This window comes from Oryzias latipes, chromosome 4, assembly GCF_002234675.1.
Source record: "Oryzias latipes chromosome 4, ASM223467v1".
Classification (NCBI taxonomy): domain Eukaryota; kingdom Metazoa; phylum Chordata; class Actinopteri; order Beloniformes; family Adrianichthyidae; genus Oryzias; species Oryzias latipes.
In genome coordinates this window covers 252634-396812 of record NC_019862.2, presented here as the reverse complement: position 1 = coordinate 396812, position 144179 = coordinate 252634, and the positions used below count along the sequence as shown (strand labels likewise).

Here is a 144179-nt window from a genome sequence, read left to right as displayed (position 1 = left end):
ATAAACCCAGAAGCAGGAAGACTCAAACAAATCCATCGAGTTTTGAGCATTTACTTGAACCAAACAGGATCCAAACAGAGAAGATGCTCCAATACAAAACACAGAGAGAACAGAACTTAAATAGGAAGCAACATGATTACAGGCAGCTGTGATCAATTAGTGAGGGACCACAGAAAACCTGCCAGGCAAGTAACAAAAAGAAACAGCACTAGAGGGCAACCATAACAGTGTCGATCAGTGCCAAATTAAAAAGTCTGTTTCATAAAGCACACTGATATCCATTCATCTCACCGTGTCATCCCAGATGGAAAAAAACAGTGTAAAGAAAACTTCTGCCTTCCTTGACACTTTAGGAAGCGTCTTTCAAAGGGTGTCTCCCCCTAGTGTCAGAGTAAGGGTACTGTCTGTAAGATGTATGAGTGAACATCTAAAATTTATCAAGGTTACACTACGGACGTACAAGATGTTAGATACATGTTGAAAAATTGATCGAACAGCCGTATCGTTTTAAACCACAGACATTAACATAATTTTGTTTGTAAAAAAGGTATAAAATGAATCAGTTTTTTGGCTAACTTTGTCATTTTATCTTCCTGTTGTGTCTCTATCGTCTGTACATATACATGTCCTTCTCTACATGTGATGCAAACAAAAAGACATTCTCAATGGACCACACCAGTGATCCCAGAAATTCTGGGATTGCATGGTCGCATGAAGCTGTGACGCGGATCTGTTCGAGACCTGGTGGAAATTAAGATGATTTAATCCTGGGAAACTAAAACAAACACTACTTTTTGGGATAAACACACCGTCCCAGTGTCTTTTTTTTTGTCTTTTGTTTTTTTCGACCGTCCTGGAGAGCAGCAGCAGCAGCGAGGAGGATCTGGACAGCCTGACACGCTACATCGACAAGCAATACCAACACTTCGTCATGGGGAAAACCCCTCAGTCAGGCAAGCCAGCCGCCCCCACCAAGCGGAGCCGTGCCGAAGAATCGCACTATTTATTGAACCTCTAGCTGCTGCAATTAGGCAAAGTCGAGACATCGAAGGCATTCAAACCAAAAATCTAGAACACAAAATAAGTCTTTATGCGGATGATATTTTACTATTTAGTCCAAATTCACAGTCTTCCATCTGCCAAATCATCTCCCCAATTAATAGATTTTCCTCAGTTTCAGAATACTCCATAAACTGGTCTAAAAGCACAATTCTACCAATGAATTGCAATTATCTAAATCCGTTATCTATTAAACTACAACCAGGCAACATAAAGTACTTGGGTGTAAATATCTCCTCTAGGCTTTCTGATCTATTCAAGTTAAACCACACCCAACTCCTTAAAACAACTGAGGCTGATCTCACTAGATGGAAAACTCTACCCATTTCTCTAATCGGGAGAGTTGCAACCATAAAAATGACGATTCTTCCCAAAATTAACTACCTGTTTTCATGATTCCTTCCAAACCTCCAACTACTTGGTTCAAATCATTAGACGCATTCATTTCCCAATTCCTTTGGGAAGGTAAACCACCAAGGATCAGTTTAAAAACTATTCAAAAACCTAAAGATAGAGGAGGACTAGGCCTACCAGACTTCCAGGACTACTACTCTGCAAACAGATTGTTTTATGTACAAAAATGGCTGAATCCTGGACTGTTAGATGGATCTTGGCTAGATATAGAACAAAATCTCTGTGATAACCTAGATATTTCTAATTTAATTGACTGGTTTGAGACCACAGACTGGGAGGTGCTGTGTGGACCGCATGAGGACATCGACAGTCTGACACACTGCATTACATTACATAAACTTCTGTGTGGAGAACGCTGTGCCCTCCGCGATGGTGCGGTGTTTCCCCAACAATAAACCGTGGGTGACCCCTGAGCTGAAGACCCTGTTAAACCAAAAAAAGAGGGCTTTTAGGTCAGGAGACAAAGAGGAACTGAGGAGGGTGCAGAAGGAACTTAAAGTGAAGATTAAGGAAGGCAAGGAGAACTACAGAGAGAAGGTGGAGAACCAACTACAACAAAAGAATGTGAAAGAGGTCTGGAGAGGCCTGAAAACCATCTCTGGACTCAATAAAGACAAAAGGTGCAATCGGGGTGATCAAGAGTGGGCTAACGAGCTCAATTCATTTTTCAATAGATTTGATCCAGGGCCCACTCCCCCCACAACTACCCAGCCATCATCGGACCACTCGAAACCACCAATAAGCCGGTCACAGCTCCCACCCCCCATCTACCTATCAATGTCTGTGCCACCAAACGTCCTCAGGACAAGATTAACACTCCCCCTCCAACCCCCTCCACAATCCCCTACTTCGCATTACATAACTGCCAGCACCCAAACCCCCCCATCCAGCCTCAACATAACAAAGGAGCAGGTGAGAAGAGAGCTTCGGAGGATCAAGACCAGGAAAGCCACAGGTCCAGATGGCATCTGCTCCAGACTGCTCAGGGACTGCGCTGACCAACTCTGCCTGGTTGTAGCATACATGTTCAACCTGAGCCTCAACATGAGGAGGGTCCCTGTGCTGTGGAAAACCTCCTGCGTGGTCCCAGTACCAAAGACCGCACAAGCAAGGGAGCCCAACCATTACAGACCTGTGGCTTTAACGTCTCACCTAATGAAGACCCTAGAGAGACTGATCCTGAATCACCTCCAGCCCCTAGTGAGCCCAGTGCTTGACCCCCTGCAGTTTGCATATCAACCTGGCATCCGAGCGGATGACGCTGTCATCTACTTGTTGCACAGAACTCTGCTACACCTCGAGGAACCTGGAAGTACTGTCAGACTCATGTTCTTCGACTTCTCCAGCGCCTTCAATACCATTCAACCATCACTGCTGATGGGAAAGCTGGAAGATGCGGGGGTTGACAACCAGCTGACCTCGTGGATTGTTGACTACCTCACCAACAGACCACAGTACGTGAGGCTTCAGAACTGTGTGTCTGCCCAGGTGGTCTGCAGCACGGGGGCACCACAAGGGACAGTGCTCTCTCCTTTTCTCTTCACCCTCTACACATCTGACTTCCAATATGACTCAAACAGCTGCCATATCCAGAAGTTCTCCGATGACACAGCCATTGTTGGACGCGTTTCAGAGGGAAACGATCTGGAATACAAGAAGGTGATCAAGGACTTTGTGGACTGGTGTGAACTCAATCACCTTCACATCAATGCACCAAAACGAAAGAGATGGTGGTCGACTTCCGGAAAAAGGCTTCTCAGCCTCCCCCCGTAGTCATTCAGGGACTGAACATCGAGAGGGTGGATGTGTACAAATATCTTGGTGTTCACATCAACAATAAACTGGACTGGTCAGACAACACAAAGGTCCTGCACAAGAAGGGCCAAAGTCGCCTCCACCTCCTGAGGAGACTGAGGTCCTATGGTGTGTGCAGGCCACTACTCAGGACCTTCTATGAGACTGTCGTTGCATCAGCAACTTTCTATGCTGTGGTCTGCTGGTGTGGAGGCATTAGTGAAAGGGATAAAAAGAAACTGGACAAGCTGGTCAAGAGAGTTAGCTCTGTCCTGGGCTGTCCCCTGGACTCAGTAGACTCTGTAGGTGAGAGGAGGATGCTGACCTAGCTGTCCAGCATCCGGAACAACCCCTCCCACCCCCTGTATGCGACGGTGAGGACCATGAGGAGCTCATTCAGCCAGAGACTGCTGCACCCACAGTGCAAAAAAGAGCGTTACCGGAGGTCCTTCATCCCAACAGCAATCAGACTATACAATAACACGGTCTAGGACTGATGAAACCGCTGCTGCTATTTATTGTCTTATTTAATCCGTTATTTATACTGTACTTTTACTTCCACCTTGTATTATTTTTATTCTTACTCATTGCTATTGTGTTTTTCGTACTTTCCAACTGCTATTTTTTCTTGTTTTTGGCTGCTGTGACAACCCAATTTCCCCCTGGGGATCAATAAAGTCCTATCTTATCTTATCTTGTCTTAACTTGTCTTGTCTTGTCTTGTCTTGTCTTGTCTTGTCTTGTCTTGTCCTTTCTTCAGTTCTAAAATTAAACAACACAAATGCTTCAGAAGTTTAAACATCAGCTCATCTCTAACAGCCTGGTGGGATTTTCTTAAAAAAAACAACCTCACATTATTTCCATGTAAACTCAACCCCATTTGGAATAACCCTGACATTTTGATTAACAAAAACATGATTCATTTTGCTTCATGGAAGAACAAAGGAATCCAGCAGTTCCAGCATATAATTCAGAATAGAAAATGTATGTCCCTCTCAACGTTATCCTCAATCTATGGAATTAGTATAAACAAATTTCTAGAATATCAGCAGCTTAAATCAGCTATAAGCACTAAATACTGCCTGACCCAAATAGACCTAGACCTTCCTCTTACAGTAACACATTTCATGGACCTTAAAAATCCCAAACTCACCTCCAAAATTTATAAGTTGATATCTAACATAAATGAAACAATTTACTTACCCATGACAAAATGGGAGTCTGAGCTATCATTGAATTCTAGTGATCAATTTTGGCTACAGATCTGTTTGAATGCCTTTAATATGACCAAAAGTCCTAATCTGCAACTTATTCAGTACAAGATTCTCCACAGAATTCACTACACTGGACAGAGGTTATTTAAAATGGGTCTCAATCAGCGCACACAGTTCACAGGTAATAACATAGACGACTATTTGCATGCCCTGCGGGTCTGTCCAATCATTCTGGCGCAAGGTCTGTGAGGATTTATCAATCTGGTTTGATCATAAGATTCCTGCATGCCCCAAACTCTGCTTACTAGGTGACCTGAATAACATCAATATAGAACCTAACCCTCCCCTCCCCTGGTGGAGGGGGTCACGGTGAAACATCCGTGCTCATCTTTCACTGGTCCCCCCCACAATTTTAACTTCCACTTTAGACACACACACTGCATGCTAGCAGCACACACACAGCAAATACCCACCACACACAGAGGGACCCCGGAGTGGGGGGGCTCTGTGGCTTGGCAGCGGTGGGGCCCCCCACACTGGAGACCTCCTATTTTACCTGCAGCACACACACAGCACACCCACACCTCCATACATAGGTGGGGTCGGGGGGGGGGCGGCCGGTCTTCACCCGCCTGGTCCTCTAAGGGCGGCCGGGCTTGTGGGTATCCTGTCGGCTGCAGTAATTGGTCGAGCGTGCGGCGCTGGGGGGTCGGTCGGCCGGAAGGGGTTACAGCGTGGCGGCGGGGGGTGGGGGGTAACCAGAAGATTGTGAGTATGTGTGCAAGAGTGCATGGATGGGACGGACCTGGGGGCTGGCTCGCTGGGATCCTCTGGGGCTCTCCCTCCCCATCACAGAGGGGGGAGGGCACTAAGGGGGTTGGGGAGGGGGGCTTAGATAATATGGCGGGGGAGGAGGGTTGTAGAGGGAAGGGTTATGGGGGGTGGCTGTGTGGTGCGCAGCAATCTCTGGGATGCTCGGGCCGGGTGCCGGGGCTGGCTCGCGGGGGCGGGGCGCCGGTTGGGTGGTCGGCGGCCCAGGGGTTCTCGGGGCCCTGGCGTCGTCCCTGGCCCTTGTCTCGGTGTCCGGCGCCCGGTGGCCCCCATGGCTGCCGCCTGGTACGGCCAAGCGCTCCTATCCTGTGGCCTGGGGGCCGGACACGGGGTTCGCTTATGCCTTTGGGCGTCGGGGGGGCCCCTGTAGGGGGGCATTCTCTGCGCCTGGCTGGGTGGGTGGGCGATCCCCTCCTCCCCCCCTACCGGGCTACCTGGGTCCGGTGCCGGGGGTCTCTCCTCCCCTCTCCTGGTCTGGCTGGGGAGGATCTGGTTCCCCTTATGAACACATGGTTCACTTCGGCAGCGTGCATGTATCTCCACCCCCACATGCACGTGTACACTGCCACACTGCTCCCTGTCTGCTTCATCCCTCCTCCTAACCCACAGTGTATTGATGGACAGATGTCTTCCACTCATCTTCGTGTCAGATTTTCACCTTCGATGTAATATTTGTCTTTCCAGCAGATCTGGTATAATTGTTACAGCTTATAATAGTAACTTATTCAAATCAGTGCTTGTATCCCCCAATTTCTCACCTCTTCTCCTTTTACTCTCTTCCACCCCCACCCCCCTCACACTCTTCCCCTCTCCCTCCCCACACACACTAAATGTAACAAATAAATAAAAAATAATACAACAAAAAGGGGTTTATACAAATCTACACCCTGGTTTCTCGAAGCTATATAACCTCTTTTAAAAATTAAATAAAAAAATAAATAAAAAAAATAAAGACATTCTCAATGAATCGCCGATTTCCGGAGTCACCATGGAAACGCTTGGAGAAAAAAAGAAAGCGCTATACTTCTGTGAGACGGAGTCTGAGATTTTAATGACGGCGTATGAAAATTATACGGCCATCAAAAAAGTAACATAACAGAAACAGTTTCTGCTTGTAGTAGAAGAACAGACAAAGTAAACGCACAAGTTTCTGATCTTATTTCCATTTCCTCCGCTAACTGGTGAACAAAGAGGCGCCTTTGAGCGGTGGGCTCAATTAGATAATAGGTGCCCCTTTTTTTTTTTTTTTTTTTAAATGAGAAAGAAATGGGACAAAAAAAAACAACCCACAATCTATACTTGTACTTGTTGCTGCTCTGAGCCGACAGGAGCCGGAGCTCTGCTGGGACTTCGAGAGGTGCGAAGGAAGTGCCTAGTAGTTTGTAATAAGAGGGGTGCACGTATCTCGTTTGGGAAGATGCTTCAGCATTTTGGGGTATGTTTCTTTGTTTCACTGTTTTGTTTTTCTTGGTCTTTGGGTGCTTACCTTGTTCAGTGTCATATTTTATATGTTACTTATCATTGTTTTGTCATGTGTAGCACAAGTAACCAGCCAGCAGGTCGCTCTTATAAGTTTTGAAGTTGGAACTGTAAAGGTTTAAATCAGCCTATTAAAAGGAGCAAAGTTATTCGACATCTGCAACACATGGGTGCTGAGATTGTATTCCTACAAGAAACACTTAAAAATCTGAGACCACTCAAGGCTCCGTAGAGGTTGGGTAGGTCAGTTATTTCATTCTTCATTTCAGTCAAAAGCCCATGGTGCTGCCATATTAATACATAAATCTGTGCCTTTTGTTCCCTCCAGCGTTATTGCTGACCCTAACGGTAGATACATTATTGTGAATGGAAGTATATTTAACAATAAATTCATTTTTAATAATGTTTATGCACCCAACTGGGACAATCACAACTTTTTTAGTTCTTTTTTCTCTAAAATCCCAGATTTAATTTCCAGTTTCCTTGACCTTGGGGGGGACTTTAATTGCTGGCTTGGTCAAGTAGATCGATCCTCAAATAAGCGTAGCAGATAATCAAATTCATCTAAAGTTATCAACACTTTCCTGCAGGAATTTTCAGTTATTGACACCTTAATCCCTCATGCAAAGAGTATCCTTTTTTTCTCCTGTACACCACACATTCACTTGCATCGATTATTTCCTCTTAGATAGTCGGCTTGTGTTGCACATTCCCTCCTGCTCCCATGATGCTATAGTCATATCTGATCATGCTCCAGTGATTTTAGACCTGGCAGTTGGTAAAAATTTCTCATTTCCCCCATGGCGCTTGAACACATGACTACTAGCAGATGAAAAATTTACAGCCTTTGTGGCATCTAAGATAGAGCTCTTTATCGCCACTGTTACGCCCCCTTTTAAGTCTAGGGGTAATTGGAGGCATAACATAAAAAAATGTTTTGCCACTAAATTTAAATTAACACACACCAAACAAAGGTCTCCATAAAAACATAACACAAATGTATTTACAAATAAACAAACAACCAACAATAACTAAAAGTGAAGCAAAAAGGCTTCAGGGTGAACCCAGGCCAAACTAACAAACAAAACTCCACCTAACTAAAACATGTAATCTTAGCTGTAAAGGAAAGAAAAGGGAAATCAATGACAAACACTAACCTCCCTAGACTAACAAAAACAGGAGAAAACACTACTAAAGAAAAAGGCAGTTCACCCCTACAGCTTAACATAACTACAAACCAAAAGACTAAACAGAGTGGGCACAAAACTACGAAGAACTACAAAACAAAACAAAGTGCAACACAAACTAAACAGGGGGGTATTCCAGGAAGCATGTTTAAACTAGCCTGACTTTAATCCTGAACTCTGGCTGAAATCCGCCTGAACTTGCTTACTCTGGGTATGTCGGTTCCAAAAGACCGGATATGAGTTGGCGTAATTACGCTCAACTTGGTAACCCTGAGTTAACGCACGGTACATAAAGACATTCTCAATAGATTTCTGGAGTCACCATGGAAACGCGTGGAGAGAAAAAAAAGAAAGCGCGACACTTGAGACGGAAGTGAGACGGAGTCTGAGATTTTAATGACGGCGGTTAAAAATTATAAGTCCATCAAAAAAGTAACACGGCTGAAAAATAATTTAGTTAAATTTATTCAAACTCAATAATTGTTTATACAACTCAAATTTACGTATTTATCTAACTAAATGTCACATTACTCCATTAATCTTTTTTCCATTTTAATTACTTATATTTCTTGAACTTTCATATGTCTAAGTTTGAGCCGGCAGATATGCTCATTTTTACAACAATAAAAAGAACGGAAAAAAAATGCACCGAGTGCAAAAACTCACTAAAGAATTTTCCATCACTGTCATAACATCACTAAGCGGTAGGGGTGCTATATAAACTCATCTTCCTATCCTTTACTCTCACTCATGGTGCAGAGACGTAAGCATAGTAGGACAAAATAGCTCGGCCAAACACGGTGAAACACAGTAAAACAGCTATACAACTAAACACATTTTGTAAAAAACCCACACTTAAACCCAAATCCGTCCAGACAGGCAAAGGGAATGATATCCCACAATCCCTTGCGGTGCCGATCTAACAGCAGCATCAAAGTTACACCTACTTAATTGAATTAATTTGAACGAAAGGAAAATAACTGTCTGAAAACTACGTGTTATTTTTAACAAAAAAATTTCTAACAAAAAAAATGATTTATCTTAACTGAAGCAAATAATTACGTTAGATCAAAGTAAAAAGGTTTATCTTTCCAACATCCATATGTGGTCTTATCACCCTCTCATGGTGGAAAAAGTATTATCTGAGCTTCTTCATCCACTAAATCATCTTCAAATGGACACGCCATGCTGCTTCACCTCTCTGTAAACAAACTAAGCTTCAACTAAACCTGTTCCGGACCAGGTTATGTTCAGAGCATGAGTTACCATGGTAACTTGACCTACCCTGAAACATTTCTGGAACCGATAGCTGAGGTTATAAACTTTCTTAGCCTCAAACTTATCGTGGGAGCTAGCATAACCTGCTTTCTGGAATACCCCCCAGGTGGTGAAGTCAAAAACAAAATGGAGAAGAGGGCCAAGCTGCAGTGGAGACTGTTGCAACAAGGCTCCGTTCTCACAGACTGGAGGTCCAAATGGTGCTTTTAAGGATGCCTCAACCAGCTCTGGTCCAATGGGAGGCCACACCCTTTCCAGCACACCTGAAAATAATCAGACATAAACAGACACACAAAGATGCACAAAAACACAGAAGTCCCACTCTGATACAAAAATACACAAAAGACAGAACAAACAGAACTAAACAAAACCAAATAGGGCCACAGCCGTAACAACCCCCTACCCAAGAAAAACCCTTCTTTCCCAAAAGAAGTGTTTACCCCAAGTGGAGCAAATACACAAGTGGTAGCTCTTACAGGATACCACACAAACTCAAGATGGGCTTAAGACGAATCACACAAAGCTAACGCACAACAAAACTTAAGATGGCCACACAATGTATCACAAACTCGGGACGCGTACCACTCTGGGCACGCGACCGTCCACTCGGGACGCATACCCCTCTGGCCACGCGAACGTCAAACTCGGGGTGCGCGCCCCGCATAACACGCACCTGTCAATTTGGGGTGCGCGCCCCGCAGAACATGCACCCGTCAACTCGGGGCGCGCGCCCCACAGGACACGCACCCGTCAACTCGGGGCGCGCACCCCGAAGGACACGCACCCGTCAACTCGGGCGCTCGCCCCGCAGGACACGCACCCGTCACCTCGGGGCGTGCGCCCCGCAGGACACGCAACCGTCAACTCAGGGCGTGCTCCCCGCAGGACACGCACCCGTCAACTCGGGGCACGCTCACCGCAGGATACGCACCCGTCAATTTGGGGTGCGCGCCCCGCACCCGTCAACCTGGGGCGCGCGACCCGCAGGACACGCACTCTTCAACTCGGGGCGCGCGCCACGCAGGACACGCACCTGTCAACTCGGGGCACGCACACCGCAGTATACGCACCCGTCAATTTGGGGTGCGCGCCCCGCACCCGTCAACCTGGGGCGCGTGACCCGCAGGACACGCACTCTTCAACTCGGGGCGCGCGCCACGCAGGACAAACACCTGTCAACTCGGGGCGCGTGCCCCGCAGGACACGCACCCGTCAACTAGCCTCACAAGACTACACAAAACGAAATTAAAGAGTTGCACCAAACAAAATTCAACACAAGTTTGGTTAGCAGTTTTCTGTTACTTACAAAAGCTCTGTAGTGTGCTTAAAGCACCAACTTCAAATGATTTTGGCCAGGCCACAATGCACTGAAAAGCTGTTACGAATTATTCCGATTTGGTGACTCAAATGAGAGCAAGGTGTTTACTCACAAACTTTTCTGGAGCACATCCTCTGTGGCAACCCCAGTCTGGAGCAAAAGAGTTGGGTCTGCCCTTGCACCGGTTACGGCTGCAGGAACTTACGCACCTGCCTCCGCCTAACTGGGTTAGTGGCATCGGCAACACCTACAGTAGCCTCCACTCCTATACCTTCACCTACACCACCTCCAACTTATGTCTCCAGCCAAGGTCTGCCTGAGGGTTAGAGCATTCCTGCTCAGACAACTGCTATTGGTCTCCAAAGAACAAGTCACCAACTTCAAATCAAGTTAAGGTCTACAAAGAAAACAAACTGTTAATCAAAGTCTCCAAGCAATATTAAATCAGAACAAAACCCACATCGAAGAAATCACAAATGGTGTGAACTCAAATGGTTTTAAACATCCCGGACGAGCCCCCAATTAACAGCCACTAACATCACACCAGGTATATTGCCTTCCCTTTTGTGGGAAACTTTTAAGGTTTTCATCAGAGCATATATCATATCCTATGCTGGCTACGAGAGGAGGCAGAGGAGTTGCAAAGGTCTTGGAGATCACTACACGAATACTACAACTTGATGAGCTTTATGCTACCTCCCCATCACCTGAGGTTTATAACGCCAGGCTGTCTTCACAGGCTAAGTTCGACCACTTATCATCGGTTCAAGCTGAGGAATCTTTACTTAAATCGTAACACTCTCAGTACGAGTACAGAGACAAGGCTAGCAAATTACTCTCACATCAGCTCCGTAGTGCAGCAGCAGCGCATCTCATTCCCCAAATTCAGACACCAGATGGAGTCTCTACAGATCTCTACAGTCTCTACAATTTCATGACTTCTACTCATCAATTTACATCCCTTAGTGTACATCCAGCACTGCATCCTTGAACTCCTTCTTTAATTGTCTGAATTTTCCTGTAATTTAACATAAATATTGCGATCGATTAGAGGAGCCCATAACGGTTGGAGAGATTTGCAGGCTATTAATAAGATGCAATGTTCTAAATATCCTGGGCAAGATGCGTTTCCGGTAGAGTTCTACAGAAAATGTATGCCTGAATTGGCACCTTTAATACTTAACATGTTTAAACACTCACTTGAAGTGGGCTCCCTCCCACTATCTCTCCGACAGGCAACTATATCCCTTATCCTGAAAATGGACAAGGATCCTTTATCCTGTGGCTCATATCGCCCTATTAAATGTAGATTATAAAATTCTTGCCAAGCTTCTGGCTTTGCGTATTGAGGGAATTCTGCCATCAGTGATAAGTCCTGACTATACAGGTTTTATTAAAGGGAGATATGCATTTTCCAATCTTGGAATTTGTTTCTGTTGTTTAACATTCTCTATAACTCTCCAGACACCACTGAGCCTGAGTTTGTCTTAAGTACGGATGCTGAGAAGGCTTTCGACAGAGTTGAATGGGGTTACCTTTTCTATGTTTTGGAGAAATTCGGATTTGGTAAAATGTTCACTTCTTGGGTCAGGCTTTTGTATACCTCCCCACTTGCCTCAATCAAAACGAATAACACTCACTCTGACTTTTTTCCTCTTTTTAGAGGTGCGAGGCAGGGATGTCCTTTGTCACCAGTGCTCTTTGCTATTGCCATAGAGCCTTTGGCTATCTCACTTAGATCCAACTGTCAGATTGCTGGAGTAACAAGAAATGGAATGGAACAGAGAATTTCATCATATGCTGATGATTTGCGTCTTTATATCTCGAAGCCAACTCCCTCTTTTCCCACTCTGCTCTCAAGTCTTCACCAGTTTAGCCTAATTTCAGGCTATAAGCTAAATCTTGGAAAAAGTGAATTTTTCCGGTGAATATTGCTGCTCAAGCATATCCATCTGCTGTCCTCCCATTACGGGTTGCAGTAGATAGTTTCTCATACTTGGGGTGAAGGTTACCAGGATATTTGAGAAACCTTTTTAAGTCAAATTTTGACTCACTCTTGATCAAAATTAAATGTGATTTGGACAGATGGTCGCTACCTTACCTGTCAGTAGCTGGCCGAATTAATACAATCAAAATGAACGTGCTCCCAAAATTTTCTTTTCTTTTTCAATGTGTCCCTGCCTTTATTCCAATCTCTTTTTTCTGTAAGCTTGATCAGACTTTGTCTAGATTCATTTGGAACAACAAGGCTCCTAGAATTCGTAAAGCATACCTCCAACGACCCAAGTGTGCAGGAGGGATGGCCCTGCCAAACTTTATGTTTTATTACTGGGCATGCAATTTTCACGTCATTAGGTATTGGGTACAGGCCTTTTCTCGTGTCTTGTCTTCATTAACATCATTAATTTAGGCTCCTAAGCAATTACCGAGCCCTGAATATTACAATAATACTGTTATCAAAGTCACATTGAAAACTTGGTATCAATTTAGACGTTACTTTAAAATAAATTTTCTTTCCTTACAATCCCCCATTGCAAAAAACCCTTCATTTCGGCCCTCAACAGTGGATGGTGCATTCTCCGTTTGGGTGTCCTTAGGTATCAGATCACTCAAGGACCTCTATGTTGAAGGCATGTTTGCCTCCTTTGAACAACTTTCATCCAAATTCGGTCTTCCAAAGAATCACTTTTCCGCTACCTACAAATCCGAAGTTTTGTCAAGGAAAAAACTCACTAGTTTCCATCCAGACCACCCGACCATGATTTTGACAATCTTCTGATGCCATCACCACTATCAAAAGGGATGATATCATGTCTGTATGAGAGGATATGTTTTATGGGCAAATCTTCTACTGTGACTATTAAAATGGCATGGGAGCAGGATTTAGGTTTTGTGATCCAGGGATAAAGTCCTGAAAATGGTCCATAGCTCCTCATTGTGTGCCAAACATGGATTAATTCAATGTAAAGTTTTGCACCAAACACACTGGACTGAATTGCGACTCTCTCGGATATACCCAGACATTAATCCTGAATGCGATCGTTGTCAGCAATCACCCACCTCATATGTTTTGGTCATGTCCATCACTTACACAATATTGGACTAACGTCTTTGGGTTCTCATCACAGACCCTCAAATTGCCCCTCCAACCTGAGCCATTAACAGCTTTGTTTGGGGTTGTCCGCAACGTGACAACCTTGCCAACACTAAAATCTGATTTTGTGGCATTTCTCACTTTTTTAGCAAGACGTAGGAGGAGGAGTTATACAAGCAGCGCTGCCTACGCAGAGCAACCTCCATCATTAGGGACCCCCAGCATCCCTCTCATGGACTGTTCTCCCTCATGCCATCTGGGAGGAAGTTCAGGAGTATCAGCTGCAGATCCAGCAGGATGCTAAAAGCTTCTTCCCACAGGCTGTGAGGCTGCTGAACGGACTGTCCTCCTCATGCATTCATGCTCTCACAAACTCCACTCTGCAATAAGACCCAAAAGATTACCCCCAACACAACCCAAAGACACAATACATGGACACAGACTCTAGCAACCCCCCCCCCCATAAACCCCCAATAATTTTAATATATCCTCTCAGTGTTTTTCAACCGGTGTGCCCTGGCACACTAGTGTGCCATGGGAGATGGTCAGGTGTGCCGTGGGAAATTCCCCTTATCAACTGATCTATAAACATTTCCCATCTCCATGATATCAGCTCTGTGATCATCCAAACAGGCCCTGATAAAACACTGAGTAGTTAGGAATAAAAATATAAAATACTTTTTTCTTTGTGTTTATTTGATTTTATTAACCCTTGTGCTATCCTAGGCACTTTACCATTGGGAGTTGGGTCATCTAGACCCACTAGACCAGGGGTGGGCAATTCCAGGCCTCGAGGGCCGGTGTGTCTGCATGATTTCCAGATAGTCTTGCCCTACTCATGGCTGATTACCTGGTTCAGGTGTGTCCAGCCAATAATCTTGCCCTACTCATGGCTGATTACCTGGTTCAGGTGTGTCCAGCCAATTAGAATATGCCAGAGCGGGGTATGCTGGAAAACATGCAGGAATGCGGCCCTCAGTGCCCACCTCTGCACTAGACAGTGCTCTGAACCTTTTTTCTTCAATGATTTTTGATCTTCACTGGTGTCCATGGATTACATGAAATCTTTCCACCTTTATCCACCTTTGTCATGGTAGGGAGAACACGTCAATGGAAGGGTGGGGTCATCTAAGAAAGCACAAGGGTTAAAGACATTTTGACGGTACCGCGATTTAGCCGTAGCATCAGCTGTTTTCTGAAAAGTCCCGCCCCTTTAACTGTCTCCACCAATCATTCTTGGAGGCTTAATCATTCGTCATCAGTCTGACCAATCAGAAGTGGTTAAAGTCTTAACTTCCTTGTTCTGATTATTCTCATAAAGTCTCTCAGTTCTAAAAAAAATACCAGCTAAAGCTCGTCTTTAGCGGTGTTGCTTTCCACAGAATCAGGTGTCAGACCGTGGAACAAGTGAACAAAACAATGAAGCTCAGAGAGGAGAGTCTGTCTGCGTTCGGCGGCTGTTTGCACTACATCTCCCATGAGGCATAGGGTTAAAGTGACAGCGTCTCAGCACACAATGAGTCTTCCTTTGACGTCTTGAAACCACAACGAACACACATCAAACAGTATTTAAATCTTCTAACTTAACTTTTATCACATCTTTTAGAAAAAACAGCTGCATCTTCCAGCTTTTTCTGCCACAATCATGCATGTGAGATTGCAGAGGGACTGTAGATCAGTACAGACTATGATTTTCTTCTTTTTTAATTTTTGGATGCTGGTGTGCCGCGGGATTTTTGTCAAGGTTAAAGTGTGCCGTATCTCAAAAAAGTTTGAAAAACACGGTATTGTCTGTCTGAAGATTTATCAATATATATTGACAGTATCAAAATGTGAAATTTTTGTTGTCAAGTTAAATGAGTATAAGGGGTAGGTTTAAATAAGCTTCAGCTTCCATCTTCGTTTCAAATATGTCCATCATTCTGTCAAATAGAGATTCTTTAAAATGATTGACTACAGTTATACACAACTGTGTATAAATGTATTTATTGTTGCTTTTATGTTTGAAATAGATAAGCTAATCTAAACATATGATAAACCTTTTACATCAAACAACACCTGAATAAATTTAAATGACAAACGTTTATTTACCCCTAAAGAACAATGTAAAAAACAAACATCACAGATTAGAATGTCTGAAACTGTTATGTCAGGCATTTTGTTATTGTCGATTAAAAATAAAGAGTACCGGTAAGAAAAGAAGATTAAAAACGAGTTAAAAGGAGTGCATTATAATTGATAGATTTGTTTTTGTTTTTTTTGTCTTTGCGTGGTTGACATGGATCTCGTAGGCTGGACACAGGCAGGAGCTGTCTTTAGTGTGACTGCCTGAGGAAGCCATTCCTTTGGTATGGAAGCGATTGTGTAGCATAATTAAAAATAAAAGTCAATACCAGAAATGCTTTTTCATTTTCAAAATGAAGCTGCATTTGTTGACTCAAAATAAAAATGAAAAAGCAATCCACCAAAATGCTTTTTCATGTTCTCCTTCAACAATGCTTATTCTGTCACTTAATGAAAATTATAAAGAAAATGGTATTTGACATTTCATTTTCAAAAAGTTCTCTGGTAAAGGTGTAGCAAAATTCATTTAGAAATGTCTAACTTGACAATTAAAATCAATTCACAGAAATGCTTTTTTAATTTAATCGCTCATTCTGTGACATAATTAAAGTGAAAATGCAAAGAGGGGATTCCATTTGCGTTTTCTCATCCACCCCGCAAAATCTGTAGCAATATTCAATACCAGTGAGCATTTCCAGGGGAGAGGTGGGGCGATGACGTCAGTGCTCACTCGGTGTTGCTACATGCTCTGCGCCAGCCAAGCTTGTCTGATCAGTGCAGCCAGAGTCTTAGTGTTTGTGTAAAGTGAAGTAAAGGGAAACGTGCTTTGTAACGCTTATGGCTTGGGCAAGAATGGTGTTTAAGCCAGCCAAATCAAGGTCCCTTGTTCTGAGGAAAGGAAAAGTGGTGGAGAAGTTCTGTTTCAGCTTGGATGGAGTGCTAATTCCCTCAGTGTCAGAACAACCAGTGAAGAGCCTGGGGAAAGTATTTGACGCTACACTGAAGGATAAGGCAGCAGTAGAGACAACCCACAAGGAGCTGAAAACCTGGCTGGCAGTAGTGGATAAGTCAGGTCTTCCAGGAAAGTTCAAAGCATGGATATATCAGTATGGCATTCTACCAAGACTCTTGTGGCCATTACTGATATATGAAGTTCGAATTTCCAGCGTGGAGAGCTTTGAACGTAGCATCACCCAGTTTCTGCGTTGATGGCTGGGTCTGCCAAGGAGTTTTAGTAGTATAGCTCTTTATGGCCGTTCCAACAAGCTGCAACTCCCCTTCACAAGCCTGATAGAAGAATTCAAAGTCACCAGAGCCAGAGAGCTGCTACTGTATAGAGACTCAAAGGACACCAGAGTCTCCTCTGCAAGCATCATGGTGCGAACCGGAAGGAAGTGGCAGGCTCAAGAGGCAGTTGCTCGTGCAGAAGCCAGGCTGAGACACAGTGTCTTGCTTGGCAATGTGGCAGTGGGTAGACCGTGTCTTGGAAGCCACACAAGACCAAAATTCGACAGAGCCAAAGGGAGGGAGAGACGGCAGCTGGTGCAGGAAGAGATCCGTACAGAGGTGGAAGAAGATCGTTACGACAAAGCAGTAGCGATGCGCCAGCAAGGGGCTTGGGCGAGATGGGAAAATGCATCCACCCGCAAGATCACATAGTCAGAACTGTGGAAGTCAGAACCAGCCAGACTCAAGTTTCTGATCCAGTCGGTCTATGATGTACTTTCAAGTCCATCCAACCTGCATTGTTGGGGATTAGTGGAATCACCGGCTTGCACCTTGTGCCAGGCAATAGGCACCCTGGAGCATGTTCTGAGCTGCTGCCCTAAGGCTTTGGGAGAGGGAAGGTACACATGGCGTCATAACCAGGTTTTGAGAGCAGTGCCTGCCACCATCTGCACAGGAATTCAGCAAAGCTAACACCAGCTCCCAGAGAAGTACAATATTACTTTTGTCAGGGCAGGAGAGAAACCACAAGGAGACCGTAAGACCTCAACTGGGCTGCTAGCATCAGCTCGTGACTGGAGATTAAAGGTGGACCTGGGGAGAAAGCTTAAGTTTCCAGAGCACATTGCAGAGACTTCCCTCAGGCCAGACCTGATTTTAACATCAGACGCCACAAAGCAAGTGGTGCTGCTGGAACTTACAGTTCCCTGGGAAGATCGGATGTGCGAGGCTAACGAGCGGAAGAGGGCCAGATATTTGGAACTGGTGGAGGCCTGTGAGATGAGGGGCTGGAGGGCACGTTGCGAGCCATTTGAAGTGGGTTGCAGGGGTTTTCCAGGGCAATCCCTGCACCGAGTACTCAAGCTTCTGTGTATTCGAGGATTGCAGGAGAGAAAAGCCACCAAAACCATCAGTGAGGCAGCAGAAAGAGCCTCTAGGTGGCTGTGGATCAAAAGGGCAGATTCGTGGTGTAGCGCTGCTCTGACACAAGCTGGGGACTGATCACCCCCGGCTGGGTCGCCCAGGTGAGGGTGTATGATGATCTAAGACCCGAAACACCCCAAGACCCTGGGTTCATCACTGGGGATGTGTCCGAGCCTGTTATGGCTGTGGCCGTATTTGGTTTTGGTTTATTTGTTTGTTCTGTGTTTTTTGTGTGTATTTCTGTATCAGAGTGGGACCTCTGTGTTTTTGTGCATCTTTTTGTCTGTTTTTGTCTGATTATTTTCAGGTGTGGTGGAAAGGAAGGCCTCCCATCGGACAAGCTGGTGGAGGCAGCCTTTAAAGCCACCACTTGGACCTCCAGCCGGTGAGAAGGGAGTTTGGCTGCAACCAGTCTCCATAGCAGCTTAACCCCTCTTCTCCATTTTGTTTTTGATTTCACCTCTTGTTAAGTTGTGTGTTGCACTTTAGTGTTGTGTTTTAGTATTTTGTAGTTTTGTCTGTGCCCACTCTGTTTAGTCCTTTGGTTTATAATTTTGTTTAAGTGAAGCTGTAGGGGTGAACTGCCTATTTCTTTAGTACATGTTTTCTCCTGTTTTTGTTAGGTTAGGGAGGTTAGAGTTTTGTCATTTATTTCCCTTTTCTTTCATTTACAGGTAAGATTACATGTTTCAGTTAGTTGGGGTTTTGTTTGTCATTTTGGCCTGGGTTCATCCTGAAGCCTTTTAGCTTCACTTTTAGTTGTTGTTTGTTTATTAGTAAATAAATTTGTTACCTTTTGGTATGGAGACATTCGTTTGGTCTTTGTGTTACAGTCAATTTACTAGCCAAAACTTTATTTTTTTATGTTATGCCGCCTCGGTGCCCCTAGACTCGGAAGGGGGCGTAACAGAGCCGCACCAGTTGGTGTATTTAGTTACAAAGTGTCAGTGTCGTAGACATGATCCGTTTCGTTTATGTGTTAGTCATGATATCACCATTCGGTTTTGTTCTTCCAACTTACTTTACCCACAAACATAACAGAACAAAACATTGGGGAAGTAATAAATCTTGACCAGTATGAACTGTTTTATTTATTTATATTGTTTGTGAATCAATCCTGACGACAATATTGAGCACAAAGCAGCAAAGTCAGTCGGTGACCTCATGTTGTGGATGTGGTCAACTTTGTCAACTTCACCATGATTATTTCTGATTTTTGCTATGATTGTTTTTTGAGTTTTGCTATAATATATATATATATTTTTAGCTACTACAGTTGTTCTAAAGCGAGGAGATAACACGTCTACAACTACGCTGGTTCCTGTAAGAGAAAGAGTAATGGTATTAGGGATTTCTCAAGATCAACTTTATTGATCCCCGAAGGGAAATTTAGTTGTAGAAGCAGTACCACGGAAATAATATGGGGGATAAAAATGAACATAAGACACAAAATATACAGTGAAGAAAAGAAAAAAAATTCTAGAACTCTCAAAAATCTTATGTACATCCAAGTCTGCCAGATGAATTGTTAAGTCTAATGGCTGATGGCAGGAATGACTTCCTGTATTGTTCTCTAGCACAGCGAGGGGTGTATAAGTCTGCCGCTAAAGCTGCTTCTTAGTTTGTCCAACTCCCTGAAGAGGGGATGGGAGGGATTGTCCATGATGGTCCCCAGTTTAGCCAGTAGTCTGTCCCCCACCACCTCCTCCAGATTGGCAAGCTTGGAGCCAATAACAGACCCTGCTTTTTTAATGAGTTTATTCAGTCTGTTGGCGTCCTTTGCTTTGATGCCAGCACCCCAGCACACTGCAGCAAAGAAGATGGAGTTCGCCATGACAGACTGGTAGAACATGTGGAGCATCCTACTGCAGACATTGAAGTCTCCTCAGGAAGTAAAGTCTGCTCATGCCCTTCTTGCAGAGTTTTTAAAACAATACTGAGTTCTTGAGATGTGTTTATTTTATTATTGATTTGATTTATTTAGGGTGAGTTACTAAGAAACTGCTATTCTTTGTCTGGGGGTGTTCTTGTGTACTTTTTTTGACAATCCCTGTCTGCCTCTGCAGCCTCACATGCAGCTTCACATCAAGGCAAACTCCGTCTGTAACTCGTTTTCTGCATCACAACAGACAAAAACAAACAGTTGTCACTGGTCAACAGAACTACATCCAATGTTTTGCTCTGTAATGTTTGTGAATAAAGTCAGTAGGAAGAACAGAACAGACTGGTGATATTGTGACAAACACATAAACAAAACAGAACATGTATGACATTGACATATTGTAAATGTTTAACTTTTAAATTGCAGCTCATCCTGTAGTTTTCATGAGCAGATGAGGTTAGTTAATTTAGTATTTCCTCATGTAGCTATTAGAAGTATTAAGAAGAAAATAATGAAAAAAAAAATTGGAAAGAAGATCACCTTTGTTTTTTTTTCAATGGAATACACTTTCATACTTTACTGCCGTTTCCTCCGCACCAACACAAATGGTCGTTGATACGGCGGCAGCAATTTTAACGGCAAGGCAGACAAACTTGGATGTATCAATATGTGTATTGATTTAATTTAACGACACTGACTACAACAGTCTGACTAAAATGTGTTTATCTTTAGTTTTGAAAATTCTGTAAAAGGTTATGGAAAAGTTATGGAAAACCATTACTAAAAAAGTGTACGAATGTTGAGTTTGGGCTTTGATTAGATAAAATGTACAAACTGCACCACCTGCTCTGTTTAATATAATCATCCAAAAACTGCAGTGTCTGAGGGGAACACAACACAACAGTCCTCGCACCAACCAGTGTTCAGTGTATTAACAAAAATGACGTAAAACAATGTGAGCGTAACAAAGCCCAGATTTGACAAACACTATTTGTTAGGAGCTTACAGAACTCTTTGGGAAAGGTTCATTGCAAAGCAAAAACATTACTGAAATTATGATTACGTTCACTAATGATACCAAAGGTGGTAGAAAAAAGGACTAACTCACTGGCCACTTTATTAAGCACACCTGTCCAACTGCTTGTTAACGCAAATTTATAATAAGCCATCGCATGGCAAAAATGTAATGCATTTAGGCATTTAGACATAGTCAAGATGATCTGCTACAATTCAAACCGAGCATCAGAATGGGGAAGAAAGGGGATTGAAATGACTAAATGTGGCATGGTGGTTTGTTCAAGACGGGCTGGTCTCAGGATTTCAGAAACTGCTGATCTGCTGGAATTTTCACCCACAACCATGCCACCAAAAATTAAAGCAGATTTGAAGGCAAAAGGGAGTTCAACCTATTACTGGCAAGGTGGAGTAAATAAAGTGGCCTGTGAGTCTGTATTTAATTTAGCGTGTCATTTTTACTGCGCTACTTTATTTTGAATAAATTTGTCAGACAAACAAAAAAAGATTTTTTTTATGTATTAAATTTGTATTCATTGTTAGATTTTACTTGAATTAGATTTCAAATGTCTTTAAACTCCCAAAACCCAAAACAATGCTGTCATTTCTCAAGTCTGACCAATCTTTGGTTTCACTTAGCTGTAACACATATTAAAAACAATTAAAAGTATTTTGATGGATAATAATTAAAAGCAAGAAATACATATCCAATCATGTGATGTTTAATATCTTTAAAATAAGGAGTTTCTTTAAAGCCTTTTTTGTGTCACAAAATGTTGCTGGGTAAAGGATATCACCTGTCCGCACAGAAAATTTTCATCAGCTGCTTGCTGTAGGCCAGACAAAAGCAAAGGTATTGAGTTCATTTTAATCTCCTGTTTCCTTTGAATCGTGACAGATCATGACATTTTGTCAAAATCACCTGTCCCAAACACAACATTCATGTCAAGGTCTTGTTCCTTTCAGTATTGTGTCTTATCTTTACCAATGATATGATTTGGTTTCTTCCTCAGTTCATCAATACAGTACTTTACTGTAAAAAAAAAGTTACATTCCTAAAGCTTCTATATTTAAAAGAGAAAAAAAATAAAATATTAAATTGTGAGAAATTTAATCATGAATTGATTTGTTTTTTAAATCTCCAACAGATGAGTGAAAAATATTTGAAGGTCACAGAAGATAGCCCCTATAGGTCTGTAAATCCCATAACATATGGTGCAAATGAAAGAGGAAATCTGAGAGGTTATGCATGTCAAGCAGAAAGAAACCACTGAGTGCATGTGACTACCTCTGCACCTCAAACTAGGCCAACACTTCTGTTTCACTTAGGCTTTCCAGTCCAGAGGAAATAAGGCACAAGTTGTGGTAACTTTCACAAAGTGCACTCAGCATTTTGCTCATAGTAATGAATTGTTTTTGATATGTGTGAAATGTCTGACAATCACAAACATCTATTTTCATGTAGCAATACATCTGGACTTCAAACAGTTTCTGAGGTTTGCATTTGAGGGTACGGCTTACATATACCTAATGTTGCCCTGCGGTTTCTCACTCACCCTCCACACTTTTGTGAAATTTGTTTGAGAGGCTTCTTTAATCTGAATTTTCTGGATGACTGGCTTTTATAGCAAACTCAAGAGAGAAGGCAGTGATTCATCTCTCTCAAGCAGGTGGGGTAAAACTGCACCTGAACTCTGGCAATGGCACATTCACCTGTTAGGATCCTGGGCTCATCTCCACACCTGCCACCCATCATCTCATCAGTCTGCGGCCTTTATAAGGAACCACCACCCTACAGCCAACGTCAGTCCGTCTGCTTCACGTGGTTGGGTACTGACTCCTTAAGCCAAGTCCACGTCTCGTGCTTTTGTGCTAAGTGCCTAGTGCTCTCAAATCTAACTGCCTTTATCTCTGCCTCTTCAGGAAGTTCCATCGGCTCAACCTTCACCCTGGGTCAACCTTTGCAGTTCATTCCACCCAAGCCAAGAACCGTCACGCCAGAACCCACCAACGCCACTAAGGACTTAATAAAACCCTCTTTCCTCATTCATCATCCAGTCTCTGTCCTGCTTCTGGGTACAGCCTCACTCATCCTAACAGAACGGACTGACCATCATGGACCCAGCAGGCTCAGAACCCATGATTAACCAGACTCTGTCCACCCATGCCAACACCCTGGACCAACAGGGACAGATGATCAACACTCTGTCCAACAACCAACAGGCCATCACGCAACAAAAAGCCCAGCTCCAGGCCTTGCTCCAAACCATTGCAGATTCGTCACACCCACCTTCATCTTCAGTTGCTCCTGAGCCGCCTCCTGTGAGTTCGCCGTCACCGGTCCGTGAAGCTCGCATTCCTAACCCGGATCCATTCTCTGGAACCTCCGATAACTTCCGTGGTTTCCTTCTTCAATGTACGCTGGTTTTTTCTCAACAATCTGCCATGTACTCCTCGGATGAAGCCAAGATTGCCTTCGTCCTGGGATTCTTACGAGGCCGGGCTCTGGAATGGGCCGAGGCCTTCCTGGCTAATCAAAGTCCTGCTTCTATGTCTTTTCAAAATTTTCTGGGTCACTTCAAACAAGTTTTTGAGACGCCAGAGAGATACCATGACACTTCTTGTAAGCTGCTCGGTCTCCGACAAGACAGGCGCTCCGTGGCTGACTACTCTGTTGACTTCCGCATTCTTGCAATGGAAGCTGGATGGGACACAAGAGCCCTACTGGAGGTCTTCTATAACAGACTAAACGACTCCATTAAAGATGAACTGTTGCATTATGAAAAACCGGCCTCACTTGACTGTCTAATCACTTTCTCCATCAGGATCGATAACTGCCTCCGTGAGCGCCGCAGTACTCGGAACTACAAGTCCCTACCAGCCTGCCCGAGACCCACTCCACGTCCGGCCACGCCCCCTTCCAGCCTTTCTCCGGCAGACTTTGCGGCCCATGCATTAACCCCTGAGGAGCCGATGCAGCTAGGAAGAACACTGAAGGGCACTGATGCTGTTCCCCCATCTTTGTCTAGTACTGACTTTTTTGTCTCCCTTTCATCAGGTTCCTGGTCACGTTCAGTTGCCGCTCTCATTGACTCTGGGGCTGAGGGTAACTTCATTAATAAAGAATTAGCCATTGAAGCCGGTCCTGCACTCATTCCCCTGGATCCCTGCTTAAAGGTTAGTGCAGCTAATGGACAGCCCCTTACAGTAATCCAGCACCAAACTGCTCCTGTAAATCTAAGTTTTTCTGGCAACCATCATGAAACCCTCCAGTTCTATGTTTTTCAGGCCACTTCCTGCCAGATCATTTTGGGTCGCCCTTGGCTTTGTTTGCACAACCCTCACATTGACTGGCAGTCTAATTGCATCCTGAGTTGGAGTCCCTATTGTCACTCTACCTGTCTGCGCTCCGCTCTTCCTGACCTGCAGACTACTAGTTTGCCACCAAACCCCCCTGATATATCTGGCGTCCCTCCTATGTACCATGATCTTGCAGCTGTGTTTATTAAACAGAAGGCTTCGGTCCTTCCTTCTCACAGACCTTACGATATAGCCATTGATCTGCTTCCGGGTGCTAACCTACCCTCCTCCCGGCTTTTCAGTCTTTCCAAACCCGAACTAAGAGCTATGGAACAGTACATCAAGGAGTCTCTGGCTGCAGGCATAATCAGACCATCTTCTTCTCCCCTGGCAGCTGGTTTCTTCTTCGTAGAGAAGAAAGACAAAACACTTCATCCCTGCATTGATTACCGTCACCTCAATAACATTACAATTAAAACAAATACCCCTTGCCGTTGTTAAATTCTGCTTTTGAATATCTCCAAGGCGCCACTGTATTTATCAAACTCGACCTCCGTAACGCTTATCACCTTGTGCGTGTTCGGGAAGGGGATGAATGGAAGACGGCATTCAAAACCCCCTTAGGTCACTTCGAATACCTGGTAATGCCGTTTGGGCTAACCAATGCTCCAGGCTCTGGTGAATGACGTATTAAGAGATTTCCTAAACAGATTTGTATTTGTCGACTTGGACGACATCCTTATCTACTCCCCCTCGTTGGACTCGCATGTCCAGCATGTTCATCAGGTTCTTCAAAGACTCCTGGAGAACAAACTCTATGTTAAAGATGAGAAATGTGAGTTCTATGTCCCCAAAGTCTCGTTCTTGGGCTTAGTCATCGAAAGGGGTCATCTAATCATGGATACCCGTGCGCCTTCTTTTCCCGTAAACTGTCAGCTCCTGAACGTAATTACGATGTAGGGAACAGAGAGTTGCTGGCCATTAAATTGGCTTTAGAAGAATGGCGTCACTGGTTGGAGGGTGCGGAACATCCCTTCCTAGTCTGGACAGACCATAAAAATCCTGTTCTTTAGCAGATTTCATTTCACGGTTTCTTTTCGCCCAGGGTCACGTAACATTAAACCAGACGCTCTGTCCCGTTTACATACCTCAGAGGACCCCACCATTCCCTCTGTTCCAATCCTCCCTTCCTCCTGTGTCCTAGCTGGCCTCTCCTGGGAGATTGAAAGCGCCATCCACCAAGTCCTGGCCACTGATCCGGACCCCGGACATGGACCAGCAGATCGCCAATATGTTCCCGCTTTGGTCCGGTCACAGGTCTTGACCTGGGTCCACGCCTCTAGGTTTTCCTGCCATCCTGGTTTCCGCCGCACTCTGCTCCAGGTCAAACGCCATTTCTGGTGGCCCTCCATGACCGCTGATAAGAAGGCATTCGTTGCTGCCTGTACCATTTGCGCCACCAGTAAATCTACCCATCAGGCTCCCGCTGGCCTTCTCAATCCATTTCCCATCCCTTCTAGGCCTTGGACTCACATTGCAATAGACTTTGTTACCGGACTCCCGGTTTCTAAGGGCAACACAGTAATCCTAACCATTGTGGATGGGTTTTCCAAGGCCGCTCATTTCATAGCCATGCCCAAACTGCCCACTGCTACAGAGACTGCCAGACGCCTTGTAGACGATGTGTTTCGTCTCCATGGCATTCCCTCTTATATAGTGTCGGATCGTGGCCCCCAATTCACTTCCCAGGTGTGGAAATGTTTTTGCCAGGGATTGGGTGCCACGTCCAGCTTATCTTCGGGTTTCCATCCTCAGACTAATGGTCAGACGGAACGCACTAACCAAGATCTGGAGTCTGCTCTCCGTTGCGTCTGTTCCCAGAATCCCACCTCGTGGTCTGACCATCTCAGCTCGATAGAGTATGCTCACAACTACCTTGTCTCCTCTGCCACTGGAAGGTCACCTTTCGAGCCTCCCCTGTTCCCCTCTGAAGAGGCTGATCTGGCAGTTCCCTCTGTGGCGGCTCATATACGTCGCTGTCGCAGGGTCTGGTCTGCTACTAGGCAGTCACTGCTACAGGCGTCCCAACGTGCCAAGACCACTGCGGACAGGCGCCGCTCCCCAGCCCCTGTTTACTCACCTGGACAGTATCTATTTTTCCGGTTAAAGTCTGTTTTGGCTGCACTTACTGCTTATCACATCGGTTTTGGATAACACTAGGCACGCATCCTCTGGGCTTGCAGTTTTTAAAGGGGGTTGCAGTTTGGACCTGTAATCAAGTCGAGTCTTCCTTTATGGGGCCTGCCTGCCTTTTGTGTTTCAGACCCTTGGTAGTCCTCCTTCTAAATGAAATGAGTTGGTTTATGTAAAATAATTTTTATACAAAACACCTATACTCCTACTTCTTAACTCTGCGAAGCATGTTTATGATCTTGATCTGCTCTCTGTTTATCCTTTGTACACACAACTTGCAGTAGAAAGTAATCCTATGGAGAACAACTCTATGGTGATTGAACAATTTTTTTAACATGTTTTCTTAAAGATTTTCTTATCACAGAACAATGTTCATTTGAACAACAACTAAAAGGAAAAACAAAAACACCGGAAGAAAAAACAGGCACACAAGAACAAGGGCAAGGAATAGGAGACTACAAAGGAGTGGTGGACAAAATAGTTTGTACCACTCAGTTTAAGAAAGAAAGCCCACAATGATGGTACCTCCATAAAAGACTGAGAACTAATTACCCAGGGGGTCATTATGAACTCATGTATGTCCTTTAATTGACATCACAGCTGTTTTCAAACCCATAATCAGTCAGTCTGCCTATTTAAAGGGAGACAAATAGTCACGTTTCTGTTTGGTCAAAAGGTGTGTACCACACTGAACATTGACAACAGAAAGTGAATGAGAGAATTAACCCAGGACATTAGAAACAAAGTTATAAACAGACATGGTAAAGGTAAAGGCTATAAAACCATCTCTAAGTAGCTTGAAGTTCCTGTGATGACAGTGGCACATATTATTCAGAAGTTTAAGACCCACGGGACAGTAGCCAACCTCCCTGGACGATGGAAGAGGAAAATTGATGACAAATTGAGGAGACGGATAGTTGGAACTGTATCCAAAGAGCCCAGGTCCAAAGACAAGATATCCAAAGACAGTAAAGATGAACTCCTAGATCAAGGTTCATCAGTGTCAGATCGCACCATTCGCCATTGTTTGAGCCAGAGTGGACTTCATGGGAGACGACCAAGAAGGACACCACTGTTGAAAGGAAATCCTAAAAAAGCCAGACTGGAATTTGCAAAAATGCATGTTGACAAGCCATAAAGCTTCTGGGAAAATGTCCTTTGGTCAGATGAGACAAAAATGGAGCTTTTTGGTAAGGCACATCAGCTCTATGTTGGTAGACTCAAAAATGAAGCATCCAACCAAAAGAACACTGTCCCTACTGTGAAACATGGAGGAGGCTCAGTTCTATTTTGGGGCTGCTTTGCTGCATCTGGGACAGGGTGTCTTTAAGTTGTGCAAGGTAAAATGAAATCTCCAGATTATCAAGGCATTCTGGGTAGAAATGTGCTGCCTAGTGTCAGAAAGCTTGGTCTCAGTCTCAGGTCATGGGTCTTCCAACAGGACAACCATCCAAAACACACAGCCAAAAACCCCCAAGAATGGCTGAGAGAAAAGCGTTGGACTATTCTGAAGTGGCCAGATGAGCCCAGATCTGAATCCCATTGAACATCAGTGGAAGGAGCTGAAACATGCCATTTGGAGAAGACACCCGTCAAACGAGACAACTGCAGCAGTTTGCTCATGAGGAGTGGGCCAAAATACCTGTGGACAGGTGCAGAAGGCTCATAGACAAATACAGAATTCATTGCAGTGATTGCCTCAAAAGGTTGGGCAACAAAATATTAAGTTATGGGTGTCATCATTTTTGTCCAGCCCTATTTCATTAGTTTGTTTTTTAAAATAATTCTGTTAATCAACAACTCAAAAGTAAAGCTGATTTTGATTATTTTATTTTCAATAAATTTTAATTTATTGTTACTTTTGAAAGTTTCAAGTCATTTCAGTGAGCATTGTGGACTTTCTATCTTCAACTGAGGGGTACCAACTATTTTGTCCACCACTGTATGTCCCATACAATATGTGTTGTACCAAGTGAATCAACTGAAAGGAAACAAAATGTTAAGGCTCAACAAATATTATGACTATAACTTCTGTTCTCTGAATTAATGAATTACCTGTCTTGTACCATGCAACAAGTGCAACATTTTGACTTTATTAACCCTTGTGGTATCCTAGGCACTTTAACATTGGGAGTTGGGTCATCTAGACCCACTAGAGAGTGCTCTGAACATTTTTTCTTCAATGATTTGTGATCTTCACTGGTGTCCATGGATTACATGAAATCTTTTCACCTTTATCCACCTATGTCATGGTAGGGAGAACACGTCAATGTAAGGGTGGGGTGATAGGATAGCACAAGGGTTAATCCCATGATAGTGGATGGACCAACAACAATGTAAATACTCAAATTCAGGGAGCTAAGAAAAACAAAAACTTGAACCGCAATACACGTCACAAAAACTGTAGTGTGAGTGTTTACCTCTATACACAAGGGGCAATGATGAGTATAATAAACTACGAATATAAAAGATTTTCCAACGTTTTTTTTACACTTTTACCCATAATTGTGCTTTTATTAAATGGGTTATTGTTAAACTTGAATTCATTTTACGAATTTTTAACGGTTTTTGCCAAACCGTTCTTGGTTTCTTGAAAAAGGGATGAGTTATTATTTTTATCTTACATTCATCAAAACATTTCTTACAAAGGCCCAAAGTGTCATTGTTTGAGTTTGTTGTGTCTTGTTTTTCGTTTTAGTTCTTGTTCTGTCTTGTTTGGTTCTGTTTCCTGTTTTATTTTGAAAGGTTTCCTGTCTTGTCTTGTTTCTTGAGTTTTACTTCCTTTGGTCCCCACCTGCCCTGATCGTGTTCACCTGTGTCTTGTCTGCCCTGTCTGTATTTAAGTCTTGTCTCTGCCTTCCTCCTGGGCTGGTCCATTAGCTTTGTCATGGTGTCTTTGTCATCTTGTCTTCATGCCTTGTTCCATGTTTTTTGCCACGCTCTTGTTCCATGTTTCAAGCCACGCCAAAGTAAGTTTTGTTTTCTTTGTAATCCTGCTCTGCAGCGCTTTTTGTTATAATTAAACCCCTTGTCCTTAAACCGTGTGCCTCCGCCTCTGCGTCTGGGTCCTACCTGCTCTCGAGCCCCCCACCCCATGACAGAATGGACCAGCCACTTTTTCTGGACCCAGCGGAGCGGGACATGCTACTGCTTGAGGCCTACTGCCAGGAAGCAGAACGGACTAGGACTTATTGGGTGTTTGATCAGGCCCAGTTTGCCTCATCTCCCTGGAGTGGGAGCCACCAGGACTTTACTGGGAGCCGTCTCGCCATGAGGGGGGGGTCGTCGTCGCCGTCGTCCCCGCCGTCCCCTTCAACCTCCCCTTCCTGTTCCGGTGGTGGTCCCGGACGCACCGCAACCTCGTTCAGTGGTGGTCCCGGATGCACCACAGCCTTGTTCAGTGGTGGTCCCGGACGCACCACAGCCTCGTCCAGTGGTGGTCCCGGACGCACCCCGACCTGTCCCGGCTCCCAGGGGGGTGCCGCCTGCGCCCCGACCCGTCCCGGCTCCCAGGGGGGTGCCGCCTGCGCCCCGACCCGTCCCGGCTCCCAGGGGGGTGCCGCCTGCGCCCCGACCCGTCCCGGCTCCCAGGGGGGTGCCGCCTGCGGCCCGATCCGCCGGCCGCCTGCGGCCCGACCCGCCGGCCGACTGCTGGCCCGACCCGCCGGCCGACTGCTGGCCCGACCCGACGGCCGACTGCTGGCCCGACCCGCCAACCGACTGCTGGCCCGACCCGCCGGCCGACTGCTGGCCCGACCCGGCGGCCGACCCCACGCCGGCCGACCCCACGCCTGCCGACCCCACGCCTGCCGACCCCAAGCCTGACGACCCCAAGCCTGACGACCCCAAGCCGGCTCCTCGCCGGACCGCTCGGCCCCCCGGCCGTCTTCCGGACCGGCCTCGTCGGACCGCTCGGCCCCCCGGCCGTCCTCCGGACCTGCCTCGTCGGACCGCTCGGCCCCCCGGCCGTCCTCCGGACCTGCCTCGCCGGACCGCTTGGCCTCCCGGCCATCCTCCGGACCTGCCTCGCCGGACGGCACGGACCCCGGCCGTCCTCCGGACTCCTTGGACTCGTTTGCCCGTCAAGGTTTGTCCTCCGGGGCCCCCCCCTCAGTTGACTTTTGGAACCTCGGAGCGGTTCCTTGAGGGGGGGGTACTGTCATGGTTTGACTTGATTACTTGACTGCATGCTATAAAGGAGGAAGGTAGAGTTACCAGGTGTCAATTCAATATACAGTATCTCAAGAATAGAAGACAGAGAGGGTTCTTGCAAATGTGCCATTTTTAAATACTTTTCTCTCAGTGGAAAGAAGTTGTTTCTACTAATCATTAGGAAAAAAGGTGAGTAGTCTTCTGCTGTGTCTTTGCCAAAAGCCTGCATTTTTAATGTCACTTTGCTGAACCCTTGTTAGTTACAGGACGGGATAGGATGGATCCCCCATTGGCCAGATATGCCTATTAATTGAGCAGTCTGGATGACATGAGCGCCAAGCCTCGCAGAGACCCAGATCATTCATGTACTGCTTTAGGATACTTGCAGACCGCCATGTGCGCTGGTTTGTTGCTGTGCTGAGTCTGTCAAATTCAGGATCCAGAATCAGATTGATGTTTATAAGAATTGTGGAGTCAGAGTGAACCGGTGAGGTGAAGAATCTGTGAAAGAAGGAAGAGTTGTCAACATTTGGGCCATAGATACTGGCAATGCAAAGGTCCTTATTATGAACTGATATGTTAATAATTACATATCGGCCTTCTGGGTCAGTAACTGTATCCTTATGAGTAAATTGAATATTTTTATTAATTAAGACAGAAAATCCTCTTTGTTTGGAGTTGTAACTAGCACAATACATGAATGGAAATTGTGAGCAGCACAGGACATGATCAGCTGATTTAGATAAGAGGGTCTCCAGCAGTGAAGCTATTTCTGCTTTTAGATCATCCAGGTGATTTAACACTTTCAGTCTCTTTGTCCCAGAGCCAAGTCCACGCACATTCCAGCTAACAATGTTAAGACTGGACATAACTACTCTAACTGAGAGAGTTTAAGGCTAAAAAATGCGTCTGTGCCAATCCATGTGCGCGTGCCCGCTGATCGATGAAGGAGCGCTGTGCGTTGTGTGCGTGAGCGTTTCTTGGCTGTGTGGGCTGCATGTTGCGTGTGTCCTATGTGAGTTTATGTGAGGTGTTTGTGGGATGTCCGCGAGTGTGTGCAGGATCGCGTGTGCATGCCCATGTGTGCGCCCATTCCGTGCATAAATAAATACCAACTTACTGGGGATGTGTTGCCTTTGGATGATTTACATATAAGGAATGGGGGAGAGAGGGGGAAACTAAAAAGAAGACAGAGGAAAACAAACAAACATAACAAAAAAAACAAGAAACATGAGAGGGAAGAGAAATTAAACTGCTTCAACGAGATGGAGGAGTGGATGGTTAATGAGCCGGTTTTCCATTCAGTTAAATAAGTGTAGCCGGTGAATTCAGCGCAGCACGGATGTCAGGTCTTCAGCACAGCCAGGAGGGGATCTCCGGGTCCCGGAAGAGCCGGCATCCACGAACAGCTTGTCCACAGCGACCACAGCTCGGGACCTGGCAGTGATGTGTTTCTTCCTCAGCGGAAAAAGGATATTTCAGCGCCGCAGGATCTCAACCGGAAACTGATAATTAACACTGAAGTGATAATGAAGTTTTTACATTTTAGACTGTTTACGAGTGTTTTCTCACCCTTGACTGGGGGTTTGTGTCACCCCAGCCAACAGGAGTACAGGGTGGACGACGCTTTCTAGGTTCCCTCTTCTTTAGCTTTTTTTCTTTAGTCATTTCTCTTTTACTTTGTTTTTGTGTATTTTATTATGAGGGGCTTATTTAATTATTTTATTGCATGAGTGGGGGTTGGTGTTTTGCATTCTTGTTTGTTTTTATGTGCAGCACCTTGAGCTGTTTTCTTTACATGAAAGGTGCTATAGCAATAAAATAATTTGAATTTGAAGGCGGGGCAGCAGTAGCAGCAGGACAACAGAACATCCTCAGAATTTTCTCTTCTACAAAACCTCTTTACTCTCTCTCAGTACCAATGACTGTAAATCGGTCCAGTGTTTCCAACAGGTTTCTTAAAGTCTGTAGATAAACCAATTGAAAACACAAAGCATATTCAGAAGAAGAAATGTCATTGCTCTACTGCTTTCCTACTGACCAGTCTGCTCATAATATCCTTTCATTCTGTGAGCATGCGGCACACATCCTGTTTCTAGTTTCCTAATTTTGAGAGTGAGGACATCAGTCTTCCTTCCCTTCCAGTCTGAGTTTTTTACAGCTAAATAAACATTCATAGGCAGGCATCCAATCAAATGTCTAACAGCTGTGGTACATTTATCAGTCCATCCTTCCTTTAACGTCCAGTCTTTGAGTTGACACAAAAATCTCTGATAATGTTTAAAAAATGGCGTATGGTGCTTTTCTACCTTCCTCCAAGGCCCAAAGCGCTTTACAGTCACAGTCCCGTTCAGACACTGCATCTACCGAAAACAGGCACCAACCTTCCACCAGAGGCAATGTAGAGTTCACTGTCTTGCCCAAGAACATTTTGACACACTAACACCTCTGATTCTGCAAGGCGGGAATCAGACGCCCTATCACTGCACCACCAGACTTTTTTTAAAGGTTCTCCCAAATATTGAAGTCCAACCTTTTGAAGAAATGCAAGCTAAGGTTTAATTTGCTTTTTTCTTTTTTTCTTTTAACTTGTCCTGTCCAACAACTGAGCAGACATGTTCGGGTTTGTCCAGTTCTGGGTTACAAAACGGACCCATGTGACTCTCGGCAGATCTCACAACGATCTTCAAGTGACTTAGAAGTTGATTTTCTCCGAAAAAAGAGACCTGACCTGAATACTTGATGACGTTCAAGCTACCTTATATTCTTTCATGGAGCAAGTGAACGAGATCTAGGCTAAGCTAACTCCTCTCATGGAGCTAGTGGAAAAGTTTTGAAGACTCCGAGCTCAAAACGAGCAACGAGAAAAACCGAGTCGACATTCCGGAGAAAAGACTGGACGATGTGGAACACAAGGCAAGAATGAATAATGTCATTCTCACTGGATTACAGATCAAACCTCGGGCAAATCTAACTGCAGCTGGAGCTAGCATTGCTAATGCTAATAGCGCTAGTATTGCTAGCAGTTCATCTGAAATGGGGAGCAATGGAGAGTCTCTGGAACATCAAGTGGAATCATTTCTCACGTGTAAAGGGATTTCCCTGGATCTCAATACCATGGAGACCTGCCACCCACTCCCCAGGAGAAAGGAGATAGATAAACCTGCGATCCTCATCAGGTTTGTGAATCAAAAACACAAGCTAGCTCTGATAAATCAAAGGAAAAATCCAAAAGGATCTGCTGCTTATCTGAACGACCATCTGACCAGAAGGAATGCTGAAATTGCCAAATATGCCAGGCTTCTCAGGAAGCGCAAGTAGATTCTGAACACTTGGGTTAAAGGTTGCAAGATCTTCGTTAAACCACTCAGTCCACCGGACCGGTCCAAGGTTCTGTTTGTGAACAACATGAAGGACTTTGAGAAGTGTTTGATCACAGATGTCTGAGCCAACAAATGAAGTAATAAATCAAAGAGTCAAATATCATTTCAAGAAATAAGCCGCCTGGGATCTGCACCATATCTAAAAAACTAAGGTGACCCTGATTTTCAGCAAAGTTCTGACCTGCAGACAACTTGACCTCAAAGTTCAGCTGTGCTGATAACAGCTGTAGAAGGACATGGACCTTAATAACTGTCTGCAGACATAACAGTGAAAAGAACTTATAAACTCTGTTTACACCAGAAGGACGGCTGTCAATCAGCAGAAGATGGAATACCAACCAACCTTGGACACTGCTAAATTAATAATTTAACAGCCTTGTGGGATTTTCTCAATTATAATTAAAAAATTACTTAATCAATTATTGAAGATGGTTAAAATGATTAATCTCTAAAAATATCAATACACTTGCTCCAAAAATTGATTCATGCTTTTTCCTATTGAAAAATAATTTGCAAATATTTTTTACTTTTAATACTTGATCAATATATGCTATGGAGATTTTTGAAACAGTGTTATATCTATTTTTTCTGATATAGAATTATTTGTAATTAGTGATGTACGATAATTACTTTTTACAACCGATTCCACATTTTTTCCTGCCTCTTGTAGCCGACACCGATACTCCTCCGATATTTTGTTTAAATACTTCAGAAAAAGTATTAGTAAGTACAAAGTAACTGCATATATTCAACAAATTTCCAGAACTAGTTTTACTAGTAAAAACTAGCAAAACTAGTAAAAACTAGCAAAAACATGCTTCATAGGTGTATTGGCAACTCTAAATGGTCCCTAGGTGTGAGTGTGAGAGTGAATGGGTGTGTGATTGTGGACATTCTACCCTGCGACAGACTGGAGACCTGTCCAGGGTGTCCCCTGCCTTCGCCCATAAGTGGCCGGGATAGGCTCCAGTAGCCCCGTGACCCCAAAAGGGACAAAACGGTATAGAAAATGAATGAATGAATAGTTTTACTTGAAAATAAATTGAACAACAGATACATATAGAATATATACAATACATAAACAAACACTTTATTAGCCTTTTCAGTCAGTCATACATCTGTGAACAGAGAAAATACATTTAATGGTCAGAACAAATACTAAGACTTTAACTTAAATACCAATGTAACAAGTATATTATCAGAATCAGCTTTATTGGCCAAGTACAGCGCATGTACAGGTAATTTGTCTTCAGTGACTTGTGCTCTCGTGCAAACTAGCAAGGTATAGAAAGTGTGAAGGGTAAGACAAAAAAAAGGATAAATAATAAAAAGAAGGCTAGATATAAGGTAGCTGTATGAATAAATAAACATAACTAAATAAAGAAATAAAATAAAACAAAAAAGTCAAAAATGCAGCAGCAGTAGTTCCAGTTTGACAGTTTCCGTGGTTGTTCAGTGTCCTCGAGTGGTCCAGAGTCAGGAGTTCATAAGAGTGACAGCTCGGGGGAAGTGGCTGTCTTTGTGGCGAGTGGTTTTTGTGCGCATTGTCCTAAAGTGCCGCCTTGACGGGAGGAGGCTGAAAAGGCAGTGTCCGCGATGAGAGGGGTCTTTTACGATCCTGCCAGCCCGCTTCCTGGCTCTGGATCGGTACAGGTCCAGAATGGGGGGAAGGCTGGAACCAATAATCCTCTCAGCAGATCTAATGATTCTCTGCAGTCTGTTCCTGTCATGTCTGGTAGCTGAACCAAACCAGACCGTGATGGATGTGGTCAGGACAGACTGGATTATTAACGTGTAGAAGATGGTCAGCAGCTCCTGAGGCAGGTTGAACTTCTTGAGTTGTCGCAGGAAGTACAACCTCTGCTGAGTCTTTTTCCGGACCAAGTCAATATGATAGGTCCACTTAAGGTCCCGTGAGATGGTGGACCCAAGGAACCTGTGTGAGTCTGTTGAGGGGACAATGCTGTTGAGAATTGTGAAGGGGGTGGGGGGGGGGGGGGGGGGGTAGGGGGGTTCCTTCTGAAGTCCACTGTCATCTCCGCTGTTTAAAGTGGGTTCAGCTTCAGGTGGTTCTGGCTGCTCCAGAGGACTAGCCGCTCCACTTCTCCTCTGTATGCAGTCCTGAATGGGCCCAATGACTGCGGTGTCGTCTGCAAACTTCAAGAGTTTCACAGAGGGGGCTCCTGATCTGCAATCGTTTGTGTAGAGGGAGAAGAGAAGAGGGGAGAGGACACACCCCTGGGGGGCACCAGTGTTCAGGATCCGGGTGCTGGATGTGAATCGTCCCAGTTTCACCTGCTGCCTCCTGTCGGTGAGGAAACTGGTGATCCACTGACATTATATTATAATATTCAATAAATATTGTAACAACCCAGCTGGTACGTCACTGATAGTGGGGGAAAAGCTATCAATCAACTGAGCTGTCAATCAACTGGGTGCACTGTAGAGTTGTCCATGTCCCATACACCACGTGACACCGAATAGTCTCAAAGAAGACAAGGCAGTAAGAGAAGCTGGATACGTAGTCTCTTTTCCGGCATCAAGCATTTTAAGTTTGAACAATCACAATGTTGAACATCGCACAAAGGTCATCACCCTCTCCCCTTCCCACACTCATGGTGCAACAAAAAGAAACAAACATAACAGGAAGAATTAACTAAGGGTGGAACAACAAAACTACCATATGAAAAGAAACGTGAGCAAAAAGAAACACCCATGCTCAGCCCTGTTTTTAACAGGGGACTGCATCCCACAATCCCCTGCTGCCAGCAGACCCAACGTGCACATGACAGCCACTACAATATAATGCCCGATATAATAATGTGCAAAAGAAATAGTTTAATCCTAAAGTGCAAAATGTTTTGCTTTGTTTGAAACTGAAGTGAGAATATTGTATGTTGTATTGCTAAAATATTAGCAAAAAAAACTTTAAAAACCCCAGTAAATGCCAAATTAGTGAGGTAGCACAATGTTAATATAATTCTAATTAGCATTAAAATCTCAAGGATTGACCAAATTAGCACTTAATCCTAGCATGATGGTAATGACGGTTTAATGCTGATCTAGTAAACTAAATTGTTCATAATTGGCAGAAAAAGTATACTGTCAGAGGAAATGCAAGGATATATGTCAGAGGGGTGAGGGTGAAGCCCCAGAGATACCAAAATTGTAGGAATTCGCTGGGGAGTTTTCCAGTCGCTCCACAGACAGCCGAAGCCTTGGTAGGTAAAAGGTTTTAATAATACTCTAAAACCAGGAAATATGAAAACTTTAAAAAAAAACAGGATGACATAAAACACATTTAAAGCCGTCGCATCAGGAGTCTTTAGGAGAACGTTGGTGGTAATTGTCCATATGACGCTATAGTCCAAGTGTCCACTGTGACGTTCGTCCCATCCCCAAGTCCTTCACACGAGCAGGCCTGCACTCCAAGCCACCAGTACACATGCAATTAAATGATTGATACTAGAGTAATATGCAAACATATGTTTTCCAACTAATCCTCTTCCTCATATAATCACTTATTAGGGTGATGGGGGGGGGTTAGCCTGCGATGCACATTGGGGGAGGAGCTACTTGGCAGTAGTCCCCCTCCCATGGTTGCCTTATGGAAACAGCCCCCCTTTTCGTTTTTTTATTGCACCATAGACATGTAGGAACCTTGGTAGGGGGAAGTTTGGACATCACTGCCAGCAAGCAGCAGATGTCCTCTCAGTGCCCTACCCACCAATTTTAACTGCACCTTAGACATTTGGGGCTCCTTGGTGTGAGCACTGTGAGCAATCAAGAAATGGAAATCAGGAAACGTCTGGGGTTTTTTTTTCAGCTCACCTGTCATATTAGTGCTCGCCGCGTTGGCGCGACACCCGAATCACTATGCGCACAGGCGCACTGACGCGGGGTTAATTGTCATCTCAGTGCCCTACCTGCAACTGCACCCCCTTAGTACACACACCTTTTACCCCTCAAACTATGCACTCCAACACACACACATACATGCACACACTCACAAACACATACACACGCATTTCACAAGGAAGGTGGGACCTGGGACCATCTGTCCCGAGCGCTGGCCCTCGCCCAGCGCTCGGGTGAGCCTGGTTGGGCCATGTTTACAACACTTCTTGTGGACCCCCACTTCTCTTGGGTGTCCTCGTCCTTAGCGGGGGTGGCCGCCCCTGCCTTGCTTTCTTCTTGACCAACCGTGGGCCGGGTGGGTGGCTGCCTGAAGCATGGGGCAAGTCTCCCTTGTGGGGCCCTGGCTCGTGCCTGGGGTTGGGGCGGTCCTGGGTGGCGGATGTGATTGCCTGAAGGGCGGTTGTTCTCTATCTGCTACCGTGTGGGTGTTGGGGGGGTTCTGGCTGCCGCTGCTGCTGTGGCGGGGGTCTTGGTGTGGGGATGACTGGACACTCTCCCTCCTTTTTTTTACATTCCATCATCCATTTTAGAAGAACATAACCACTCACTCGAGCACAGGTGTTAGCTCACCTTTGCACAATCAGTTTGCGTGATTGAAGGACATATCTCACACTAGATGGTTTGAATGCATAGGTAGGCGTGTGTGAACATTATCTGTTTTGTGTACATGTTGACATGTGAACATTTTTGGAGTCAGCAGGTATATTTATAACATTTGGTTGTGTGTGTGGACAGGCCCCGCCTTTCTCAATTTGTATTACATTTTTACCTAACTGTAATGATTATAACCATCCAGCAATTTTTTGCTCTATGCTTTTTCATGATCCCCCCCCCATAATCACCCTCCTAACCCCCTCTAACATCCCTCTCTCTTCTTCCCTCCTTTCTTTTTCCATCTGGTCCAACACAAAAAAATGTCAAACATGATTAAGAAGAGAGAAGGATGTTAGAGAGGGGGGATAGCATCACAAATTGCAAAATAACAAGCAACAAGTTGCTGGAAGTTTATAATCATTACCGTCAGGTTATGGTTAAGGTCAAGTTATTTTGCCCCACTTGAAGGAGAAAGCATCAAATGGAGCAAAACACCAGCAGGACTCCACTCATGTTCAAAATTTCATAAACCTGTCTCAGGGATGGGGTAGGGATGGGGGTAGGGGAAAGAAGATCAGAGGGCCCACTTTCCTTGTGTTTTTGTTTGTGAACCTGTGTGCGTGTATGGGTGTGTGTTTTGGAGTGTATAATGTTGTGGGTTAAAGGGTGTGTGTAGTAAAGGGTGCAGTCAAAATTGGCGGGTAGGGCACTGAGAGGACGTCTCCTGATTGCTCACAGTGATGTCCAATCACCCTCTCCACCAAGGGGCCCTAAATGTCTAAGGTGCGGTTAAAATTGGCGGGTAGGGCACTTATAGGACATCTGCTGCTTGCTGGCAGTGATGGCCAAGGACCCCCCCTTCCATGGGACCCTACATGTCTAAGGTGCTATTAAGGCAGGCAGCCCCTCCCAGGACAGGGCCAACCAGCCTGCTTACCTCTCTCAGATCCCGCGGCCATGGTAGGTGTCACCCAGAGCAACTGTGGTCCCCAAGAGGTTTGCCCCGCCCGTCCCAGAGCCAGAGAAGGAGTGATCCCAGCTCCAGGTGCAGATAGGCAACCCATTCAGTGCAGGTGGACCCCCCCTCAGGGCAGCCCACCCAGCACAGGCAAAAAGACCACCCGCCAAGCCAGACCCCCACTCAATTGCCCCAAACACACCCCGGCATTAGTCAATGAGCTCCTCTGTGGCAAGGCCCCAGGAGCACAGTTTACATTCCCTCCTCAGCTAACATGGCAGCTGCACCCCAGGAGCTGCACAACATGATCAGCAGGCATGAGAACAACTACCCTGATTCTGCATTTGTGATCCTAAGAGATTTCAACCACTGTGATCTCCGGAAAAGCCTTCCAAAATTCCACAAGTTTATTAACTTCCCCACCAAGGGAAAATATTCTGGATAAATGCTACAGCAACATCAAACATGCAAATGCTGCCACCCCCGAGCCTCACCTCGGAAAAAGCAACCACTTAGCCATCCTGCTGAAGCCCACATACACCAGGAGGATTAAAGTGGATCCAGCCACAACCAGGACCGTTATGACATGGACTGACAAAGCTGTGGAAGACCTGAAAGGCTGCTTAGAGGCCACAGACGTGAGCAACAATACATGACATGCTATCTATGGAGTGATATTTCTGCCACCACGTTGCACACAAAACTTTCTAAGTTGAACACAAAACTTTCTAAGTTTTTTGCTCAAAATTTTTTTTTTTGCTTTCAAAAACACTTTTTTTCGCGTGCGTTGTGTCAAATCTCGCTTTTGTCTTCTCTTTGATTTTGCTGACTACTTTGAGCGTGACTTAGCGTGATATGACTGCCACTGACATCGCCAAAAATAAATTAGCAAGCGTTGTGTGTCTTCTCACTTTTTTCCTATCTTTGCTGAGTTAAGTTTCGGTTTGACGCAAGCTGCCATCAAACAGCTGCTGATTGGTCCAGATTCTAACCAATCACATTGTCATATGAATCTAACATGGTGTCTGCTGCCGAGGCTGAACCAGCTCTTTTTACCCTCCTTTTTATATTTTTGGATGAAGACGTTTTCATTTTTTTTAAATATAATTTTAACAATAATTCATACTTTCTTTTTTTAGCAGTAGTTCATTTTTATTCAGTCAAATTTTTGAATTTATGGCTGAGGATCTCCTGAAACTGTAAAGTTTATCTGCTGACATTAAATCAACAGGTCTGTGTGATCTGTGAATCCTGCAGAGCAAATTATTAGTGAAAAGTGTGATTTTCTTTAAGGTCTGTTTGTTAAAACAAAACAATAAAAGATTCTAAGCACATATTATTTAATGCTGCACACGTGTTTGGGATCAGATGAACAGCAGTAATAAGCAAAAGAATGATGGCTCACCACAGTAAACTCAATCTATATAACACAGAAGAGGCACTTTTTGACTTTTATTATCATTTATGTTTTAGAACTTGTAAGCGTTTGTCCAAAGTTAAAAAATATTAGTCATAAAAAATGCTATTTTCTCTTAATATTTCAACAATTTTGACTAAAATAAAACAATAGTTCAGATACAAATCTTAAAAAGTGTTGCTTCCCTACTGGACGGAGTCAGAGCTCGGACGTTTTTTTCTGCTGCAAACAATTTAAACACGTTCATCACTACACTTACACTGACATGAATAAATACTAAACTCTGTTTGATTTTAGCTGCTTTGCTGCTCCTTTTGGGTTTTACTCTGAGAGAAACGGGCCAGAATCGTTGAAAACAGCAGAACCCTGTACGAACAGAACCGACACAAAGTGTAAAGTCCATGTCTGCCTCGGCGTACCGTCAGTCTCCGTCAATAACCCTCAGAGACACTTGATTGGTTAGAATCTGGACCAATCAGCAGCTGTTTGATGGCAGCTTGGTCACGTCAAAACGAAACTTAACTCAGCAAAGATAGCAAGCGTTGTGTGTCATCTCACTTTTTTCCTAATTTATTTTTGCCGATGTCAGTGGCAGTCATGTCACGCTAAGTCACGCTCAAAGTAGTCAGCAAAATCAAAGAGAAGACAAAAGCGAGATTTGACACGACGCACGCGAAAAAAAGTGTTTTGCAAACGCAAAAAAACGTTTTTGAAAGCAAAAAAAGTTTTTGAAAGCAAAAAAAAAAATTTTTGAGCAAAAAACTTAGAAAGTTTTGTGTTCAACTTAGAAAGTTTTGTGTTCAACTTAGAAAGTTTTGTGTGCAACGTGGTGGCAGAAATATCACTCCATAGCTATCCAGCCTGGACACTAAGCGCAATAAACAATTAAACTCCACATAAGTGCAATAATTCCTCTGAAAGGTTGGGACGCTGCAATATTCATATTTGTTTACATTTATAGTTTATACTTTGTACTTTTGTTATCTAATTTTATTCTCTTTTTGAATAATTTTTCTATATTCACCCTGACGTGAGAGATGCCAAAGAGAAATTCAGATGTACTGTGTGCAATAAAACCTTGAAACTTAAAACTTGAAAATATAGGGAAATGAATTTGTTGGTGTCATGGTGCCTCTGGCAGTCTCTCCTCTCCTTCCCCTTTCTGCTCTGCTTCCAGATCCCACCAGGTGTGATTGGGGGGGGTGTATTGGCAAGAGTCTGGCGATACGATACGTATCCCGATACGCGCCCTGCGATACGATACGTATCCCGATATTTTACCGAAACATGTTTTCTTTCTGTTTTTTTAAATATGACTTTGAAAAAACTCAACCTGAATTTTAATGTCTTCCACTGTAATAAAATGGTCAAATTCGGTTTAATGATCACAATGTTAAGCACTGCAATTGTATCCCATATATAAGTTGCGTTTACAAAAGCAAATTCATAGTGCTTTTATTTTGGTAAGTTAAAATATAGAAAGGGAACAATCAACATTGTCTGATTTAAAATATATATATATATATATATATATATATATATATATATATATATATATATATATATATATATATATATATATATTATATAAGTGTAAGAAAAAACAAAGAATGAATTAGCCTTAACCCTTGTGCTATCTTAGATGACCCCACCCTTACATTGACGTGTTCTCCCTACCATGACAAAGGTGGATAAAGGTGGAATGATTTCATGTAATCCATGGACACCAGTGAAGATCACAAATCATTGAAGAAAAAGGTTCAGAGCACTGTCTAGTGGGTGTAGATGACCCAACTCCCAACGTTAAAGTGCCTAGGATAGCACAAGGGTTAACCAATAAGTTTCTATTGGGGAAATAAAATGCTGTTTATTTTCAGCATTAATGTAGCTTCTCTAGTGCTTTTAAACAGTTCAGGAGCCTGAATGGTGCTTTAAAAATAAAGGGTGGGGGACAGACACTGATTCTTTCCAGAAACAATAAAGTGGGATGATGAGGCAGCATGACAGAATGAAGGAAAGTTGCTTTAATGTGACAAAAAAGGGTCTTTGTTTACATATCTGCTCTGTTGCACCTTTGCAGACACGCTTCTCACACACGGAAGTAAACTAGTAACACTGATCACCACAATGTCAGCCTTTTTCAGAGCATTGTTCACATCCCTCTGATCCATCAGGCCCCTAAACTAGAATCCATTGCTTTGAGGTTCTGCAGAACTTTAGCCCGCTTTGCTAGCATGTTAGCAGATGCTAAGCGCATTAGCCTATTAGCTGCTGCCGTGCTTCATTGTCTATCTTATTTATCTGAGCCGCTAAAAAGCACAGCAACCCACGTTTTTATATCTTACTGGCAGCAACATGGCTCAGAGTTTCTGTTTGGTATCCATTCCAAGTAAAAACTAAATAGTTCATGTCTCATAACAACAGAACAAGCTGCCTCTGGCTGCAGTCTTCCTGTTGTCTTGTGCAGAGTAGAGCTGCTGAAAGAGGCTCCGTGTGCTCTGCTGCCAACTAGCGGTCGGAGGGTGAAGTGGACAACAAGAGTCAGACGCTGAAGGACGCTCAGAAATAATTACATAAATATCGTCCTGGCAGCATTTTGAATCGATACAAGTATTGCCAAATGAAGTATTGCGATATAATGCCGAATTGTTTTTTTCTTACACCCTTAGGTGTGATCACTCAACCCATCAACTCTACTGCCATCTTAAGGAGATCCTGATCCAGCATTTGTTGCCAGTTCGTTGCTCCTCTATGGAAATATTCACCATGAGTGTTCACCTGGGTTCTGCCCTCAGAGCTATCCTGTTAGGATTATGAGCTCCTCCCACTCCTACCGGGGAATAATCGCCTCACCTGTTTCCAGTCTCCTCATCAACCTTCAGCCTACTTATGGACTCCTCACCTTCCAGCCGATGTCAGTCCGTCTGCTCTCAGCGGTAGAGTACTGACCTATGCTAAACTCTAGACCTTGTCAAAACCATTTCTATGCCTATGCTCATGCCTATGCCAAGAATCCTAATCCACTGTTAATCTGTTTCCTTCAGACGTTGCCTCCAGCATCCTCCACACCTTTGGTCTCATCTGCCGTCCAGGATCCAGCCACCTAAGCCACCACCACTGGGACTGATTAAAAACTCTTTTTCACCAACCATCTCTGTTCTGTCCTGCTTCTGGGTCCAGCCTCGTAAACTCTAACATATCCATAGACTTCGACTACGCCACGACTTCTGTTCACGCCAAGACCTCCAGCCAAGCCACTGCAAAAACCTTCCAGCCAAGCCACGACTTCAGCCAAGTTTCCCGCTCCTCATTTTATCATTCATCCTCTGAACTCTGCCACCATATTCGTCGTCGGATCAGCTTCCAGGAAAATAAATCATCTAACTTACCTTTTCACTCTCTTGTGTTTCCTTCCGGGTTCCAGCATCTGGGTCTGTCTCGGTTTTGAAATCATGACAGTTGGTTGTCTGCATGAAGGGGAAAGTTCACCTCATCCTTCTAAATCAGCATTCACATTCCCAATAGAAAATAACAATGGGCCCTGAACTGACCCCTGAGGGACCCACCACTTCAGTAGGTAATACTTGGATGAGTGAGGGCCCATTCTAGCACGGATAGACCTGTCTGTACGGTAAAACTGCATCCACCCACACCACCATACATAGGTGGGGTGGGGGAGGGGCAGCCGGTCTTCACGCCTGGTCCTGTCAGGGCGGCCAGGCTTGTGGCTATCCTGTCGGCTATAGTGGTGGTTGGGCGTGCGGCGAGTGGGGATGGCTTTGGGGGGGTATGGGAGGAGGGGTCGGATAACATGGCGGGTGAGGAAAATGCAGCAGTCATATGTTGCACTTCAGGGACTCAGAGTAATTACCTCAGGAATGGCGAAAAAGACAGGAGCCAGACTCTAGAGCCAGGAAATAGCTTGGCATTAACAAACAGTTGCTGATAAATCCTCATCTTAGGTCAGCAGCAAACCCTGCAGCTCTGCAGTAGTGTCAGCGCCATGCAGACGGGCAAGCATGTATAGAAGCCTTAGGGTTTCAAACATATAGTGATGCACTAAAATCAGTGAGACGCAGCAAGTGATGGAAAACAGACAATTTATGGAGGGTTGTAAAGGGTAGAATAGTGTGGGGGGGGGTATAGCTGTGGTTGTGCGTTGATATCTGGGTTGCTTAGGTCGGGTGCCGGGGCTGACTTGCGGAGACGGGGCGCCGGCTGGGTGGTGGGCAGCTCATGGGTCCTCTGGGCCCTGGCTTCGTCCTTGGACCGCGTCTCGGTGTCCGGCGCAAGGTGGCCCCCATGGCTGCCGCCTGGTACGGCTAAGTGCACCTGAGTCCAGGCCGAGTCCATGTTATCAGATCATGACTCAGCAGCACCCGCAGGACTTCCAGCAGATTTGATGAGTTGCTTTTCCTCCAACACACAGACTCCAGATTACCTCCGACCACAGAAACCAGGCACTGTTTCGGACACATAAGAGGTCTCCAAGGGGTAAACGGACAAGGTGTACAGGCACGGGACATGTCAGCCCTAGAACTGGGACAGCTGGCACGAAGGTGAACAATTGTCCTGCTTCGCCTCCCCCGGCTGCGCCTGTGCCTGCTATTGCTGCGAAAATTAGCTGTCCAACAAAAAAATGCTGGTAACCCCAGCCAAATGGGTCCAATGGTTCAGTATCCAACCAAACAACCAGAGAGGGCGGATGGAGAGAAAAGTTTAGATCCAACAGAATGTCTCGGTCATAAGTGAGGAGGGCGCCAGTATTTAGCACTAGCCATAGTAGAAACAATATAAAGTTGAGCCATGAACATCGGCGCCATCTTGGTCCTTCACCTTTTTAATCAACATGGGAAGAATAATAATACCGGTAGTTTGAAATCAACTTGGGGTCTGGGGAGGATTTTCAAGTTACCTCCAGGTAAAACGATGCAGACAGGATGTCGGAAAACTGTTATCTTTTTTTCCTATTTTATTTTTACAGCAACAAACAAAAGAGCTTTAAATCAGTTTTAATGCAGAATACAGCAAGCTTCACTGTCCAGCACTTGTGTTTTCAGGGAACTGGGGTGCAGAAAAGACTCCCCGTTATAAAGGGACACACCAACAAACAACATTAGGCCTTTTAATTCCTTTTAATAAAAAGGATTTTTTTTAAATAAAATGTACTTTCTGACAAAACTAGACCATTTATTGATTATGAACTAAAATTACAAACATTTTGGGCTATTCATGGTGTTAGGGTTAGGGTTATTCTTCACTCACTAATGTGATATTGAATACTTGTGGCAGACTTTAGATCAGCTGAGTCATTGTTTCTGGTAACTTGAGTTAGTGAAGCGAGCTGGATCAGAGTTCATTAACAAGACAACAAACGGACCAGAGGCCTATTTTTTCCTCCTCTTCTATTATAACATCATATTTGCTGCAGTGCGGTAATGTAAGACATCGCAAGCAATCTTTAGCATTAAATGTAGTTTATTTTCAACAACACTTGAAATTCAACACATTAATTACCCCATAAATGTATTGTGTGATGTAGCTAAACTATGAGACATTATCAGGCCTAAAATAAGATATATCTATATCTATATCTGTATATATATATATATATATATATATATATATATATATATATATATATATATATATATATATATATATATATATATATATATATATACGGAGATAGAGATATATAGAGATATATAGATATAGATATATAATCTTCTTTCTGTATTTGACTTTTACTAATTGAGCAACATTAGTGGTGGTTGTGTTGGGATCATTGAAAATTGATAATTAACCATTAGCCAAGCACTGATTTCACTTCTGTTATCTATTCAGTGGTTTTAAAAGACAAAATGCAAATGACAATGCAAGCCATGTGTGAAGCACAATTCATGTGGAATGTAATTGGAGGAGACTTCAATAAAAAATTAAGCAAACAGACAGCAATTACACTATCAGTGTTTTATTGCTGTCGCCTTAATAAGAGAATTATATTTACCTTATTTCCTTTGGGGGGGGGGGGGGGGGTATTTTTCTTTGAGAAATCTAAGCCTCTGTCTTTTTGGCCTTTGGGGTGTGTTTAGTCTAAGTCTTGCCTTGGGTTGAACATTTGTCAGCAACATTGTTAGAAAAGTCATTATCACACCATAACACCCTCTTTTGAACATAAAATGCTGAATTGTTTGATTGTTAAAAGTGTTTAGTTGTATTTTGTAAAGATTTTACTGAAAGTAACTAAAGGTAAGGCAGGACCATGTAACCAATTACAATTCTGAGACAACAGTATTGTGAGCTATGGAGTAACTTTCAATATGATAAACTACCATTTGCACATCCCTGGCCTCTACCAAACCAAACTAAACATGGAAATAAGTTTTGATGCAAAACCCAAAGCCCACTGTGAGGATTACGTGATTTAGTTTGGTTTTTCAGTTGTGCTTTTGGGTTTTTGTCATGTTTTTTCCCCTGTTTAGTCTCACCAGGTTCAGGTTGTTCATCCACAGTTGTCTTCATTTAGTTAATTACCCTCAGTGTAAATAGTAGTCTGGTTTTCAGTTCTTCATTGTCAGGTCATTTGCTCTATTTTGCTGCCTTTTTGTTTTTCTGTGAAATATGGTATGGTTATATTGAGTTTATGTCTATATTTCAAATTGCTTTAATGTTAACAACTGCCATTCATGAAACGAAGAAAAGAGGATTTAGTGTTTAGTTTTTTTTTCTTGGACACTCTTAATTTCTTAAGCTGTTTAACCACCCATCCAAGATTTTTCCACTCTGAAATGTCTCTGTTAATTCAGTGGTTTCTGTTCTATACCCTCATCCCAACCCCCCCCAGTTCCCACCCCAGGACCAGAAAAAACACATCTGTACCGTAGCCGGGGAATGAACAAGTCTGGTGAGAGCAGCGATAACCTGAGAGGGTCTGCTTCCTGTGCAGCTGCACTTTACCGGCACAACAACACCCATGAATGAGTAAGTCACCAAAGACATGCACACAGGCGCACGCACGTATCTCTGCCATAGATGGTCTATTTTTTCTTGATGTGATACATAGTAGGGGAATCTGGACAATCATTTTAGGAGGAAGGAACAGTAGTGTTATTATGACGTTGAGAAAAACATCCCCACTCTCCAAGCCCCGGCATTCACCCCCTTCCAACGAACCAGCACCCGCTGGATTTTAATATCCAACAGCTGATGGACCACATTAGAAATTTATGAATGGGGATTCTGGCTGCTACTCTTATCTGGCTCTGCAGCTTTCATCCCTGTGCAGGTCTGTGAAACAAAAACAGTCAGGCAGCACATCCGGCACACTGAATGGATCATTTTACAATAGTTGGGAAAATGCTGTGGAGTTGCACAGGAATAATTCATTTCTGGCCCTGATAACAGCTGCAGATAACTGCATGACACTAACAATGCTAGCACAGAGCAGAAGCCCTTTAAGTTTGTCTTCTTGTTCCTCTTTTTACCCTGTAAACATTTGCAAACAAAGTGAAGTGTAGAAAGAGGACCATGGGAAATGTGAAGTTCTGTGTGGATGAATAAACTTCCAGAATGGACTGTTTGTTCTCTCCACACAATTCACTATTATGACAGATGAAACAGCTCTAACGTCTTATCAAGATCACAACAAAATAATGTTCTTATGATCTAACTTTGTATTTCTCTGTAACGTATTATTACAGTAATAAATACTTTTCACAAAACTACCAGCAGGTCTTTGTGTTACATTTTATGTTAAAAAAACAAAATTTACACATGAACACTAACAGTGTCCTGATAGTTTGTTTTTACTCAGAGGTAGAAACTCTGGAAAATCATAAAGGAGAATAAAGCCGCATGGACATTTCTTTGTCTATTTTGTGCACCAATCACCAAAATTGATGTGTTGAATCATTTTATCTCATCATCCCTACGTTCCATTGACTTTTCTTTTCAAACATCTAGCAGAAAATGTTTATGCTTTTTGAGTTGAAAAGCTTAAGACCTGCAAACTTCTCTATATGAAAATGAGCCCAGAAACTGATTGGGAACAATGACAGAAAGCAGATTGACAGTGACCTTTGTGACTTGCAGCCAGCTTTTCAACTGTCTAGTCGTCTTGGATACCTAAAAGGCAGGTTTGTGGATCTCTTTCCATGATTCAACACTCATCTAGACATGTGGTCCGTGAATAAATTATTAGTCATAAAAGATTCAATTAACTTTGTGCCGATATAATAAAGTTCAATTTTCTTTTCAGAAATCGATACTATCTAAACATATGTTATTCATTTAAAATGATAATTGATAATGTATTCCTTTTAACAGAGAAACTCATCTATTTTCTCAATGGCAGGCGTTACTTAAATGCCTATAGGATGTCCACACAACTTACACTCTGATTATCTAATTTTTTTATTTCTAACAGTCAGACTGCAGGCAAGAAATACACACCTAATATCCAACATGATAAGTGCAGGGGTTGAAAACATGAAAAAAGGAAAAATCCGTACAACGTGTCTCCGTCTCACTTACTTCTGCCTTACTTTACACTTGTCTAGTCTAAGTGGTCGCTACGACCTTTTGCCTGCAGCATGCCTGTAGAAAAAATGTACATGCACATTTTCCCTCTATGAGTTCACAGAGCGGTCTGACATTGATATTTTGAGCGGTCCACCTGTGGGCCCCATACAAGTTTGCCTATTTTTTTCCCCGCAGACAGCCTGTATCCACCCTTCAGGGCAGTTGTAACTAAGGCATAACACAGCACCAAACACGACAGGAACAGACAAACATGTTGATGGAAGCTTGATGGTTTGGGCCCAGGACCTGGATGACTTGCTAAAACTGATGGAACCATGGACTTTGAGCTCTACCAGAAAACAAAAAATATGAATATTGAAGAAGTTCTATTGAAGTTTGCCTAACTGACCATGAAAAGATAAGCAAACTGTTCATGGTGGAATGAGAATTAATCAAAGCAAACCAACTAAAATAGTAAAACTCAATGTCTCCACAGTTAGTACAAACACTTAATTGCAGTTATTAACTCAGATGATAATACAAGAAGTATCCATCATTTTTGTGTGAATGTCATCTTTGAATACCAAAAAGATACTTTAATGATATGAATCATGGGTGAATAATCTATCCATCTTCTTTTCAATTCTTTGCAGAGGCTGCTGGAGTCCATCTTTGCCCCTTCAGGGCAAATGTGGGGTTCACCAGAGATAGACTAAAGGTCCACTGCAGTGACAAAGACATCCCTAGAAAACAAATTAAAGTTAAACAACTTTCATAGAGTTCTGTAAGGAAGGGCATTCATATATGTGAAGAAGTAGAAAAAGCAGCTCTCATTGACAGTTACTGCTGTCATTACTGGAACTATAGCTGATGATTACACATGACCACTGCAGAGAATTTTCTCAAGTCACGTAAAGCAGTTGTATGTGGGTGTTTGTAGGTTTTCAGTGGTGAGAAAAGGAGTTTGACAAAGAAGCACCTAACTCAACAGAATCTATGGCATTCGAAGGTAATAGAACGGTCCTTTAAGACATGATGAAAGCAGTGACGTGCAGTCAGGAGAGGCAGGTGAGGCTGTGCCTCACCTGTCATTATGGGAAGAAAAGAGAAAAAATAAATTCAATTATTATATTTAATCAGTAATTTGTGCTTTGCAGTCATTTTCCATTTAAATGTACCATTTTTGGGTGTTTTTTCTTTTCAAAATCGCTGAATTTCCGCATTTGCCGTTCAGATAATAAGAAGTGACGTGCGATGAGGCACCAGCCCGCTGAGCCTCACCTTGGATTGCGCAATACCTATGCAGTCAGACGGTACTGCTGTCTCTCTGTATGTCGGTTCAATCACTTGTACTATATGAGCTGAATTTACATAATTTAGCAGATGTATATGATGTCCAGTGTTTGTTTTTATAAATAACTGTATGTGAGGGACGTGTTTCTTGTGCTGAGCGCTAAATGCCGGCGAAAAAGCCGCTGGGTGAGGCCAGCGGTTCTCGTGCCTCATGTTAGGGGGCGCCAGTGAGCCCTGAGATTATGACGCTAAAAAATACTAGAAGAAGTGATAGCAAGCGGCAAGTCACTTTCTTCAGAAGGAGCGGCGTATGGACTTTATTTACATGTAAAGGTAAGACGATAATAACGTTTGTGCTTTTTTCTATGCTGCAGTTTGTATATGAAAAAAAACATGTTGAAATGATATTTTAAACAAAACACGTTAACTGTTGTCAATCAAATGGTGAATAAGTTACTCAGTATGGTTCATATGTTTGTAAATCTGACTGATGACGTCAGTGCCTCACCAGCCATTAACCTCACCGCACGTCACTGGATGAAAGGCATAGGTGGGTGAACGTCTTTAACAACAGGCGCGTTCTTCCCCTACCAGTAGCACCTCACCCTTCATAAGTACCTTTGTGTTTTCCCTGCCATGACATGTTGGAAGTCTGCTGAAGGGAAAAAAGGCCATCACTTTGAAAAGTCACTGATTAACTTTTTTTAAGCCTGTTTGTTCTTCTTAAAACCAAGTATGTACACACAAACTACATTCAGGTTTTTTTTACAACTTGTTGTTTACTGTTAAACTACAGCAGGATACCAATTCAAACAAAAGGTGTACTGGTAATCAAATACTGAAAGATAGAAAAGGTATCTCTTCCATGAGAATAAATGATATTTTTTACCACTCCAGATGCTGAATTGGAGGTCTATTTTTAGGGTGATGATGAGATTTAGTAAAAAATTTCTCACAAACTTTCAATCCACGTCATTTGCTGATCCTGCCTCTCTGCCCCACAAACGCCACATAACTGCTGCCATTTGTTCTACGTGGGACAGTTCATTTAAACAAATCATAGTCTGATTTAAATGAATAAAAACGACTTTGCCTTCCTCTGTGCAAAAATAGACTGGAACATATTGGCTCACCTCTTGTTTTAAGATACCAGCACATTTTTTTTGCTGAAAGGTTTTTGGTTTTGAAGCAGGTAATCTCGATTGTCACCCAGTGAGTGACGGGCTGTTATTTAAAGCCTCTAAAAAGCTCAAAGCATGTGACAACCTCAGCAGATAAAGCTGCTGCAGGTTGAACAGTGAAAACTAAACCTTATCTGTTAAATGGGTTTGTCTGTTCATGTGTGATGTGCATGTGTAGCTTTGTCTTTTGAAATCCAGGCAGCCTTGTTGTCAAAAGATGAAAAAAGGGGGCCAGATTCCAGGAAATCACACTTTGTGATCTCTTTGTCACAAGCTGACATTTTAAGCAGCAATTGAATGATGGTTGTGCGTTTTTACATGGGTTTGCGTTCAAAAAAAACCTTTTGGCCTCAAGTTTCTGAAATGATCAGACACATGCAAGGAAACATGAAATGGGTGATTTGAATTTAACTTATGCAATTCCTTTCTCATAAAGTTCTGTCACTTCTGTTTGCACGAGGACTTGTGGAGATGGTGGAGGTCTGGAGCTTTGCTACCACCTAGTGGTGAAAATGTGGGTTTGACCTACAGAGTTGCCTTCCTTCTGTGAGGTCCACATAAAATGTAAAACAAGACTCTTTAAGCTCTGTCTTTTAAACTAAGTTTTTTATCAAATGTTCAGGTTTTTTTTCGATTTAACTCTTTGTTAATTATTTTTAAACAAACTATTTCTTTCAAAGGTTCGTGGCGTTCTGTCACTACAACTGTAGGATCATTTGTTGGTTACTTTTAGCTTAACTCAAGCTGTTACGACCAGCTTTTTCTCACAGTAGGGAGAACAGTAGGGTGAATACTAAACTTGAGAGCAGGTTGAGCCATTTTTCATAATCGTGGTTTAATCGATTTAACCGCCAAAATTACTTTTAGCATCTTTGCAGTTTATTCCCCAAACTGCAAAGATGCTAAAATTATTCCAGATTATAGTTTTTCACTAGTTAAAGAACCACTCCAATGAAAATAGTGTTTTTGGTGTGAGGCATTTTTTTTCATGATATAGAATATATTTAAAGACTCTTAAACTTAAAATGGCATTTCTGAGAATATCTTTATTCAAATTGATGAAAAAACAAAATTTTAAGCAAGATTAGCTGCCCACAATTGGCTCCCAACTCTGCTCCATTCCGATGCATCCACATGCAGACAAATAAATCTATGTACGTCTTTGTTTCCCTCGTCTGAGCTGGAATCTGGATCTAAACTTGATAGCTTTTATATTGCTCACCATTTTTGGTGCACCAGTAATGTTAGATCTGGGGTGTGAAGGGCTGTAAACTGGGCTGTACATGCTCTCCTGCTAACTGTAAGCTAGCAGCAGAGCATGTAAAAAGATGGATGATGGGAAATGAAGACGGACTTATTCCAGGCCAACAGTCCTGCCCACAACCAAGAGGTGAATTTTAAGGTGAATTCCTAATGCTGTGCAGAATGTATGTCCTAGAAAAAGACATTGTTTCTTATTTTAGCTAAAAATTGACATAATTATCATTAAAAGACCACAGGGAACGCTTTTAGAATGGATCAAAAGATGACCACATTGGTGCGAACAATCAATGAACGTAAAAACAAGTGTAATAAGGAACCAGTAACAGGAAGTGTCAAAATAAAACCGGAAGTGAGCAAAAACAAAACAAAGCCGCCCTGGCCCCCCGGTACCTAACAGTACCCCTCCCTCAAGGACCGCCTCTGGGCGCACCACCCGGCTTCTGAGGGTGGCGCCGGTGAAACTCCTGGAGCATGCCCTTGTCCAGAATCCTGGACGACGGTTCCCAGGACCTTTCCTCAGGACCATAACCCCTCCAGTCCACCAAGTACTGAAAGCCCCGTCCCCACCATCTAACGTCCATATTGCGCCGAACGGTCCATGCAAGCTGACCGTCGATGATGGTGGGGGCGGAGAGGGCGATGGTTGTAGGGGACTCGTGACGTGAGGCTTCAGTGGGACACGTGCAGGACTGAATGGATGCGCATGGTACGAGGCAGTCGTAACTGGACCGTCACGGGGTTAATCACCCTCACCACTTCGAATGGTCCAATGTACCTGGATGAGAACTTCTTCGACTTTGTCCGCAACTTGATGTGAGCAGTAGAGAGTAGAACTGACTGGCCAGGCATGTAGGCGGGCGACGATGCTGGTCAGCCAGTCTCTTGTTGGTAGCGGAAGACCGGAGGAGAGCGACGCGCACCTCCCTCCAGACGCACCTGCAGCGGCGGTAAAGGTGTTGGACGGATGGCACCGCCACATCCTTCTCCTGCTGTGGAAATGTTGGGTTCAAACAACCTGCAACATCATAACAATTCAAAAAGGAAAGAAAGACAAACAGACAAAGGTACCTTTACGAGGAGAGCAGACAGAGATCTACCCAGTAAACAATCTCTCTCCACTCTGGCGCAAACTCTGCTGCCTCCTCTTTTAATAATTTGATTTGGGTTGTCCCTAAGTTACACATGCGCTGAGCTCTAAGGAGGGGAAACAGATAAAAACACAGCTGCAGCGCTATCAGAAAGCATTTATTACAACATGTCCATCCTTCCACAGTCTTCTCAAATCATCTCTGGACCTGCAAAGCCGTTTCTCACAGATAAACTAACACAGAGCGTCCTTCGATTCATTTTAGACATAGCTAACACAGGTTCTCAGGAGAATGCTGAAAAGACGCAAAGATAAACATTTTCTCCCAAGGGTGTCACCTCCACCTTCCTGTGAAACAGATTTGGACACACACAGACACTTCTGCAAACATGATTAAATCACCTATACATATATAGCAAGGTGATGCATAAAATAAGCAAATATGAGATAACCTATATACATTATTCCAACATAACTCCCCCCTGTTTATCCATATCTGCGCAAACGTAACATCACTATTAGTCAGCCACTTCACAAGATTTCTAACTGTAAGATCATGTTTACGAGCACAAACACATTCACACTTGGAGGGTGTGTGTTGGAGACACTTACACAGATGGGACGCAGCTGGGTCTCTTCAGGTCTAATAGCTGTGGAGATGAGACGATTGCACAAAGAACGCAGGCAAGGAATACAACAGCATCCACACAAGGTCAAGATGGCCATAAATATAGCTATGGACACCAAAGGGGAAGCTACCAATTAGTGGTACTTCCCAAACACATCCAGCCAGGAGTCCCACATGGTGGTATCAACACCGGAATGGTCTTTCATCTTACCATTGAGAGTGCGAAAGCCCTCTTTGGCCTTGGTCAGACTGCTGTCTGCAGCGGTGTTGTTAGGAATGAACGTGCAACACTGTTCACTGAACATGGTGCACACGCCACCCTTTTCAGCCATCAGCATGTCGAGAGTGATCCTGTTCCTGAATGCCATTATAGATGTAACAGAAAGCTGTTCATGCACAGCTTCAAACCCTTCTCGTGTCCAGTTACCTAATTTTTTGGACGTTGTAGTGGATGTAGTTGATCCTGTCCACGCCTTTGACAATCGTACACCACCAACAGAGTGAAGATCCCCAGCCGGCAGCCACCTGATTAATCAATGTACATTCATCTGGTACTCCTTAAGGAACCCCTATGGCGTCTATGCTAGTAGGGTCAGTGTCTGTCAGCCACACTTCCCGCTTATGGCGAGGTTTCCATCTGTGAGGATAAATACCAGACATTTCAGCAACCAAAACATAAACTGTTATAGGATACACAGAAAAAGGTAACAGAATTCAGTTTCAAGAGTTGCAAGTTAAAAATAGTAGCAGTATTCTCTGGGTTTAGTGGATTTCCTTTAGCCATTAGTCGTCTTGGGCAAACATTAGTGGGTGGACTTACAGTCCTCCTCTCAGTCGAAAGGGTTGTTCCATTTTCATACCCAGGGGGGCGCAAGTACTGCCAGGTATGCCCCACTATAACAATGGTTATGATCACAACAACAATACATTTCACACAAATTTGAAAACCCTGGTTTACCATCTCGACCAACTGTTATTTCTTTTTTCGTCGTCTATATGGGTTGGTGGCTTTACAGGAGGCTTCACTGACTTTCGGGTCTACCCAGACTCTAAACGTCTGAGTCCACCCTATTATCAGACTTTAGCTCACCTTCCACCTTTGAGTTTCCAGTCGAGATTACCTTTTTACAATATAAACAATATGTCAGGTGAACACAGGTGGATCTTCCAGCGAATTTGACTTCAGTAGGAGTGGCCAGCAGTGCCTGGTATGGCCCCTCCCACTTGGGTGAATACCAGTGTTATTTCTTGATGCTTCTTATCAGAACCCAATCACCTGGTTCTAAAAGCTGGTTTTCCTGCTGAGGGGCAAAAGGCTTTTCATTAGTCAAGATGTCTCTTTGTTTTACTAAAATGGCCCTCATATAGTCAGCCAGGTTTGCTTCTTTATTGGTGTCCCATTGGTTTTTAAACTGTGGTAACCTGAAAGGTCTTCCAAAAAGGGTCTCGGCCTTATTGCACTGGTAATGTTAATTTTATGCACAGTTTCACTAAATCTAGACACTGAGTCCAGTGTCCACGATACATTCCTTCAGCCTATTGTTAATTGTACCAGTCATTATGTCTACTAACCCAGCACTTTGCAGGTGGTAGGCACAGTGATTCTTTACGACAATGTCAAGTCAAGCCAAGTCAACTTTATTTATAAAGCACTTTTAAAACAGCAGGAGCTGACCAAAAGGCTTAACAATGCAAAATAAAACAAAACAACAAACTAAAACAAACGGTATAAAATCAAGAAGTTAAATAAAAATAAATAAGACCAATAAAAACATCAACTCACACGGAGTTAAACCCCAGAGAGAAAAAGTGAGTTTTTAACTTGGATTTAAAATCATTCAACGAACGGGCCTTCCTAATCTGCATAGGGAGTGCATTCCACAAGCTGGGGCCAGCAACGGCAATTGCTCTATCCCCCCTGAATTTCTGCCGTGTCCTTGGCACATCCAGGAGCAGCTGGTCAGCTGATCTAAGTGAGCAGGAAGGGGAATGCAGACGTAGCAGCTCAGAGAGGTAGGGTGGAGCCAGACCACTTATAGACTTAAAAACAAATAAAAGATTTTTTTTTTTTTTTTTTAACTCTAAAATGGACAGGCAGCCAGAACTGGTGGGATATGCTCTCTCTTCCACGTTCCAGTTAACAAGCGTGCACCAAAGTTCTGCACCAGCTGGAGACGGGACAAGGATGAGTGAGGGGCACCGAAGAAAAGAGAGTTACAGTAATCAATCCGAGTTATAACAAAGGCGTGGATTACTGTCTCAAAGAACTTTCTTGATAAAAACAATTTGACTTTAGCCAGCTGCCTTAACTGAAAGAAGCTGGATTTCACCACCGAACTGATCTGCTTGTCCAAATTTAAAACCAATGTCCATCTTCACTCCTAAATTTGTCAGAGTAGATTTAACGGATTGAGTGAGAGAGCCCAGAGCTTTAGGGTGTGACTCACTGTTGACACTGGGACCGAAGACAATCACCTCTGTGTTTTCGTCATTGAGGTGGAGAAAACTTAAGAGCCATCCAGATTTGTAATTTCTTCAAGCACTTAATTAAAGGGCTGATGGAGTGGGCATCCTGCTTTGTTATTGTATTAATGTGAAACATAGTTCCTATCTTTTTCATAATTCGATTAACAAAATGAGACCCATTGTCACTATAAATAACAATATATATATATATATATTTTTTCCCAGGTATACCATACTGAGGAATTACATCTTTGCATAATGCTTTGGCTACTGTTATTGCATCAGGATGTTTTGCTGGGAACAATTCAATCCATTTAGAGAATGCATTATCATTACCAGACAGAATTTCGCGTTTTAATTCTATCAAGTCCATGTGTATAACCTGAAACGGATATTGGGGAGTTGGAAACTTCCCTCGTGTTGGTCTAAGATTCCCCTGAGCACTGTGCTTACATGCTCCTATAAAAAAATTTTTGAATAAGAATTAAATCCAATATTTGTTTACTTGTCCCATCATTCCCCCCGTTGACCCATGGGTCACCCCATGGGTCAATATAGCTGCCCATTTAAAAATAGTTTTTTTTTTTATAAAGTAAGTTTGTTTTCTGGTCATACATATATACTATTTAGGAGTTTAGCATTATGTTTGTTCCAAAGCTTTTTTTCAGGTTCCAATCTCCATTGTTGCATTTCTTTAAGTATTACTTTGTCAACCTCCTCATTTTTCTTTGAAGAACCATCTACATAAAGTATTACACCTTTCGTCAGTGGTTGATCTATTAGGTAATTTCTGCTCTGTGCTGTTTTTTCTGCTAATTCTTGGCAATCATGCACACTTCCACCATAAGGAAGTGGCAACATTGTAGCAGGGTCCAACTGGGTGCACCATTCTATCGTGAGATGCGGTTGGAACAGTAATGCGGCCATGCAGGATAAGTGTCCCGCAGGCGACAAAAAAAAGTTAAGTTCATCTGTAAAAGTAATGCTAAAACTGCATGCGAAACCTTAAGGGTCATTGGGTGGAATAGTACTATTGTTGCACTTACTTCTACTGCCATTGATGCCGCAATTGGTGTCCTAACGCAATGCGGCAGTACACATGCCACACCACTTAATTTTGAAGAGAAATAAGCTACAGGTTTCATTTTGTCTCCATGTTGTTGGACTAAAACTGAGGTCAATAAATTACCTTTGCAATATACCATTTATACAAAAGGTTTACTATAATCAGGTAACTCTAAGGCTGTGCTGGACACCAGAACCTGTTTAATGTTATCAAAGGCCGTGTCCGCTTCTTGTGTCCAGTGGGCGGCCGTGGTGCAGCGGTAGGGCAGTCGACTCATGATCGTAAGATTGCAGGTTCGATTCCCGCCTTGCACGCCCATGTGTCGAAGTGTCCTTGGGCAAGACACTGAACCCCACCTTGCCTCTGGTGGGAGGTTGGCGCCAGTGTTTGGCAGTGGAGCCGCCATCAGTGTGTGAATGTGTGTGTGAATGGGTGAATGGGACTGTGACTGTAAAGCGCTTTGGGCCTTCGTAAGAAGGTAGAAAGCGCTATATAAGTATACGCCATTTACCATTTACAGGGGAATTCATTTTTAAAATTTTGTCATACATCAACTTTTGGAGAGAAACCATTATTTCAGCATAGTTTGGTACCCAGTTCCTGCAATAATTAAACAGACCTAAAAATGACATCATTTGCTTCTTCGTTAGAGAATTTGGTGCTTGCAGAATTGCAGTTTTCCATTCTTCCATAATTGTGCGTCCTGCTGCGCTTAAATATGACATAGATATTTTACCTGTTCCCTGCACAGCTGTAATTTATTTTTACTGACTTTGTGGGTTCATCAGCTAAATGTTTTAACAGTGCCACTGAATCCTTCATACAAGTTTTTTTTCTCTGGTGATGCTATCAGAACATCATCAACATAAATTATTTTTTTACTTCCCCTGGAGGTTGGAATTTTTGCCATGCTTGCTATCATTTCGCACTAACCTTGGGGTAGTCTGGTGTAAGTGTACCTTTGGCCGTCATATGTGAACGCAAACCAGTACTGGCTGTCCTTGTGGACAGGCACAGGAAAGAATGCATTACTGATGTCTACCACTGTGAAGGCGGCTGCATCCGATCCTAAGGAGTTCAGTAATGTATAGGGGTCAGGCACACAGGGTGCTCTTTGAATAACTGCATTGTTTACTGCTTGTAAGTCTCATACCATCCTCCAACCAGTGGAGGGCGTCTGTTTTTTCACTGGAAATATAGGAGTATTACATGGTGAGTCATTGCACTTTATAATTACTCCTGCAGCTATTAAATCTGAAATTACTGGTTTAATACATTCTTGTGCATCTGGTCTTAAAGGGTATTGTCGAACACATGGTGTATATTGTTTTTGGTCTAATCTGAACTGGTAAAGCGCCTTTAATTAACCCTACATCTGTGGGTCCTTTAGACCACAGAGTGTCAGGGAGATCCTTTAACAGATCTTCCTCCTCCTCAGTTAATGCTAATAATCATCTGGCCCAATCCTTTAGTTTTTCTTCCAAATGCACACCCATTTTAACAGAAGTTGTCCAAACAAAGCCACTCGAGTCAGTCCAGTTGAGGGACTTCCCTGGATGTGGGGTGATAGTGTTGGAATCAGTCATCAGCACTTTCCCCCATCCTAACCATATTCCCCAGATCCTGCCACTGCTGATTGTGCCCATTCAGCATGAAGACATGCCAAAGGTGATTTAAAATTCAACATGTTTTCCCCCATTTTTGCAGCTACAGCTGCACTGCATACAATTATGTAAAAGTAATTTTAGTCGCACTAACTCTAACTGAGAAATACACACGATTTCACCATTTGAGCTTTCACTGAAACTCGCGTGGCTGCAGGCTTTGCTCCTGGAATTTGTTCTTTGATAGCTGTCCTACATGCACCATCGTCATACAAAAAAAATCATCACGTTCCCATTTATCCTTAATTTAATTTCTGATTTCACATCTGCATAAGCCAATAAATCCTAGAACTTCATCAACACCTCATCATCTCCATCTGACTCATCATTCTGCTTTTCAGGGAGTCCTGCATTAAAAAAAAATGCAAAGCTCCCTGTCCCCTGGCCTCGTCATGCTTTTTCCTTCTCTTCCACAGGTCCAACACCCTGAAAAGGGGTAACCATAAGCTCCTCTCTGTCATCCTCACTACATCTCAAACCTCTTCTGTCATGTCCTCTGGAACCTCTCCTTCTTCGGCTGCCTCCACCATGATAAAACACTTCCACTCAAGTTTTCCATGTCCTGCACAAACTGATTCACTTCTGCTTTGTAAGAAATCACACCTTCTATAGCTTTCTTAACATCTTCCATTGTCCATGTCCTATACACTAAAATAGTCGGAGTTGATCATCTCCTGCCTGGGGATTTGCAACCTGGATCATTGGAAATGATTCTGTCATTGCTGAAGTTTCTTCAGGTTCAGAGGGGAGAGGAGAAAGTCCCTCTCCCATGTTTTTGACCACTGTAATTTCTGCCCTGTCTGTGATCTAGTCAACATTCCTTTTTGAGAGGATTCCCCATCATTAGGTGGGGGATCCTTTACTAACTGGGGGTAAAGAGAGCTGTTAACATCTGCTCCGTATGGAACAGGCGCTCCTCCTTCCTGCACGTTCTCGTCCTCCTTCCTGCAGGCTCGTGCACGCGCCCCCTCCCTCTGCTCTCTCCTGTTCTCTGAAGCCGCACTGCCCTTTTTTTTTTTCTTCTTTCCGCCTCTCTCAACCAAAATTCCGTAGACTCAAATCCTGCTTTCTGCATTTTCTTCTGATCTTTTCCTGTCTTTTTTTTAATCGCATCCTGTAATGCAATTATTTTCTGAGTGTTTAACCTTCCATTAAATCCATAGTCTTTTACCCATTTATCCAAATGCTCCTTTTTTGCAGGATCCAGACTTCCCACATACTTCTAATCCTTGCTCTGCAAACTTTCTTTTGGACCTTCCTTACTCTGTGCCTTTCTCATTTTTAAAAACAAAGCTAAACAAAAAACACATGTTTAGCAGTTCAAAAAACACAATCTGCAAATTCAGCGATTTGCTAAACACAACAACAAAACACAGCAACAAGAAACAAACAGCAAATACGGCGATTTGCACACAAAATCACATAAACATTCACACACTCTTTACTTTACTAATTTATAAATGCCGGCTTTTTAATTCTCTTTAATTCCTTTAATTCACATTACACCTGAGCCGGAGGTGTCCGTGTCCCTGGGGGGTGGGTTCTGGTCCTTGCCCCTGAGCGCTGGGCCCCGCCAAATTTCCAACTGTGGCCGAGCCTGGTCGAGCCATGTTTACGACACCCCTTGTGGGCCCCCTTTTTCCCCGGGGTGTTCCCCTCCTGGGCGGGGGCGGCTGGCCCCTGCCTTGCTCCTCCCTGGACCAACCGTGGGCCGGGTGGGTGGCTGCCGAGTGGGTGGCTACCTGGAGGGCGGAGCAGGTCTCCCTTGGGGGGTCCTGGCTCGTACCTGGGGTTGGGGTGGGGGGATGCCCAGAACTCCTGGGTGGTGATGGGGTGCTCGTTTGGGGCTGTGGGTGCCCTTCTCACGTGGGGCCCTGCATTGGGTTCTCCCGGCGTGGCGGGGGGGCTGCTCTCCTGGTTGGGCTGGGGCAGCGCTCTCTTTCCCCTCGTGCCTCCCTGCTCTCTGGCTCTCGGGGCCTCGCGGCGGTCCTGCTGGCCCTGGCTTGGGCGGCGGATTTGGTCGCCCGGGGGGTGGTTGTTCCCTGCTTGCCGTGTGGCATTGGGGGGTCCCGGCTGCTGCTGCTGCGGGGGTCTTGGTGTGGGGATGGCTGGGCACTCTCCCTCCTTCTTTTCACATTCCACCATCCAATTTAGAAGAACATAAACACTCCCCTGAGCACAGGTGGTAGGTCACCTTTGCACTAATAGTTTGCGTGATTGAATGAAATATGTGCGTAGGGTTTTAGGGGGGTGGCTGTGGCTGTGGGTGCGTGGCGATCCCTGGGTTGCTAGGGTCGCGGGCCTGGGCTGGCTTGCGGGGACGGGGCGCCGGTCGGGTGGTGGCCGGCTCTTGGGTTCCGGGGGCCCTGGCTTCGTCCCTGGCCTTTGTCTCGGTGTCCGGCGCCCGATGGCCCCCATGGCTGCCGCCTGGTACGGCTAAGCGCTCCTGTCTTGTGGCCTGGGGGCCGGACACTGGGTTCGCTTGTGCCTCTGGGCATTGGGGGGGCCCCTATAGGGGGGCCCTCTCTGTGCCTGGCTGGTGGGGTGGGCGGTCCCCTCCTCCTCCCCTCCCGGGCTGCCTGGGTCCGGATGCTGGGGGGGCTTCTGGCCTGGGGGGCTCTCCTCCCCTCTCCTGGTCTGGCTGGTCTGGCTGGGTAGGATCTGGCTCCCTTTATGAACACACGGTTCACGTCGGCAGCATGCATGTATCTCCACCCCCACGTGCACGTGCACACTACCACACTGCTCCCTGTCTGCTTCATCCCTCCTCCTTACCTACAGTGTATTGATGGACAGTTTTTTTTTCTCGCTCATCTTAGTGTCAGATTTTCACCTTTGATGTAACATTCGTCTTTCCAGCAGATCTGGTATAATTGTTACAGCTTAAATTAATAACTTAGTCAAATCAGTGCTTGTATCCCCCACCTTTTCACCTTTCTTCCTTTTACTCTCTTCCACCCTCCCCTCACATTCTTCCCCTCTCCCTCCCCACACACACTAAATGTAACAAATAAATTAAAAATAATACGACAAGAAGGGGTTTATACAAATCTACACTCTAGTTTCTTGAAGCTATATAACCTCTTTTTGTGATAGTAAAACCTGTCCAACACAAAAAGCCTTCAGCTCTAATCTGTTTGCTCAGCTGTTGGACAGAACAAGTTAAAAAAAAAAAAAAAAAAAAAAAGAATGAAATATCTCCCACTAGTTGGTTTAAAGGCATAAGTATGCATGTGTGAACACTATCTGTTTTGTGTACATGTTGACATGTGGACATTTTTGCAGCTAACAGGTATGTTGATAACATTTGAGTGTGTGTGCGGACAGGCCCCGCCCTTTGGTCCAACACCAAAGATTTTCAAATATGATTGAAATTAATAAAGTTTGGCCTCAATTACAAAAGGGGTTTATTCAGACATATCTTTGGTTTGTCTGAAGATTAATAACCCCTGTTGTTAAAGTAAAATATGTCCAACACAAGAGGCCCTCGGCTCTCATCTACCTGCCCAGCTGTTGGACAGGACAAGTTAAAAAAATAAATAAATAAATCACTCCCTCCTTTTCCCATTTCAAATGTTTAGCTTTTAACACCATTGAATAAGTTTTTGTTTTTGTGTATTATTCCTATTTGATTGCTTGAAATAAACCATTTCAAATCAAATCAAATATATACTTTACAAGAACAAATCAACATTTTACAATAATTGCTTTAATAAAAATATCCTTTTTTTTAAATAATCTTATCGTACTGATATGTCGGCTGTTTAACCACAATGGACAGTTACTCAGATATAAAGAATTTAATCTTAAGTATAGCCGTGCTGCTCCTCCAAAAACGTATGCCATTGTTTTTAATGCTGTTACTAATGAAATCTGTGTACTCTTTAAAAATACTGTACTCGATGAAATTTCTCCTTCTTATCTCTAAATGAGAATATTGTTGGAAAATCCCATCTACTTTGCCTGAAAGAATAACAAAGTCATACGTGTCCTGTTTCAGCAAACCTCTTTTCTGTTCCATCTGCTGTCTTCTATTGGAGAAAGTTATTCCTGACTTACCCTAGAAAAATATTTGGACTCTGCATCAGAAATTATTAACCAATAACAATATGAGAGATGTCTCCTACAAACTTCTATATAGAATCTTCCCCACTAAACAGTACATGTATGATATATGAATTATGAATATAATAAGGCAATCGACCCCAACTGTACTCTCTGTAAAAAACACACCCAGATACAATCACTTAATTTGGAACTGTAATATTACAAAAAAGTTTTGGAAATTCAATTCAATTTTATTTGTATAGGCCAAATTCACAACAACAGTCGTCTCGATGGGCTTCATATAGGTAATTGAAAAAGTTAAACATAAAATCAAAAGGATCATGAACACCCCTTGTGCTATCTTAGATGACCCCCCCCCTTCCATTGACGTGTTCTCCCTACCATGACAAAGGTGGATAAAGGTGGAAAGATTTCATGTAATCCATGGACACCAGTGAAAATCACAAATCATTGAAGAAAAAAGGTTCAGCGCACTGTCTAGTGGGTCTAGATGACCCAACTCCCAACATTAAAGTGCCTAGGATAGAACAAGGAATACATAGAATTCAATTGGAAAATCCTAAATTGAACTAACTTAACAGACTAAACTAAAACGGACATCCCTGCCCTTAGACCCCCTTCACGGTAAGGAAATACGAGAGAAAAAAAACGGATTCCGGACAAAACGAAGAAACCTCAGGAGTGCCCACATGAAGGTGCGATCCTCCCCCAGGACAGACAGGCGATTTACCGGAAATCATAGAGAAGAATGAACTTATCTAAGTCTACAACTACATATTTAAAGTCCAGCAGACGAGCTTCAGCTAGACAGAGTTGGGGGGATAGCCGGGGGCGCGAGTCGAGCCAGAGACAAGATCCAAAGCCAGGTGTAGGAGCAGTAGTAGAGACGAGGTACACGGCCAGGTACAGGAGCACGGATGAGCCAACTGGAATCTGGAAGCACTTCCACTTCCCAGGAGGGGATTGGGAAAAGAGGGACAATACATGAATCGCACTGCACCAAACAGAGGCATGGAGAAAACTAAATTATGAATAATAATCAAGAATAGAAAAGAGAAGGAGGATAGAAGTAGAAGAGAAAAGAGGGCAGAACCCCAGTGCACCATAGCTTTAGCAGGATTTTATGCAGACCCAATTATGAATAAATACAATCACGTCAACAATACACATCTAAAAAAGGTTAAAAAGTAGTTAAAAAGTCAACCAGAGTAAAATAGTTTAAGAAAATACAGTTGAATCAACAATTTGAAATACAATAAAAAGTAATAAAATCAGTACTATAGAAAGTTTAAAAAAAAACACAAGTGGACCGACTGGCCAAATTCGTCAAAGCATCCTGCCCAATGAAGGGATCTGATGAGAGGGGTGACCAGTTCAGGGGGCTGCAGCGCGTCTTCTCTTTGAAGCCTTTGCTCCTACGCTGCTGCGAGAGTAAACAGAGATCCTTATTCCCAGCACCACGACAGTGTTGGCCACGCTCTGTCCAAAGTTCGACCGTGTTCACGTTCCCTGACTTAGCTGCGTTATGGCGTTGAAACAGTTCCTCCCACACTGTGCGTTTGTCCCGACCGCGTCACGTCCTCTCCTGGTCCCAGTGGTGAAACTCGCCTCTGCGCAGACCTCTTGGCTTTCAGTGCGCTTCCGCCTTCTCTGGCTCGGATTCTTCCTCGTCGGGGAGCTGTCGTACCTCCTACTCTTGCCTGCCCTCTGGCTTTTAAAACAGTGCATGCCCCAAACAGCCAATCGCATGACATTAGGGAGGGGGTTTCCAATGAGTACTTTTTCCTTTTGTATAGTCCTCAATATTTACAATAAAATTATACAAGCACAGCAACAAAAATCACAGCACACAGAAAACAAGAAAATAAATCATGCATTACATTTAGGATAAAGGTAAACCCTCTGACATTTTCTAACTGTGGAATTGGGGGCTATACTAACATCATCCAGGGAGACTATCTGAGCAGACAGAGCATCTCTGAGGTTTTTAGGACCTAGTATAATGACCTGAGTTTTCTCTGGGTTCAAGAGGAGGTAATTAATTGTCATCCAGGTCTTGATGTCTCTGATGCAGGCATTCAGCTTCTCTATATTGTCATTCTGGTCAGGTTATTGGATAAATACAACTGCGTATCGTCGACATAACAATGAAAATTAATGCTGTGTTTCCTGATTATGTATCCTATGGGTAGCATATAAAGCATAAACAGCATGGGTCCTAAAACTGAGCCCTGTGGGACTCCATAGTTAACTCGAGTGCACTGAGAGGAATGGCCATTTACATTGATGAACTGGACCCTATCGGATAAATAGGATTTAAACCACTGGAGGGCAGATCCTCTGATCCCGATGTCATGCTCTAATCTATGGAGTAAAATACTGTGGTCAATAGTGTCAAAGGCTGCACTGAGGTCTAACAGGACCAGAATAGAAAGTAGTCCCTTTTCTGAGGCCAATAACAAGTCATTAGAGACTCTAACTAGTGCAGTTTCCGTACTGTGGTGAGGTCTAAACCCCGACTGAAAGTCTTCAATGTGGTTGTTGTCCTGTAGGTGGCAGTAAAGCAGCAATAAAGGGGAGGTTTGATATTGGTCTACACTTGGCCAATTTGCTAGGATCCAAACTGGGCTTTTTCAGAAGAGGTTTAACAACTGCATATTTAACAGACTGTGGCACGTAACCCAAATCAAGAGAGGTATTTATTATCGTTAATATGGAATCATTAATTAGGGGGAAGGTTGCTTTATAAAGTCTAGTGGGAATTGGGTCTAAAAGACAAGTTGAGGATTTGGAGGACGTAATAATTGATGTTATTTCCGCTTGATCCACAGCAGTGAAGCAATCTAATGTTACAGAGGTTTCTATGGATGCCTCCGCTTCTACCACTTCAGACTGCTCTTGGCTGATAGTAGGAATAACTTGATTCAATTTAGGTCTAATATTTGAGATTTTACTATCGAAAAATGTAAGAAAATCATCAGAGCTGAGAGAAACAGGAATATGTGGTTCTACTGAGCTGTGACTGCGAGTTAATCTAGCAATAGTACTAAAGAGAAATCTTGGATTATTTCCATTCTCTGATATTAAAGTTGAATAATACTGGGTTCTAGCTCTACGCAGAGCTTTTTTATAATTTAATAGGCTATGTTTCCAGGAATTCAGAGACTGCTCTGAACCGGAGCGACGCCATTCTCTTTCCAACTTAAGGGTTACTTGTTTAACCCTTGCGCTATCCAAGGCACTTTAACAAAGCGGAGTTGGGTCATCTATACCCACTAGACAGTGCGCTGAACCTTTTTTCTTCAATGATTTTTGATCTTCACTGGTGTCCATGGATTACATGAAATCTTTCCACCTTTATCCACCTTTGTTATGGTAGGGAGAACACGTCAAAGTAAGGGTGGGGTCATCTAAGATAGCACAAGGGTTAAGAGAACGTGTTTCAGCATTAAACCACAGTGCTACTAGGTTTTGTCTAACAAACTTAGGTTTCAGGGGGGCAACAACATCGAGTGTACTCCTAAGGGCTTGTAAGGCATCATTAACAAAGTGGTCATTTATACTAGGACTGATGCTATGGGAGCTGGTCTCAGAGTATTTTCTCAGAATGTCACTAAGTACTGGCTGAACTGTGAGTTTAAACTCAGACACAGATCGATCAGATAAGGTTCTTCTAAGCTGTTTCTTATTCACTGGGGCAGTAGCATGTCCTAATGTAAACTGGAAGGTAATCAGAAAGTGATCAGAAATGATGGGGTTATGAGGAAGGACACTCAGCTGGCTGATCTCTATAGCATGGGTTAAATCTAGGTCCAGGGTGTGCTTATGACAGTGACTGGGTTAATTTACATTTTGGGTGAAACCAACATCATCTACTAAGCTGCAAAAGCATTTCCTAGACAGTCACTGGGGTCATCAACATGAATATTAAAATCACCTAATATTATAATTTGATCAGAATCTAAAATAGTAGTCGATAGGAAGTCGGAAAACTCAGTTTGAAATTCTGAATACAGGCTCGGGGGGCGATAAATAATTATGAATAAAACAGGTTTTTGAGGCTTCCTGTTTGGGTGATTTATAGACAATATGATGCCTTTAAAGGGGTTTTAAACATGTTTTTTTAACTTTAGGGCTGAGAAGTAAGCTAGACTGTGATATTACTGCCAAACCACCTCCTTTCCCACTAGTTAGCATTAGTGGGGGGGGGTTGCTTCATTCAGTCTAATATAGTCATCCTGTTGGAGCCAAGTTTCTGTTAAGGCTAGAAGACTAAGACTAAGACTTTGTTATCATATATTAAATCATTGACTAAGAGGGACTTAGAGGAAATGGATCTAATGTTTAATAAACCACATTTAATGATATCATAGTACTGCTTGTGGGTACTGCTGTCTGTCACTCTAAGGTTTTTGTGACGCGTTCCTTTCACTTGCCTTGCAGCACATAAGTTAAAGCTATAACTGCTTGACTTTCCCTGCATGGGTTTTGCACCACTACTAATGGAGACTCAGAGGAGAGTTTTACACTGCTGCTCTGCGCCCGGGTCTCGTCTCTGGCTTGTCAGGTTGACCTACTAAGGCTAGCAGAAATGTTTCTAGAAAGAAGAGCGGCACTGTCCAGAGTAGGATGGACGCCATCTAACCGCATGAGACCGGGCTTCCCCCAAAACGCGCTCCAATTGTGAACAGAACCAATGCCGTTTTCTGGGCACCATCTAGAAAGCAGATGATGAAAAGCGGCTTTACATTTCATCATTGAATAAGTTCGGCAGGGGACCAGAGAATATCACAGTGTCTGACATCAACTTAGCCAGTTTACACACCTAAGTTACGTTTAACCCTTGTGCTAGCTTTGATGACCCCACCCTTGCATTGACGTGTTATTCCTACCATGAAAAAGGTGGATAAATGTGGAAAGATTTCATGTAATCCACGGACACCAGTGAAGATCAGAAATCATTGAAGAAAAAAGGTTCAGGGCACTGTCTAGTGGGTCTAAATGACCCAACTCCCAATGTTAAAGTGCCTAGGATGGCACAAGGGTTAACTTAACAACCTCTGATTGTCTCCGTCGGGCATCATTACCGCCTGCGTGAATCGCAGCTCGACGGAACCTGGACTTACTCTGAGCTAACATCCTAAGGTTCCCCTCGATGTCACCAACTCGACTGTAACAACACCTGACTGTAGCCGCTGGGAGCTCCACGTTTCTAACTACAGAAGAGCTGATAACCAGAGTTGAGGGTTCAGCGGATGTGTCGCTGAGGGGGGAGAACCTATTACTAACCTGGAGTCTCGGGTGTTCTACGTTTTTGCATTTAGCACTATGTTTCCTCCCAACCGGTACAAACCCCTGTGTGTTTCCCGGCTGCTGTAAAGGCTCTGGGGTGCTAACTGGGTTAGCCCTGGCAGCGCGGCCCGCACTACGAGTAACAACCTGGCTAGCCGGCTTAGCTTCCACTGTGTGGAGCCGCACTTCTAACTGCTCCAGCCTGGCCTCCAAGTCTAACACAAGACTACACTTAACACACCTACCACTATCTTCACTAAAGGAGGCAGGATCCTCACTAAACATATGGCACATGGAGCAGGAGAAAGGGGGAAAGGCAGAAGGAGTGTTGGCCATGCTAGCTTCTAAGCTGAGGCTAGCGGTGTTTAGCTAAAGAGAAGTAGTTTATTTAGCAAACTGAGAATAAAGTGAACAGCAAGCAGTTAACAGTAGTGAAATTTGCTAATAAAAGGTGCTAGAAGTGTGTGAATATTAAATCAAATAACACTTAAAGTAAGCAATAGTAGTCAGGCTAATGCCAAACGAGCAACAGTCAGACACGACCAGCACTGGATTACACTCACCCGGAAATGACGTCACAGGAATGTATACATTTGATAAATAGAAAAATATAATAATAATAGATTGGATTTGTCTGCGCTTTTCCAGACGCATAACCCTTGTGCTATCCTATGATCCCACCCTTACATTGACGTGTTCTCCTACCATGACAAAGGTGGATAAAGGTGGAAAGATTTCATGTAATCCATGGACACCAGTGAAGATCACAAATCATTGAAGAAAAAAGGTTCAGAGCACTGTCTTGTGGGGTCTAGGTGACCCCACTCCCAATGTTAAAATGCCTAGGATAGCACAAGGGTTACAGTTCTTCATGTGTCAATTATTCATTCATACTTGAGGAGTCTGTCAGTCTCAGCTGCCCTGGGACAGACTGACAGAGGCGTGGCTGCCAGTTCACGCCTACGGCACCTCTGACCATCACATTCATAGACAGTCACACACCAGTGGAGCCACACTGGAGGAAGGGAGGGTGAAGTGTATTGCTCAAAGACACAACGACAGTTGACTGGAGGGAGCGGGGATCGGGCAACTGACCCTTTGACGACCTGCTGAACCGCCTGAGCCACTGCCGCCTCACAAAATGATCACAAAATTGATTCAGAATTTCAGATGAAATTTGAATATATCATTTTTGGCCTACGTAAAAAGAACACAAAATCAAACATAAAACTGGCACTTAATCTTATTATAATATTTGGTAAGTTTCATATTCACAAATTTAAATATTCTTCATCACAACTTTTTCCCCCTATAATAATTAAAGATTTAAAATCTTATTTACCAACCATTTCTCACAGTACAAACAAAAATGCCATGCGTATATATGAAAACTGTCTGTCTTTGAACATCTTCAATGAATTGTAATGTGTTTTGTAATATTTATTTTGTAATATATATTGTTTGCCATCACCTGGCATTCTCATTGTTATGGCTGTTGTTCAATAAAGTATTAAAAAAAAGAAATTTTGTAATTGAAGCAAAGCAAAAGTCGTGTCCAAAACAGACATTTCAAATCTAAAACTAAATTTTTTATTCATTTATTTATAAGTATTAATTTGTGCACAATATTATTTTTATGCATACGTTTCTTATTGACAGTTTTCTTACCCCACTAAGTCCTTTTATTTTTACGGTGTTTTTTTTAATGGTCAATCTAAATATTTCGTTGTTTTTTTTTTAATAAAGTGTGCCTTTACCTAAATGGGAGCATAAACTTAAAAATAAAGAACAGACAAAAAGAGGTCTTGCTGACATTCACAAACAAAAACAGGGAGAATTTCTAAATTTAAACCTCCAATATAACTTGTGGGTCGTTTCCTTTTAAGCATAATTAGGCAGCTTTGTTTTCCTTGATTGCAGATAGAATGTTTTGTCTTTGTGCTTCCTGCTCATTACCCATTCAGACTCAACACTGACCTTCCACAGTACATTCCCTTCAGTTTATTTTTCTCTTTCTTTCAGAAGAAAGACAGAGTGAGGGTCATATTCTAATGAGAAGATACAGTCGTTTATGAACGCTAGGCAACGTAACCCTTGTGCTATCCTAGGCACTTTAACGTTGGGAGTTGGGTCATCTAGACAGTTCATTGACATGACGTCTAAATCCACTTTGAGACTGTGCTTCACATCACAGACACTGAGTGAATTCTGGCTGAGTGTAGAGAGGCAGTATCCACTCTTAGGACAGAAGGCAATGTGCATTCTTCTTCCCTTTGCAACTTCTTACCTTTGTGAGATCGGCTTCTCTGCTAATGCGTCACTAAAGACCAAGTACAGCTGAACATTGAACAGGAGCTGAGAGTTGCACTGTCATGCTGTAATCCTTGTGCTGTCCTAGGAACTTTAACAAAGCGGAGTTGGGTCATCTAGACCCACTAGACAGTGCTCTGAACCTTTTTTCTTCAATGATTTGTGATCTTCACTGGTGTCCATGGATTACATGAAATCTTTCCACCTTTATCCACCTTTGTCATGGTAGGGAGAACACGTCAATGGAAGGGTGGGGTCATCTAAGATAGCACAAGGGTTAAATAAACTCTAATCTGCTTGTTTGGACCACATTGACCTTGGCTTTGCTTTTATTGGCTGAAGACACCAAAATAGTGTCCAAGGCTGAACTAACCTTGTTTTTGCTTTGTTTTGTGATGGGACCACAGTCACACAAGACCAAGGCTGAGAAAGCATTGTTTTCTCTTTGTGAAATACACTGACAGGAAATAGGAAATGGATGGAAACAGACAAACACAGAGTGATCGGAACTTTCAATCCCAGGCAAAGATGGGAGAAAGAAAAAAATTGCAACAAAACTGCCCTAATCTGTTTTTCTTTTAAACTCGTGACATTAAATGCAGATCTTGTACAATATTTTTAATGAAATAATGTAAGTAATGAGAATAAAAGAACTGTACAAACAGACTGTTGTGTCAACACGAAGAAAACATGTAGAGGAGAAGACATAAGCCATTTGTTGATTCATCTATCTAAAGATTCCCAGGTCAGAGGAGAAAATGGATATATCAGGCCTCGGGAAGTGGGCATGGCGTTCTGTCCAGGCTCACTTGTTCAACTCATTATGCAACTATTCTGACCATCACTTTGCCGGACCCCTCTGGCCGCAACGCCGTTGTTTCCACAGAGGAAGATCAACAAACGCTGAAAGTGTAGGTCAGACAGGCGGCGAGCTGTAGCGGATCTCCGTGCTGTACTTGTCTGGCGTCTCGGGCAGAGGAGGCTTTATCAGCTTGTTGTGCTTCTTGATTATCTCCTCGTTGGCATAGATGGGTGTGTCTGTGTCGTCAGAGTGGTAGCCTGACTGATAGCCACTCGTCTGATTGGAGGACTCTGAACCCAATGACTCCTTGCTCTTGCAGCGCAGCAGTTGGCTAGGGAGTCAAGTTGAGATTTTCAAAATTAATCTCTAACAAAAAATATTTCTGATCAAACTAGACCTGGAGATGGATCCAAAGCTAGTTCTTCTTTGTTTCTACAATCATACATAGATAAAACAGTTTTTGGTTCACAGGTTGTCACTTCACCATTTTATGGGTTACAATGTAAAAGCTGTGTTTGGTAAAGTCCTTTTTTCCACCAAAGAAAAACGGTGTCATTTCATTTTTTCATTGTTTACATGAACTCATAGATCCCTATTGATGCAAATATGCATCAAACCACTTCTGCTCCAAACTTACCTTCATTTAGCTTCTACATGAAAACAAAAATACAAGTGTTTTTTTTAAGCTGGAAATATATTTAGGTATCAAGGTGTTAAGACTTAAGGTAAAACATCATCAGAACTTAATTTTTTAAAAGTGTTCCGCAAACACTTTTATGGTTCTTCTTCTAAAAAAAATGTTGATATAAAATAAAATGGTGTGAATGATTCAACCTTTTAGTTTTATGAGTAATGACTGTCTTGAGTTTTTTCTCGTGCTAACTTTTCTTGACCTGAGACTAAAGCTTTGATAGGAAAAGAAGTCCTGCAGCACTACGCAAAAAACCGTGACTGCGGGTTAAAGGGTGATGTTTATTCCTCACCTGAAGTTAGGCATGGCCGAGGGATGATGGTTCAAACTCTTTCCTTCTTCTATGGAGAAACCCATCCTGCAGTCCGGGTGTCCTTCCTGCAGAAGCACCACAGACACTGGTTAGTGCTGCATTCCTTTAGTTAGGCTTCACATTTTCTCTAATTTTTAAATTCAAACATTATTTAAAAACCTACCATTTAAAGTCTGTTGATCCACAGGATCCACAGGACTAAAAATATCAACTAAAACATTTACATTAACATGTACTTTAAAATTGAAAAAGTTTAGAAATCCTTAGAGTATGCAAAAAGGTATTTGGTAGTACATACATTTAATTTTATTAAGTATCAAGGTAATTTAAGGCACATATTTCTTGCATGCTGCCAGCAGCGGTTTTAGGCACGGGCCATGCAGGGCTCAAATTTAAAGGGGGCAGTGGTTCAGTGCATGAAAATAAAAAACAAAAAATCTGCCCCTTTATTGGTTATCTCTTATATCATAGTTTGGAACGGCCTAAAACCAGCGAATTGGCGCCTCCTGCAGCTGCATGGTAAGGAGAACACATCAATGTAAGGGTGGGGTCATAGGATAGCACAAGGGATAAAGAAGACATCAGCTCCGTGGAGCAAAAAGTTCAGGGTTTTCTGCGGTAGAAAGGAATCCAACTGGACTGTCACTGGACTTTAACGGCGTAGAGGGTTGCCATACTTTGCCTAGAAAAAGTGCGAAGGATAAACCAGCCACTTTTGTGTTTGTCAACAGAAAGCAAAAGACTGCTCTGCTCAAACAAGGCAGAAAGCTGAGAGGAACAGACGTTCCTGTGAACGAACATCTTACAAAACACAACGCTGACATCGCTAAACAAAGCACGTTACCTGAAGAAAAGTGGAAAAATACAAAGCACCTGGAACAACTAACTGCAAAGTGTTCATCAAGCTGAACGGGAGCCCCGAGAAAGCTAAGGTAGTTTTGATCAGGGACATCAAGGATCTGGACAAATACTAAATGTCATCTGATATTTCTGAACCTTGTGGAAAATGAGGTAACACACTGACACTGCACTATCCCTCAGAACAAATCTCAACACAGCCGTCAACACCAAGAACACAAAACAGAAGTTCTTATTCTGACTAATTAAGGATGGAATCATTGGCTTACACTGATCACAATTTACAGTACATGGATTATGACATTGACCCAATCAACCATTCTTCTCTGCCATCACAGATAATTGCAGTTACTACACTGACGAGCAATATAACTTTAACATTAAATGTAAAGATAAGTTTTCACTTGTTCATTTCAAAATGAACAAAATTTTAATAACATTAGGGAATACTTGTGTCATTTTTCACAACGATTTTGTGTGATAGCAGCAGAAACATTGTTCCATGCAGAGATGGGAGTTGAAAACTTTAATTTGGAGGGTTATGAACTAAGATATTGCAAAAGACTAAACAATGGTGGTGGAGGAGTTGCTCTACATGTGGATAAAACTCTGCATTTCAGAGTAGTGAATAGCATGAAGGCTGTTGTTGACAATATGCTTGAATGTGTAACCCTTGTGCTATCCTAGGCACTTTAACAAAGCGGAGTTGGGTCATCTAGACCAGTGTTTTTCAACCTTTTTTGAGCCACGGCACACTTTAACCTTGACAAAAATCCCGCGGCACACCAGCATCCCAAAAAAAAAAAAAAAAAGCAGAAACTCATAGTCTGTTTTGATCTACAGCCCCCCCCCCCCCCCCCCGGCAATCTGACGTGCATTTTTGTGATAATTGTGGCAGAAAAAGCAGAAAGTTGCAGACGTTTTTTCTAAAAGAAGTAATAAAACTTAAGTTACATACAAACTGTATGTTCGTTGTGGTTTCAAGACGTGTAACAAGGACGACTCGTTGTACGCTGAGGCGCTGTCCCATCCCTTTAAGCCAACGCATCATGGGAGATGTAGTGTTAAAACTGCCACAAAACGGCAGAAAGACTCGCGTCTCTGAGCTTCATGGTTTTGTTCACTTGTTCCACGGTCTGATACCGGATTCTGTGGAAAGCTACACCGCTAAAGACGAGCTTTAGCTGGTATTTTTGTTGGAACTGAGTGAGTTATGAGCTAAATTGGAACAAGGAAGTGAATACTTTAAACACTTCTGATTGGTCAGACTGATGACATGTGATTAAGCCTTCAAGAAGCTGCGGGACTTTTCAGGTAACAGTTATAGCTGCAGCTAAATCGCGTTACCGTCATTCTTATAAAAATGTCTTTAATAGAATCAAATAAACACAAAGAAAAAAGTATTTCATGATCTTTCATATTCCTAACTACTCAGTGTTTTATCAGGACCTGTTTGGATGAACAAAGAGCTGATTTCCTGGAGATGGGAAATGTTTTTAGATCAATTAATGAGGGCAATTTTCCACGGCACACTTGACCATCTCCAACGGCACACTAGTGTGCCGCGGCGCACTGGTTGAAAAACACTGATCTAGACCCACTAGACAGTGCTCTGAACCTTTTTTCTTCAATGATTTGTGATCTTCACTGGTGTCCATGGATTACATGAAATCTTTCCACCTTTATCCACCTTTGTCATGGTAGGGAGAACACGTCAATGTAAGGGGGGGGGGGGGGGGGTCATCTGAGATAGCACAGGGTTAACAATGGAAATCTCTCAAGAAAATCCAAAAAATATAGTTGTCAGTTGTATTTACAGAACACCTGGCTCAAATATGGATATGTTTACAAGCTGGATGGAGAAAATATTAATAAGATAATCTTTGTATGTGGAGAATTTAACATCAACCTTTTGAATCCTCATCAAATTAAAGCAGTTGGAGAATTTATTAATACCATGTACAGCATTAGCTTATTTCCGAGAATATTAACACTATGATAATCCTAATTGAAACTTTATTTTTTGTGGTTCTCATTTCTCCTAGGTTTTTATCTTCATTTTATTTCATTGAAGGTTTTCTTTCTGGTTTACTGTGTGTGGGTTTCAGTCATTTCAATTAAAAGGGACTTCCTGATAATTGCATATGTAAAGAGGTTTCAGGAATGCAGCTCCAACCTCCAACCCCCTTCAGGAGAAAACGGTCTTTGATCTTCTGAGGCCATTTGGTTGTAGGTCTGACTTGGATCATAAATCAATCATCTCAATCCCTGGGAACCGCCACAGGCATCTGCTCCCGTGTGAAGAACAAAGCTCTAGGATCGACTTCCTGCGGTGACAGTTCCTGCCACCCATGGGGATTCCATACCGTGTCTATCTGTGAGGTTCCCCCCCAGAGACCAGATGCTGTGATTCTAAGGATGGGCTGAAGGAAGAAGGCGGGCTCCTCTGTCAGCCAATCACTAGCGACCAGAGGCGGAGATTCGGCGGCCATCTTGCTCCCGGGGGAGGATGTTCTGACCACATGCTTAAAAGTCTGAACTCAAGGAATTTTCCTGTGTCTCCAGACAAGCTGCATGTGAATTCGGAATGTAACCTCTTGCGTATTGCAGGCCTTGATTTTGGACACCCAGATCGATCTGTTTTTACTCTGTTTTTAGAAATATTGTTAGGGAATAAATTTGTTAAACTTAATCCGACCGAATCCCGTGGTTTTCTTCTTCTCGACTTTATTGAACATGCAACAAGGAAAGTAATCTCAAAGCGACAGATTATATTTTCCAACATTAATTGGTGACCCCTGAACGTGAAAAGTGGGGAAGAAACGCGGAAGCGCAACGCGGGTAAGAGGACCGATAGTGGTTTATTATGAGATTTCTGAGACTTTCGGCGAAAAGTCGGTGACGCTCCCCCCCACGTGCTTGACTTCCCTCGAGGCCTCACAAACAAAAGGTAAAGCAGGAACCTGTTCGTAAATTCTGCATATTGACCAGGTTATTCTCTTAGTGAATAACTCAAATTTTGGGGAAGTGAAGTATGTGGACGGCATAGCGCACCTGTATAAGTTTTGTGGTTCACCCTCCTGAAACAGCAAATTGGACTAAGGAAATTCATGAAAATTAATTAGAGCTGAGCAAATTGTGCAGGTTTTGTGTCTGTTTAGCCTGTCAAAATTGAATAAATAGTAAATTGGGAGTGTGTGATATTTGGATTACGTTAAAATTTAGTAGGTTTTGCGTCTGTTTGAGCCTGTACGAAATCCCGTACGAAAACAACAGTGTTACTATAGGAACTAATTTTGCGCGTTTTAGGATTTTCGGAAAAACCAGGAAGGCAGCGAACCTTCACAAATTATTTTTAATGCGTAGAGAAACCACAGAGGGATTCACAGTAAAAATGAAAGGTGCACTAGACAGAAAATATGAGGAAACCGGTGTATTTTGTTTTGACGACAGACGACGCTGCCGACTTGACTTGACAACAGCGGAGAAAATGGCTTGAATGAGGATGAATGGGATGAAATGTATGCGATTTTGGAAAGAATGGGATGAAAGAGTGTTTGAAATTTGTACATTTTAACTGTATTTTCCACATTTCCCTGTGTATTGTCTGCTCTACGGACGCAGCCATCTTGTTCATCATGTTTACATCGAACGGACCAATGACGGGACGTTTTACTTGTTTTCGAATGTGTAGACGACTGTGATTGGTTTTGACTGTACCACGTGGTAAGCGTGACGGAGTCCTAGCAAAATGGCGTCAACGGCTGTGATTGGCTTTGTTTGTACCATGTGGTCGGCGAGACGCGTCCCTGACGACCAAATATGACGGAACGTGCTGAACTTTTTCATGAGGAACATTTGAAGAGTTTGGGATGTAATTTGCGGTAAAATCATGATCGTCGTTATCGAGCGTGGTAATGACCTCGGTTGTAGTTTAAAAACAAATGTCAGTGGGTTTTCGGTTCGCCGAAAAAGGTTTTTATGTTGCACAGCGCCTCCGACAGGAGCCTCTGCCGCAACGGCGAGATCAACGTGCATGGTTGCAGGGTCTAATACATTTGGGGTAAAATAATTTTGTAATTATTTCAGTTTTCTTGTGAATACATGTCTCTAATTTGTTTGTATGTCCTAATAACCACGATTAAGTTCAGTTTTGTTCGAAGAAGTATTATTGACATTTTTAATTTGTTTAAGTTCGTTTTTCTGTTTGTTTTGATCTTGTGCACTGCTGTTTGAATGAGAAGCGAATGAGTGGTGGTTTTGTTTGTTTGAATCATAATCAATAGTATTTGAAAATTGTTATCAGAATGGGGAAAAGGACGAGGTAAAGGAAAGGGAAACATGGTTTTTGAGGATTTGGAAGGATGTTGCAATGTAGAGACAAGAAATGTGAGGTGAAAAGCAGGAGAAATGAAAGGCATTGTAAGTGAAATGGAGGGTCTGTGGGCATGGAAAGGTGTGGTATGAAAGTGCAGGGTATGGTAGAACAGGAGAAGAGGGAACATGAGTGTTAAAACGCTAGTTATGAACGATTCATTTCAGTGAAATGGTTTATTTTTGTTTATGTGTGAGGTACCTAATTTGTTGTGTTATGTCTTTTGCAAAAACGGTTAAAAGTTATTGTCTTTGTATTGATTGTCTGTGTTTTAGAGTGTGAATTGTGTTTTTGGTTAAATAAGGGAAAGCTTAAATTGTGGGATTTTGTTGCTTTTAGTACTTCTCCAAATTCTTTTTGTAGGGCAGCAAGTCCTTAATGGTAAGTAAGAACAATTTGTCTTTGTTTCTTGATTAAGAGTGAATGAAAAGCTGCCAGAATGCATGTAAGACAATATATTTTTCAAAGATTTTGCTCCAGGTCCGTCATTTCGGACAAAGAAAATTTTAGGGATTTTTCCCTTTGCTGGTTTTCATTACTGATCAACTGACTGTGTTGGAGACGGTGAAGACTGAACAGGACTAATACATTTCTAAATCTCTTTCCAAGCAGAAGAGCAGCCCCCCCCCCCGAGATCTCATAAAACTTTAGGCAGAAAACCCCCCTCTGTTTTGTGGGTGAGTGACAAAAGACGCAGAAGTTTACCATCCTCCGCACCTCTCTACCTTCACAGGAGGGAGCCGAGTCAGCAGTGACTGACCCCCAGAGCACATTTGAAGAAACGGGACAGGAGAGAGGGGGAGGTTGAGCAACTGAAGAAAAACAATTCTTTACCTTGCTGAAATAATTTACACAGGATAAAAGGTGTTTTAAAAAAGAAAAGGAAACTAACATGAATTTTGACTTTCGATGCCCTCAGAGACAGCAGTAGTGACGTGTCATGCTCAGCCATTCGGAGACCAAAACAGGAGGACGGGTGGAAAAATCCTGGGAGAAGCAGGCCACCCAGGGGACCCCAGCAGCAGTTGGAAATGGCATCTATGGCGCTCTGAACCCTGACAGCCCACAACGAGGTGCCCAACAGCAGAATGTACAGACCAAGAGGCAGAGGGTCTGGAGGAAAAATGAACAGTACCCATGACCACTCCAAGCCCTCCTCCACCATGGCGAGGACCACAGGGCAAGTCGGACAACACCACTTGATGCAGGAGCCATTGTCTTTTTCAAGCTCAAAGGTAACCACTGATGAGTCTACTGGACACTCTACCTGCTCTGACAAATGAACAAATGACTCCTCAAAACCTGCAAAAGACCATCCGACTGACTTTTGACCAGATGGTGGAACATTCATGCGTGCATTCACCAAACACGCCTGTGAATCTGTTGGGATGGGACAGTCTTGTCAAAACAGGAGACAGCAGACTGGATGCCATGCTGGACACCACAGCCGACCCCCACTGCAGACATGTAAAGGGCCCTGAAACGCCAGGTGGTTTCGTTAATTTCAGGTTTGAAGCCTGGACTCCTGTGTTTTGAAGCCTCCGAATGGTCTGACCTGTACACTCCATTATGACAGAGAGCATGATTAACAGTAAGAAGTATTTCAGCAGGTAGAAGACCACACGTGGCATTTGGACTACACTGACATATATTAACCCTGAGGGCGAGCGGCTTATTGTGCATTCATACACTCACAAATGCAATGATAATAGCTGTCAGACACAGCTGTATCTCACATAGGATTAGACTAAGCAGGACATTAACAACACATTGGTTAAATTGTGTTTTTTCAGGTGTTCACTTTCCTCCCTCAATAAAAATGTACAGGTTAATTTTGCCGTTCAACAACTGAGCAGAGAGGAGACGGCTCATGAAGATGCAGAGGTGATGTTAAAACGCTCTCTGATGCTTCATGGTCCACAGGTTCAGTTGATGTTGGTTCATGCTTCACTGTCCCCCCGGTGGTGATTCAGGTCATTACAGGAGCACAGGTTTTTAGATCTCAGTGCAGCTGATTGAAAGATGCAGATGAAGGAAACTCAGTCTGGGCTGTGGAACTATAGTGTCATTGAATATTCGTATTCTTCATAGTTTACTTTAGGAAAGCGGTTTTAAAAGCTGATGGATCGTATGGCATATAATTTAAGCTAATGTTAATTTAAGTTGATGACGTCACCATTATTATAAAACCTATCCGTCCCTGATCCATATTGCATGCTGTCACCTTTAACCTCACAAGGTGTTTGTTGCTATTGACTTAGCACACGTTTTCTTTTAATGGAATCATTACATAAAAATAGCAGACCATTGTTCGCATTATAGTACAGAGGGGTTCATAAAATCCTTCTTGCATTTTTGATCACTGTTTAAAGTCTCTCTGACAGAACATTATGCTATAAGAGGTTTGTGTTTTGCTAATACAGGTTGATGACATCTGCCTGCAATTAATGAAAGATCTTCTGTTGCAGCTGTATTATTTCTTCTTGTGACCTTGCCTTTTACAGGAGCGTGGACAGGACGCCTCTTCACCTTATCGATGCACCAAACAGTTTATTGTTTTCATGATTTTGCTTTACATTTAATTCGTTTTGTTTGTGTCCTGGGGTTTAACCCCAGGCCAAGAGAGGGAGGTAGACAAAAGAGGTCTTAATGATTAAAAGAAGGACATTATTTTATTATCGTTTAAATGTATTTGTCTAGAAAGAATGTTTAAATAGTAATACAGATTGACCATTTAGAAAGAATGTTTAAATAGTAACACAGATTGACCATTTTTAAAATTTTAAAGCTTTGTGTGTCTGTTCATCTGATTTTTTTCTCATCCACAGCAAGGATGAGTAGGTTCTACGACTGGGTCATTAGACAACAGCCCATAATAAACTTCTTTCTTTTTCTTGAATTTGTATTTTCCCCACTTGTGTTCTTCATAAAACAGCACGAGGGGAAGCAGACCTTTGAGAAGAGAAATGTGGTGGACCTTTTCCATCATATTTTCTCTTACTGCGCATGCGTAAATTGATTCTTGTCTCATTGTCTTTTGTGTTTTATTGTTTTTTATTTTTTTATTTCCTGACCCTAACACTAACAAAAACTTAGACCCACAGCAGAATCATCTTGGCAGAACAGTACCACAGCAGTGGACACCCCAAGTCCTTTTGCAGCCGTTCTGTTGATTCACCATGTGTCACATCTCTGATAACAGGCTTATTGAGAAGTCCATAGGAGGCCAGGTCCAAGCTTGCCAGAGCTTGTGGGACATGCAGAAGGAGGACGCGAGTGTTCGAGGCCCGGAATGACCTTTTTTGGACTTTGTTACATTTTATAAAATTGCTTACTGTTATGTTTGGCAATTTTCTTTTCTCTTTTCATCGTCTGTGTGATTTTGTTCTGCTTTAACATTTCTCAATTCCCCCCCTTAATTCCAGGTGTTCCTTTTCCTTACAGGAAGTGCTATTTTATTGTCTTTGTATCTTTTACTTTTTAGAATAATTTGAATTTTTATTTGTGCATTTTCTTTATTTACTATTTTTTGTCTTGTTCTTTGTAAACGCCAATGTGCCAAAGATCCAATGAAGCATGAGTGTCCTTAGGGACGGTCGCCGATGGGGCTCGGGGCCTTAGCATGCATTTTTCCTGTCCAACTGAATGTTTCTTAAAGATCATTAATGCAAGCTCCACAGGTTTTTCGCTGCTGAACTCATAAACGGATCATCAACACCTTTGAAATGCACATTGGTTCTGTTTATATATTGTGAGGGCTCGAGACCACAGCTGATTTGATTGCATGATGTGATAATGTGTTTTTATTTTTTGTGTGACCTCACTTCGTGAGGTCAAGAGAGGGAAACTGAAGGAATTTATTTTTTGTGGTTCTCATTTCTCCTAGGTTTTTATCTTCATTTTATTTCATTGAAGGTTTTCTTTCTGGTTTACTGTGTGTGGGTTTCAGTCATTTCAATTAAAAGGGACTTCCTGATAATTGCATATGTAAAGAGGTTTCAGGAATGCAGCTCCAACCTCCAACCCCCTTCAGGAGAAAACGGTCTTTGATCTTCTGAGGCCATTTGGTTGTAGGTCTGACTTGGATCATAAATCAATCATCTCAATCCCTGGGAACCGCCACAGGCATCTGCTCCCGTGTGAAGAACAAAGCTCTAGGATCGACTTCCTGCGGTGACAGTTCCTGCCACCCATGGGGATTCCGTACCGTGTCTATCTGTGAGGTTCCCCCCCAGAGACCAGATGCTGTGATTCTAAGGATGGGCTGAAGGAAGAAGGCGGGCTCCTCTGTCAGCCAATCACTAGCGACCAGAGGCGGAGATTCGGCGGCCATCTTGCTCCCGGGGGAGGATGTTCTGACCACATGCTTAAAAGTCTGAACTCAAGGAATTTTCCTGTGTCTCCAGACAAGCTGCATGTGAATTCGGAATGTAACCTCTTGCGTATTGCAGGCCTTGATTTTGGACACCCAGATCGATCTGTTTTTACTCTGTTTTTAGAAATATTGTTAGGGAATAAATTTGTTAAACTTAATCCGACCGAATCCCGTGGTTTTCTTCTTCTCGACTTTATTGAACATGCAACAAGGAAAGTAATCTCAAAGCGACAGATTATATTTTCCAACAATACTTTCTTTATCCCACAATGGGGAAATTCTTCTCCGCATTTTGACCCATCCCCTGGGGGGAGCGGTGAGCTGCAGACTAGCCGCGCTCGGGGGTGACAGCTAGCTGTGGAGAGCGGGGATCAATCTGCCAACCCTTCGGTTGTTGGACGACCTGCCGCCTGAGCCAAAGTGCCGCCAATCGGTGTCTGGTGAATTACAAAACCAAGAAGAATAACTGAAAGTTGTGCAACATTAATTGATAATATATTTTCCAATGACATTGAAAATAAAACGGTGAATGGGTTGCTAATTAATTACATTAGAGACCATCTTCCAGTTTTCACAATATGTGACACAGTATATGACAGAAGTTATGTCAACCACAGGTTGCATTTCTCAATGGGATACACAAGAATTTAAACAGAAACCTCCATCAATGCATTTAAAGCTGAGCTACTTGAGCATATTTGGGATGTAATTTATCAAAAAGAAACTGTTGAAGAGGTTTACGAGTATTTTTACTGATATTTGGTACATTGTATGATAAACATTGTCCAGTTAAAAAATTCAAGAAAAAAATTAAGTATTTTCATTGTCCATGGATTACAAAAGGATTGCAAAATGCATGTAAAAGATTACCCTTTATAAAAACTACTTAAAAAAAGAGAACCAAAGAGGCAGGAATTAAATATAAAGAAATACAAAAACAAATTAACGTAGATCATAAGAACATGTAAGAAGGAATATTAAGGAAAATCTTTAGAGAAAAACAAAAGTAATATCAAAAATTCATTGGGCATACTTGATACTATTCTAAGAGGTAACAAGGAAAACACTTGTCCAAAATACTTAATTAGTAAGACAAAGAAATAGATCAAATGGGGGATATTGCTAAAAGATTTAATTTTTTTGGAAATGTGGGACCTAATTAGAAAAACAAATTCTGGATCCAGGAACATTTGGAAAAGACGTGCAAATGTTAATTATCAGAAATCCCAGTTCAATGGTTCTTAACCCAGTTACTAAAAAATGAAATAAAAAATGCCCCTCTCCTCCAAGCTGGGGTCCTCTACCAGAGGCCTGGGAGCTTGAGGGTCCTGCAGTATCTTAGCTGTTCCTAGCACTGCGCTTTTCTGGACTGAGGGGTCTGAGGTCTTTCCAGGTATCTGTTGTAGCCACTCCTCCAGCCCGAGTGCTCCAATTACCACGGGCACCACTGTCACCTTCACTTTCCATGCTTTCTCCAGTTCTTCTCTGAGTCCCTGGTATTTCTCCAGATTCTCATGTTCCTTCTTCCTGATGCTACCATCGCTTGGCACTGCCACATCCACCACAACGGCTTTCCTCTGTTCTTATCCACCACTACAATGTCTGGTTGGTTCTCCATTACCATCCATTCAGTCTGGATCTGGAAGTCCCACAGGATCTTTGCCCTCTCATTCTCTACCACCTTCGGAGGTGTTTCCCATTTTGACCTTGGGGTTTCCAGTTCATATTCTGCACACATGTTCCTGTATATTATTCCAGCCACTTGATTGTGGCGCTCCATGTATGCTTTCCCTGCCAGCATCTTACACCCTGCAGTTATGTGCTGGATTGTTTCAGGCGCCTCTTTGCACAGCCTACACCTTGGGTCTTGTCTGGTGTGGTAGATCTACACCTTGGTCTTGTCTGGTGTGGTAGATCTACACCTTGGGTCTTGTCTGGTGTGGTAGATCTGAGCCTCTATGGCTCTGGTGCTCAGGGCTTTTTCCTGAGCTGCCAGGATGAGTGCTTCAGTGCTGTCCTGTAGGACTGCCCTTTCTAGCCATTGGTAGGACTTCTTGATATCAGCCACTTCAATTTATGGTCCGGTGGTACATCCCATGCAGGGGTTTGTCCTCCCATGAGGATCTGTCCTCCAGCACTGTATCCTCTCCATTCCCTGAGACATTCACTGAGCACACTGTCAGTTGGGGCCTTGAGCTTGATGTACTCGTGCATCTTAGATGTTTCATCCTGGATAGTAGCTTCTACACTCACTAGTACTCGGTCTCCTTTCTTGCGGCTAGCACACAGTCTCAGAGTGCTGGATTTGGGATGGAACCCTCCATGCATGGTGAGGAGCTTTCGTGTTTTAACATCCGTGGTCTGTATCTCTTCCTTTGGCCATCTTATTATTCCTGCAGGGTATCTGATAACTAGCAGTGCGTAGCTGTTTATTGACCTGGTCTTATTTTTGCCATTGAGCTAGCTTCTCAGGACTTGCCTTACTCGTTGGCGGTAAATAGCTGTTGCAGCTTTCCTTGTTGCCTGCTCCAGGTTGCCAATTGCCTGCGGAATTCCAAGGTACTTGTAACTGTCCTCAATGTCTGCTATTGTTCCTTCTGGGAGTGAGACCCCTCCTGTGTGGACTACCTTGCCTCTCCTTGTCACCATCCGGCTGCATTTCTCTAGCCCGAATTACATTCCAATGTCAGTACTGTAGATCCTGGTGGTGTGGATCAGGGGGTCAATGTCATGCTCGCTCTTAGCATATAGCTTGATGTCATCCATGTATAGGAGGTGACTGATGTTGGCCCCATTTCTGAGTCGGTATCCATAGCCAGTCTTGTTGATTATTTGGCTGAGGGGGTTCAGACCTATGCAGAACAGCAGTGGGGACAGAGCATCACCTTGGTATATCCATTTGGTATAACCCTTTTGCGCTGCAGAGAGGCGGCTGCCTGTTGCAGCGGCTCCGGTTTGTTTAGGACGTTCCGTGTTTTTGTCTTTAGTATTTATTTTAGTCTTGTTCTTTTTTTGTCTTTTGTCATTCTCTTTTACATGCTTCAGACATCACTATAGCCAACAGCATGGATTTTATTCGCTCCAATCTTCTGTGGCTACTTTTTTTACTACTCTCGTTACTCCTCGTAACTGAGTGTAACCCGCACGGCGGCAAGTCTTTTGTTTACACTCGCGATCAGCTGTTTGCTCTGAGCGGGCCCTTTCTGCCGCTGGGCTTTAGAAACGACATTCCTGGAGAAATCTTGAAAAGACGGCGGGGATGCCGGGCTGGAGCCCGGGTCTAGGCAAAGAAGTGAAAACATAAGCCCGCTGTCCCGGCGATCATAACGGGGAATGTACGCTCTCTGGCTAACAAGACGGATTAGCTGGCAGCAATGATCAGCACCAGAGGGAATACCGGGAGAGCAGTTTATTGTGTTTCACTGAGACGTGGCTCCATCCAGATCTCTCGGACCACAGTGTCGCTTTACCCGGCTTTGCGACCGTGCGAACGGACAGAGACGCCGCTGCATCCGGTAAGAAGAAAGGAGGGGGATTAATACTCTACGTGAACGAGCGATGGTGCAATCCAACACACGTTTGTGTCAAGGAGCGACTCTGCAGCCCGAACGTTGAACTACTGGCGGTCGGATTGCGGCCTTACTATATGCCCCGGGAATTTACATCCGCCATCGTGGTTACTGTTTACATTCCACCATCAGCTGATGCTGACGCCGCGACTGATGTCATCAGCAACACCATCTGCAGGAACAACAACCAAACGCATTTATAGTTATCACGGGGGACTTTAATCACGTTAATTTGGACGGGACTCTTACTGAATTTACGCAGTATGTGGACTGCCCCACCCTTGACAACAAAACCCTAGATCTGCTGTATGCTAATACCCTGGGAGCATACAGCACTACAGCCCTCCCCCCCTTGGGAGGTCTGACCACAATCTTGTACTGCTTTCTCCAAAGTACATTCCTTTGGTCAGGAGAATGCCCCTGTCCAAAAGGAGGGTGAAGAAGTGGACTCCAGAGGCTGAGGAGACCCTGCAGGACTGCTTCGAGTGCACAGACTGGGATGCTCTTTGTCTGCCCCACGGTGAGGACATCAACAACACGACTGACTGTATCACGGAACACATTAAATTCTGTGAGAACACCATCATGCCCACGAGGACTGTCTGCTGTTACCCTAACAACAAACTGTGGATTACAAGTGACCTGAAGGCCCTTTTGAATGAGAAGAAGAGGGCCTTCAGGTCGGGTGACAAGGAGTGGCTGAAAAGGGTGCAGCACCAGCTGAGAGACAAGTTGAGGGAATGTAAGAATACCTACAAGGGAAAGCTGGAGGCAAAACTCCAGCAAAACAACATGAGAGAGGTGTGGTCTGGGATGAAAAGGATTACTGGATGCGGGGGGAGAAGCAGATTATTTGAGGGCGACAGAGAAAGAGCTAACGACCTGAACACCTTTTTCAATAGATTTAGCTCTCCTACTGCCCAGGTCCACCCTACCCCCCCTCCGGCATCTTTACAACCACCCACCCCTCATTATGCAACCCCCCATCAACCCCCCTCTCCCTCATCCTACTTTTGCCTACCTGACCAGACTGAAACCACCCCCGACCTTGCACCAACCCAGCCCCCCCCGGTGACTGTGACGACCGACCAGGTGAGGAGACAGCTGGAAAAAAATCAACCAACGAAAGGCTCCTGGCCCAGACGGCATCAGCCCCAGGATACTGAAGTCCTGTGCCGCCCAGCTAGCCACTGTTTTCCAGCGCCTCTTTAACCTGAGCCTCAGTCTGATGAAGGTGCTGGCCATCTGGAAAACTGCATGTCTGATTCCTGTTCCCAAGAAGACTGCACCCTCTGGACCCAGTGATTACCGTCCTGTTGCCCTCACGTCCCATGCAGCTAAAGTGCTGGAAAGGATTTTGTTGTCCCACCTGAGACCTCTGGTGAAACCATCTCTGGACCCTCTTCAGTTTGCCTACCAGCCACGCCTGGGGGTGGAGGATGCTGTTATTTATCTGCTGCAACGTGGAGGGGGGGACACTGTGAGGGTCACATTCTTTGATTTCTCCAGTGCGTTCAACACCATCCAGCCCTGGTTACTGGGTGAGAAGCTGCAGCGGATGGCTGTGGACAGCGCCTTGGTCTCCTGGATCATTGATTACTTGTCAGATAGGCCGCAGTTTGTGCGGCTGGGCAGTGTCCTGTCTGACGTGGTAACAAGCAGTGTGGGGGCCCCACAGCGAACTGTGCTCTCTCCCTTCCTGTTCACTTTGTACACCAGTGACTTCCAGTATAACTCAGAGTCTTGCCATCTTCAGAAGTTCTCTGATGACTCTGCTGTTGTTGGCTGCATTAATGGTGGGCGGGAGGAGGAGTACAGGGATCTTGTGGATAAATTCGTGAGATGGTCTGGAGAAAACCACCTGCTGCTGAATGTGGAAAAGACCAGAGAGATGGTGATGGACTTCAGGAAGAAACCACCAGCTTCCCGGCCTCTCAGCATCTTTGGCAGAGAGGTGGCAGAGGTAGAGGAGTACAAGTACTTGGGAGTAACCATCGACAACAGACTGAGCTGGAAGAGCAACAGCACTGCTGTGTATAAGAAGGCCAGCAGCAGACTCCACTTCCTGAGGAGGCTAAGGTCCTTCAACGTGTGCAGAAAGATGCTCGAGATCTTTTACCAGTCTGTTGTGGCCAGCACTCTGTTCTTCTCGGTGGTCTGCTGGGGTGGCAGCATATCTGCCAGGGACAGTAATAGACTGAACAAACTGATCCGTAGAGCTGGCTCTGTAATTGGTTGTAAAATGGACACATTTGAATCTGTGATGGAGAGGAGGACTTTAAATAAGCTGGTATCCATCTTGGATAATCCTGAGCACCCTCTCCATCCTGTATTGGATGGTCAGCGGAGCTCCTTCTCCAACAGGCTAAGGCAGCTTCGCTGTCACACAAACCGCTTTAGGAGATCTTTCATACCTCACTCCATTGGACTCTATAACTTGTCATCCATGTGCAATAGACAAAGTCATTTATGGTCTGTCTTTCTCTCTACTGATGTGGCACGCAATACAACTGTTCTTTTTCACTGATGTTTCTTTCTGATTGATTGTTCTGGTTCTCTGTTGTCGTCTATTGTGTGTATGTTTGTATCTTGAGCCTAACGCCGACGCTGCAACAACTGAATTTCCCAAGCTGGGATCAATAAAGTATCTTTATCTTTATCTTATCTTTTCTTATCTTATCTTATATCCCGCATTTGATGGACACTTGTGCAAGTGGCTTCCCATTGGCTTCAAGGGTGGTTTTCCACAGCTTCATTGACTTTCCTATGAAGGCTCTTAGAGTCCTGTTGATGTTGTACAGCTGCAAGCACTCAGTGATCCACGTGTGTGGCATTGAGTCATAGGCTTTCTTTCTTTCTCTACAGGCTGTGCACAGGTTGGTGTGTCGTGTGACTTGCAGTCTTGAGCGACTGTTCTGTCAACAAGGAGTGGGAGTTGGCTCCTCTGGAGTCTCTACCAATGCCCTTCTGTGTGTTGCTCATGTATTGATCCATGTGCCTATTTATCTTGGTTGCAATGATGCCTGACATGAGCTTCCTTGTTGTGGACACACAGGTTATTGGCCGTTAGTTGGATGGGACTGCGCCCTTTGAGGGATCCTTCTGGATTAGGATCGTTTGTCCTTCCGTTTGCCATTCAGGCTGAGTCCCATCTCTTCGCAGCTGGTTCTGTGATGCCAGGCGCTCGTGGAATGTGGTGAGTTTCTTTAGCCAGTAGGCATGTATCATGTCAGGGCCCGGTGCTTTCCAGTTCTTCATACCTGAGACTCTTTCTTGGATGTCTGCCACTGTGATGGTTACTGGATTCTGTTCAGAGAGGTTGCTATGTTCTTTTCTCAGAGAAAACAGCCACTGGGCATTGCTGTTATGTGATGCCTCTTTCTCCCATATACTTTTCCAGTACTGTTCAGTTTCCAGCCTTGGTGGGTCTGCTCGGCTGTTTTGACCCTGCCACACTTTCGCAGGCTGAGTTGCGAACAGCCTGTTTATCCGTCTGGCTTCATTGTCTCTTGTGTACCTCTTAAGGCGGCTGCTCAAGGCTAAGAGCCTTTGTTTGGCAGTTTCCAGTGCTTCAGGTATGGCCATCTGGCTGTATTTCGTAGGTACTTGCTTTCTCAATGTACCTCTTTGAGCCTCTGTCAGCTTACTCACATCCTTCCGAGTTGCCTTGATTTTGGCCTCTAACCGTTGCTTCCATGGTGGGTATTGTTTTCTTCCATGGTTGCTCTTATAGCCAAGCATCTCAAGGATCACTGCTGCTGAAGTTTAAACCAGTTCATTGGTTTCTGTGATTGTTGTGGTAGGAATTGCCCTCAATGCTTCATTCACAGTTTCCAGAAAACTTTCAGGCGGTACATCACTTAACCGTTGTAGTTGGTGTCAGGGTTGCCTAGTGCCATGATCTTGTCTTACAGGTCAGTTGCTGCCTGTTCAGCATATATGTAGTTGTTGGGGCTGTGTACCCAAGCTCAAGGTGGGAGTGTGGTTTAGAGTCCTCTCTGACCTGCTGTTCTGGCTCTCCCGTGGTATTGCAATTGTATTGTATCTCTTCAATCTCAAGTTGTGATAGGAGTTGCCGTTTCTGGATGTTAGAGCATTGGGCTACCAGTTGTTTGGCAGTTAGCCTTGATTGTGGGTTTCGAAGTATCCATTCATTCCACATTCTCTGCATGTCATCCCTCTGGGTCGGATTACTTGAGTAGTAGCATTCTAACAGAACCTTGTTCTCACATCTAGTCCATTTCCATCTTGTTCCAGTAGCCCACTTTCCCTCAGGGTGCTCTGGTCCCCCAGCACCTGACACAGACCTTGTTTGGCCAGGCGACGTCTGAGCCGGCATGACATGTGGTTCATTGTCTCTCATTTTGCGAGGTAGGCAATAGCGTTAAGGGTCTTGCCCAAGGATGTGGGGTCGGGGGGGTATTTTGGCCCACTCCTCATGAGCAAACGGCTCCAGTTGTCTCAGGTTTGACGGGTGTCTTCTCCAAGTGGCATGTTTCAGCACCTTCCACAGATGTTCAATGGGATTCAGATCTGGGCTCATAGAAGGCCACTTCTGAATAGTCCAACGCTTTTCTCTGAGCCATTCTTGGGGGTTTTTGGCTGTGTGTTTTGGATCTTTGTCCTGTTGGAAGACCCATGACCTGCGACTGAGACCAAGCTTTCTGACACTAGGCAGCACATTTCTACCCAGAATGCCTTGATAATCTGGAGATTTCATTTTACCTTGCACAACTTCAAGACACCCTGTCCCAGATGCAGCAGAGCAGCCCCAAAACAGAACTGAGCCTCCTCCATGTTTCACAGTAGGGACAGTGTTCTTTTGGTTGGATGCTTCATTTTTGAGTCTACCAACATAGAGTCTACCAAAAAGCTCCAGTTTTGTCTCATCTGTCCAAAGGACATTTTCCCAGAAGCTTTGTGGCTTGTCAACATTCATTTTTGCAAATTCCAGTCTGGCTTTTTATGATTTCCTTTCAACAGTGGTGTCCTCCTTGGTCATCTCCCATGAAGTCCACTCTGGCTCAAACAACCACGAATGGTGCCATCTGACACTGATGTACCTTGATCTAGCGACGTGACTATTTGTCTACCTTTAAATAGGCAGACTGACTGATTATGGGTTTGAGAACAGCTGTGATGTCAATTAAAGGACATACCTGAGTTCATCATGACCCCTGGACAATTAGTTCTCAGTCTTTCATGGAGGTACCATCATTTTTGTCCAGCCCTATTTCATTAGTTTGTTTTTTAAATAACTGTGTTAATCAACACCTCAAAAGTAATGGCTGATTTTGATTATTTAATTTTCAATAAATTTTAATTTAGTTACTTTTGAACGTTTCAAGTCATTTCAGAGATCATTGTGGACTTTCTTTCTTTAACTGAGGGGTACCAACAACTTTGTCCACCACTGTATAATAATAATAAATGTAAAAGAAAACAATAATAATAATAATAAAATGAAAAATAATTTTAAAAAAACAAGGGAACCCCTTAACCCCTGCTGTGGATGCATCGCCAACCCCCGGGGGGCCAGGCCAAGCGCCAAACAACCGGCCACGGGCGAAACACCGTCAGGGTTATTCCAAATGGGGGTGAGTTTGCATTGAAATAATGTGTGGTTGTTTTTTTTAAGAAAATCCCACCAGGCTGTTAGAGATGAGCTGATGTTTAAATTTTTGAAGCATTTGTGTTGTTTAATTTTAGAACCGAAAAAAGGTAAATTAGACATATCTAGGTTATCACCAATGTTCCCTCTAATTTTTCACGAGTCTGAGCAAGCACACAAACTCTGTGAGCTGTCCCATGGACCAATGTGAGCAACATCAGACCTTCACACTAAGGTCATGCTGACATTGCATCCGTCCAAGTTAAAGTTTGTTAAAAGAATCAAAACGATCGCATTTACATTTCTTTGTTTTTTATAACTTTATTTATTAAACATTTATTTTGTATTAAACAGACATACAGAGTGTATAATGAAGTGTCAGAAAAAAGCAATGTGTAAAAAATAAACACTCAAATGTCAACACGTCCCATCCACCCCCTTCAACAACCCCCAAGAGGCCAAGTCAAATACAGAAAATAAAAATAAATAAAAACACAAACCAATTAGGCATTTAAAAATTAGAAATATGTTAAAGGAAGAGAAAAAAAGGGTATGCATTTACATTTCTGTAATAAGACCTTTATTTAAGTGCACAGATTGTCCCAGTTGGAAACCCCTGTCCCTTTTCAAAATGGGTGTGAAAGTCCTCCTTCTGGAGTCAGGGCGGGGCTCCTGCTCTGGAAGAATAGAGACGTACATCTTTTAGAGATATAAATTTTGTTCACATTTAACTTTCACATCTTGCGCAATGACATGTTCCATTAACTCTAATTTATAATTACTAGTAGTGATAATCCAAAGTGACTCCCACAAATAATATTTATGCAGTTTTTATTAGCATATACTACTCAGGGTTAAAGCATTTCACTATCAAAATTCATAATAAATTCATATTAAATGACTCTTGAATAAGCTAAAAAGAATAGAAAAAAAAAACTCACCTTAATTTTCCCGTCTGTCTTTCTCACGTCTCCAATGGTTGTACACCTTGTCCAGGTCGATGACCTCGTCTGCTTGCAGCTTTGACTTTATGCGCATCAGCTGGTCCAAATGATCCACTTCAAGACGATTTCTGGATGCTGTTTTGATCTGATTCATTAAACTAAATCCTCTTTCACAATCTGCGCTGGATGCTTGAAATGTAGCACAAATATCCACAAGCTGTGAGATGTGTTTTAGCTCCTCACATTTTAGTGTTGCAGCCACCATGTCTGAAAATGTGCTGATTGACCCTTGTTTGAGTTTTTGCCTCATTATGAACTTGAATTCAGCATATTCACTGTTAATGACCTCCACAGAATGTGGCTGGTGGAGAATGGCCTCATACTTCTTTGCCAGTGTGGCAATGTCTGCTGCTCCGAACTCAAAACTGATGTCTGAGCTCAATGCCTCAATGTCCAATGCAGACCACTCCTTTAACTCATCCTCTGGAAAACGAACATCCAAGTGATCACAAAGCTTACAAATAAAACGAAGGATCTCACCAGTATTTCTGCCATCAGCTGATAAGGCATTCATCGCCTCTTTGACACGGTCACTCCACCTAACATCCTTTCCCTCTGTCAGGTATTGGTAACGCAGCTTCTCAATTTTTGCTCTTGCAAAGCAGTGTCCCTCCAGCACAGTTAGGTTGCCTTTTTGAAAAGAAAGACACAGATGTCTTTCCTCTTTCCAGATGACACACCTAGCACCTTCCTACCTGTTTCCCTGATAATCTCTGCTGTAGTTTCCCAGTCCTCTGGAAGCTCATCCTGACCACCCAGGACCTGTCTCAACTTCTGCCTAAATTCCTCACAAGTTTCTTCATTCTGTAGCTTCCACCACTTGGTCTTCTTTTCTGTTTTCCCTGTCTTCTTCTTCTTCCAGAGTCATCTTACACACCACCATGCGGTGCTGTCTGGCTACACTCTCTCCTACCACCACTTTGCAGTCATTAACCTCTCTCAAATGCCCAGTGTGTCACATATAAGCATAAACTAACACCTGTGCAGAGAGTGTGGATACATATCTGATTTAGTAGAGCCATGGGGTGACGTTTGGGTCGCGGTGGAGCTGTCCGTTCACGTAGAGCCGGTCCACAGAGATGACAGCGCGGGTGCCTTTACTCACTGCCTGCCACGGCGCCTCACCTCTTCCTTCTCTTTGTGGAGCACGAACTTGGCCACCATGGGTCTTGGCCTGTGATTTCCTGGTCTTGCTGCTCCCATGTGATGCACACGGTGAAAGTGTATGGATTTAACTTTTTCCTCAGGAAGCTTAACCTGGCTTTGAATAAAGCTTTTAATTTTTTCCTCAGCGTTTTCCTCTAGCGTTTCTGGTATTCCCATGACCACCAGGTTATCGCTCATAAATCTTGATATAAGATCCAGAATGGACTCTTTGATCTTATTTTCATCAGAGAGTTGGCTCATTCCATCAGTGAGGGAGCTTACCGACTCTCTCAGCACTGAGTTCTCTGCGGTCAGGGTTTCCACTTGTTTATGGGAGAATTCCAGAGTGTCCTTGATTTCTTGGAATTCCCAATGAAGGATCTCCAGGAGGGAAAGACGGCTGTCGAAGCTGGATAGCTTAGCATCGATGCTAAGAAGCATATCCCACGAGTTGGATTCAAACTGCGTCTTCGGTGGAGAAGCTCCTGGTGATTCTTTGGGACGGCTCCGCTTGCTGGGGGCGGTTGGCTTGCCTGACTGAGGTTTTTTTTTTCCATGACGAAGTGCTTGTACTGCCTGTCGATGTAGCGTGACAGGCTATCCAGGTCCTCCTCCTCGTTGCTCTCCAGGACGGTCAGAGTTTTACCTCCAGTAAATCAGAGGAAAAATAGCACTGGAACGGTGTGTTTATTCCCCAAAAATAAAAGGTCTTGGACAGATCCGCGTCACTGCTCCATGCGATCCCGGAAGTATGCAAATGAAATATTAAAGACAGTGAGAGGAATGAAGGGTAAATTCTCTACTGATATTAATGGCATTGATATAGCTTTGGTGAAAAAAGTAATCAATGGAATCCTGAAACCATTAGAATATATTTATGGCCCGCAGCAGCAGTCACACTCACTGCAAGGACCATATTGTTTTCGCAGTTTGAATGATTTTGGCGCCTTTCAGCGAAAATGTGACCCCCGCCGCATACTCGAAAAGTCACCAAAATGTGCACACACCTCAGATAAATTGAAAATAAATTTTACACAAAGTCAACGTCACCCCCCCCCCCCCCCCCCAAAAAAAAATAAAGACGATGACATCACAGCGAGCGATCCCGTCAAAAAAATGATTGGCGAATGAGGACGGAAAAAATGTACTTCATAGAACAGTTACGAAACCCAAACACACATGTTGGGGATATCCCAAAGAAGTTTTGAAATCATTATGGGACGGCCACACGACCTACGGCTTGGCAGCCATTTTGTGGCGAACTCAGAGAATTGGCGATTTTTGTGTTTTTCCACGATATGGGAAAACGACACTTTTGTTTCAGCGATTTTCACGAAATTGCACATACTTGCTGCCAGCTCCAGTCTACATACACCACCGAAGTATCGTTGAACTTTGACCTAGGGAAGAGGCTGCCATCTTTTTTTTTAGAAAGCCCCTTTAGCGCCACATACAAACGAAAACTCGTCCTAGGGATTTCTTGCAATTGTCTCGTAACCTCTCAGGCATCCATAGCAAGGTGCTGTGGACAAAATGTCGCATACACATGCCGCCAGCTTCATTCTACAATAACCAAAGAAGTTTTGTTGACCTTTGACCTTGGGAAGAGGCGGCCATCTTGAATTTTCAATGAAAAGCACCTTTAGTACCACATACAAACGAAAACATGTCCTAGGGATTTTTATCGATCTTCTTGAAACTTTTCGGGCATCAATAGGCTCCGTGCACGTAACTAAGGAGTTCTACTTCCGCCGCCTTGAGTGTGAGGCCGACCATTTCCGGTTTGCGACTTCTATAGCAGCGACACGGCAGATTTTGATTGCGAAAGATGGCATATTTCACCCGTTGTCTACAAGGTCTCCCGAAAATCGACGTGAACGACATCTACAGGATTTTCGACCAGTGCGTGGTTACATGGGCAAAATATCGTATCGAAAAAATATAGTGTCGAAAATACCGGAAGGGAAATGTGTCCCGTTGTAAACAAACCTTTGCTGTCACATATATTTATGCAGCAGCTCGGTAATATACGAGGCGATCTTCCAAACGTGCTTTTATTAATGTTATGAATATTATGAAGTGCCTGTTCGCTCATCATTTTATATTTAATCCTAGTGGTCAGTGTTTTTTTTTTGTGGAAGAAGTACGGAGCTGGAAGAAGAACCCAGTGTTAGGCTAACAACACGGGCTAACAACATTAGCCTTTTGATGGACACAAAATCCAGGACGAACCACGTAAATGTCTGGGAATAACATCAGCCTTTATTTTGTCAGGGCACAACTAGAAACACAATTCCGTGTGATTTTTTTGAACAGTTTCTAATGACTGAGACGGCTGTGTAAGCTGGCGGCTCGAGCTCTGCTCTGTTCTCGTGAGTCTGGCAGCCGCTAACCCAGAGCGGCGGGTCGGCTCGCAGTCCGAATTCTCACACATAACAAAACAACACGCACATGTAACAAATCACCCTCCCCTCAAACACATTAATAAATCCGGCTGCTCTGCTCAGAGAGGTTCACTCGGTCCACTGGCACCGGAGCCCGAACGCAGAGCTCGGATGCCGGGTCCAGACGTCAGTGGGCACACATCCCCCCCGCATCTCCCTCGTGAGGGGTGAAAGAGAGGGGAGAGCCAGCGGGGCGAGAGCGGAGCGGCTAGTTGGTCCCGTATGCGCTCCAAAGCTTTCTCTCAGCGAAACACCATCTATGCATGACGTAAACCAGAGCAGTAGTGACACACGATCTGAATTACCGTTTACATGAACAACGATCGGTATAACCCAGCTATCTCGAATCGGAAAGAAATTTTGATCCGAACGAGTCTGACCGGGGCAGAATATTCCGAACGGTGTGTTTACATGACGCATTTTCTTTCCGATTGCTGCAAATACGAAACACGACTCGTCTTGCTTGGGGTGAAGTCCTCCCGCCGTGTTCACCATCCATTCGGCTCTCACCGACAGATATACTGGAAAGCTATGAAAGCTTATAGTACTGTTGTACTTTGACAAATTCGCACACGGGTACACAACAATGTTGTGATGTCTTTGTCACGCGTTGAAACACCAAACGCCTGTCTTTTACCCGAAATCCGCTCCTATTTACTCAAAACTAGCAACTCAACAAAACTCCCCACAACAATAACACGACCAACAGGAAGTTGTCGGCCTTACACTCGAAACACGGAGGTTAACCGGAAGTTCTATCGTGCACGTAGGCTATGGCAAGCGACTGTGGACAAAATGTTGTTCTACAAAAAGATCTACAGAAAGTTGTAGATTATTTTTTGCGAGGCCCCCCCTAGGATAAAGAAAATGTTTCGCGCATTTTCAAAGCGAGGTTTAACCCTTGTGCTATCTTAGATCAGTGTTTTTCAACCAGTGTGCCGTGGAAGATGGTCAAGTGTGCCGTGGGAAATTGCCCTCATTCACTGATCTAACAACATTTTCCATCTCCATTATATCAGCATCACGACTGATAAAACACTGATTAGTTAGGAATACGAAAGATAATAAAAATACTTTTTTTGTCGTAATTTGTTTCTATTAAAGACATTTTTGTAAGAATGACGGTACCGCGATTTAGCGGCAACTAAAGCTGTTTTCTGAAAAGTCCCGCCCCTTTAACGGTCTCCGCCAATCATTCTTGGAGGCTTAATCATACGTCATCAGTCTGACCAATCAGAAGTGGTTAAAGTCTTCACCTCAAAAGAATGAAGCTCAGTCTTTCTGCGTTTGCACTACATCTCCCATGATGCATTGGGTTAAAGGAACACGAGTCTCTCCTCTTAACGTCTTGAAACAACAACGAACACACATCAAACAGTATTTAAATCTTCTAACTTAACTTTTATTACATTTTTCAGAAAAAACAGCTGCAGCTTCCAAAATTTTCTGCCACAATTATCACCCAAATGCATGTGAGATTGTGGGGGGGGGGGGGGGGGGGGGGGGGCTGTAGATCAATACAGACTAAGAGTCTCTCCTTTTTTTTTTTTTTTTGGATGCTGGTGTGCCGCGGGATTTTTGTCAAGGTTAAAGTGTGCCGTGGCTCAAATAAGGTTGAAAAAACACTGTCTTAGATGACCCCACCCTTACATTGACGTGTTCTCCCTACCATGACAAAGGTGGATAAAGGTGGAAAGATTTCATGTAATCCATGGACACCAGTGAAGATCACAAATCATTGAAGAAAAAAGGTTCAGAGCACTGTCTACTGGGTCTAGATGACCCAACTCCCAATGTTAAAGTTCCTAGGATAGCACAAGAGTTACAGCATGACAGTGCAACTCTCAGCTCCTGTTCAATGTTCAGCTGGGACCTGTACTTGGTCTTTAGTGCAGCAATAGCAGAGAAGCCGATCTCACAAAGGTAAGAAGTTGCAAAGGGAAAAAGAATGCACATTGCCTTCTGTCCTAAGAGTGGATACTGCCTCTCTACACTCAGCCAGAATTCACTCTGTGTCTGTGATGTGAAGCTCAGTCTCAAAGTGGATTTAGACGTCATGTCAATGAACTGTTCTTCCTCTGCAGAGGTGAAACCAGCTGGAACTGCTGCATTGAAAGGATCTAGCAGCCAGTCATACTGGGAACTGTTTTCAGGAAAGTACTTTTTGAAGAGTCCCATCAATGATGCAATGTGCTGCTTGATAACTGGAATCACTGAGGTGGCATCATAGTCAGTGCTGTCAATAATTTCATGCAGATTCTCAAATGCATGACTTCTTCCTTCATCAAGTTGCTTGGCCCACATTGAAAGCTTTCGATTGAAGGAGCTGATCTTGTCTATGATCTGAGGGAGGTGTTAATTTTCCCCTTGTAACTGTAAATTTAGTTCATTTAGCTTTCCAAATATGTCACTCAGGTAGGCCAGTTTTGCCAGGAAGTTCTCATCTCTGAATTTTGCTGCATCTTCATACTTATGTTCCTGCTCCAAAAACACTCGGATCTCCTCTCTGAGCTCAAAAACATGGGACACGACTTTTCCTCGTGACAGCCACTGTCAAAGAGCACAGCCTGGTGTTCAGCTCCCATCTCCTCACAGATAGCAGAAAAGATTCTGGATTTTAGTGGTGTGGTCTTTATAAAATTGATTACCTGTACACCTATAAATGTCAGTCATAACCTCACCTAATTCAGAGGAAAGGTGCCTTGATGCCAGTGCTTCTCTATGTGTGACACAGTATGTCCACTCAGCATTAGGTGAAGCCTTCTTGATGAGCGTCCACAGTCCTTTTCTCATCCCTGCCATGGTCTGTGCACCATCACTGCAAACCCCAATGCAGTTCTCCCACTTCAGCCCATTCTCAGTGAGGAAGCAGTCTAGCATTTTTAACAGCTCCTCAGCTGTGGCTCGATTTTTGACAGATTTACAGAAGAGCAAATCCTCACACAGGGGGTTTGTCATGCCAAAACGTACATAAGCGATAAATAAACAGTCTTTGTTACTGTCAGTTGCTTCATCAAATTGTAAGGCAAACCTTTTGTCTGTGAGTTCATCTATCAGCTGTTCCTGCAGATCATTTGCGATGTCATCTATGCATTTTGCGATCGTGTCATTGGACAGTCGGATGGCTTTTAACTTTACAGCCCTCGTGTTGTCAAGCATGACAGAAACCATGTCTACTGCTGCAGGCAGTATCAACTCCTCAGCTATTGTGTGGGTTTTTTTGCTCTGCACGATCTGGTACGCCACTTTAAATGAGGCCAAAAGTGCTCGCTGGTTTACTGTTGAAGCGTTCTCAAAGCGGGATGACTGTTGGCCATACTCCGCATATTTTCGCTGAAGAAAATCAAGCGGCTTGTCAACATGTTGAGGGTGCAATGTCTGTAGGTGACGTCTTAATGTATTTGGCTTTATACTGTCCGCCGCCAACATTTTCAGACACACACTGGTCTTTCCTCCTGTCCCACTGTCGTCACCGTGAATCCCAGCGCTAGATAAGACTCAGCGGATTTCCTTGTCTTAGCTTTTCATTTGAAAAGTTTTAAACTCTCACGCAGACTTTGGCAGTAAGCGCACAACTGCGCCACCTGCTGTCGTGGATGTACAATTACACTGTACACAGCAAAAAGCAAAGTCTGTTCCTTGGGGTATTACGCGCCCCACTAGTTGGAGAAGCACTGCCCTAGCGTAAGTCTGCAATCACGTCTGGAGTTTGGTCGACCTTTGACTTTGGGAAAAGGCTGCTATCTTGAATTTTCTATAAAAAACATCTTTACCACCGGATTCAAATGTAAACTTGTTGTTGGAATTTTTATCGATCGTCTTGGGACTTTTTTGGCACCAATGGCAAGCTACTGTGGAAAAAATGTTGGAATTAGAAGTTGCAGATTTTGAACGGGGTGCGCGTGGTGAGCTAGCAAAGTGGCGCACTGTTATAGGTCTTATGTTTTTCAATGGAATACTGTGAAATTTGAATGCATGCATCCAAGGCTGGAACTGCAGATGTGGTTTGATGTAAATAAACTTTCACTAAATCAAAGTAAAACAAAAATGATGTTTTTTGATCACTATAACAGTAAACACATAAATGGGGTGAAACTTGAAATAATTTATGAAAATCCATTTTCTGGGGTCAGAATTGATAATAAAAAAAAACTAACCTGGAAAGCACATATTAGGTACATACAAACTATCCATAAGTATCTCAGTGTTGAATAAAGCAAAACTGGTTCTGGACCACAAATCACTCCACATGTTATACTGTACATTGGTGTTACCATCTTTTTCTTATTGTGTAGAGGTTTGGGGGAACAACTGTCAAACATTGACTTTCATTACTTCTAAAGAGAGCAATACGAATCATACACAAAGTCAGTTACCTTGAGCACACAAACAAATTATTCATACAATCAAAATTACTACAATTTTATGATCTAGTAGAGTATTGTACCTCTCAAATAATATTCTAGGCAGAAAACAACTTATTACCGACGAAGATTCAAAGGTTATTTATTAAAAAAGAGGAAAAATACAATTTTAGGGAAAAAATAAATTTCTCATACATAAAGCACGTAAAGATTTTGAGTTTCAGTTTGTGGAGTGAATTTGTGAAACAGAACCAGTAAATGCTTGAAAACAACGTCCAAACATAAAAGAATTTAAGTATAAATACAAAAATATGATTATTGATAAATATTTACAAATACAAAACAATGCAGAACCTCAGCATTTGTAAATCTGCATGCTTATAATATAAGATTGTGTTATTCATTTGGTTGTTTTTTGGAAATGAGAATTACTTAGTTAGCACCCCTGCGCCCTCCCAACAGTCAGGGGTTTGTACCGGTTGGGAGGAAACATAGTGCTAAACGCAAAAACTTAGAGCACCCGAGACTCTACGTTAGTAATAGGTTCTCCCCCCTCAGCGACACACCCGCTGAACATTCAACTCTGGTTATAGGCTAGTTATAGTTATATATAAAAAAAAAAAAAAAAACTCTGGTTATCGGCTCTTCTGAAGTTAGAAACGTGGAGCTCCCAGCGGCTACAGTCAGGTGTTATCCGGGGGCCAGAGTTGGTGACATCGAGGGGAACCGTAGGATGTTAGCTCAGAGTAAGTCCAGGTTCCGTCGAGTCGTGATTCACGCAGGCGGTAATGATGCCCGACGGAGACAATCAGAGGTGGTTAAGTTAAACGTAGCTTTGGTGTGTAAAATGGCTAAGACGATGTCCGACACTGTAATTTTCTCTGGTCCCCTGCCGAACTTAGTCAATGATGAAATGTAAAGCCGCTTTTCATCATTTAACCGCTGGCTTTCTAGATGGTGCCCAGAAAACGGCGTTTGTTTTGTGGATAACTGGAGCACGTTTCTCGGGGAAGCCCGGTTTCATGCGGAGAGACGGCGTCCATCCCACTCGGGACGGTGCCGCTCTTCTTTCTAGAAACATTTCTGCTAGGCTTAGTCTGTTAACCTGACAATCCAGAGACGAGACCCGGGCGCAGAGCAGCAGTGTAAAACGCTCCTCTGAGCCTCCCTTAGGGTTAGTGCTGGTGCAAAACCCATGCAGGGAAAGTCAAGCAGGTCCGAGCTTTAGCTTATGTGCTGAAAGACAAATGAAAGGAGCGCGTCATAGAAACCTCAAAGTGACAGACAGCAGTACTCACGAGCAGAATTATGATGTCATTAAATGCGGTTTATTAAACATTCGATCCATTTCCTCCAAGTCCCTCTTAGTCAATGAGTTAATCATTGATAACAACCTTAGTCTTTTAGCCTTAACAGAAACTTGGCTCCAACAGGATGACTACGTTAGATTGAATGAAGCAACCCCCCCCCCACTTATGCTAACTATCAGAAATCCAGGATTTCAGGGAAAGGAGGTGGTTTGGCAGTAATATCACAGTCTAGCTTACTTCTCAGCCCTAAAGTTAAAAATGCTTAAAATTCATTTGAAAACATCATATTGTCTATAAATCACCCAAACAGGAAAACTCGAAAGCCTGTTTTATTCATAATTATTTATTGCCCCCCCGGCCCGTATTCAGAATTTTTAACTGCGTTTTCCGACTTCCTATCGACTATTGTCTTAGATTCTGATCAAACTATAATAATAGTGGATTTTAATATTCATGTTGATGACCCCAGTGACTGCCTAGAAAAGGCTTTTGCAGCTTTATTAGATGATGTTGGTTTCACCCAAAGTGTGAATGAACCCACTCACTGTCATAAGCCCACCCTGGACCTTGTTCTAACCCATGGTATAGAGATCAGCCAGCTGAGTGTCCTTCCTCTTAACCCCATCATTTCTGATCACTTTATGATTACCTTCCAGTTTACACTGGAACATCCTTCTGCCCCAGTGAATAAGAAACAGCTTAGAAGAACCTTAACTGACCGTTCTGTGTCTGAGTTTAAACACACAGTTCAGCCAGTACTTAGTGATATTCTGAGAAAATACTCTGAGTCCAGCTCCCATATTATCAGTCCTAATATAAATGACCACTTTGTTAATGATGCCTTACAATCCCTCAGGAGTACTCTCGATGTTGTTGCCCCCTTGAAACCTAAGTTCGTCAGACAAAACCGAGTAGCACCGTGGTTTAACGCTGAAACTCGTTCTCTTAAACAAGAAACCCGTAAGTTGGAAAGAGAATGGCGCCGCTCAGGTTCAGAGCAGTCTCTGGATATCTGGAAACATAGCCTATTAAATTATAAAAAAGCTCTGCGTAGAGCTAGAAGCCAGTACTATTCAACCTTGATATCAGAGAATGGAAATAATCCAAGATTTTTTTTTAGCACTATTGCTAAATTAACTCGCAGTCAGAGCTCATTAGAACCACAAGTTCCTGTTTCTCTCAGCTCTGATGATTTTCTTACATGTTTCGATAGTAAAATCTCAAATATTAGACATAAGTTAAATCAAGTTATTCCTACTATCAGCCCAGAACAGGCTGAAGCGGTAGAAATGGAGGCATCCATAGAAACCTCTGTAACATTAGACTGCTTCACTATTGTGGATCAAGCGGAAATAACATCAATTATTACGTCTTGCAAATCCTCAACGTGTCTGTTAGACCCAATTCCCACTAGACTTTTTAAAGAAACTTTTCCCCTAATTAATGATTCCATATTAACGATAATAAATAACTCCACCACAGTACGGAAACTGCACTAGTTAGAGTCTCTAATGACTTGTTATTGGCCTCAGAAAAGGGACTAGTTTCTATTCTGGTCCTGTTAGACCTCAGTGCAGCCTTTGACACTATCGACCACGGTATTTTACTCCATAGACTAGAGCAGGACATAGGGATCAGAGGATCTGCTCTCCACTGGTTTAAATCCTATCTGTCCAATAGGTATCAGTTCGTTAATGTAAATGGCCATTCCTCTCAGTGCACTCGAGTCAACTATGGAGTCCCACAGGGCTCAGTCTTGGGACCGATCCTGTTTACGCTTTATATGCTACCCCTAGGAAACATAATCAGGAAACACAGCATTCATTTTCATTGTTATTGCCGACGATACGCAGTTATATTCATCCATGAAGCCTGACCAGAATGACCAGATAGAGAAAGTGAACGCCTGCATCAGTGACATCAAGACCTGGATGACAATCAATTACCTCCTCTTGAACCCAGAAAAAACTGAGGTCATTATACTAGGTCCTAAAAACCTCAGAGATGCTCTGTCTGCTCAGATAGTCTCCTTGGATGGCATAAGCATAGCCCCTAATTCCACAGTTAGAAACCTTGGGGTTTTATTTGACCAGGATTTATCATTTAAGGCTCATATATCTCAGGCGTGTAGAACTGCCTTTTTTCACCTGCGGAATATTGCTAAGATCAGAAATATACTTTCTAAGAGTGATGCTGAAAAACTCATCCATGCATTTGTTACATCGAGGCTGGATTACTGTAACTCCTTGTTAGCAGCGTGTCCTAAGAGTTCCTTAAGAAGTCTCCAGCTTGTTCAGAACGCAGCAGCTAGATTGTTAGCTGGAACTAGCAGAAGAGATCACATCACTCCTGTGTTAGTTTCGCTCCATTGGCTCCCAGTTGATTCTAGAATCAAGTTCAAGATCCTCCTGTTAACCTATAAGGCCTTACATGGAATGGCCCCGTCCTATATTAAGGACCTCATAGTCCCTTACCATCCAATAAGAACACTTCGTTCGCAAAATGCAGGACTGCTTGTGGTTCCTAGAATTAGTAAAAGTACGGTTGGAAGTAGAGCATTTAGCCACCAAGCCCCTGTCTTATGGAATAAACTCCCAGCTCATGTAAGAGAGGCCGACTCAGTTTCTACATTCAAAGTTAGACTTAAAACATTCCTCTTTGGACAGGCTTATTGTCAGACTACTTAGTATTCAGAGATTATTTAACTTAATGTTAATTTGTTTAAATTAAACTTAATAACTATTTCTTTTAAAAGGCTGCTAGAAGTTGAAGCTGGGGTAACTATGGTGCTCTGGGGTTCTGTCCTCTTTTCTCTTCTACTTCTACCCTTCCTCTCTTCTCCATTCTTGATCATTATTCATCATTTAGTTCTCCATGCCTCTGTTTGGTGCAGTGAGATTCATGTACTGTCCCTCTTTTCCCCTCCCCTCCTGGGGAGTGGGAGTGCTTCCAGACTCCAGTTGGATCATCCGTGCTCCAGTTCCTGACCGTTTACCTTGCCTTTGCTCGCGCTCCTACACCTGGCTGTGGATCCTGCCTCTGGCTCATCTTTGGCTCGTCTCTGCTCTGTACCTGACCGAGTACCTGGTCTCTGCTCCTGCTCCTACACCTGGCTGTGGTTCCTGTCTCCGGCTCGACTCCCGCCTTTGACTGTCCCCCCAACTACGGCTGGATGAAGCTCGTGTGCTGGACTTTAAATGTGTAGTTGTAGATTTAGATAAGTAAATTCTTCTCTTTGAGTTCTGGTAAATCGCCTTTCCGTCCTGGGGGAGGATCCCTCCTTCATGTGGGCACCCCTGATGTTTCTTCGTTTTTCCGGAATCCGTTTTTTTGGGAGTTTTTCCTTACCGCGAAGGGGGGTCTAAGGGCAGGAATGCCAGTATAGCTTTGTCAGTTTGTTAGTTCATTTTAGTATTTTACTATTGCACTCTTTGTATTCACGATCCTTTTGAGTTCATGTTTCACTTCGAAGCCCATCGAGACGACTGTTGTTGTGATTTTGGGCTATACAAATAAAATTGAATTGAATTGAATTACTTGTGCATCTGTCACTGAATGTACATTTGGGTAGGGCACTGGACTTGGATTGGGGGTTGTACTCGGATTAGTTAGGAAAGTAAGGACTTAAGGTAAAGGGGGGTAAGAGTTTATGAGATTTTTCTTCTTCTCACTCCCTTTAGTTGTTTATATAATTTTGTCTTATATAATTTTTTCTTTAGTTTTATATAATTTTCTTGTTTTATATAATTTTGTCTTGCTTTGTCTTATTTTGTTACTCTACACTTGTTTTCACTTTTTTAAAACATTAATATTTTTGAACTTGAACTTTAACTATATATAAACTGTATTTTTTGTCGTTTAGTTGGTGTTAGTAACCTATTTGAAAGAAGACAGCAGGTAATGCAGGCAGTAAGACAGCTGCACTTGTTGAGATCATTGATCTATATCATTTGTTTATGAAGGGATTGAGGTTTTGAAGGATTTTTACTGTTGGTGTTGCACAAAATTAGGAAAATGCCAAAGATTTTTAGAGTGATCCCAGTGATTGGTTATATGACTTTGTTTTTAATGTTTTATAAGACCTAAAAATCATATTCACAATAACATGTTTTTAAAAATCAAATCCTTCTGATACGTTTCACAAAGACACACACACACTGTAAACCCGAACGTTCAGAGTAATTAAATATAATGAGTAGCTAATACTCAAAATTAAAAAAAAAAACTCTTCTAACTCAATCATATGAAGTTTGTTCAACACATCCCCTGTTTTGAGTATATGTAACTACCGTAAATTCCGGACTACAAAGCGCACCCGATTACAAGCCGCACCCACCCATATTCACGTGTTAGACTGCTTTTATACATACACAAGCCGCATCAGAGTACAAGCCGCGCATGTGTTAGCCGATATTGTCATCCAGACAGATCACGGCCAGCATCCCAGAGTGAGTGCAATTCATTAGCACATTGTGGGTGGTGCCAGCTTTGCCTCTGGCTCATGTATTTGAGTGTATCGACATCTGCCAAACAGCATGGACATCTATTCTGTTCACAAGTCCCTCAGTTATGGTGTTTTTATTTCATTTTTTTTTTACTTATTGACAATCTAGGTATCTAACATAAAATTACAAACAGTAACCATATAATCAACATTACATCACTCAGTTATAATGAGGAAATTTACATCCGCGATTCCACATTTCCCATGAGTCTTAGGGGCTAAAGGCGGGGCCAACGCCCGGCTCGCCATTCTGTTGTACGTGTTTAAGAATTAGCAAGTAGCAGCAGTGCATGGAGGGGTGAACGGGTACAGCTCTCCTTCCGCTTGTGTCGCAGCAGCGTTATGGGAGTAACAGGGCTGGTTAAAAAACACAACGGTAAAATAAAGCAGCGGCGACTGAAAAGCGCGCGCCTCAGCGCGATACGCGCGCCTCAGTGCGGCGCGTGCGACAGAATTCAGAAGCCTCTGCGCTCCGCTCCCGCCCCGCGCGCTCCTTGTCTCCCCTTCCTATCTACTCCGACACCTCTGGCCAGGGCGGCTTCAAGGAGGAGCACTTCGTCCCCGTTGCGCCGGTGGATGGAGCAAATCGTTTCTGTGCAAAGCAATCGGACTTAATACTGTACGTTTTGTGTATGAGGGGCGGATGCGTTGTTACGTGTGGGAGCCATCAGACTGCCATCGGCCCCGCAGCTCAATCAGCAGGAGAAAATGTCTCCAGCTCACACGGAGGCTGTGAGTTTTTCAAAGCAAAATTCCGCTTTTACGGTTTCCTTAGAAACCGTAAATGGAATGTAAATTCACTCCATGCGCTGTTCTCTCCGTCACGCAGCAAACCGGCTTTTCCAAACCCGTTGGTGACGGTGGACTTTTTTACGCTGCTTTTAACGATTGCTTTTTACTTGAAAGCTTCATCATAATGTAGCGGCGATCACGTGCACGTTGGGTCTAATGGCCCCAAAGGATTCTGGGATGCGGCCGGGCATGCGTGTTTCGTTTTGTTGAACCATGACTGAAGTGTCTAAGACCTGAAGTCAAGTCCATGCTGTTTGGCTGCTAAGAGGTGTGTTGAATAAAAATGCCTCGTGCTTGGTGTTAGATAGAGAATTCAAACTATTCACTGAGTTCGAAAGTACGTACATGGCGGCCGCCAATTAAATCCATAAATTAGCCGCGTCACTGAATAAGCCGCAGGGCTGTAAGCGCAGGAAAAAAGTAGTGGCTTGTAGTCCGGAAATTACGGTAATAGTTTTTAATTTAAAATAAAATATGTTTAAATTAAGTAAATTAAACCTAAAAACATAATTCAAGTGTAATATATAGATTTAAGTATTGCAAACTGTAAACCCGAACGTTCAAAGTAATTAAATATGAGTAGCTAATACTCAAAGTTGTCAAAAAAGCTCTTCTAACTCAATCATATAAAGTTTGTTTAACACATCCCCTGTTTTGAGTATATGTAACTAATAATTTTTAATTTAAAATAAAATATGTTTAAATTAAGTAAATTAAACTTAAAACATAATTAAAGTGTAATATGTAGATTTAAGTATTGGATTTCTTATCTCTCTTGTTTCAGGTGGATTAAACAATTCCTTGTCCCGCATGCTCTCAAATTTTTATTTTTATTTTTCTAAATATTGTAGCAACCTCCAGCCCCGCCTTCAGCCCCTAAGACTCATGGGAAGTGGGAAATCTTGGTGTGAAAACCATGAGTGAGAGGGCTTGAAGCAGAAGTGAGATCCATGCTGTTTGGCTGTTTACATGTTCAAATAAATGGAAGAAGTAGGCAGACGCGAAGGCTCCTTTGTACAACAAAAGATATTGTTTAATAAAATAATTCTTGTAAGAGTAAAACTTATGTATGAAAAGTACTTTCATTAGTTTTATTTAGGCATTGCACAGAAAGGAGTGAGTCATTAATATTGTTAGGCAGGTGTTTACAACATTTTGCTGTACAATCTAAAAAGAGGTTTTGGGCTGTAGTTGGAAAGATTAACTTTTTTCCATTGTTCAATCTTAATTATTTGGTTTGGTGAAAATAAATCATTGTTTTGGGTTCATTCAACTTAAAAATGACACATAGTTGTCTGATGTAGTTATTTCACTTTCAATCAACTTAATTGAATTAAGTTGGTGTAACTTTTGTGTAAATGCACCATGATATCATAACGTAAGGCAGCGCAAGGAATTATGGGATACCATTCTCTTTGCCAAACTGGGCAGATTGGGGTTTAAGTGTGCGTTTTTGTCCATGGTTTTTGTTGTGTAGCTGTTTTACTCTGTTTGAACTAGTAAATTAAACTGTTATTTTTATTTCTTTCTGCACCATAAGTTAGAGTTTGGTAGACGATGATGACCAACCCCGTAGAGCAAAAAACATGGTATGTCCCATTATTAAAGGCAGAGTTTGCAACACCTGAGCCCCTGTCTTGAACTATGAGACATTGCTGGGTCGTTCATGTCTTTGATGTTCAAGGTCCAGTAGTTGAAACTTTAGAAAAATGTGCCAATGTCAATTGTTGAAGCAAAATTTATAACATGTTTTTTTCAATTAGACCAACTTATCAATTTGAGTTAAATTGCCATAAAAAACTGAGTTGCATGAACTCAATTCAATTAGGTGTTACCAACTGAAGTAATTCAATTAAGTTGGATCAACTTCTTTTCTTTTTAGAGTGTTTTAAGTTACCATTACTCTGTTTTTTTAGGCAATCATTTGCCTAAAGAAAATAAGTTTTGAAAAGCATGGTCTTGAGTTTACTGACTCAAACAAATTGATTATCCCTGTACAAGAAGGTAACTAATAAATATTGAGTTCTGTTAAGATAAAATTGTTGTTTTTCCCTATTTTTTTAAGTTATGGAAACTTATTCCTGTGGCTTTAAAACTCAAAACTGCAAGTCATTGTAACTGATGACAATTAAGTTGTCTTAATGTGTAAATGTAGGTTATATTTAATGCCAATATTTGACTTGCACAAATTGACACTTTTAATTTAACTGTTATAAAGAAATACAAGTAGCACACAATTAAATCTGTTATGTTATGGAAAACTCAGACTTTTTAGTTAATCAACTCAAAAAAATTGTGGCAAATGATTGCCTTAATTTTTTTAAGTTCTGGTAACTTGTTCGGGTTTACAGTGCAGGACATTACACACCAAGCAGAAATGAACTTATTGCTCAAAATTATGCCAGGGGTCCAGCTCTAAAAAAATTGACAAAAGAGCAAAGAAAACACAATGATGTATACTGTCATTCCATCCATCTTCCTCCGCTTATCTGGGACCGGGTCGCGGGGGCAGCAGTCTAAAGGCCCGTACACACCGGGACGAATATTCGCCAGCCGTTTTTCGCCAGCTTTTTTCAACACGTTTTTTGTGTTCACACCCAGGCGATTTTCGCTGACGATGAGCCGAGCGAACATGCAATTTCATTCCCTGACATTAGATGGCGCTTAATGTAAAACAGAAATACTCCTGTACACAAGGTGGCGCTGCGAAACTTCACGCTTCTTAAAGTCGCTTTTCACTCAGAAGAAGAGAGCAAGTATTTACGCGCTTGTCAGAATCAAACAAAGAAAACATGAATATTTCCAGGACCAGTAGCTCTAACTCCAGTTCCACGGATGAAGAAATTATTGTTCTGTTGAAAGACGCCAATTTTGGGTACATCCCATAGTAACGAGAAGAGAATAACATGGGGAGTTTTATCGACTGGTACAAGAGCTGAAAATGTATCATGAGCGTTTTCGGGGATATTTTAGAATGTCCGTCATTATTTCTTTGCGGCAGTGTAGACGCTACTTGGCGTCTATCTTCTTCGCTGGTATGTGTACTCAGAAAGGCAGTTTTGTGTTTGAGCGCCCCCAAGTTGTGCTTTACTGTTACTTCAGAAGCTCCAGACACGTGTGCAAAAGCGCCATTCTCATTGGTTGAATAGATTTCGACGCGAGGCGTCAAAAAAAAAAAAACGAACCCGAGGCGTTTTTTAAAAAGTGACGCTTTTTGACTTTTGTATAGCGAGTGTTTATGGCCCTAATGTTGACGACTCTTCCTTCTTTCACAGATTCTTCACCTCACTCTCAGCTCACTCTGACTCCACAATCATTATAGGAGGAGACGTCAACCTTGTTTTGGACCCTGAACTTGACAGATTCAGCAAAGCAGCAAACCAGCGTACATGGCAGTCTGCAAGTATTCTAAAGCGGTACATGAATGATCTGGGTCTCTGCGACGCGTGGCGCTCATGTCATCCAAGCACTAAGGGGTTCACCTTTTTTTCTCCAGTTCACCATTCACACTCCCGTTTAGACTATTTATTAATCAGTAACTCCCTTTTGAAAGAAATTAAAAGTTCCAACATTCATCCAATTATTATCAGTGACCATGCACCAGTTTCTGTTACTATTTCAAGGGAAGTACCCAGACCCTCGGGTTCAACCTGGAGGTTTAATACATCTCTGCTAAAAGACCAGGAATTTATTGAATTCTTTAAAAAAGAGTGGGCAACCTTCTTAGAATTCAACAATACTTCTGAAATATCACCAAGTATTCTTTGGGAAGCAGCAAAAGCAGTCATGAGAGGGAAAATCATCTCTTATTCAACGCATAAAAAACGCAAAGAGAAAGCAGATTTATTAGAACTAGAAAATAAAATTAAAACCCTGGAGACTGATTATGCTGCTTCTGCACAGGAACACATACTGGGCGACCTGAAAAATTTAAAGCTGCAGTTAAATGACATCAACAATAAACAAACACAATTCCAGATACAAAAACTTCGACTGGAAAGATATGAAAACTCAAATAAATCTGGCAAATTTCTAGCTAATCAGCTTAAAATTAATAAAGAAAAATCAACAATCACTTCTATTATGTACCAAACAGGGAATGTCACCCATGACCCTGTAAAAATTAATAATGCGTTTAAAGACTTTTATCAAAACTTATACACTCCACAGATCAATCCATCAGAACAAAGCATCAACTCATTTCTCAACAATATAAACCTGCCCAAGTTAAACGAAGATCAAATCACAAATTTAGACTCTCCGCTCTCGTTGTCTGAGCTTCATGAAGCTCTGTTAATTATGCCTAATGGTAAAGCACCAGGGCCTGACGGCTTTCCTGCAGAGTTTTATAAGGAATTCTGGGAACAACTGGCACCAACGTTTTATAAAACGGTAAAATTTATCAATGAAAGCCAATCTCTACCACCTAACATGAACTCTGCCAACATTATCCTTCTTCTAAAACCAGACAAAGACCCCACGAGTCCTTCAAGCTATCGCCCCATTTCTTTAATTAATGCAGATGTAAAAATTATCTGCAAAGAACTAGCACAGAGAATAGAAAAAGTCACTCCTCACATAATTTACTTTGATCAAACTGGATTCATCAAAGGCAGACACTCGGATGACAATGTCCGCAGACTCGTTAACATAATAGACTTTGCCACCATCAAAAACCAGGAAATGACTATACTATCACTGGATGCTGAAAAAGCCTTTGATAGAGTAAATTGGAAGTTCCTCATTGCTGCCCTCCATAAGTTTGGGTTTGGAGAATCATTCATCAATTGGATCAAAATATTATATCACAACCCCAATGCATCAGTTAGAACTAATAAACAGACTTCCAACAGGTTTTTTCTTGGAAGAGGAACTAGACAGGGTTGCCCACTCTCCCCCTCTCTTTTTGCAATATTTATTGAGCCTCTAGCTGCAGCAATAAGACAGAATAAGAGTATTAAAGGAATTAAAACCAAACACAGCCATCATAAAATTAGTCTCTATGCAGATGACATATTACTGTTTTTAAGTAATATACATTCTGTAAATGAAACGGCAACAATCATTAATGAATTCTCTTCTATATCAGACTATTCCATTAATTGGAATAAATCTGTTTTATTACCACTGAACAGTAATGCGGAGCAAGGACTCACAATACCAGTTAAATCAGGCAATATAAAATATCTAGGTATTTATTTTTCCCCCAAAATATCAGAACTGGTGCAGCTAAACTACACCCCATTACTGAAAAACATACAGGTCGATCTAACACGCTGGACCAACCTGCCTCTGTCCCTTATGGGCAAGGTAGCCACGGTAAAAATGAAAATCTTACCCAAAGTTAATTATCTCTTCTCAATGATTCCCACACAACCGCCATTAAAATGGTTCAAAATATTAGACTCATCCATATCAAGCTTTCTATGGAACAATAAACCTGCAAGAATTAGTCTAAAAACTTTAAAATCTGCAAAAAGCTGTGGAGGATTAGAATTACCTAACTTCCACAATTACCTTCTTGCAAATAGATTACAATACATCTTAAAATGGTTAAAAACTAATCCAGAAACCAACTCATGGTTAGACTTGGAACAGGCGTTATGTGGAAAGATCAACCTGTCAGATCTTCCATTTATTAGCCAAATAGTTAAAAAACAGGATTGTTTCAAAAGTATTAATATAAATGCCACTTTAACAGCCTGGTGGGAATTTATCAAAATATCAAAATCATCAATTCATCCGTGCAAAATGACACCCATCTGGAACAACCCGGACATCCTTATTAACAAAAAAATGATTCACTTCCCAGCTTGGCAAGCAGGGGGCATAAAACAACTAGAGCACATAATTATTGATAGAAGATTCATAACTCCCCAGGAACTTCAAGACAAACATGGAATATATAATTTCTTGGAATATCAGCAACTTAAATCAATTATTACTAAAAAGTTTAAATACAGAGACAACGATTTAAAGCTACCAGATGTAGTTACCACTCTGATTAATTTTTCAATGAATAGAACTCTCTCCAAAATATACAAACTTTTATGTAATTTAGATAACAATATTTCACTTCCGACAACAAAATGGGATGCGGATTTGAGCATCAGCACAGATGAAAGTTTTTGGTCAGAACTTTGTCTAAACACCTTTAAAATGACAAAAAGTCCAAATCTGCAGCTAATCCATTTCAAAACTCTTCACAGAATTTACTACACTGGACAGAGGATGTTCAAGATGGGTCTCAGTAACTCAGACATTTGTCAGCACTGTGACAGTAATCTACCCGACAATTACATGCATGCACTATGGTTCTGCACGCCTGTCCAGGCTCTCTGGCAGCAGGTATGTGCCGATCTATCAGTCTGGCTTAAGGTTTCAATCACAGCTTCACCGTCACGTTGTGTGATTGGTGACATGAGTGCCATCGATGTAGAAGGAGGATTAGGCTCTATCATTTTCATAACATTGATGATCATTGATCATATCAGCTTGGAAAAAATGTCAGCCCAAAGTTCAAGTAACTTTGAAAGAATTCGGTCTCTCTGGTCTCCCATAGCTAACTCCATGACTTAGGGGGTGGGGGGGGCCTGGTCGTCGCTGCTCCTTGCCCTTCTGCCGTGGGCCGGGGTGGGGGTCGGGGCCTCCGGTGCCTGGCGGGGGGTGGTGGGGGCTCCGTTGGTCGGGGGGTCGGGTCCGGCGCCTGGGTGGGGCGGGCTGGGGCGCTGCGTGGTCCTCTGGGCTTGGGTGTGGGGGTGCGTGGTGGGGGGGGGGGGGGGGGTGGCGGTCTGGCTTGGCTTGGGGGGGTGGTCCCTTTGCCTGTGCTGGGGGGGGTTGGCGGGGGGCGCTGCTCGGGGGGGGGGGCAGCGGCGCTGGATGGGCTTCCCATCTACACCTGGGGCTGGGATCGGCCCTTCCCTGGCTCTGGGGCGGGAGGGTGAGGGGACGTCACTGTGAGTAATCAGGAGATGTCCCCTTAGTGCCCTACCCGCCAATTTTAACTGCACCCCCCTTAGTACACACACCCCTCCCCCCTTAATATATACATCCCAACATAAACACACACATGCACACACACACCTTCTCAAACACACATACACGCACACACATGTTGCAAGGAAGGTGGGACCTGGGTCCATCTGTCCCCTGCCTCTTCCCTGGTGGGGGGTACGGGCCCCTTTGCAACGGCGGCCGTGTCCCCGGGGTGCCGGCTTCCTGGGCCCGGCGGTGCTCTCTCCGCGCGGTGGGGGGGTTCACATTACATCTGAGCCGGGGGTGTCTGGTCCCTGGGGGGTGGGTTCTGGTCCTTGCTCCTGGGTGCTGGGCCCCGCCAAATTTCCAACTGTGGCCGAGCCTGGTCGGGCCATATTTACAACACCCCTTGTGGGCCCTCTTTTTTTCCCCGGGGTTCCCCCCTCCTGGGCGGAGGCGGCGGGCCCCCTGCCTCGCTCCTCCCTGGACCAACCGTGGGCCGGGCGGGTGGCTGCCTGGAGTGCGGGGCGGGTCTCCCTTGGGGGGTCCTGGCTCGTACCTGGGGTTGGGGCGGGGGGATGCCCGGAACTCCTGGGTGGTGGTGGGGTGCTCGTTTGGGGCTGTGGGCGTCCTTCTCCGGTAGGGCCCTGCGTTGGGTTCTCCCAGCGCGGCGGGGGGGCTGCTCTCCTGGTTGGGCTGGGGCGGCGCTCTCTTTCCCTCCGTGCCTCCCTGGCCTCTGGCTCTGGGGGCCTTGCGGCGGCCCTGCTGGCGCTGGCCTGGGTGGCGGGCTTGGTCGCCCGGGCGGCGGTTGTTCCCCTGCCGGTTCCCGTGTGGCGTTGGGGGGATTCCGGCTGCCGTTGCTGCTGCGGTGGGGGTCTTGGGGTGGGGATGGCTGGGCACTCTCCCTCCTTCTTTTCACATTCCACCATCCATTTTAGAAGAACATAAACACTCACCTGAGCACTGGTGTTAGCTCACCTTTGCACTAACAGTTTGCATGACTGAATGACTGAAATATTTCACACTAGTTGGTTTTAAGGCATAAGTATGCGTGTGAACACTATCTGTTTTGTGTACATGTCGACAGGTGGACATTTTTGCAGCTAGCAGTTGTGTTTATAACATTTGAGTGTGTCTGTGGACAGGCCCCGCCCTTTTTGTACTACATTTGAACCTTACCATAATAATTAACAACCAGTAAACTTGTTGCTTTATGCTGCTTCATGGTCTTACCCCCCTTCCCCTCCTATCATCACCCCCTACCCCCCCTCTCTCTAACGTCCCTCTCTCTTCTTCCCCTCTTTCCTTTTCCGTTCGGTACAACACCAAAGATTTTCAGACATGATTGAAATCAATGAAGTTTGGCCTCAATTACAAAAGGGGTTTATTCAGACATACCTTTGAAAAAAAAAAAAGTGACGCTTTGACGCGTGGCCTTTTTTCGCGTTGGTGTGCACACTCACATTGGTGCCCTTTGTTTAGTGACGAGGCGTTAAACGTCGGCGAATATCGCGTGTGAAATTCGTTCCGGTGTGTACGGGCCTTAAGAAGAGATGCCCAGCCTTCCCTTGCCGGCCACTTCCTCCAGATCCTCTGAGGCCGTTCCCAGGCCAGCCGAGAGATGTAGTCTCTCCAGCGTATCTTGGGTCTTCCCTGGGGCCTCCGCCCAGTGGGACATGCCCAGAACACCTCTGCAGGGAGGTGTTCAGGAGGCATCCGGACTAGATCCCCGAGCCACCTCAACTGGCTCCTTTCAATGTGGAGGAGAAGCGGTTCTACTCCGAGCTCTCTGCGGCTGGAAGGACTCATTCTTCAGCTTGACGGCATCCTTTACCTCCTGTGTCCACCACCGGGTTCGGGGGTTACCACTAAGACAGGCACCAGAGACCTTGCGACCACAGCTCCGAGCAGCGGCAGAGACAATGGAAGTGGAAAACTTGGTCCACTCTGACTCAATGTCCCCAACCTCCATCAGTACCTGTTTAAAGTCCTCCCGGATGTGGGAGTTAAAGACTTCCCTAACGGAGGGCTAAGCCAGACATTCCTAGCAGACCCTCAAAGTGTGTTTGGGTCTTCCAAGCCTCCTTCCCCGCCAGCGAATCCAACTCACCACCAGGTAGTGATCGATGGACCGCTCTTCCCCTCTCTTTACCTGAGTGTCCAAGACACAAGGCTGAAGTTCCCCTGAAACAACTACAAACAACTAGTGCCCGCGTGGGCACTGAAGTCCCCCAGGAGGACGACTGAGTCCCCTGTTGGGGCACTTTCCAGTACCCCTTCGAGTAACACCAAGAAGGTCTGGCACTCCAAACTGCTGTTCGACCTGTAAGCCGAAACCACAGTCAGAAACCTGTCCCCCACATGGAAGGGGAGGGACATGACCCTCTCATCCACCCAGGTAAACCCCAACCCCAGGCCTTGCTCCAGAGTGGGGCCCCGGTGATGCCAATCCGGGCGACGTAATCGGGTCCTTGGTATTACGTTCATCAGAGGCTTCTGAACTGCTCTTTGTGTGCTATTGGAGACCCTACCAGGAGTTTAAGCCCCAGACAGCTTCAAGCTCTAAAACTCTGTTATTTCTTATTATTAATATTTCCGGACTTTGTTTTTTTCTGTAGCATGTTCATATTTGTAAAATTTTGACAGGATATATTATTATGGAGAGCAAAATATTAAACGTTATTAAAGGTATAACTTGATTTATTCTGGATTAATATTCCTGTCTGTTTTTATTCATATTTATGTTCAAAAAGTTTAGTTTTAACCCTTGTGCTATCCTATGGGGTCAAGATGACCATTGACGTGTTCTCCCTACCATGACCCTCCCTACCATGGTGGATAAAGGTGGAAAGATATCCATGGACACCAGTGAGGTGAACAAATCAATAAAGAAAAAAAGTGCCTAGGATGGCACAAGAGTTACAGGTTTAAAAGGTTTAAAAGTTAAAAAATTTCAGCGTATTCAACAAATGTTTATCTTGTTCGGCCAGCAACCTAAAGGGCCGAACAAGGGTGTGCAGGGGAGGTTTACTCCCCGGGAAGTAAGTAAGTGTAGAACCGCCAATGCATGCTGCCATATAAGGACATAGTTAATATAACAATAAAATAAATTGGAAGGAATTTTATCAAAGCTATGAAAATATTTAAAACAAAGGTCTTCCACCAGTCAGCCAATAACAGAAACCACTGTTGATTCCTATCACCAAAAAAATGCCAGTAGCTGCCATTCAAGGTTAAAGCTACGTTCACAGTGCCCTCACCAATGCTTGTTCAAGCAGCTGCTTCCAATAAAAATTCTATCTTAAGTATATGAGCGTTTTGGGCGTCTGCACTCAAAACTGTTGCGTCTTTTTGAAAAAAAAAACACAGAAGTACTATCACTTGAAAAGCAATCATGAAGGAGAAATTAATACGTAAATTAATAGTATGACACCAAGTCTTTCATGTATCGGAATAGAGTTGGGGAAAAAAATGCCTGCAGCAAGATTCACCAGATTTGCACTGCTTTGATATTTAGTACCAAGCCTCTTTTAACTGTAGCAGCATGCGCTAGTATCGGGTAGCGACAGTACAGTGTAAACACCACATGCTAAATGTGCGTTCAAAATTGTGTCTTTTTAAACCCATGACCAATGTGAACATAGCATAATCAGATCTTCTCAATTAAAATATCATTTTATTAACTGATGTTTTCTCCCAAAATAAAGCATTTGGGAACAAACAATGCATCAGCATGATGAGTCTTACCATTCTACTGCTGTGCACCAAGGGGATATCCTCAAACATCTTCACACTGAGAGGCTGACTGGACTTTTCACTCTGCTGGGACAGTCTGCACACAGTCAGAAATCATCACTGAGTGCTGTGACATTCAGAAGAAACAGCTGTAGGAACCAGTGTAAAGCAAAAAAATCCAACTGACCCGAGTGATGATGGGTGGTCATAGTGGCAGGACAGCATTTCCTTACTTTGAGGCCTGCTGTAGGTATCTATGGGTGCTGAGCATTGATTTACTTCATCAGCTGTTAGAGGGATGTAGTCCTTTCCATCCTGGAAACCAGCAGCATTTATTGACTATATCTCAAGTGAATAATTCAAAACCCCTGATCACTCCAGATATCAGATGTGCAGTTGAATTAAAGCAGCCAATAGTACGGTAATATAATGTAGTATGTCTCTGTGCACAGTCCCATTGTCACTCACATATCAATGTATCAAAAATTGGGCAACTTAAACAGAAGTCTTTTGTGTGTTTTTTGATTAGATGTCAGTTTTGCACCCTGTTTTAGGGCACAGTTACTGTTTCTATGCTGCATTGGTAGAACAACAAAATGTCTTTCAGAAAACGTTACAGTAAAATAGGCCTGCACAATATACCGCAAATTTATCGTTATTGCGACATCAAGCTGTGCAATATGCATACCGCAAAAGACCGCAAAAATCGCAATAAATGGTTACCTCAAATGTGCAAAAACAAACTCATGGCAGCCTGAAATGGTGAACAAATGAAATTAATCCCTTTATGCATTTAACCAATCGGAAGGACCCGTTTACGTTTTTGATCAATCAGATGAGCCCTTTTATGTTTGATGTTTGCCTCCTATGTCGACAAGGGTCATTTGGAGTATAATTTTTATACTGTTGCAGTGAAATGGAAATTATGTTTTTGGTTGTTTGGCTATTTGTTTATATACCGCAAATTATATCGTTATCGCGATATTAATCACCAATATCGCATATCGCAAGTTTTCCTCATATCGCGCAGCCCTACAGTAAAATATGGAAGAAAGATGCTAATGAACACTTTCTTGTGGGATAATAACTTGTGTGCACACCATGGTGTGTTGGAGTAAGGGTATAAATCATTTTTTTCTTTACTACAGGTCCTTTAATGACTATTTCCAGAAGTTCTTGCCAATGTTCAGCAAGGGGGGGGGGGGGGGGGGGGGGGGAATTCATAGTGAGCTGACACCTGTAGCACTAGCATGTTGACCAACAAAGACAGAGAGATCCAGCCACACATTCACACTGTAGCACTGTGTAGTGATGGATCCATCTGAGAATTTGATGACAAGATTGTCTACTACAGGTTTGTCTGGAGCAGACCTGTTGAGCGTTGGCCTGAAGAAGATTTCCCAGATGTTCCACCAGTTCTGCAAACGTGGGTCTATCTGTTGGACGATCCAGCCAACAGTCCAACATGGTCTGATATCTGTATTAAAGCAGTTCTGGTCACAAAGGCAGAAGGAGTGAGCTGATAATCCACCTCCAATAATTTACTCACATCTCAGACGTTGCATATTCTGGAGGTCTCATCCTAGTGCCTTCCTTAAGCCTCCTGCAGAAGGACTCGTCAATGCAAACACCTGGATATGGAGAAGCACCTGCAAGAGAAATAACCTGTTTTAGGAAAGAACACATTGAATGCAGCAATAAGTAAGTACTGTTGGGCTTACCCAAGGAAAAGATCTCCCAAAGAAGTACCCCATAGGACCAGACATCGCTCTGTGTTGTGTACACCCGGTCAAAAATGGTCTCAGGAGCCATCCACTTTAGAGGGAGACGAGCCTGTTGCAGCAGAAATGTCAACTTTGTTGCATTACAGACTTTTATTTTTTTAGTGTGCATATGTCAATTTTGAGGACTCACGTCTCCTTTGCGGACATAGTCAGGGTCTTTATAAACATCTCTCGCTAGACCAAAGTCACAGATTTTGACCACATTGTTCTTTGAGAGCAGGATGTTTCTGGCTGCCAGATCCCTGTGGATGCACTGCAGAGCAATAAGAGGAATTTACCCTGACGGCATCAAAACATTGTTAGGTTTGAAAACATGCAACAGTTCAGACACGCTTCATTTCACCTTGCGTGAGGAAAGAAACTCCATTCCTTTGGCAACCTGGAAGCTGTAGCTTATCAGGTCTTCCATGGTCAGATGGTCATCAACTGAGCTCTCTGGAATTATGAGAAGGGCATTACAACTCCATGGAGGAAGTAGGCCAAATCCTTTATTCAGGGGTCTCGCTGCACCTTCATGAGCGTTAACGTTGTTGCCTGGAAGCTTGTCTTCAGCTGTTCCTGTGCAGATGTCCAGTTGAGGGATCTTTCCTAAACCCAAGTCCCCTTCAGTCACATCCTCCTCTGCAGACACCCACCTCACACTTTCCACTCGCTTTCTCTGTTATAAAAGCAGAAGTAAGGCAGCTAGGGGGAAGGCTAATATCCCTGATAATTTAGCTGCACATCAATTACCTTGTAGGGGCTGTACTCTCCTCGCTTTGACTTCAGGTAGCTAGACAGATTTCCATATTTACAGTACTCAACAATAACCATCAGTGGCCCTGCAGAGAAGAGGATTCAACTGAAAAAGTGACGAGATAGCACGGAAGCAAAACCTTAACCCCAAAATTAAACAAAGTATTCCACAGAGAGTCTTGGGGACTCCTCTGTTTGCTGACTCACCGCCAGGTTTGGTGCAGGCTCCCAGCAGGTTGACAACATTGAGGTGGTGACCGATGTGGATGAGGATTTTCAGCTCCGACATCAAGGCGCGGTATTCACTTGTGGTGGCTCCCTCTGTAAAACAGGGAGGAGATAATGTGTGAGTCAAAAACTTTAAAGCACTATAGGGCATGTCACACACCCACTACGTACAATTTGTGCAAATTGCATGGATGACACTTTGGCTATGTCAGAATTCCCACCCTAACCCCTAACTACTAAAAAACTTTATAGTGTGGGACAATGTAGTGTCCTGGATTTTAAAAGCCTTTCGGACAACATAATCACTTTTATTTTTTTGGAATGGACCATGTTAAAACCAAGGAAGAGATACAAATAAACCACTCATAGAACACATAAATCAACATAGATCATGAACTGATTATTGCGCTTTTTTTATGCAACTCATTAGTGATTTGTGCGTCAATTACGTAATTTTAACCTGATATGTGTACCGTTTATGCAATTTAAAAGTTATGAATTGGTGGTACATGCATGAAAAGTCAGGTAGACATACGTGGAACGGTCGTGGAAATCCACAAATTTGCATATGCATCTCACAAAAATCATGTGGAATTGCATAACATTTACGTAATACTTGAATATAAACTACGTTAAATGTGCATAAACTGCGAAATTCTCAACTGAATTTTTCAGTTGAGAATTCTTAACTGAAAATTTTGAACAGCTTGAAACCAAATTCACATAAAGACACGTGTACCAAAACCCTCGACAGACATCTGAGCACATAGACAAGAAACACTTATATATTGCGTATGGTACAAATACATACATACATGGCGTATACTTCTATAGCCCTTTTCTACCTTCTGAGAAAGCCCAAAGCGCTTTACAGTCACAGTCCCATTCACACATTGATGCCAAACACTGGCACCAACCTTTCACCAGAGGCAAGGTGGGGTTCAGTGTCTTGCCCAAGGAAACTTGAGCGGGCAAGGTGGGAATCGAATCTGCAATGTTCCGATGAGACCGTTCTACCGCTGCACCACAGCAAAAACAAAGACTGAAATTGTATCCGTGGAAAATGCACAAAATGTGGCTGTGTGACATGGTCTTAAGACAAAGAAGATTTCACGCTCACCTTTCAGCATCTTAACTGCAACAGTGGTGCAGGTGGTAACTTTCTCAATGCCAAAGGCTGCTGCCTCTACCACCTGCCCGAATGCACCACGGCCCAGTGGTTCCCCTGTAAAAGCAAAACATTTGTCTTAAAAACACAACTCCAAGTCTCTGTTAGTGCCAGTCATGGCCGGCCCTCCCTATACGCGAATTACGTAGGGCCCCCGTCACAAGATAAGTTTGGAGGATGTTGGGGCCTTATTTTTTACATTATCCAGTATTTCTGCGCAGCTGCGCAATTTACGTACAATACTAATCGATCCGAGGTGAAGATTGCACATAAACGACCCCGTTCCTCGTAATTTCCAATGGAAAACTCGAAAATAATTCTGATACCCAAGTTTCTAAGATGAGGTCGGACATGACCTTCTAAAACAGCTGAGAGCAGAGAAAAGTAAATAATGATGATGGTATGATGGCTGAAAAATGTTTAACTCACGTTAACGTATTGTTTCTGTCATGGAAAGGCCCGCCTTGGGTTTCACCTCTTATCTTCCCTGTAGGTCCTCCCCTTCCTAAGCTCTGTTGTCACAGGTGTTCAGCGTTTGTAATCATGTGTTCTCTATTTAGACTGTGGCTGTTTTGTGTTCTGTGTCGGAGCATCTGCTTTTTGTGCTTCAGGTCAGTTGTGGTTTGAGCTGCTGGCATTAAAGCCTTTCGAGTGAGTACTGGACTTGTGTCGTTTCTTTCTGCTCCTGGGTTTTCTCCCCTTGCTCCCTCCGTCACAGTTTCATTGTTTTGCTACACATATTTAGTGCGTTCTGCATCTTCTGGTTTATGTCAGTATAAAAACTGCTGTTTATTATAGCAGGTCAGGTATTCTGACTTTTTCAACATTGAATATTTCTTAAAATCTTGCATTAGCATGAAATATGGAGAATCAAAACTGCCAAATACAAATAGGAAATAAATGTTCTAAATTATTAATGACAAACAAAATAAATTTACTAATTTTAAAATCATGAACGTACAAAATAATAGATAAAGACGTGTATAAATGCTTATATTTCCATTTATACTCAAATTATTGTTCACATTTATTATTTATAAATGGGTACATTTATTTCTTATTGTATTTTGGTTTTGGTTTTACATAATGATGTTTTGCTCAGTTCCTTCTCAGCCAACAATTTCTTCTGCTCTCAAAAAGTATCCACATCCCAAGATGTTCCTGACATCACTGAAGATGCAATCTCAGGTTATTTTAATAGCCTGTAAAATCATTTAAAAAACAGTGTCTGCATAAACAGCAGTTGAAGAGTATGGAGCCCCAAACTGTTCATAATTAAATTAATGAATATGACCTCATGCAAATATACAATCAAACAATAAATCTCTTATAAATATATAAAAAGATCATGAAATTGTGAAAAACCTGCACACAGATTTTAAATGAGCCACTAAACTATTAGTAGTATTCTGCTATAGTTATTTTATTAGCTTTATCAGTGATTATTGTATAATAATATTTCTTGTTTTTTAGCTGGAGAAGAAACTCCTGTCACCACATCTACTGTTGAAAGGGAAAACATTTGACTGTCTTACTTTTCACTGTTTGCTTTTAGTGAAGTTATGTATCTTATGTTCCAGAGGCTCCAAGAGAGGCGTGAATGGAAGATGAGCCGACTGGATCCAAAATTCCACCAACCTCAAATCCAATTGGTCCAGCTGAATGACCAACCACACTCTCTGATCCAGAAAGAATGGATTTGGTGCAAAGAGATCATTCTCAGACTGAGAAATACTTTGACTTTCCAAAATCCCCCTCAAAATCCCCCTCATTGAGCTTGTTGTGTTCTTTATTTTGGATTGTTATATTGATATTTGATTTGCTGTTAAGTTGCTGTTTTTAATAAGTTGGAGTTTTGTGAATGTCATTTGTTGAGTGCCTAATGTTACTTTAAAAAAATATATCTGTATATATATACATTTGTCATTCATATTTATTTCTTTGCATTTAAAATTTGTTTGGCACCACTAACATGCGTATACAACATGCAGGCAATATACTGTATTCATTCTTCGGCAGGAACAATAATTCACAAATGTATTAATAGAGATATCTCATTTATATTATAACAACAGTTGCGTTTTTTTGATGCTGCTGATCAGTTGGAGGGCCCAAAAATTAAATTTCGCTTAGGGCCCCCAGAAGACCAGGGCCGGCTCTGGTGCCAGTGTTATTTTCAGGATCAAACTTTTGCTTCAGCAGTCATCATGTTCTATTGTAGTTTAGATTAGGAATTTAAAGAAAACTGCATTTAGAGCTCAACTATCATAAGTTTTTAAAGAAAATAAAAAAAGACCCCAATCAGATAAAGTAGGTCCGATTTTCGTCAATGACATATTTAGGCAAAGAGTTTTTACAAATTACCTATTATATCTGTTTTCTGAGTTTGATTTTAGAAAATAAAGGTTCAGCAGCTCAGCACAGTAATGGATGATGCATTAGTTTAATTTACCTATAACCTCTGAAAACATTTACCACACAGTTTGTTTTATTATGCACACTTCTTGCAGCTAGATCTCAGAAAACCTCCAAAGGCCTTCTTTTAAAAGACATAACTTATTACTTATTAAACACTTACAGTAAGTCCTTTTTAAAAATGAACAATGTCAAGACTTTTTAATCACTTGTAAAATCTTATATGTACAACTTACTTTCCCCTTGAGATGAAAATGTTTTTAAACTGAATACATATAAAATTAAACTTTATAAAGAATTAATTATTGCATAGTGAATCACCTCCAGGAAGGATGGTAAGCGGAACATTTAAATTACATTTTAAACCTTACCTATATTACTATAAATATTTTTCAGGGGCAAAATTAATTTGATTCAAAAAAAGTGTTTTATTATTTAAGAAAAAATGGTTAAAATATTATTTGTACTAAAAATCGTGTAGCTTTTGTACCGATACATTTATTTAACTGGAAGTCAGCAGTTTAAATATTAAAAAATATCTTGCCTACTGTTTTCTATGAGTTTCATTATTCAGGAAATTTAGATTTAACTCTTTTATGCCTGACTTTATTTCCAGCTGTATAAAAATATTTTTCAGTGTTTTTCTCCGTTCAAGGGAGGCTAAATAAAGTGGATTCCTGGATTTCATGTTGACATATGAAGGGATTAATATTATTTTATTTCAGCATGTCTTCTGCACGAACACACATTTGTTTTGGCTTTGTTGTAATGAATAATGTGCTGGAGAAGCTTGTTTGAGCTGGTATTCGGTGTAACGATTAGGACAGAGGTCGGAAGAGAATGTGCCAATCTGATTAGTTTTTATGAATGTTTTATCCTATTGTGGGATTTTAATTTAATTTAATTTAAAAACATCAAATCAGACAATCAGCCATAACGACTATGATTATAAGTCATCAGGTTAAAAAATAAGGAAAGTTTTGATCACCTTTGAGTCTGGCTTGTTTTTTTAAACAAGTGAACACATTATGTCTACATCCTTTTTGTGTCACACTTAAAACTGTATCTAACTGCCTCTTGAACCCACCATCTCCATAAGGAAGTGTTCAGCTGCAACAGAAATTCAGGAGACTGGGTTACAGCAGAGTCTCACCAAGTTTAAGTCTGTCCCGAGGAAACTCCCATTTGTTAGCGTCATAGGTGAGTCTTTCACACTGTTCATCCATTGGCATGTCTTCTGAGTCCAGGATCATGGACAGATAGCCAGTTTTCAGATCCACGTTTGACTGAAGCAAGGATGAAGAGTTAAAAAACAGGCAGTTAATTAAAGCCAGGGTTAATTAAGGGAACTCACAACAAATCGTCCTGAAGATTTCTAGTAAAACTCATAAAAGGGGCCCAGTCAGAGTGTGGGGCCTACGTGACTTATGTGAGCTGAAAGTGGACATGCTGTTTCTGAACACAAAGGAGAGCTCTCGCTGAGAGCCAGAACAGTCACTTCTAATCAATCATACACCCCACACCCTCAGAGTAGGAGCGCCATGTTTGCATTCTTCTGTTTCATATTTTGATTACTTCAGGGAAAATTCAAGGAAAAAAGAGCGTGGCTATAGAAGAATGACAATGATACAAATGAGGAACTTCTTACCTTCTTTCTGCCACGGATAACAAAGACGATCAGCAACCAGAAAAACATGGCTATGACCACCGACCCGATAGGAACAATCAGCTCCACATTAGTCTTCTCTTCAGCACCTGCAGGGCACATAAACAAAAACATTTGACAAAGAATCCCAAGATAACCATATAACATGTTTGAGGAACAGAAATTCATAACAGAAGTGACATATATTTTGGAAAACCTTTCATCAGGTTTGTCTTTTGGTTTGGTTTGTGCATGAGTGCACTTTGGTTGAGGTTAAAAGGAAGGGACTGTAGGAATCTGGAGAGTGAGAAACCTGACAGTTTATCTAGTCAGAACAAATGGCCAGAAGCTTTTTCTTGCCAAAATAATGAACTCAGACAAAGTTATAAGTGTTTCTCTAGGTGCAGAAATAGAACAATTCTCTTCATTTTAATTTACAGAAGGCTGTGTTGTTCCACATTTGCTCTGTACTGGGCTGGGGACACGTCCAGGTTGAACCCAGACTTTGCCTGGGTAACTCGGATCAAATCCAGCAACCCCCTGACCCTGCTTCTATTCTGCGAGAATAGAAGATAGATGGTTGAAGGAATAGTTGGATGTATTGAATGATGGATGGATGGATGGATGGATGGATGGATGGATGGATGGATGGTTGGTTAATACCAGCAACTAGAGGACTGGCTGGAACAAAGAGAAGAGGTTCTCTCCCAGTTCATTCTACAGTGTACATAGTAAGGTGCTGACCTCTAAAAATACAGTTAAGTGGAAGAAATACTTTGGGGATCTCCTTAATCTTACCAACACTTCTTCCTCTGAGAATGTCGAGAGGATGACTCTTGGGGGCGTGACATTGACTGGGCTTGAAAGCAGGAGAAGATTTAAGGCAGGAAACCTGACAGCCCCCTCCCTGGACCACATTAAGGAGTTCCTTACTTTCCTTTGTAGAACGTATTTATTCGCTCGTAGACCACCAAAACTGAAATCCCAAAGGAAGTCAAAAAGCTCCTAGGAGGTCAATGAAGTCCGCCTTGAGAATCTTAAATCTCTTAAAGCTGTTGAGCTGTCCTAGGTGACATGCCTTTGCGACATTGCATGGCAGTCGAGGGCAATGCCTATGGACAAGCAGACTAGTGGTTGTCCCTCTTTTCTAGAAAGAGAACCGGACCCCAAATTACGGGAAATTACACTCTCTAGCATCCCTGGGAAGTGTACTCTAGGGAATGGGAGAGGAGTCCATGTTCGAACCTCTGATTTTTGAGGGACAGGGCAATTTTCATCCAGGAACAAATGAACAGCAATCAGCTCTAGACAACGCTTGAGAGTTCATGAGAGTTTGCCCATCCAGACCACACAGGCATTGTGGATTTGGGAAAAAGCGTTATATCCTGTCTTTAATTGAGGGGATTGATATGGCAATGTGGGGTTTGGGGCCCTCTACTAAGGTCAGTAAAACCAGAGCAGGAGCTTGCTTATAATTGCAGTTGAACCTGTTTCCACTGCATGTTAGACTCTACACTGGGCAACTCACAGATAAGTGAGAACAGCTGGAATAGAATAAGCTACTTCAAGCTTGGCATGTCACACCGGGAGGTTCTAGTGAAGACCCAGGATGTGCTGGAGGGACCAAGTCTCTTAGCTGGCCTGGGAGGACCAGCTATGAACAAAGTGGAAATGTCTGTGGAGAAGAAGATCTGAGCATATACCAGCACAGACGAGGAAAACAAAGACATACACAGATCTATTTGTCTGCAAGTGAATGCATCAGAATGGAAAAGAGCAGGGAGACTGTGGCCTGATGATTTTAGTTTCTATGTCACAGCTACAAGATTTTTTCAACAGTCAACAGTGTTTTTTTGTCTGCTTTTTGTCTACCTGATTCACCACGATTTTATTAAAGAAATGTCAGAAATGCAATTTTAATCCTAATTTTCTTTATATATGTCCACCATCAGAAAAATGGTACAAAAACATGTTAAAAACACCAAACATAACATTTTCATTGGAGTGGGTCTGTCAGAAAGTACTGTACTTGTAAGTTTGTGACACGAATGTTATGCATAGGAAGTTTCTTTTGTGCTGCTTTCTTTCTTAGGAGTCTTACTTCCTGTGACTGGACCACAGTGCAGACGCGGACAGGGTCACGTAAGCGCTGCTTCCAGTCACAGCAGTTGTTTGTTTTGGGTTGTGTCCTTCTGCTCGGGACTGAGAAGCACAGAGAGAGGGTACAAGTGGCGTTGGGGAAGGGCTGGCCTCTCTCTTTGTCCCACAGTCTCTTCATTGTTTGAATTTCAAAAATCCCAGGAGGACGTGCATTATTTGGTCCAACTTCCATGGGTACAAAAAGCTATTTCTATTCTGTCTCTTTGATATCAAACATTTTAATCGTGTCATGTGATTTGAAGGACCTCTATTGTCAGACTTTCATCTTGAATTTGTTTCCATGAGCTTTTAGGTTGTCATTCATTCTCAGCTATGAAACACATTTGCGACGTCCTCAGATGAATCACAGAACTGTCCAACTGGGCACAAGCCCAGGTGCCAGAGGATTAGTTGTGCCTCAGTGCCGAGCTTTTGTTCAATGACATGCATGCTAGAGATAGTGGACAGCAAAACCACAAAGAGAGCTTTCACAAAAAGACAACAAAAATGTGACCACAAAGAAAAACCACAAGCTTGTAGTAGTATCTGAAAGCCTGAGGTCACAAAGAAAGACAACCATGTCATAACCTTGTTTGAGGCTACCCTGAGACATTATGTCCTTCACTAAATGCTTATCCAGAGATGTTTAATTCTTCATATATCTGCTCTTTTTTTGCACATTGTTACCTGTTTGTAAATGGTCTTGTTTGTTTACATTCATGCTACATTTTTCTTTTTTATATTATTGTTTTTATCTTGTTCTTTTTTCTCTTATGTTTACTTGCTACAGTAACGCACACATTTCCCACGTGTGGGATCAATAAAGTACTTCTGATTCTGATCTGATCCAGGTTTGTCTGCAGTCTAAGTGTAGTCCTGATTTCAAAGTTACAGTTAAACCTCCAATTTCTCAATCTTAACCTCCATCAAATTTTTATTCTTAGTTATGCAGAATCTATCTTCTGCTATCTGTAAGCAAGCTGGAGAGGACGGAGCTGTCAGGTGGCAAGTCTGATAAAAGCATAAGCAAGAATGAAGGGAAAGGTTTACATGATGGGAAGAGTGGTAATTTAGGAAAATGGTAATTTAAAGCATTTGCTTCAATACTGTGATGTGCAAAAGCAGGAAATGAGATGCATATGTAAGAGTTTAAGGTTACACTGACCTTCAACAGTCAAGACAGCCTGGGAGGTGTCGCAGCCTCTGCTGTTGCAGGCAGTGCAGGTGTACAGACCGCTGTCCTGCTGTTTCACACGCTGGATTGTCAGGTTGTTCTGGTTCAATATCACACCTGAGGGCAACAGGGAATTTATTAGGGAGACATATAAAATCACAAAAGAAGAACTAGATGAGAGCAAAACCCACCAGACCCCTCCACCACCGTGTTATTGTTTTTGGTCCACACCACTGTTGGGTTGGGTATCCCAAAGGCATCACAGTGGAGAGTAATGGTGGCACTAACATTTACTTTCTGGTCAGTAAAATTATTGCGAATTCTTGCAGCCATGAGATCTGAAGTCATAGAAAAACTGATGTTAGACCCCTCAAGACTCTGCATGTTTGCAAAAGATGTGTAAAGCAGGAACCTCTTAGAGACAGACGCAGCAGAAGGCACGTTTTCACCCCAGTCTTTATGTTCACCACCTGGCAGGCATAGAGGCCCTCATCCTGAAAGGATGCATTGGGCAGCATTAGCTCCAAGGTGATGTTGGTTCCCTGCTGTGTGGGCAGCACAGCTTGTGACACGGGGACCGGCTGAAGGGTCATGGAGTGACACGGCTGAATCGGCGCATCCCGCTCTGACTTGGACACATTAGCCGCAAGGAACCAGGTGAGGTTGGTGTAGATCAGTTTGTCCGCCTTGCACCTCAGAGCCACATTGTCCTCCTCCAAGGGCTTATCAGATGGATACATACTCACTTCAAGGTTGCCTATCAGAAAGCAAATGAAAAAAATGTGTTATAAAGCACATGTATGCAACAAGAAGGGATGAAGGAGCATAATGCTTACTTGTCACACGGAAAATGATTATCCGATTGTCCTTCCCAACTTTATTAGAAGCCATGCATCTGTAGAGTGAGTGGGTGTCTGCGTTCCGGATCCTTAAAGTGCTTACAATTTTCTAAAAAGTGAATCAAATGTATTTGTTAACATTCTTTAAAAGATAAAAATGCCCAACACACACCTAAAATGATGATTGGTAGAGAAGTGATTGTAACCTGCGGTTATCAGTCAGTGGTTTACCTTTGCGTGAGGATCGATGTCAGTTGTAGTCCTCTCTATATGGTTGTACCCACTGCTGTTGCTGATATCTCTCCAGTTTTTGCACTTATCCACCACCTCAGGCTTTATCACTCCGGGCCTGATGCAATAAAAACGGACACGGAAAACCAAGCTGGAATACCATTTTCATGATTCATTCCAAAAAACTGGGCTAGCCTCAGCTTAGTTCATTAACCAACTCTTAATCTTGCCACTTATTTTTTCGTAACTGCTATAAAAATAAACTTAGTAAATTTAATATAACACCTGGTAACTACAAAAACAACCCCTCTAGAAGTAAGTAATATAATCTTAAAATATGAAAAAAAAATTATTTGAATAAGCATTAAAAAAAATCTGCCAGTTAAGTGGGGTAAGAAAAATGATCTTACCAAGAATTGTAATTAAAAAAAAAAAAGGTCTAGTCAATAAAATTATTTTGCTATTGAAAAACACTCGTGATGAGATTATTTTTACGCAAGACAGAAAAGAAGACATTAGAACAATGGTCTTTTTAATTTATTACAATTCAGTTTTTGCAGTGTGCAAACATTTTATTGGGATGTCGTCTTGTTTTTAAATATGATGGGAATTTTTCCCTCATTTTTTTCGATCATTTTTGCCGATAAGAGAAAGTTCACTATATTTAAAGTGTATTTCTTGAAACCAAGTCATTCTATTTCGAAATTGTACACTAGGGCGTTTTATTTTCTTTTTTTTTCATTTTGAAAGAGCTACAGGAACAACAGGAAATGTGGATCAGGACGAAGGAAACTCTGGGATGTGCAGGCAGAAGATAAGGAAGCTGCTGCATGGTCTTCTCTGGTCAAAGTGGCCACTTACGCACGAAAGAACAAACCTCCTCTCTATCAACACCCATTCAACCCTTGCAGGAGTCACTGAGCAGGCAGTTGTGTCACTGCAGAAATGTGCAGGCTGCAGACTTTGGAGCTCCGATCTCAAACAACTGGCCCAGACAGAACAAAGATTTGTGCAAGAAAGTCTGATGTCTTCTAAAATCGAACATTTTGAAGAGACCGAATCACATCCGCTGATCTCCATCAGGGTCAGAGTGCCCCTCATTGTCTTTTTTCTTGTTTTTGTCAACAACCTCTATTGTTTTTGCCAACCTCATGACAATAAATGATGACGAGGCATGTGATCACGGCACAGAAACAAAAAAGGAAGAAATCCAGTGTTTACTGGTTTTCACACACACACACAAAAACGACTTACACAAAGGTTTCCCTGCAGTCTTCCTTAGGCATCCACTGCCACTGAATGCTCTCAGGAATGGGAAATCCACGGGCGGTACATGTCAGATCAGGGCTCCCACCATATGAATACATGTCCACTGGAACTTCTTTCTCAATAATACGAGGAGGCACTGAAGGAAAAAAGAAATCATCACTATGACATTTTCAGAAGCTCAGGAACAAAACAGAAGAGAAGTCATCTTTCATACAATTGACCAGCAGCTGGAAAGAGGATCTCTGCTCCTCTTTTGTGACCTTATTGCTTAGGATCAATGTGTAGTTTCCTTCATCTGCCTCCATGACTCCGCCACGGAAGACCAGAGCGTCGCTCTTCTGTTTGATTCTGTAACTCTCCTTAAGTACTAGGCCATCTTTTAACCTAAACAGAATAATGGTACAAAAATGTGCAATGTGCAGCTTTTTCATGTGTAATAAAAGAACTGTTTATGACACACAACTGATGACAAACTGCCACTGCTACATGAACATACCATTTAAAGCTGGGTTCAGGGTACGCAGAGTACCTGACAGGGTAACTTGCTTGAGCTCCCACCGTTACTTCCCAGACCTTTGGCCAGGGTTCCTTCATTTCAATGAAAGGCTTTTCTGCAGGAAAATAACAACATAATTATTCATATTTATTTGAATTGTTTGAAAATGTTGATCTTATGGAAGTTCATGGAAGGAAAAACTGTGCAAATAAGACTTCAGCAACTGATAAATTCATCCAGCCAAGATGAGATGCTTTGTTATTGACACTAAACTATGTCCAAGCTTTTGTGTGTAGTAAGGAAAACCGTCAGGTGCCCCAGCATGAGCTGTATTATAGACCAGGTCACCCCTGCTCTATGGAAGCATTTCTGTCTCATCATTCAAAATAGAAGTTAATACCTGAATGTTTTTTCATTTGCACAATAAAGCTACGTAATTGACTCAAAAATTAGATGAAAAATAAATCTGCTAAACAGTTTTTTTCTTCTTCTTCACCGCTCAGTCTGTCACTTTATTAAAATGACAAAGAAAATGTTTTTTGACATTTCATTTTCAAAAAGTTCTCTAGTAAATGTGTACCAAAATTCAATTAGAAATACTGTATCTAAGTAGATGATTAAAATGGATTAAAAAAATGCTTTTTCCTTTTCACAATGTAACTGCATCAATTGATTCAAAAGTAAAATAAAAAATCAATCCTCCAAAATGCTTTTCCACTTTAACACCCCCATTCTGTGACATAATTAAAGCATTAATGCAAAGAGGGGATTGCATTTTCATTTTCACATCCACCATGCAAAAACTGTTGCATAAATCCTTTCCAATCAGCTGTTCCATGAGGGAGGCAGGGCAATGATGTCAGTGTTCACTCGGTGTGCTGCTCCAGGGAAGGCTTTGTAGCGCAAACAGGACGGCCGGCCGGCCGGCCGGCTGCTCCAGGCGAGCGAAGTATGACTCTGATCAGTGCAGCCGGACTCATAGCTTCGTGTTTGTGGGCAGGGAAGGGGGTTTTGTTACGGTGTGCACTCCGGGGGAGTGCAATCCCCTCTTTGCATTATCGCTTTAATCACGTCAAAGACTGGGAGCTGTTCAAGTAGAGAAACATTTTGGAGGATTGATTTTTCATTTTATTTTTGAGTCGATTGATCCAGTTACATTGTGAAAAAGAAAAAGCATTTCTGTTAATCCAATTTTAATTATCAACTTAGATATTTCTAGTTGAATTTTGGTACACATTTACTAGAGAACTTTTTGAAAATGAAATGTCAAAACCATTTTCTTGATCATTTCATTTATTTCTGAGTCAATTGATGCAGTTACATTGTGTGAATGGAAAAGCATTTTTGTTAATCCATTTTAATTGTCCAGTGCACCTACCGTAGACTTTGACGTATGCAGAGGCACTTTCATCCATCTGCCCGCTGGATGCCGTGCAGATGAATTCTCCAGAGTGTTCCGTTGTCACGTTCTCCACAATAAGAGTATTGGAAAGCTCCAGAGAGTTCCACAGCTTCTTCTTGTGGGGAATCGTGTGGAGTTTCCCGGAGTTCTGAGTTAGCAGGACACAAGAAATAACTTTGTTTAAATGTGAATTTCTTGAACTAATGTACAGTGTTCCCTCACTATATGTGGTTTACTTTTTGTGGTCTCACTATTTTTGAGATGTTTTTTCAGTGCAACTTTGCATGCTTTGTTTATTTAACAGTGCACTGTGTTCTGCATCCTGTTGACCTTGTCGATCAATCTCCTCCGTGCCATAAGGACAGCTGAAATAGTTCAGCTTTCCGTATTTACATAAATATTCATTGTGATCAGTAATTTGTTTTCATTCTATAAAACTGGACATTTTTTCCATGAAGGTTTGAACATTGAGAATTTAAACAAAAGAGAAAACTGTAAAAGTGTTCATTTCTGTCTAAGAAACATGGATAAAGTATGTAGTGAAGATTTTTACATCCTTAAAACATCTGTAGTTCACCTATCGCTGGTTATTTTTAGAACCTAACCCTGTGATAAACAAGGTAACACTGTATATTTTTTGATGTGGAACATCTCTCCATGTTTGCATTTAAAACATCTCAGCTGCCTCTTGACCTTTGACCATGTTGCGCTGTCTGTGTAGATCAGTGTTTTTCAACCTTTTTTGAGCCACGGCACACTTTAACCTTGACAAAAATCCCGCAGCACACCACGATCCAAAAAAAAAAAAAAAAGCAGGAATTCATGGTCTGTATTGATCGACAGCCGCCCCCCCCCCCCCCCCCCGCAATCTCACGTGGATTTTTGTGATAAATGTGGCAGAAAAAGCAGGAAGTTGTGGCTGTTTTTTTTCTAAGAGATGAAATAAAGGTTAAATTAGAAAAATTTAGAAACTGTTTGTTTGTTTGCTGTGGTTTCAAGACGTTTCACAAGGACAACTCATTGTGCGCTGGGACACTGTCCCTTTAAGCCAATGCATCATGGGAGAAGTAGTGTGAAAACTGCTGAAAAAGGGCAGAAAGACTCACGTCTCTGAGCTTCATTGTTTTGTTCACTTGTTCCACGGTCTAACAACGGACTCTGTGGAAAGCTACACACTACATGAGCTGCATGCGGGGGAAAACAACTTGGAGCTGCAGAGGATGTGAACAGGTAGAGAGGCGGAGGCGGGGCTCAGACTCACTGCTGATGATTCCAGATCCGCAACAGCTGCTTCCTAATAAAAAATAGTTGTCATCCATAAAATTAATATAATTTATTGGGTTTACTGGATTTAAAGAAATAAATAAATAGAATGGAGTCTGCATCAAAGTGAATTTGTTTCCATCATCTCACTCATCTTAACTCTGGGTGTTTGACAGACAGAAAAGTCTATTCAAGATTGTGGAAAATGGACAACAGTTCAAAGAAACATAACGCTCATAAATAATTAAATGAATAATTGAATGAATATCCTGATAGTATTTTAATCAATACAAGCATTGCCAAATGAACTATCACGATATATCGCCGATTTTTTTCTAACACCCCTAGTGTTGCGGCTCCCTGTGCCTTCATTTCTGTGGGAAACTGATGGAAGTGGCTCTTTGAGAGGTTCAGGTTGGACCCTTGACCTAGAGGCACACAATAAACTGACAGATGCTTGGAAGCAAAATGTCACAAATATTTTAAAAAAGACAAGGAAGTGAGAACCCGGAGTTCTGGTATGAACGTCACTGAAGCGTTTTCACCAAAAATGTGTCTGGTGTGGGGGGTGGAGGATTAGGGGAGGGTGAGGCGTGAGACTCACCAGGGCCCCTCCCGAGTGGGTCCAGTTGAATTCAATGCCTACGTTGAGCTCGGTGTTGGCAGTGCAGATGAGCTCCAGCTGCTCCCCTACAGCCAGCCTCTGCTGCACAGGGGTCAGGGTGAGGTCATGAATCTTGTATCCTGCGGAAAAGGGAGGGAAGGCAGTCGGCAGACAGCCTATTGTTCTCCTGAGACTTCAGATGCAATCCACTTTTACACACAGCACTTTCAGAAAAAAAACATTTTTCTGGGTTTGTTCACTCAATAGAAAATTCAGCTCAGCTCTGATTTAAGATTTAGTCTCACCCACGACAGCCACAATGTACAGAGGAGACTTGAAAGTCTCATTTCCAATCCGGGTCTGGCAGGACACCACACCAGCATAGCTGATAAGATGAGTGGGCACAATGAAGCCCATCTTGGCATCCCACACCAAGTCTTTGCCATCAGGATGAAGCTCTTTGGTCGGATACTTCTGACAGATACAGGAATATATAGGTTTTGACAAAAAAGAAAAGAAAAGGAAAATATGATCAGGCATGTATGGGTTTTTACAGAGTAAAGTAGCGTGACAGACCTCTTGTTGTCCTGTAAATGTTAACAAAAAGCTGCTAACAGCAGCTATTACTGCCCCAATGTCTGTTAGACACTATGTACAGTATGTAAGCAAGCAGAAGGCCTCCTGAACAAACACTGGGACATTGTTGGAAAAAGACAAAAATAAAAATTCTAATTAATTCCTGAACTTAAGGAATCACTAGAGGAATTTGGACTTTTAAGACCCGGTCCATTGAAAATCAGGTTTTTGGTGTTTTTCACATGTTCTTGTAGCTTTTTTCTGATGAGGGATGACATATATAAAGAAAATTAAACTTAAAATTACATTTCTAATATTTAAATTTTGAATCAGATGCAGACCAAAATTTGTCATTTAAAAATGCCTGTAGCAGTGATGTACAGTAGGTGCTACAGCTGGCAGGCCACAAGCTCGCTGCTCTGCTCCATTCTGATGCATCCATTTGCAGACAAACGGATCCACGAACGTCTGTTTTCCTCATCTGAGCTGGAATCGGACTCCAAATTGTATGGCTGGATAGCTTCAATATTGTTTGACATTTTTGTTGTCCTACAAAATGACAAAGGTTTTCTGATTATGACTAAAAACGGCAAAATCCTAAATTCAGGCCAAGGGAGCACTTTGAAAATAGATGAAAAGATGATCAGAGTTTAATTTTAATTGAAAATTTCTCTGATAAAACTTTGACTTTCTTACAAAATGTTTCACTGGTTAAATTTCAGAACTAGTTGTCATGGCTTTACACAGACCCTCTAGTAAGTGTTTTATAAGGCTGAATCTCTCCTCTGTGTCTGTGGACACAACAAAACCTTCATGAATTGGAACATTCTAGGTTGTTCTGCAGCCTAGGATCCACAGAAATGTCTCTATCCTAGTGAACAATGTAATTTCACAATGAGAAAAGACAAATAGCTTTTCCTTACAATGTTTAGAGTAACATTAAGGTTTTCTAGTGAGCCTCTGCATGGTATGACTACCCGCTCCCCTTCACGGATGAATACCACCTCGTATTCCTTCTCAGATGGAACAAACGGCACCCTGTGATCTGAAATAAAACCCAAGCGTCAGACATTTACGTTCACTGAGGGAGTGGGAGTGCCGTCATGGTGAAGGCAACTATAGGAGTTTTACCGTGGACAAAGACGTAAACTGCTTTCTTGCCATCTTCAGCCTTCAGGTCTGGGTACGAGCAGTGGTACTCTCCTGTTTCATTGACAGTTGCATTGGTAATGGTCAGCGCTGAGCAGAAAAATCCTGACCCGCTGCAGTCCCTGATGGAGAAGTGAGTGCTTGTTGGGGGGGTCAACCACCTCACATACTGCCGACCTCTGCAAAGAAAGTTCGGAGTTGGATGTTCTGGAGGCTGAAGAAAAGAACGGCAGCGGGATGTATCCACTCATACCTGCAAATCAGTTCCAGGTTGTCTGATTTGTTCATCCGATGTGTGCCATTTATGTTAAGAGTTGGTGGATCAGACATGAACCGCAGGTCGATGGCTGCAAGAACAAGTCACAGTCAGCAGGGATGGGAGTATCCCACATAACCATGCTTCATGACGCTTAGAAAATCCTTTCCAAATGATCTTGGGATTAAATATGTTTTGAAAGAGAAACAGATTTCAAAAGGAAAACATCTCAAAATGAGATTGTTTTGGAACTGGATTTGGATAGGGTCACTTTTCCATTCCTGCAAAAAATGGCAAAGTTGTGTCAAAACAGGAAATGGGGGGAGATGGGTTGGGTCAGGCTCAATAGTTCAGCACAGTGTGGCCTAGGTGGAGTTCCTGTTTCTGAGGATACAGGCTGCCCGCCACCTCCTCCCTGTGAGGCCTTAAAACATGCATTGTATGGAGAAAAAAAAGACCTGGGTGAAATTACCAATGAGGCCAGGGACTGTTTGTCTAAAATGACCCCAAACATCACAATTTCAAACTCTGTGCTTGCTCTATTCATGAATAATGATACAACCAATAGGCCAAACTGTTATTTTTGTTCAAATCTGAGTTACTTGAAATGAATTGAATTAAAATAACTAACATGTCAAACATTTCACAATAAAAAAAACAAAAAGCAAGAGAAGAAATCAACTAAAAAAGACAGAAATAGCTACAAATGCAGTAAATAAATAAACAAGGAAGGAGTTGTGCACCTTTTCTTTCAAAAGTTACAAAAGCTGGATGCAGATGAACAAAACCACTACATGAAAATGAGAGAAAATCTACAACAAAACATAATCTGGTCTTTCAAAAGAAAACAATCATTCGTTTTCTTATTTTTTTCTTACCTGCAATATAAATGATGTCCAGCGTTATTATAAGTGAGTAAACTGAAACTGCCCGCGCCATCATCGGACAAGAGGCGACACCAAAGTCCTCATCAAAAGTTCAGAAAATGATCCACAGAGAGTTAAGGGATGATAACCCTGAAAGAACAAAAAAAAAAAGGTCCTGTTGCTGTTGGGTTTTTTTTCTTTTTTTTTTTTTAACTCTAGGCGAAGTTTGTAAATCCTGGACAGCCACAGGCTCAGACAATCGGCTGCGAGAGAGGCGCACATGTGCGTGTCCGCATGCTGCAGAGGATGCAGACAGGCGCGGGCGGGCAGCGAGGGAGGAGCGTCAGAGACAACCTGCTGTTGGAAAGATCCATTTACCTCGGAACTAAGAAAAAGTACCTAGAAAAAGATTTCCGTTCCCTCCTCTAGGAACTACATTTCAAATGCATTTTTGTTTAGGCTTTACCCTTTTGGACAGTTAAAAGGTAGCTGCAATATATCCTGTTGTTTTTGTCACAAGCCATAACTGCAAAATGTAATAGTTCTGGTTTTGTTTGTTTTATTTATCAATATTCACTTCAGCAACCAAAAAAACTCACAAATTGACATTTACACATGGATGATACAAATTTTAGACTAAAGAATAAGAACACGTGGTCAGTGCATAATAAAATTATGGAGTCCTAAACTGTTCATAATTAAATAAATAATTATTTAATTAAATAAATTGTGCAATCACACAAACAATAAATCTCTCATAAATGTATTGAAAAAAAATCATGAAATTGTGAAAAGCCTGCACACAGATTTTAAATTAGCCACAATATTATTAAATATATTTCATCTTACTTTTAAAAACTGTTCATTACTCTAAAACAGCATTTTAAAGTATTATTTTTTAATCATGTTGAATAGTATTATGACTCTATGGCTTTTTCAGAATCTAAGATTTCAAAATCAATATTTTACAAAATATCTTTGTTTTTATTTCACATTGCTGTTTTTCAGAATGGCATATTTGTTTCATGAAGAGCTTTTTTCAGCAGAATGAGTCTGTCTGTCAATCAAACCCGACAAGGCGAAGACACTTTTCTGATTGGCTACTCCTTTACTCAGACATTATGGAAGCGATTCTGTAGCATAATTAAAACTACACAAAAACAGAAATGCTTTTTAGTTTTCAAAATGTAACTGCATAAAATGAAAAATTGATACTTCAAATTGCTTTTTCATTTTATACTTAAAAATCTATTATTCTGTGTCATAATTAATAATTACGAAAATGCAGAGGGGATTGCATTTTCATTTTAACATCCACCCAGACCTTTTCCTACTGTTTTTTTTAATGTGACAACTGCTCGTTGTGACAATGCCTTTTTTAATTTTCTCTTTGACAGGGCTCCAGTTAATCAGGATTAAATAATGTTACTAAAACCTAAAATATAATGTCAATTTAAATAAACGCCAGACCTTTAGAGGTCAAAAAAATATTCCCATAATCTCTAAAAAAAGAATAACCAAAACTAGTAAATGGTTCAAGTGATGTGAGCTAATTGTGAATCCTATTGTGAATAATGTTACAACTTATTAAAAGAAAGTCATCATTTATTTGTAAGAATTTTTAATGGAGATATGAACCACATCTAATTTGATTTGATTTGATTTGAAATGGTTTATTTCAAGCAATTAAGTAGAAATAATACACAACAGCAATATAATCATCAGTTATACATTCATACAGTAACTAATCAAACTTAAGATAATTAGACATATTATTAAATTTTGCTTGAAAGGGAGTGGAAGGAAGCGAACTTATATAATCCCACCCTGTTATACTATAACCATTTTATTACACGAATTATCAATATCCGGTTCCCAGTTTTTATCAGACAGAATTAAAAATCATAAGATATCGATAAAGCACATGACAAAGATGAATTACTTAAGTATTACATCAGTAATAACTATTTTAGAAATCAACATGGCAAATGCAGATCAGTCATCTGAAATATATGCAGATTATGTTACTTATAAAAGCCATTCATATGAATAAAACATAATACTATATCAGTAAAGTAGACACAACACTGTTTCAGGAATTTTCATAGCAAAATTTCATCAAGTATCAAAAGTTAAAAACATGTGCAAAATTATGCTACATTAGGAAAGAATTTTGAATCAATTTATCAATTTTTCAATTTTTGGAGAAAGTGAAGTAATATCATTAAAAGTCAATCAATTTAACAATTTTCAATAAGTGATTAATCATTTGTTTTACTTTTTTTAATTTTTTTTTTTTTGTATTTTTATTTTTATTTTTTATAATAAAGTAATGCTGTAGGGGAAAAGTAAAAAGGGTCCATAACTGTCGATTGTCCAAGGTTGGCATTTCTTCTTTTACTGATAACAGCCGTTCTTCTGGGATCAAAACAGAGTTAATAGTTCTCTTCGATGTTATGACTGCAGACATTAGACTCAGGTCCATATCCTTCTTCAGCTGATATCAGCGACGGTGAAAGTTGAGGTCTAGTTGTCTGCAGGTCAAAACTCTGCTGTTATTCAGGTGACGTCAGACGTATGGAGAAAGTGATGAATCCACGTGTCATATTTCTTGAAATTATTTGGCTCTTTGGTTTATTACTCCATGTTGTTTCAGACGACCGTGATCAACCACTTCTCAAAGTCCTTCATGGTGTTCACCACCAGAACCTTGGACCGGTCCTCTGGACCGAGCGGTTTGACGTAAATCCTGCAGCCTTTAACCCAAGTGTTCTCAATCTGCTTACGCTTCCTGAGAAGCCGTGCATGCTTTGAGATTTCAGCATTCCTTCTGGTCAGATGGTCGTTTAGATTAGCAGCCGAACCTTTCAGTTGTTTCCTTTGGGTCATCAAAGCTAGCTTGTGTTTGTGATTCACAAACCTGATGAGGATCGCTGGTTTATCCGTCTCCTTTCTCCTGGGGAGCAGGTGGCAGGTCTCGATGGTATTGAGATCCAGGGAAATCCCTTTAGATGTGAGAAATGAATGTATTTGCTGCTCCAAAGACACTGCATCGATCTCCGTATTAGCACTGCCAGCTACGCTAGCGCTAGCATTAGCAGTGCTGGCTCCTGCTGCATTCAGCTTCGCTTGAGGCTTGATTGGTACTCCAGTGAGAATTACATTATTCATCCTTACTTGCTGTTCCACATCGTACAGTCTTTTCTCCAGAATCTCGACCCGGTTTTCTCGCTGCTCGTTTTGAGCCCGAAATGTTCGTAACTCTTCCATCATTTCCCAAAGTGGCGTTAGCTTAGCCGACACTTTTTCCATAAAACTTTTCAGCGTTTCTTGAATAATAAGAGTCTTTTTGAGGTCTTCGTATTCCTGGTGTTTCTTCTGGGGCATGGTCAGCTCTCTTTTTTGGGGAAAATCTACCTTTTAAGTAATTTGAAGATAGTAGTATTCACAGAGAGGCACGCCACGCGTCCTGCTGTGTAACCCGGAACCGGATCATGGTCTAATCAAAATGTTCAATCCTAAGGTTAGTCACCAAACTTTCTCACATGACTAATTATCCTCTTATTTTATTAATTAATTGGCTAGTTAATTATTTTTTTCAAGTTGACAGTTGCACTATTTTTATTTTATGGTTAAAGCTACTGGTACTTTACAAAAGTTTGTTTAAGCGTTAAATGATAAAAGAATTATTTAAGAATACAAATTGAGGATGATCTGCATCTGTTTATTAAATTACCGTGATTCATTTTGAAAATCTGTTACAAAAATAGCAGATAAGGACTCAGAGTAAGCAGACAGCCAATCACTGAATCTGATCGGGGGTCAAAAAAATCTGATCGGGCCACCCCTTACCATGTTGCTGGGTCTTCTTCAGCAAATAATTTGTCAGAAGGACAAATTCTTATCACAAGTTGTTTGTGAAATACAACAAAGACAAATATTGATTGATTTTGAAATCTTAGATTCTGAAAAAGCCACAGAGTCATAATACTATTCAACATGATTAAAAATTAATATGTTAAAATGCTTTTTTAAAATAATGGACAGGTTTTTTAATCAAAATGAAATATATTTGATAATTAATGGCTATTTTAAAATATGTGTGCAGGTTTTTCACAATTTCATGATCTTTTTATATATTTATGAGAGATTTGTTGGTTGATTGTTTGATTGCATGAGGTCATGTTTATTTATTTGATTAAATATTTATTTATTTATTTATTTATTTATTTATTTATTTATTTATTTATTTATTTATTTATTTATTTATTCATGAACAGATTAGTTTTAATAAAGGACTGCTTCTCTTTTTTTCACAGTTCTTTTCCTTTATTTGTAGAGAATGTTTTATGGTTTTTTCAGATGTTTAATCATTGTCAGAAATGACATCCCTATTAGCGCTATCTTCTGTTTCCTTCTGAGCATTCACACAATGTTGGTACTTATACACAAGCCATTCTAGGACAGTTTTTCTGACATACAAGAACATTTGTCTGCATCTCATTTGCCTTTCTTGATCATTGTTCTGTTGAAGTACAACCTAAAGGGAGATCTTTCTCCAGACTTAAAGCAATAAGTGCCACATCAGTATCAGGGCAAGAGAGTCACATATGAGCCTGCACATCATTGCTGCACAATAAAAAGCCCTCGTGCCCTTCAGAGTGTCTGCTTTCAGTGTCACTTTCTGCTTGGTTTACCTATGAGTATGGGTATTGTTAATACTTTAGCGATACTACTCATATCATAGTCATATCACTACTTTTCTGTGTGAAAACCAGGAAGGAGAAGACAGAAACTATATACAAAACCTTCTCTTTTAGAATAATGTAAAGCATAATATGTTAGTTTAACATCCTTTACAAGAGTAAAATAAAATAATCAATAAATACTAACGTTTCTTTGTTATAATAACATTCACTTTACGGTATAAACTTAAACTAAAGCTGCAACCTGCGTTGTATGGCCAGCAGGCGTAGCTACCCGTGTAGTGGTTCTGTTGAGCATGCCTCCTCCTGGGGCACAACACCTGCTGCTCATTTCCACAATCCGCACCTATACCTTCTGGTCATCACAGACTCTACTTTTTCCTGAGGAGGACCTCCAGCCAGCGCCAGATTATTGTTCACCCTGTGGTAACATTCCTTGGCAAAGAGCTACTGAACTAACTTTTGCAATTCTTTCCACAAAGTTCTGCCTGCGTGTCTGCCAGTCTGACAGGGGAACTGCTGGCAATGAAAGAGGCATTCTCTGAGTGGAGCCACTGGCACGAAGGCTCAGCCCAACCCTTCCTGGTTCTCAACGACCACCAAAATATTACA

At 42.5% G+C, this 144179-nt stretch overlaps 1 protein-coding gene and 1 pseudogene across 2 annotated transcripts; one reads left to right on the top strand and one right to left on the bottom strand.

The window, feature by feature from the left end:
• The first annotated feature begins 16569 nt into the window (after positions 1–16569).
• LOC105353718 lies at positions 16570–18276 on the top strand (annotated as a pseudogene).
• A 53902-nt stretch (positions 18277–72178) lies between these two features.
• Positions 72179–139162, bottom strand: kdr (kinase insert domain receptor). 2 transcript variants are annotated; one of them, XM_023953886.1, is made up of 30 exons: positions 138874–139162; positions 137993–138086; positions 137722–137918; positions 137514–137635; positions 136320–136488; positions 136015–136154; positions 134124–134295; positions 132746–132860; positions 132464–132633; positions 132235–132385; positions 130981–131098; positions 130747–130858; positions 130323–130667; positions 130102–130248; positions 129902–130027; positions 126601–126707; positions 126106–126238; positions 122490–122594; positions 121349–121462; positions 121139–121227; positions 120917–121064; positions 120750–120841; positions 120537–120659; positions 120344–120455; positions 120172–120271; positions 119994–120099; positions 118810–118937; positions 118635–118719; positions 73540–73625; positions 72179–72887 (listed from the first exon to the last, which is right to left on the bottom strand). In XM_023953886.1, exons 1-30 carry the CDS (start codon positions 138935–138937, stop codon positions 72671–72673), a joined length of 3987 nt encoding a protein of 1328 aa, XP_023809654.1. In that variant the 5' UTR covers positions 138938–139162; the 3' UTR covers positions 72179–72670. The 2 variants fall into 2 exon arrangements, with proteins under 2 accessions (XP_023809654.1, XP_023809655.1); XM_023953887.1 differs by having other exon boundaries at positions 72393–72887; positions 136320–136485.
• Between the last annotated feature and the right edge of the window lie 5017 nt (positions 139163–144179).

Bases quoted from the DNA above. Each gene is read 5' to 3' on its own strand.
- kdr (XM_023953886.1), bottom strand. From the start codon at position 138,937: ATGATGGCGCGGGCAGTTTCAGTTTACTCACTTATAATAACGCTGGAC. The intron at 132,861-134,123 runs GTAGGTGCACTG...ATTTTCCTGCAG, and splicing joins TGCATACGTCAAAGTCTACG to AAAAGCCTTTCATTGAAATG. The intron at 130,249-130,322 runs GTTCCTGCTTTA...CTATGACTTCAG, and splicing joins GCTGCGTCTGTCTCTAAGAG to ATCTCATGGCTGCAAGAATT.